Source organism: Calypte anna, chromosome 3 (assembly GCF_003957555.1).
Source record: "Calypte anna isolate BGI_N300 chromosome 3, bCalAnn1_v1.p, whole genome shotgun sequence".
Lineage (NCBI taxonomy): Eukaryota > Metazoa > Chordata > Aves > Apodiformes > Trochilidae > Calypte > Calypte anna.
Window position 1 is genome coordinate 98,768,171 of NC_044246.1, and position 144,179 is coordinate 98,912,349.

General features: G+C 38.8%; 1 protein-coding gene across 6 annotated transcripts; it reads left to right on the plus strand.

The window, feature by feature from the left end:
• Positions 1–3,538: 3,538 nt before the first annotated feature.
• Positions 3,539–66,998, plus strand: RNF144A (ring finger protein 144A). 6 transcript variants are annotated; one of them, XM_030447035.1, is made up of 9 exons: positions 3,687–3,884; positions 22,947–23,038; positions 39,956–40,101; positions 54,269–54,373; positions 54,594–54,654; positions 55,698–55,905; positions 57,697–57,844; positions 59,110–59,199; positions 62,414–66,998. In XM_030447035.1, the coding sequence occupies exons 3-9, from the start codon at positions 39,967–39,969 to the stop codon at positions 62,543–62,545; spliced, it is 879 nt and encodes a 292-aa protein (XP_030302895.1). In that variant the 5' UTR covers positions 3,687–3,884; positions 22,947–23,038; positions 39,956–39,966; the 3' UTR covers positions 62,546–66,998. The 6 variants fall into 6 exon arrangements, with proteins under 6 accessions (XP_030302894.1, XP_030302895.1, XP_030302896.1 ...); XM_030447036.1 differs by lacking the exon at positions 3,687–3,884 and adding an exon at positions 3,956–4,219; XM_030447034.1 differs by lacking the exon at positions 22,947–23,038 and having other exon boundaries at positions 3,539–3,884.
• Positions 66,999–144,179: the final 77,181 nt, after the last annotated feature.

Here is a 144,179-nt window from a genome sequence, read left to right on the forward strand (position 1 = left end):
ACTGTAAAAGTGTCTGTTTTTCTTCTCCCGCTAACCCATATACACACAAAATATTTGGAAAATATTTGAGGGGACGTAATTTTCTGTGAAAATGCTTTTTAAAAGAATATTTTATTTGTCCTAAAATGTAATAAGTGCATTTTATCCAATGACAAGTAACTTCATATTTCACCTTTGCAATGGCTTTGTAAAAAATATTTATAGTGAAAGCATATTTGCATTTTATTAATAATTTCCTTCACTTTCCTTTTGTCTGCAAATATTATTTTAACATTTGTTCTCTCCTCAAACATATATTTCTGATGAAGATAATTTCTGAAATTAATTAATACTATGAAGCATGCCTAACACATCTTCTGTTGCGTACTGGTTGTGTTATTCAACAACAGAGACTCATATATCATATAACCTTGTTTTAACGGTTGCTTCACTCAGTAATCATTGACAAAAGTCAAAAAACATTTCAAAAATAATGATTGAATATGCTGCTTTTGTTCTTGGTTTCTGGTAATTGTTATGGCTTTGTAATTGCTATTTTCCAAATTTAACCAGTCCCATGCCTCCCTCTGTCCCTCCTGCCCCCCAAAAAGCAAAGCTCTGAATAAAAGTCAGAGGCTCAGCATTGCACAAAGCAGAAGTGAGCTGACACTACTCATTTGTCTTGTCCATTCAACTCAGTGCCTGACTGCACCACATGTTTAAATATTTGCAGCAACTAGTAATCAACATGCAATAAATGTAGAGAAAGTTACACCTTTTTTTCATTTTTCTCTTAATGCTGGTTGATTTTTTTGAAGAGGTTTTGGAAGCAAAGGTTTTGCATTAACCTAATGGATCTTCAAAGTTGGAGGGGAAGCACTTAAGCAGGAACTGCTACACCTGGATAAAGAAAGATGCACCTCTGAATACACTCTGAAAGTGTTTCCATTTCTAATTAATCTAGACTATTTTTATTATGGTAATCGTAACTATTCTGTCTCAGAGGTGCTCTTTTGTCTCCCTGTGTTTTGCATTTTGCAATCACAACATTTCCTGGGCACTTGGATTTAAGTATTTTTTTCTTGTATTAATACTAAGTGACATTTAAAATGTGGCCCACACACATTAACCCCACAGTCTTCTGGCAGCTGCTTCCCTGACCTCAGTTGGAGTTCTGCCTGAGTAGCAGCTACGGGCAGCACAAATTTATGTAACTGTGGGGTTTGACTTCCTGTGCATTCCCATTGCTCAAATGTTAAATCAAGCCCCTCCTTCAGCATCTACGCTTCATGATAGAAACAAAGCATTTTCCTTTGCTTTTGGCTGAGTCCCAGCATGGGGAAAGATTTAGTGCATCAATGTGCCAGTAAATCTACCAGCTTGCTGCTTCTGTTGAATATGCCAGCTGTATCACAGCACGCAGATGTGAGGTGCAGAAACTCCCATTCAGATCCAGAAATCCTGCCATTCTTTGCTTTGCATTTTTCTCTGTAAATGGCTATTGTTTTGGTGCAAGAGATCTTAAGTGCCTGTGGAGGAAGTTGCTAGATAAACAAGCTGCAGCTGAAAAATGTGAAAATCCAGTAAATATTGTAGAGACATTGAAGATAGCTTGTATCAGAAAGTTTTAATATCTTCTTAAAATCTTAGGGATTTTACATTGCCTCTTGCTACCATGCACAGTTAAGAAAAAGTGTCTGGTCTGTGTGATAGACTTTTCCAAAGGAAATGCCAGTCAGATACATTGGAAATGAAGAATTTGACATAACACAGTCTGGCAGACAATAATTGAAGTTAATGAATAACTATTGGTATTCTAATAGGCAAAATTAATTTTTTTGTAAAATCTCTTTTAATTTTTTTTCCTATAGATTTATTAATCTACTGTATTTTTATTTTTTAATCTATAAACACTGCTCATGCTGGGCCAAAAAAGGACTTTGAACTTTCATTCTGTAGTTGGACCTATCTTTACACATGGAACTGCTGAAAAATAATACTGAAATCAATAAGGCTATTCCCAAGCTTAGATTACACACACATTACATCCCTGAAGAGTCAGAATTACATTCAAGTCCTGTGATCACAGATATACTTAATTGTATTTTCATGTATCATCTTGTACCACAGCTAAGCACTTGCTAAAGACACTGAATTGTGTCTTTACTGTTCATATTTGTAAACTATGTAGACAATGAGCATTTGGGAGAATTACTTCCTTCAGTTACAATTACCATGAATATACCTTGGGTAATGAATAGAACTGTCATTTAGGATGCATTTTAAGTTGCCCTCTTTTTCAGTATGAAGGATGTTTGATGTATTTTTGACTGTATGATACATTTTTCAGTTGTGCTGTTGCACTAGTGCTGAATATTTCACGAGTATGTTGTACATTGCAATAAATTTTTTTTCTTAACTTTGCCTCTTTTTTAAAAAGTCTCTTTTTTAAAAAGAAAAATACAATGCAGAACTGTAATAGCAGAAAACGTGACTGCATTCTGAAGAGAGCTGTAGTTCTGTATGCAGTCTGTATTAGCACAGGGGGCTGTTTGCACGGTACCAAGGGCAGAACGTAGCCTGAAATGGAGAATGAGGGGTGATTCTCCTTGTGGTGAAAAGCATTTGTTATATGCTTGAGTGGACTGGACTCTGTTGGGAGAAGACAGTTAAAATACGTTGTGCTGTACAGATGACAGCTATTAAGAAAGACACAACTGCACATAAATATCTGAGGAGAAAAAAAAAAAGTAGTATCTTCTGTGATGGGAAATAAGAGAGAGAAACTAGCCAATTCAGGGAAGTAAAGACAGGCGGCCTCTCAAGCTCATCTCCTGCCTTCAGGCTGCAGTATAAACTCTCGTATTCTAGGCAACGTGAAATGGAGCTTTTCACAGTAATTGGTTGTATGGGATGGAGGCTTTGCCAGGGTTTTTCCTGCTTATGCTAGCGGAGCCAAGGTGCGCAGGAGCAGAGCTGCAGCAAGATGCTTTTCGCCTCCCTCCTGCCTTCCCTGACCCCATGACCTCAGCAAGGTGCCCCCAGGGGACTGATGTTTCTTGTCACCCCTGCTATGGCTCGGGCAAGGGATTAAGCCTCCTTTTGGTAAATCAAACAGACAACTCTTATTCATCCCTCTGGCTCAGTGTTTTTCCTTTTGTGTTAAGGAAGAAAGCCAGTCGTTGCTCCACACATAGACCCGCAACAAGAAAGCAGCTGCTCTTGCTTAACAGTGCTTGCTAACCAGATACGACCCTCATGCTTTCCTTACGTTTCTTCCCATCTCTCCTTCCCTGCCAGCAAGTCTAAACCATCTGCCCTCCTTTGGAAAACCCCCCGGTCTTTGTCTCCCGCCGCTCAGTAGCCTACTGGGGCAGAAGCGTCACACGAGGGCACCCCGAGATGCCATCCCTTAAGAAAATTTTAAAATTAAGCTCGCAGCGCGACACCCCGAGGCAGGCTACCGCCGCCCCCCCTCCCCTGTGAGGAGCAGCGCAGGGGGCAGTCCAGGCCCGGCGGGGAACCCCGGGATCCTCACGACATTCCCACCGCCGCCGCCAGGGAGCGACGCTGTGCCCGGCGCTGCGGAGCAGAGCGGACGCTTCAAAGCGGTCGGCAGCGGCGGCGGCGCGGCGGTTAATGGCGCCCGCCCAGCTGCGGCCCGCCCGCCCCCGCCCGCCCCTCCGCCCCCGCCCGCCCCTCCGCCCCCGCCCCCGCTGAAGAAAAGCGCCCGGGAGCGGCTCCAGTCGCGCACATTTCGGTTCCGCGGCTGACGGTGCCGCGGAGTGGGAGGGGTAAAAAGCTTGAGACCATGCCTGGGGTGGCGGCACGGCCGCCCTGCCGCGGCTCTGTGGGATAGCGCGGGGCGCCGCGCACCTTCCGCGGGCAGAGGCGGTATCGGCAGGGTAAGGAGTCCTGGGCAGCTGGCAGCGGGTGGGGGACAGCCGAGCGCAGCAGTAGGGGTGTGGCCCGGGGCTGGGGTTTCTCCGCCGAGCCCCGGGACGAGGGTTGTCCCCGCTCCCTGCTGCACCGGGGCACCCACATCCCTTTACGGCCAGGGCTGTGCCTGGCGCGTCCTCCGCTGGCGGGCTGCGGGCCTCCTCTGAGCGGCGGGCCTCCTGCTGGGGGGGCTGGAAGGGCAGAAGCAAGGCTGCTTCTGATGCTGGTGGCTCTCTGATCCCGGGTGGCTGCCCCCGGCACCCAGCGCCAGCCGCTCCGGTGCATGCCCCTCGCTGCCGAGGTGGGGTGTCTGTGAGGGGCGAGGGACACTGGGTTTGGGGAGCGGTACCCGCCGGTAAGGGGGAGCATGGCAGATCACGGGCTGCCGGAGTGGAAAAGGTGCTGCCGGCTGTGCGGCTTCCAGCGCGTATGGTCGGGCACGTAATGAAAACAATTACAATATTGTGTGTTTTCTGTTCTGTGACTTCCATAAATGAGCTAAAGCTTTTTGAAACCATTCCCCACCTTGGAGTGCAACAGTCGCTCTGGGAGGGCGTAGCAAAAATAAAGGGGTGTGTGGACTGACATCCATCGCCAATCTTGTCAGATGCAAGCAAAGTGTGCAGTTTGGGGAGAAATTGGTTTGTTTGGGTTGCAGGGGTGGAAGAAGTAATAGTAGAACTCTTTTTTTTCATTCTTGTAATTTATTTTTCTTCCCTCACTGCGATTAAGAGGTGCTACCTACTGAGGTTTTTTTGAGATGTTGAACTAAAAAATACGTATAATACTGGCGTTGTCTTCCACCTCCTGGATGTCAATGCAGTTTTAAATCAAGGGTATCTTATTCCTGAGAAATCAGGCCCTGTATCACTCTGTGTTACTGCTTCTACAGGGCAGGAATAGGGAGTGTTTAGTGGGGCACGCTGGTGGAAGAAGATACAAGCTGTTTGAATTTCCACTGTATTCTTGGAAATACTCTCATTTCTGTCCAGGAACATGTTATTCTCTGTTCTACAGAAAGCATGAATGTCAGTTTATAAATAGATCCATTTGTTTATATTGTTCCCGTGTAGCCAAACAACCGTTTACATTGTGAAATAGATTGCTTCATTCTCTATTAGCTTATCAGGGCTGCCCCAGGAGTGGCAACAGCTGAAGTTACAATGTTCCTGGGCAGAGTGCTACTGGAGAGATTGTATCAGGAGTTCCGAGGCAAATTCCGGGGTTGCTGCCCTTTCTGTTCGCTGGTGTGCGCTTCCGTCCTAGGCAGGAGGTGTAATGAAGGAGGGAAGGGTGTCTGAGGATGTGGTTTGCTGAGGGGCCTATTTGTGCCTTTAATGAAAATACCTGTTTATACTTCGATGAGATTTCATAGAGGAGTGAATTTACATGTCCATCTTTGGGTAGAGTTAGGCCAGCAGTCAAAGTGACTTTTCATGAAGTTTGTTAAATACCCAGGAGAAGCAAGACCAAATGTGAAAAGTGGTGGTGATGAAAATTTTTACTTTTGCTTAGGAGCTATGTGAATAAGGGGGTTTTTTTTGCTTGTTTGTTTCCAGGATAAAGTTTTATTCCTTTATTCCTCCTTTCCCTAGCCATCGTGTCTCATTATCCTCTTGTGCAATCTGTACATTGTTCATGAGGGGGAGAAACCATCTGTGATTGAAATATGAGTACAGTGATGGATATTTCAATATGATGTAGCTATTTTGAATGAGAAATCCTGCAGGATCTCACCCTCCCAAATTTTGTCTGATTCCTATTTTAGCAGCTGCTAGATCAAATCTTGTGTTTGTCATTTGCAGTTATTATAGATTTTTGCCCTTGAAGTACACTCAAGTATTGTGATTTATCTTCACTTGCAATCTGAATTTTGCATATTCCAGTATGTTAAGGCTATAAAAGTGTTCTAAAGGGCTATGTGTTTATCTGCTGTTTATTCTACAGGTTTTTTCCAGTACTGCATTCTAAGTCTGTCACATTTTCTGTGTTTCTTTTTTTGTAACTTATGACAACTTTCCCTCCATTTAAGCCAAGGGACAAGGCTGCTGTCTTAACCATGAATTTTGGCTGTGGTGCTGTACTGAGGATATGAATGGCTTCAGTGTATCTGCTGTCTTTACAGGAATGCTCTCATAGGCTGGCAGAAACCAGTTGTTTGCCTTCTCTGTGCTGATTCAAGGAAAAATAGCAGTTCTGATCTTCCTGCAGCTTCATATGTGTAAGAAGACCCTTCTTCCAGAGACCTGATGTAGCGGGGGACTTGGGACCTGCTACATTTCTCACCATGCTTCCTGTGGATTAGTATTAACAGTTAGGCAGTTGAGTGAGTAGTCTATGGTTTGATTAGGGGCTGTGCTTCTAACTATTACTTTTGGTGTCTGGAGTAACAAAAAGGAAATGGAAAACAATTGCAAACTAACCCACCACTCAGTTTGAATGGTTTAGCAATTCTGTTGTGTTTAACAGACTGTGGTCAGCTGCTCTTTTAATAAGACAGCATTCTTTTCTATTCTGCTTTGCAAAAAGGAGGTCAATCTTCATCTTTCTCTGACATTTTGAAGATGTGCAGACAAAAAAATCGTAATGATAATTTCTGGTTTTCAGTTTTTCAGTTCTGATGGCTGGGATGGAGGAGTGTTGAAAATTACTCCTCTGGCTGCATGCTGCAAATTAATGAGTGATTTTTTCTTTCATAATCGGATGGAAGATGAGATCAGAGTTGCTTACAGTTTTTCTGCATATGCAGTTAGTGAATACTGGAGCTGGCAGTGCTAGCACAAAATGGTTTTCAAATATCTTGAATGTTTGCTGATGATGTCATTTATGGTAGTGACACCATAAGCTTCCTGTCTCAAAAAGGCTGGAGAAAATGAGGAACAAAGAAAGTGAACCAATGTGCCTGGTAGTTTGGTTTACTGTTAGGAAAAAATTCTCATCAGATTTATCTAGTTTTGGCAAGGTTATTTTTTCCTTTTTATAGTCTCATTGTCTTATTTTCATTGAAGAATAGGAAGTGAGTGCTAGCTTGTTGCATTAAAATACTTTGCTCTTATTCTTCAGGTACCACTATGGCAGTTTAATACAACTACTTCCAGTTTATGTTGAATAGAAATGGCTTATGACTGAAGAAATGGATTAGAGCTTATCTAATACAACCTTTTTATCCCATACAATATCCAAATGATATCTGAAATACTTGGCAATGAAGATGGGTCTTGCAGGTTGTCTGGAAGATAACTGCTGACTTAGCTGATTCAGGCATAATTATTTTTGCTATAGAAAAGTGTTCAGCTTCATGTGCACTGATCACAGCTTTGCTTGTGAGCAGCTAAGTTCCAAATTTTTGGAGTCTTTATGTTTATTCTTGACTTTCACTTGGAAGTTTTACTGGCTTTTGTTCCTCCATAACAAACTATGGTCTGTGAAAGTTGTCACTGTGGTTTTTGGAGAAATTTTTAGCTGAATTGCTGTCATCCCAGCTCCAGCCTCTAATAAATAGGTCATCTGCAGCATAGGAACTGAGAAATACTCAACTGTTGCACACATCTAGCTTCTAAAAAGGACTTTGATATTTGTCTAGTGAGGAATATGAAGACAAGTTTAGGAAAATATATAAAGGTAACATTTCAGTATTGGCCCACCATAATGTGTTATATGACCAGCTTCTTTCTGTGCTTATTATTTCTGCTATTGCTGTTTACCAAACAGTCTGCTTCATGTTTTCTTGTTGGTGAGGATCCTTAGAGAGGAGAAAATGTGTGAATTTCTTCACATCACAGATGATGTCCTTTTATCTATTGTTATATATATATACATATATGTATATATGTGTGTGGATATATATATAAATATATAGATAATGTTAAAATATTATATAACTTATGTTATATATAAGTACTTTTTTAACTCTTCAATTTTACAAAGTGATGTCTAGTAGGGGGTGGATCTGGCAAAATTGTCAGAGTGATTGCATACAGTTCCACCCACACTGGCTTTCCTGAAGTGCTGGTTATTATCACTTCTGAAATCTGTCATTTTCTCAGCACATTGCCCTTCAGGTATATCTTTTCCAGATTTGGACATGCTGACAATGACATTTTAATTTTCCCAAGCAGTGCAGCCTTGGTGTAGACTCTTCCTCTTGCAAGTTATTGCTATGCACAAACTGTGGCAGACCCCATGTTCCTAGTGGGGTAGGTGACAGATTATTGAATCATAGAATCACAGAGTGGTTTGGGTTGGCCCTTCAAAGATTATCTATTGCAACTCCCCTTCCATCGGCAGGGAGGTCTTTCACTAGATCAGACTGCTCAAAGCCCCATACAACCTGATCCTGAGCACTTCCAGTGATGAGGAATCTGGGGCTAATTTTTTTGGAGGGGGTATTTAAAAGGATCTTTCTGGCACATCGGTCTTTATGTTCTTACCATAGATGATCCTGCTAGATGACTGCTGAAGATACACATGCAGTGCAAGCCCCAGAGTGGGAATGGTGGATCTGCTGTGGCACTGAGCCTGCAGTCTGGCCAGATGTTCTAGCTTGAAGCACTTCTGGGTGCTTCAGAAGCACCCAGCTGTTGCCACTTACTCAGGGTGTTCCATGGCATCATTCCCCACCCTGAGAAGCAATTGGCACTTGGTTGCCAGGCAGGGCTGCCTACCCATAGTGACTGTGCCTACCTATAGTGTGGTGGTACAGATGCACAGAGCTGGCTCCATGCCTAAATGCCTCCTCCCAGGGACTACAGGAGGGATCATGCCATATTGCTTAGGGCAACTATTTTTCTGGGCTTGATGCTTTACATGATGGTTATGTCCTCTTAGGAGGAAAAACTATTATTTACTGCTGATTTTCCTCCTGTTCCTACTTATGGAAACAGCTTTGTCTTCATCTCTCTGTATTGGTATTAAGGAATGCATCCATCCAGAGGGAATGAGAGCAATGCTCTTTGACTTGCGTGGTCAGGCTTATTTCTACAATGCAATCCTGTAACAGTGACTGCAAATTCAAGACCAATCTATTTGCAGACAGTGTATATGTATTTTTAGCCTGTTCTTCTGAGAAAATAGAGATCACATGCAATTCTTCCTGTGAATGTCTTTCACTCTTGCTCTAATAACTTGTAAACCTTTAGACCAATTCCAGTTGAATTTGAGAGGGGTAGAAGCTTATTTCCAATAAACCTAAAAATTTTCTGGCCGTATGCAGCCTAAACAGATGGAGAGGTACCTGCTGAAGGAGAGCTTGCATTCTGAACTCTTTATGCAACTTTGACACACATTCCTAGGACACTGGATTTTAGCAGCTCAGTTGCTTACGAATCAATTTACATTGTGCTCCTATTTTTTGATCTGTCATTTGCTTAATTGCTGGCCTAACATTACACCCTGACATGACCTTATCTCAAATTAGACTGTTAATTCCTCTTTGGATATTTTTGTAACAATTTTGATTATGGAGGAAGAGCAAGTGTTTAATCTTTAACCCCAAGTAGCCTTATAATATTGCAGAAACAGCATGATGAGAGAGGAAAGGCTCATGGTTTCTTTTAAGCATTATTATGACATATAAAGAATGATACAATTTTTCTGGTTTTGTGATTTCTTGAAATAATTATTTTAATTCTTTTCCTCTAATAAATTTGTCTTGTAATTCTTTAGACACTCAGTAATTATTAAGATTCCTGTAGTTGTCTTTTGTATTGCTCCCTAAATGGAGCATGTTGCTTGGTAGGACAAACTGGAACAGTTCAGTCTTATTTCAATATTTCTGACCTTCATTGTAGCTTTATAAAAAATACCCTGTTGTGACCCTTTCGGTTAGCAGATCACTTTTGAACACCAATGTCTGTTAAACACATCCTATAGTCTTCTGTTTGTTTCTTCATGCTGCTTTGATGTTCTACCATTACCTTCCTTCATGTGTAATGCTTCTTGTCATGCATTTGGAGCCTAGAGGAGAAAACACTCACACTTATTTTCTGTAGATTACTTATGCATTACTTTTACCTTTGGTGTATACTGCTATTACTTTTGAGGAAAAAGTGCTGACCAAATGTATGCATTGATGATGTATAAGGTATTTTGGTTTTGTGGAGAGACAGTTCCTATTTAAATTTTAAAAAAAATCCAACCCACAACTTGTGTTCTGATTATTTTTAAAAATTGTTTTTTCCTGATTCTATTTGTGCTTCTGATATTCGTCAACATCTTAAATTTTGGGAGACTTGTGGATTATATTTCTCTCTATTTTAAATAATTAGGTTAGGCTTGAGTCAGTGTCTTTGGTTCATGCAGTGGTGTTTTGGAAGCAGGAAGAGGCGTGAGGGAGAAGGAGCACAGGAGTGTCTCCTGTGAGAAGCTGCTGGAAGCTCCCCAAGTTCCAGTCCCTGCCTTGCCTTTGGCCAAGGCCAAGTAGATATGGGAAGCTGGATGTGCCTTTGCAAGTAACATAGTCAAGAAAGAGAAAATTAAACTGCAAAATAATATGAAAAAAAGAAACCTGGAGAGGAGAGGAGGAGAAGGTGAGACTAGTGCCAGAGAAGACACAAACGTCAATGGGGAAAAGGTGCCCAAGCAGAGATTTCCCCACAGCCTGTGGTGAGATGGAAGCTGTTCTCCTGCAACCCATGGAGGAGCACGGTGCAGCAGTCCCCAAGAGGAATGGTGGAGCGGTCCTTGAAGGACCACAGTGGGATAAATGTAGATTTATAATCCTTGAAGTGTCACAGGTGGGCAGTTGAGAAGAAGCACCCTGTGCAGCATTGCAGAGAGGGGCAGATGTGGATCTGCAGCCATGTAGGACCCCCTGCCAGAGGAGGTGACTGTTCCCAAAGCAGACCGTGACTCTGGGCAGCCCGGGCTGTAGCAGTCTGTTCCTGAGGGGCTGCATCTGGTGAAAAGGACTCGTGTTGGTAGGGGTTCTTGTAGAGCTCTCTCCTGGGAGAGGGACCCAGTTTTGGTAGTGGGGGAAGAATGTGAGGAGTCTCCTCCCTGAAGAGGAAAGAGTGGCAGGTACAACATGTGGTCGACTTACCCTAACCTCCTCCCCTCCCTCCCCCTTTCTCTGTCCCCCTGTGATGCTGAGGGGGAGGCAGGAGTAATCTGGGCCCAGGAAGAAGAGAGGGGTGGGGGGAGAAGGTATTAGATCTGGCTATTTTTTCCTCTTTCTTCTTTTAGATTAAATTTGCGGGTTTTTTTTCTTAAGTTGAATTTGTCTTTTTTTCCTGTTACTGTAACTGGGGAATTAAATCCTCCCTATCCTTGTCTTAACAAGCTTTAAGGGGGATTTTCTCCTCCTTGTCCCATGGTGGGGGTGGGGGTGAGTAAATAGAGGCCTGGCTGATACTGGCTCAGCCTAAACCATGACCGTCAGTATTTCCTAACGCTGTGTGTGTGTGTCACTTTCCAGCAAAGCAGTAGTGAAGACATCCATTAGGTTTCTCTAGCTGCATCTGGAAAGTTGGGAAAGGTAGGATAACCACAGTTACTGCTTTGGGCTGCCTGTGCCAGCTTGGATGAGCTGTTGGTGCTCATTGCATCTCAATGTTTGGTCTCAGTGGACCATGGAGACCAGACTTGGTGGCTATGCAGGCAGGAACAGTGCAAGTGTGCTGCTGGAGATGCCTGGGAGGATGCAGGAGGGCTCCTGGTGGCTCAGGGACAACTTTGCAATGTTTGTATGGGTCACACAGGTTTGGAATCTGATGGACTCCAGCTTGCTTCTAAGCTGCTAAGCTTCCAAGCTGCAGTCATAGCCTTTGTGCCTCAAAAAGCTGCAAGTAAAACAGACCAGGCAACTCTTCCTGTTAATCACTAAGAGGTGAAACCTGCTAAGGCTCTTAAGCAAAATGTGGTGGTGAACTTTGTTGTTGCTACATATGTTGACACTGACCACTTCCTGAGGGTGCAGTGTGCACTATCTCATCTGCAGCTCTGAAGGTAAATAGCTAAAAGCCTTGTAAGTTCATGTGTTTTCATCTGTTCATACTCAGCTGCAAGATGTAAGTTTATCTTGTCTCCAATCTAGTTTGTTTTTCCTTATCTTGTGACATACAGTGCCCAGACTTATGAAAGGTTCTGCTAGGAGCATTTGTTCTTTATGAGGCTTGCACTACACAGTGATGCTGACCCTAGGACCTGTCCATGCTGTTGCTGCCTCCAGTAAATCTTTCTGGTTGTGCCCTGGGCTTTGGATCCAAGGGAGCCATTCCATGCAGGGTGAGTTCATCCTTATCTCCACTGCAGTTTCTTGCCTCAACTGCTGTCCGAGCAAATACTGTCAGAGCTTGACTTGCATTGAATTGCTGCAGTCACTGGGCATCAGCTCTTGTGGTGCTCAGGTAACCTCCCATATTTATCTTCTTTCTTCCATGATGTCACATCCCACTGTGGCAGAAGAATCAGCCACACACTCCGCATGCATTTGTCTGGAAATCTATTCTCAAATATCTTGTCAGAGACTGGTTTTTTCAGGTAAAATGCATAGTTTCTGCTTATATTCTTGTCTCATTTGCATCTCTGAAGAGAACCCATTTCTCTTCCATCTTTTGTCCCAGGTTGACATTGCCTTTGAAAAATTAGTTCAGAGGGAGCTGCAATGTAGTTCTAGCTTCACATTAGATATGAAGCTTAAAATCAACTTATGACAAATCCTTAGACGACTCATAAATCCAAAGAATGTGATAGTCTTTTTAGCAAACTGTCAGTTAGTACTAAATATTTTCACCAGTCACTTCACATTTCCATTAGCTCTTTTAACAGCTGAAGTTCACAGATTAACATGAAATCTAATATTTACAGCTATGTTCTGTCTTTCAGTTCAGATTACTGCTATGGAAACTTACTGTAATTGCAGGTAAATGTGGGTTTTTTTGTTTTGGGCTTTTTTGGTTCTGTTATCTTGTCCTCTACTATTCTACTGTACTGATCTCCAGACCACTGCAGGTCAGTTCTTGTTGCCTTTCATTAATAGGACTCATTGCTTTTGGGTGGGATGATTCAACATAGCTGCCAAATGTAAGGAAGAGTCAGTCATGTCCCTTCATTGTGCTAATAATAGTATAGTAACATTTTTCTGGCAGGCAACACCGCTGCTTTTGGAACCTACAGAAGGGATTTCTAGAAGGACAGCAGGGTCATTAAGGATATCTGGATTTTATTCTCTCTTTAGGATCTTCCCCTGTGCAGCTTACAGCTTCTCACCCCTTGAGACTGACTCAGTTTCATTGAAATAACTTCTAACTGTGGTATTATCTAATTCTGATCTTGAACTGTGGATGACAAAAATAATGGAGGTTTTTTGAGGGGAAAAAAAGCCTGAACCACTACAAAACAACCAACACCTAACACACCTCCCTTCCTTCTCTATTTTAATGCAATCCTAGGTATAGTATTAGTATAATTACAACTCAGTGCCACAGTAAAACAATATGTGGATGTGCACTTCAGGATGTTCTGTCAAAGTCACCTCAACTAATGTGAAAATCCACTTGTCTTCTAAACACTAAGGGAGCTTTCATTAGATTCCCTTAATATGGGTGACATGGGAATTGTCAAGTCCTACTGGTTATGGATATTTTGAAGAATTCATAATATCTGGTATCTGATGTGAAGGAGAAAAGCTTTGTTCACCTCAAAGAAAAAAAAAAAAGTCTTTACCATCAAAATAACTTGAAGTATACTAAAAGGAAAGACACTTAATGTTAGTCACATTAGGGTTTAGATCTTTTGTAGCTTAAAGATTTCTGATAAATCTTTATGGACTTTGTTGTTTTTTTTTTTCTTTAAAGTTTGCAAATTAAGAAGTTGGTAACGCTGGGGGAGGAGGTCTGAATCAAACCAAGAAAATAACCTTTAAGTATAGCATAACTTAATTGCTTCGGAAACAGCAGCCCTATCTTCAGTGTAACTGCCTGCATTATGGAAGGCCTATCCAAACCTGCTAGGAAGTAAAAATGTCCTATTCCTTCATATAGGAGGCTGCCCTGGGAGGGCAAGAGGAAAAGCAGCACATGGGATATAAGGCTGTGGGGTCAGTGTTTGTCTGGTGGAAGAGAGCAGCTTACATGACATATGGGGAACTGAGCCTAATGTGATGAACCCAACTCTAAACAGGTATTTGGAGTCATGATTGAGAAAATGGTAGATATCTGTGCACTTGCAAGTTTGTGGAAGGCTTCTGGAAGTTAGTATTGATCGGCAAGTAGGTTTTCCAAGAAACACATGGGTAATATTAGTTACAGGAGCTGTAGACCAGAGCTTAGGTGTTTCATGTCAGACAAAGTCTTTGTCTGCTATCCAAATGTTCCAGTGTTTGGGTGGGAGAAAATCAGAAGTTTCTCAGCAAGATCCCTCCCATATGTTCCTGAGAACATTAATTATTTCTGTGACAATATGCAGAACTCTAGTACTAGAAAATCTTAACTGCTGTAACATGACAGTAAGAAATAATTTAAAATACTTATGTTCCTATTTGTTATGGACATCTTATTTCTGAATATATACGTCATAAATAATCACATCATGTTTTGATGCCTTGTAAATGCTCAAGTGGCCTTCATGGTAACACTATCTCCTGTGACTGCATCATTATATGCCTAGGGAATCAAATCGACTTCTAAACTGGGGTGGCTCCTGCTGTTTAAACTAATACATGCCAACAGTGATAGGAAGCCTGCAGGGATCAGAAAAGATTCTTTGATTTGCCTGAACTTTTTCATAAATATACTGTTCTTGTGTTCTCTAAAAAAGGAGTTACTTTTCATAGTAATAAAAAAACATCTCCCAGTTTAGTTTTTATTATTTCCTACTCAGCAGCCATTTAGTACACTGGAACAAGGAAATGAGGATATTTTGAAGTAGGGACACTTTGTATAAATTACTTAAATTCTTGCTGGTATTTCTTATGGATATTAAATCTTAATGCATATAATGGAGCTGTCAAGGAAAACATGATATGAGTTCCTCAGAAAACAATAATGTAAATATATTGGTTATCCTCTCAATGTAGCATGCTTTGGCACATGTCATCTATTCCAGGGAAGTACAACATACAAAGCACACACATGCAGACTGAATTCGGGGTAATCTGTCTCTAAATGAACAAGAACATTGGGCATCTGATGGTATATCTTAAAAGGGGGTGAACTCTTACCATGTAAAGAGTGGGTGTGCCTGAAAATAAGCAATACTGTATCAGAGGGAAGATGAATTATTTCAGAGCCTTCTCAGAGGATTGTCTGCTGTTAGCCATGGAGGCAGCCAGGCTGAATGGGGACCTTTGACTACTGTGGTGTTATAAATTACAGCATCGCATGCCATGTTAGAAATGAATAGCAGCACACACAGAGAAAGGGTTGTGTACCCTGTGTACAGAGCTGTTTTCCTTCCTGACAATTTTTGTTCAGCTCATTCTCAGCTTTTATGTTCTCTCCCTTTGTGTGTCAGGGAGGTGTTTGGTTGGTTGGCTTGGTTTTGAAGCTACGTGGAAAACTTAAGGTCAAACTGAAGGTAAATCACATATAAAATTCCCTTTTGAGACTATCCTCTCAACTGATAAAACATCATTGGCAAATGTGCTAATACAACACAAGATGCAGGAGAAGAGCAATGACTGTTTTGGTACAGTTCTAACCCAACAGCAGCAAGGAGAGTATCCCCACAAAGTTTTAAGGTTACAAGGAATATGATTTGGGATAATACCAAATTCTTGCCTTCTCTTATACTTTTATTTTGATGGTGTAGCTCACTGCCAATCAGCAGAGATCAAAGCATTTAAAGTCTGTTCCTCTGCCTGCAGACTATACAAAATGTGGTTGTACCTCTGTCCCATGTTGTGTGGACATCTTGTGGCCTGTGTGTTTGTCTTCACATGGTCAATCTCTTGTGTGTTCATGTTTCAAGTGGGAATGCATGTGCTTCATGACTGCAGGAATGTGAATCTAGAGCATTGAAAATGAAAATTTCCATCATTAAAAAATGTCTTTTTCCCAGTAAAATGCCTTATGTTTCAGAGTATCTGAGATGACCTTCTCTGCTCCCCTGTGATATACTGTCAAAATGAGGTCACGTTAAAACTGTGGAATTCTTGGTCAGGCTCAACCTTTCCTTAGACTGCTGTTTAATTTTTCTCTAGTACTTCAAGTGAACAATAGCATTAGAATCTTTCCAAATGAAGGAATTAAAAAATAGATTTATGTTGTCATACATATCTGAGGAATGAAAATTTTCTAAAATTTAACTTTTTTACTTCACTCAGCACTTCCATCCAAGTCAAATTATGTTAATATTTCTCTAAGAAACTAAAGTGGCAAGATATGTAGAGAAAATATGTTGAAAAAAATGATGAGACTGTTCAAAGTGTCATGTTACTGGGTGTCAAGGATCTCTATGCATAAATACACTCCAGACTGCTTAAGTCTGATATAAAAACAAACATTATAAAGTTTATTGTTAAAGTGGAAAAGCAAACACGTAACCAAAACAGTGCTTAATTCTGCTACTAGTAGCTTCCTGGCAAGGCAAGGAAGCAAGCCAGCACAATTAGGCAGCACCCTTATGCAGACAGTCCATTTAGGAGAGCCTTACCAACCCACGCATGCCTGAAATACTCGAGATGGAGAGGGAGGTAGGCATAGCACCTTCAGGGCATCCCCTAGAAATTCATCAGTGTGGAGATGTGCTCTCTCTCCTCCCCACCCAAGTACCCCCTGTAATCCCCTCATCAGATCCCATGCAGTAAGTGCTGGCCAATTGTTGTCACAAGCCACTGACTGGCACTTGCAGCAAGGACCTCAGCAGGCTTGTGATCCCGGTGGCGAACAGCAGTTCTTTCTTTGTGCAAGTTTGCTACCTTTCTGATACTAATGGGCAAGTTCCTACCCCTTTTTAACAATTTTTTAGCAACATCTCCTCTTCTTGTTGGCACGTAGACCTTTGTGCAACTATTCTGTATTTTCCCATCATCAGCACCACCATGGATCATCCCTCATCCCTTATACATGGTGGGATATGCCTATCCCCTTTACAGGAATCCATTAAATAAACTTTACTCACCAACTCCACTGCATTTGAAGACCATTTGGAAGGATTACAAAACCTTTTTCAGCAAAAATGCTTGTTTCATTATGTTAAGTGGGTTTTGATTGTTCTTCACTGGAGGGAAAAATAAGTACAAGGAAGATGGTTTCCATTCCCATTTTTTAATGAGCTGGTGAGTGTGGAGAGTTGTCTTTTCATGAAGGCTTAATTTCCTATTGTACATATTGTAGTAAACCTGATAGTTAAATCCAAATTAAGACCCCCTCTTAAATTTCTAAGGGCTTCTTTTTGAAGTGCATCCAGGAATTAGTAGAGTAGTCATAAGAGGTTCAAGGAAAAGCCAGTAATTAAATCGTCTGGCCTATAATGATAGAAATTTAATATTCCTCTTTTTTCAGCACACAATGTCATGTATTAGTATGAACAGATCTATTAAAAATACCTTTTATCACTATGCTTTCAGCTTTTCTGTCTTCATGAAATCATGTGTCATGTAGCTGCTTTCTGTATTAAGATTTTAAAGAGCTTCCCATACCTGATGCAATCTCATAAAAAGCATCTTCTTGTCATGAACCAGACACATGAATAACTGTACAGGTGTGGTAACCTGAATAACACTTTCCAAGAGAAAATTATGTGGGATATTTAAACCCAAATGAAGGAGGGGAAGGATTGTGGTGGGTGGAGTAGCTTCAGACTCTCCTCTGGAGAATCCATAGGAATTTCACCTCCTGGATTGAATGACAGTGGAGTTAGCCTGAAACTGAGCATCAAGGAGTTTTACCTAAAGGTCATATGCACTTTTCTCTTCATTAAACAGTATACTTAAGTTCTGCTTAAGCATCTCAAGTTGTTACTCTGTGTAACGTCTCTGGCCCAGGGATCACATGGCTTTGGTTACCTCATGTAAATACCTTGTGCAGCACAAACTCCCTTTCATGAGTGTGTTGTGTCCCTGGCCCCATGCAGAGCCATTGCAGGGATTTCATCTTTCACCCCACAGTTCTTCCCCCTTCCCATAAGGGTGACAGTGTAGGACTGTGTGAAGTGCAGTCTCCTGATAAGGCTAAGGAGGCTGATGAGGACACAGTGTTTTGCATAATTGCACATTGTCACCGCCATAAATAAAGGTGAGAATCCAAATCTAGAATTCCCTCTTGTGCAGATAACCTTTAATCTTTTTTTTTTTTTTTTACCATGTGTCCTTAATTTTTTTGTCCTTGGATCCTGTGGCTGCTGGGCCGAGTAGCATCATCAGCCCTGACAGGATGAAATGGAGAGTTTCATGGCCATTTGTGCCTCCTAGCTACTCCTGGCTGACACAAAAAATAGATGAACCACGGGCTGTCACACATGTAGGGCAGATTCCACAGCCTGCCTTTCTGCATCTGTCATTGGTCCTGTGCTGAGCCTGACACAGGCTTCCTAATTCTGCCTGTCAGCTTGTGGCTCTGTACAATCAAGCTTTCTTGTTGGAAAAACCATTACAGCATGTCAGCAAAAGCATGCTGGGTGAATGGAGCAGCAGCTGACAGTGAAATATAAACAAGTACATGTCTGTGGGAAATAAACTGGGAATAAAGATGCTCCAGAAGGACTGGGCCTAGACCAGACACCATTTAACAATTTCATTTATAACATAGAAGCTTGGAAGTGAAAAGGCAAGCCAATTATGCTGTTTACCAGTCTGTCATTCCCAGTTTTTGATAAGTAAGCAGTCACAATTTATTTTTTTTTTAAACGTAACATGGCTATGGGCAGTGTGGCTGAATGCAGTAAGATTTCTCAGTGACAAGTTTTCTGGACATCCATAGCATAGGAGACTGCATCCTGGAAAGCAGCAACTCTGCAAAGGTATTAAGGATCAGTTTGGGTTAAGAACTTTAGTTTCCCAATGCACCATTGCAATGAGAAGAGCGAGGGCTAATTTAATCCTTGGCAGATGGGATTTATAAAAGAAACATTTTTCTTTTTGCATGACATTAATGACAGTAATACTCAAATTATGTATCTGGTCCTAGTTTTCACATCTTTAAAAGGTCTTTAAAAACTTACAGGAGGTATAAAAAAGGGCCTCAATAATTATTAGTGATGAAAAAAAAAATCCTGGTAGTGATTTAATGTGGAAGGGGTGGGGTGAGAGAGCTTTTAATTCTTTTTTCCTTGCATTTGTTTTTTTGTTGGATCCCTATTCAGTTAATTTTAGGACAGACTTCATCTTATCCAAAGACAAATGCCTAAAATGGATTGAATTGATTGACCTGTCAGGTCCATGCCTGTGAAGTAGGTTGCTGTACTGGTGATGGAGGACAATGTCATGCTGATCAAAAAGAGGCAGCTGTCTCTTAAACACTGCTAAAAAACCCACAAACAAACAAACAAAAAATCAGAAAACAGAAGGTTAAAATTATGTAAAAAAGGTGATGTTTTTTGCATTAGTTAAATTGCAAAAAGATTTTAAATTGCGAGGATACATGCAGGAGGGATGACCGTTACTTATATCCCATCAGGAAGACAAATTTTGTTGGTTGAAGCCCAAGAAAGAGGAAGATCTTGAGCACCTGCATGAGCATTTTAGTTGCCTGGGACATCAGAAGGAAAACACTCAATTTTACTTTAATTATGTGTGTTTTTTCCAGAGGATTTAGACACACAGATTCTTGCTGAATATCATGATAAGCCTGCAGGCTGGGTAGCTGGCAGGATGCTGGCTAATCAAGAAAGAACCTCTGGGGAAAGCCTTGCGTGGGAGGAGAGATAAGAGGTTTGTCTGACTCTGTGTAGAGCTTAACCTCGTAGCTGGTTATCTCTGAGGAAATATCAGAGAGGAGAACTGAGATTTCCAGTTTGTATAAGGAGAGAGAGAGAGCTGGAATAGGAGATAAATCTGAGATCTGTCTATAGAGAGGATAACTAAATTTTTGCAGCTGAAAGAGAGGAGGAGAGGTAAATGCTGCTGCTAAGTGAGTTCTTTCCTCAAGATCCTTCCTGCCTTTGAGAGACAGAAGTGGCAGAGAGTACCAGGAGGCTTCCTGGTGGAGTGTTTAGTGAAGTGCTGAGTGTGGTTCTGTCAAGGGCAAGATTTGAGAGGATCGAAGAGGTCAGGAGATGCCCAAGCCAGATGAAGCTGATGCAATGACCGAAAGTACTGTTCAGAACAAACTTTGTGCTAAGAAAGAAGGGCTGGAAGAACTGGAAATCATCTGTGGTAGAGCTGTAGGAGAGAAGTTTGCAGATAGCTTAAAGACTAACCATACCCCAACAGTATGAGAAGAGACTGAGCACCTCAGCTGCCTTAACTTGTACTTGTACTACCTTGTACTAATGTTCTTTTACTTTTTTTTTATTGTTATTTTATTTATTTATTCTCCTCTTCCTCCCTTTTAGGGAGTGACACTGTGTAAATTGACCTTGGTGGAGGCCCACCAAAGCTGCTCTGCTACTCCTCAATGAGGAGGTGATAAAATAAGATGGAAAAAAAACTTATGGTTTTGAGTGAAGCAAAGAGCAGGGAGAGATCACTCACCAATTACCATCATGGGCAAAACTAGACCTGACTTGCTGAAAAATTAATTTACAAATCAAACCAGAGTAGGTTATTGAGAAACAAAAACAATCTTAAAACCTTTCCCTCACCCTTCTTTTCCGGCTTAATTTCACTCCTAATCATTACATCCTCCCCCTGAGCAGGGCAGGGGGACAGGGAATGGGGGTTGTGGTCAGTTCATGATACCTGTTCTCTGCTGCTCCTTCCTCCTCAGAGGAGACTCCTCACACTCTGGAGTGTAGGGTCCCCTCCCTAGGATACAGTACAGCATGAATTTCTCAGTCATTGTCAGTCCTTCCTACAGGCTGCCAGTTTTCACCAGCTCTTCAAGTATTGGTCCTTTCCACAGGGTTACAGGTTCTGCCAGCAAACCTGCTTCAGTGTGAGCTCCTCTCTCCAGAGCTCCCTCCAGGATCCTGCTGCAGTGTGGGCTTCCTACAGTGTCATATTGTCCTTTGGGCATCCAGCTGCTCTGGTATGAGGTCCTCCATGGGCTGTAGGTGGATATCTGCTCCACCATGGATCTATATGGGCTGCAGGGGGAGAGACTGCCTCACCATAGACTGCAGGGGAATCTCTGCTCCTGTCCTGGTACCACCTTCACTGACCTTGGTGTCTGCAGGGCTATTGCCCTCACATATTCTCACTCCTCTCTCCAGCTGCCATTGTTCAGGTTTCCCCTCAACCCTCTTCTTAAATAAAGTATCCCAGCAGCTCTACTATCATTACTGATGGGCTTGACCTTTACTATCAATAGGTCCATTCTGGAACCATCTGATGTATGCACTTGGACATAAAGGAAGCTTCAAGGAGCTTCTCACAGAATTTTCCCCTAGGGTCCTCTGGTACCAAAATCTTGGCATGCAAATCCAATTCAGAGTCATAACTAGAACTGAAGTTCTAAATGGAAATAAGATAAACAACTGTAACTCTTTGAACTATATATTTTCCTTTCTAACCGTTAAAGAAAGTGATGGATCTCTCAAGGTCCAAGGCAGTTCACGTGCACAGGCACTATTTGCTAGTCACATGCAAGTACCTTGTCTTTCTTGCAGGTTGCTTGGGAAATGGGTACTAATTTGTGGTGTTCAGGTAAACAAGCTGATACATCCAATGGCTTGAGCTCCAAGAAGCCATTTTCTTATTTTACTTGCAGATATACCATAATGAAAATAGATTTTATCTCTTTTTCTCCTAAAAGACAAGAGACTGTGGGAAGAAGGCAATCAAGAAATTTTCTCGAATTTCCTAATTTTCAAGCAAGTTTTGTGGCAAAGAAGCAAGTAGGAGGGGAAGGTTAAAGTGAGGAGGATGTGCAAGAAGGGAAGAGGGAGCCTCTTTAACTGTTGGTTGAATAACTGGTTGGTAGCCTAAAATATTATGATCGATATATATCTAAGCTTGTTCAGGAGCAGGCTGCCTGAGCTGTGGGGCTATTCCTTTTAATGACTCATTCTGGGTATTGGTTTTGTTGTGTTGGCTTTTCTTTTTTGTTTGTTTGTTTTTTTGTTTTAGCTTGAGGTTGTTTGGTAAAAGTAGAGTAGATATTTTTCTATATCGTGTATCCCTTGAAATGGAAATCAGAGACTGGAGGATAATAATGTTGCAAGAATTAAATCTCATTTTCAGAGTTCCAAAGTTAATGCATCCTTCAGTGATCACAAGTATTTTTCAATAGTATGTTGTTTGAAACTTAAATATTAATAAGAGTGATGACAATCTTTATTGTTTGCCTATAAAATAATCTCAAGCTCAATTTTTTAGATTTGGAAGTAAGGTTCATAGATTTTCTGGTAAAAATCTGCATTCTCATTTTGGGGATATAGATTTTCTGAGTATTCGCTGAAAGGTAACAGAGCAAATTATTTCTCTCACAGAAATAACACTGAACAAATCTGAAAATGGGAAATAGCTTGAAGTGAAACTCAGACTCCTGCCAATTGCTGTGTTCTGTATTCCTCCTCTTCCCTGGCATCTTGTTGCATTTATTAAAATGCTCTGCCTACAGACTGATTTTGCTCTAAGTAGTGGGCTTTGCATGTGGTTTTGTATGTATGTGTTTTTTTGTGTTGGTTTTCTACACAAGTCTCTGACTCTAGGGCTAGATATAATTTGTGATTTCAGAGTATGTTTTCCCGAAGTTCTGGATCATGGGGGCTGCAGCTATATAAGATGATAAAGCTTTTCCCCTGCAGACTTGGAAAACTATTGCGTTAAAACATAAAAAAATCTTGTGTGATGCCATAAATCTTACCAAGCTAGTAAGTATAAACTGAGATAGTCAGTGTGAGAGCAGAAAGAGTTAAGAGATGAATTTTGCCCGAGACAACTTGTGCTACCACACAATTTTAAAAGCTCATTGACAGACCAGAGCTGTTAGTTCCGGTTTTATACAGTCAATCTAAATAAAGCCTGACCCTTATTTTTTGTTTTTCAGGCTTGTCTAATGCTACCTTGAGCCAAATTCCTAGACTGGTTGGTGCTTTCTCATGGGATCCCTGTGACTGACAAAGGAGAGATTGTTGTGTGGTAGGCGTTTGCGTTGACTGTCCTGACAGCGCTTGGCTGGGAAGCAGACAGATGCAGTTTCCAATGCAGCTGCTCTTTCATTGGACTCTTGTGCCATCAGGAGTTGGAGAGAGAGAAAAAAATGCCTGGGAGATGAGTTTTTCAGTCTTTGGAACTGCTGTTTTGTTCCCTTGTAAAATCAAAACTGCATAGCAAAAATACTGTAGGGGAGGGAATTGATCAAAATTTGCTTTTAATTATGCAGTCCTAGAATGAAAAAGGTTGGCTCATTTATTTACTAAGTGGAGAAAAGCAAAAAAAACCTGCATTCTAGCTAGCTTCCTAGCAAAGTCCAAGGCACAAATAGAAGACTTTTTTTGGTGCAGCTTAACTATTGTATTTGAAGGACACTTCAAGTGTGTCCTTGAAGTACAGTTCAGAACATTTTTACAGTATCACCTGATTTGGGTCCAAAATGGTTTTATTTTTGTACCTCTATAAAACATATATGAAATATGTGTATTTGTCTTTACAACAGAGCCTGTTTTGCTTTCATAGATGATTCTTCATTTAATAGCTTAATAACCAGCAGTACTACCTTTTCAATTTTAAACAGCAGTGAATCCATACTCGAAGGGCCATAATAAAAAACTTATTTTCTTCTTGGTATGGCTACAGATCTGTATGTACCCCTTAGGCAATTGTTGGTATATTCGATAAGTGCATTTGCAGTTAATCAAAACAGGAAGCATTTATTATCTTCTAGAAGGCAGTAAAAATCCTTTTTAAAAGGTTAAAGTCTGTCTGCTTCTCTGTTTGTGGTTTGGAAAAGATCATCCTGTAAATACCTCTAAAGCTGGAAGCGCTGTGTTATAATTCTACTTGAACACATGGCTATATGCAGAAATAACACACTTGTAGATTCTTCATTTGCCTGGTCTTGTGATCTGCTGTTGGTAGCTTTTCATTTTCACAAGCAACGCCATTTTCACATATATGTGTCTTCTGGAAATATTATTGAAAAATCTTACTTTCAGACCAACAAATTAAAAATTTATTTCTCAATTACTTTGAAACTCATGTTCTTGCTTAACTATGAAAGCATAGTGATGTTCCTGGTTGATTTCTGATAGCAGGAAAAATCTCTTGTGAAGATAACAATCATCCCTCATTGGCTTGACTTGAAATATTGAAGTTAAGCTCTATGGCTCATCTTGATTAACATGCTAGTGTAAAGAAGTACTGTTGAAAACCTGTTGAAATATTTTTCATCTGGGATTTCTGTTCACCTTTTTAGGACGAAGAGAAAATTTTTGGTTTTGTTTTTGGGTTTTTTGGCAGGTTTTTTTTTTTTTATTTCAGAAAAAAAGGAAGGGACATTAGATTAAATTTTAAACCAAAGCATCTGATAATGTTTTCTGTATCCCTTGCTTAAAAAGCAAGTTCAGTTTAAAAGAAAAAATCTGAAGCTCCATTACTTTTTATTTATCTAGTTGTCTTTAAAATTTAAAAACAGTGGAGTGGAAAGGATTTCTTGGGCTCCAGTTTGGGCTGTAGATCATATAATTTTCTTCATAAACTTTCAGTTTACAAGTAATCAGTATTTCTGCTCTACTGACTTTTGGAAAGCTGTAATAGAAATCTGATACCTAGAAACTTGAAGGGAGTTTCTATAATAAATGTACAATAGCAAGTTTATACATGTCTGTCCCTCTGGTCAGTGATGTCTTTTTAGCTTAAATATCTCTCCCATTCTGGCATGTACATTGCCCTGTATCATATATATGCAGAGAGTGACAATATCTCTCAAGCTCCCCATGTGAATAGGCCAACCCCCATTCGCCTCCTTTCCTTCAGGAGCTGCAAAGCTGTGGATTTCTACCATCTTTTGTGAGCTCTTGGGATCAGTGTGATTGGAGCTCTGACATACTGTGCACATAGCTGAAATATACATTAAATTTTTGAATCTTAATGCTTCCTGCCATCCCTATTTTGCTGAAATGGCTCTGAAGGATTACTGAAATGGAGCATATCCTGGCAAGGGTCTCTCCTGGAAAATATTTGTGGCATATGAGTGATCATGAGGTATTTGTTTAATGAACAAGAATATATACGTAGTTCAGATGCTCACCCAAAGCAGAGAAGCATTGTCCTCTGATTTTCCTTGTCTATCAGGCAAGAGCCCACCACTCCTGTCAGCGTGATAGTGAACATCATGGCAGAACTTACTCATCTTTCCTAAGCATCTACTGAGAACCTTCTGCCTTCCAGGATCTAAAGGGGGCCTACAGGAAAGCTGCAAAGGGACTTCTTTCAAGAGCATGTAGTGATAAGATAAAGTCTAATGGCTTTAAACTGGAAGAAGGGTAGATTTAAGTGAGATATTAGGAAGAAATTCTTCACTATGAGGGTAGTGAGACATTTGAACCGGTTGCCCAGAGAAGCTGTGGATACCCAGTCCATTCAAGTGTTCAAGGCCAGGTTGGATGGGGCTTTGAGCATCCTGGTCTGGTAGGGGGTGTCCCTGCTCATGCAGAGAGATTGAAACTAGGTGATCTTTAAGTTCCCTTCCAACCCTAACCTATTTTATAATTCTTCCTTAGAGATGCTGTCATAAATGTAGCTTGCTCCTGTTCATTGGAAGAAAAAGAAGGGGAGCAGATGGGTAAAGTCATAATTTGCTAGTAAAAAGCAAAATTTTCCTAATTGAGCTAGCGTTGGATTAAAATTGTGGGGCTTTCTTACAGAATTGTTTATTTTTGTCTCTTAGTTTATAATATACATAGTTAAAATGCTTCATTTTGCTGTGGAAGGAAGCAATCAAAATATTTGGCTTTGCTTCAGATAAAGATAACATTTTCTAAGTAGCTGTGTGTAACCCTAACAGCAGCTGTGACCTCTATAACTGAGTCAGGGTTCCATAGTGTGGATTAATAATTTGCATTATTATTAGGCCTTGTAGCAGTAGCCAAAGTCACAGCTTGACTCAGTCCAACACAGAACTCTTTGATAGCTAAAATCAAATGAAAGATGTAAATGTAATCTGCCTACGAAACTTGATTATGTTTGCAGCTTGTGACAAGGGAGAACTGCACTCCAGAGCTAGCAAACTCATTCAGTGGTGACAGCGATAAAGTAAAGTTTGTTTTTAATTGTAGTGCATGAAACAGGATGTAAAATTAAGCCTATTTATTGGCTTTAGTCCACAAAAAAATCTCAACTTTCTTTGCAATTGGGGGAAGGTTGGAAATTACTTTTTTAGCAAGCAACATTTTTAAAGTAACTTATATCAGATCAGTCATTCCTTTGGTTGGTTGTTTATTTATGTGAGTCTGTGGCTTGTGCAGAGCCATGGAGTGGTTTTAACCAGGCAAGGACTTCTTAGCATTCAAGATTTTTAATTCTTAGTTTTGAATGTCTCACAATTACATCCTATTGAAATAAATGTGACATAGGTTGCATTTCTGAGGTTCCATCTCAAATGCTGGAGGAGTTTTTTCTTTTTGTTGTTGTTGCTTGGTTGTGTGTTGCTTTGTTTGGGGTGTGTTTTTTTAATTTGTTTTGTTGTGGTGTGGAGTTGTTTTGTTTAGTTTTTCCCCAAACCTAGTATTAGTTTCTAGTATGTTCAGATCAAATAAGTTTTGGAGTTGTACCATATGCCAAAACCTAAATGGGAATTATTTCTCCTCTTCTTTTGCATGTTGTAGAACTGAAATCTGGCTACAAATGTTTACTTGTTGCATTGATTCTGTGTGTATTTGAAATTGGCTCTCTGAATACTTTGTTCCAGGTTCTGTACAACTGGCCACTTTTCTCTTTAGAAGGGATTGGAAGAGTCAGTGAGTTGAGATTTTTTTTTCCTCCTGTTCAGCAACTGAGAAGAGAGTTGGGGACACCATCTACTACAAATGCACAAAGCAACAGGGAAAAGCTGTAGGATTTCAGTAATTAAATGTGCTGGTATGTACTGGCAATGAATTAAGTAGGGAGAGAGGCAGTCCTTGTCTGCTGTTGTGTATTCTGACCTTCACAGAAAAGAGTTAAGCAATTGCTGCATGTGAGTCCTTGTAGCAATAGTTTGTCTTGTGCAAAAGGGTCTCATTGCTGCATAACAAGGTCAGTTCCTAGGCCTTCAGAAGCACAACTTCCACTTTTTCTACTTCTTTTAAATGCAACTTACACAAATTCATTACAACAATACTTGAGAAATTTTCATGCTACTACCTAGATTAAGATGTTACACTGGGGCCTCTAATTTTATCTCTGATCACTGTTTTATTCTTCTGATTCCATCTCCTGCCAAGTGAAACTGGTTCAAAAGCTCCTTCTGTGTTTGCTTTCATCTCACTGTTACTGAATCCTCTTCCCTTGCCAAGAGTTAGAAATTGATCTCTTCCTTCTTTTCTCTTGAATTCTGTCTTGCTTTCTGCATATCTCAATGCAGTTGCACTTGCCTATGAAATCTGCAGGTTGGCTTGAAAACTGCACAACAAGAACTGTGAGCAATGAAGCCACCAAAGAACCAAGCACTTCAGAGGGGACCAGCCTGCTTCATCCCTTTGCCACCACAGTAAAAAGGCAGATTTGCAGCTTGCTGTATTCATTGGTAGTCCATTTAATGCAGCTGTCATAATGCTGAGGTGCTAGCTCCCATTTCTTTAAAGAGTAGAGCCTAGGGCTGAGGAGGTAAAAGCAAGCAAAGAAGTTTTCTCAGGGTCTGTGGAAGGAGCTTCTCTAAAAACTTGGATCCCTCTCAAACCTCACAGCTTACTGCTCTGAGCAAACACCCACTTTTCAACCATGCTTTCTTGAAGCAAAGCCTGAAGCAAATCTCCTCAGAAGAAAACATTTAATTTTGAGTATTAATAGAGAAAATAGGAGAGAGTACAAACTGTCTGAGGCAAGATAATTATATTACCTTATGCACTATGCACAACTTTGCCTGCTTTTTCCATCAGCTAAGGAAGTTTTCAGCCACTGCTGCCATGGCAGGGACTCAGGCCTCCTGGTTATTTCAGGTCACTAGCAGGTATTTGCCCACCCTCCTCAAACCATCTCAGTTGATTTCAATCTACAGTTAGAAATGAAGTCCAGATTGTCACTCATTATTGAAGTGTTGTGCCCAAATGCAAGAGCCTTTGCTGTTGACCAGGGAGTGGGGGAATTCTCTACTCAACAACCTATGCAGCTAATGTTATTTTTCTATGACTTAAATTGGTTCCTTCTATATTGTTTTGTGGTTTCTTTGTTTCCAACTTATTTTTTTTGGTCATCCTTATCAAGCATTTTTGCAAATGGTTAGTCACTTTTGTTCGTTTGCTAACAACCACATAGTTAGAAGCTCCATGTGGTCAGTTTATACTTTATATGGTTTGAACTCCTATTTGGATGTTCCTTGTCTGCATTTCCTTCATATTCAGTTTTTCTTAGACCTTGATCAATGGGATTGGGCTTTTGGTTTTTTTTGTTTTTTTTTTAAATATGGATAGAATATAAATGTGCCTGCAGTTAATCAGTTACTGACCTAGTTGTTGGTCAAATTCTCAAGCTCCCCACTAAGTCAACTGTGTGACTTTACCTATTAGACTTCAGAGGCTTAATGCTCATTTGGATTAACAGCTGGTTCAGGAAGTCTGGCTCAAGAACCTCCCCATTCTCCATTTAGGCCAGAGTTTGTTATAGATGAAAGAAACTCTGGTTTCCCACTCTCTTCTGCATAGTGGGATCTTCCTATACTGCTCTGCTCTGGCCTTCCTCACCTAAATGAGACTGGAAGCCCACCAAGCACCTTTGTTCAAGTTGTGATGCTCTTGCTCCCATTTGTGTTGACTGGCAAAAAGGAGATGCACTGCTCTTGTTTCTCCAATTTTTAAATAAATGCTTGTTTCATCTCTTTTAGAGAAGCTGCAGCCAGCTTATTTGCTCCTTCCTCTTGTTTGTTTTTGAAGTGGCACTGCTTTGCTCTTGAATCTATTTAATTGGTTTCCTGCTGCAAAGAAACTAAAGGGCTGCTCTTGCCAATTAACTGGGGCAAAATACTTATTAGTAGACAATGTAGGCTAAACAAGGATTTCAGGAAAGAAATGTAGGATACCTTTGGTTAAACAGTTGTTCTTTGGTGGGGTATTCTTTTCATTAAATACTGGCCTAGGAATTCAAAGACATTCCAGGGTTCAGTTCCTTCCCTCTGAAAGATTTTTCCTGTTTAGTTTTAATATTGGCAAACTATTCAGTCCTAAAAGCCTGTAGAGCTCTTAACTCCTAGCCAAGCACTTATTATGTTCTGACAGGAAAAAAAAAATAAAGCTAGAGAATGATTGCAGCCCTGTGAAACAGCTTGCTCATGTAATAAGCTATCTTTAGGAACATTAATAGACATATTTTAAATGAAATTTCTATTATTGGCCTCCTAGATTGCTAGTTGCAATAAAGTCAACCAAGAGAGAACAATCAGTTTGAGTTTGTTACTAGGAATATCCAAAAAACAAACCGCAAAAGCTAATTTTAAGCAGTGGGTTGCAATCCATGTTGTTTAGTTTAGAACCTCTTGGTAATTCCTTTCCAAATGTCTCTATTTTAAACTATTTCAGACCGTTGTGGCCACTCTTTCACAGTCTCCTTAACATAAAACACTATGGTGGTCATTAAAGTAAATAGGAAAAAGCAACAATTACAGAACTAACAAAAAAAGATTCATGTCTTATTACAGTAGATTCCCTTAAATAGGGTGGCATGTCTTAAGAGCTGGGTGGGTGGCATGTGTGTTTGTATTGTGTTACTTGACTGGGACAGTAAGGAATAGCTTCATCTCTGATCTTCCCAGAAGTTGAAAAGAGGGCAGGCTTCTGTGGTTTATGTCTTGTTTGGTTTGCAAAAACACGAGTTGCACTTGGAAAGATTCCTGCTATCAAAAATGTTCAACACGTGGCCTTTGAAAAATGAAGAAAATATTTTACCATTTTTAATTCAGCCTTTAAATAATTTGTACAGGGCATTTTTGTTTTAGTAAGGCTATTTTTTTTTTAATTTTTAAACACTGAAATAATGTTGAATGCTTGATGGGACTACTACTGCTTTTTTTAGGCTGCATACAAAAGGGAGGAAGCTACAGAAGTCAGAACTGCTCAGACAAATACTGTTTTTTCTTAAGACTTCCTGACAACCAAGCCGGTCTAGAGAAAAAGGTTGTCCACTAAATTGAGCTACTCATTCATTTTTTGAGGCAGAGGATTTCGTACCAAGGATATTAAAATTGAATTGTTTTTTAACTGCACTGATGTTAATGTCTTAAATTTGTCTTCCACTATGTCATGTACTATGCAAACATAAAAGAAAAAGTAAAAGGTTTCCCACAGAGGTATCTGCAGTCTGAGGGTGATGCAGACACTATTTGGAGTGACAATATGGAACAATACCTGACCTAATGTTTAAGGGAGTTTGGTTACTATTAGCTAAACTGGCTGTGACAGTGCACAGACGCACATGTTAAATTCAGAAAAGGGTTTTGCAGAAGTAACAGAAGACCAAGGTGAGAGTAGATGTTTTACATAAGGAAGGGCATGTCTGTGGAAAGCTGCTAGCTGTTTCCTGGGTATTGCTTTAGTGGTACAAATGTCACCTTGTAGATAAAGGACTGATCACTTGAACTTGTAGAAGCAGCTCATTTTGTGTAGTGTTTAAGGGATATATGGTATGTATCAGTTTTCAAACTAAGTTTTGATGCTTTATTTCCTTTAGGAAGTAAAATGACTTAATTCTGGTACTGTTAACTATCTTTAAAAGCATCCATCAGCACTCACAGAAGAAAGCTCTTCATTTGACTGTTGGTTCTAAAGCTCTTCATAACCCCCTACGATGATGAGCACAAACTTGAGCTGCACTAGAAATGTTTTTTCTCCTTTCCAGAATAAATCAATGCAAATTTCTCTCACTTTATGCTGCATGCCAGATCTCTCTTTGCTGGGAAACAGTGAAGAAATAAGTACATGTTTTCCATCCCTGTGCTCTGCATGCTCTCTGCAGGCCAGCACTGCCACCCACAAGAAGCATGAGTTGAGTTTTGGGATCCTTCCTGCTGCTCTCATGAGCAGGTGGGAGTTGAGGGGTCAAGGAAAGTGCAGGAGGCTGGAACAGAGCCCCAGGCCAGAAACTGTTCCTATCTATGTGCAGAGTGGGATATATCCAGAATGCCAAAACCAAATACCTGTTGCAATGTGTCTGTTAATTTGGGGAAGGGCTTAAGAAGGGTTTATTATGGTCTGAGTGCTAAAAGAACACAGAACATATTAGCAGTCAATTTCTATCCTGTGAGTAGACTGTCACTTTCACCACATATCAATTCTATAGCAAGCTCATGTAGTCTCATCACGCTCAGTGTTTTCACATTGCTTTGTTGTTACCTAAGGTGATCCCTCTTTGGTAGGATGGAGTATATGGGTGTGTAGAAGGTGCAAGGGACTTTATTACAAGTACTTTCTATTTTTCTAGTAATGTAGTGGCATGTAAGGCAACATGCCTTTTGATTTTATTTGTATTTTTATTGCAATTCAAATCAACTATGCTTGACAGCACGTTAGAAATTTTTTATTTAAATTTTTTGGCTTATTCTATACTGAGTCGATATTTTCCTTTAGTAATTTTAGACTTCTGTTCCATTTGGGTAACTCAAAGCCAAGCTTGGCTCAAAGTTTGGATAACAAAGTCAGCATCTTCCACAATATTAAAAGCTAAAAAAAAAAAAATAATAAAAAAAAAATCCTAATCAGCTTCTTACTACATGAATTAATTGGCAGTGAAAACCATTCGCAAATGTAGACCTTCCAGTATTTTGTTCTTAAGGTTTGGGGTATTTTTTTGGTAAATGAGGAAAGAAAAAGTTCAAGCTCCAAAACCATCTTAATTTATTGCAATTAATCAATGACTAAGAGGAGAAAACTAAATGGAAACTAGAAGTAATAAACCAAGGCCCAACACCTGTAGATTTTTAAGAGCTGTGCTCAAGTGTACAAAGTGGGATGGAGAAAACCGCAGTAGCAGTTCTCTGCAGTGTGCTCCTGAATTTCAAGGCCTCTGACTTCTCTGTCCGTGCTATCGAGACAACTGTAACACGAGGAGGGAGCCCTGAAGGAGGGCGGCTCCACTGCGGTGAATGAACCTCTGCTCTTTCTCTTCTCCCCCTTACACTTCCTGCTGTCTGTACATCCCTGAGAGGTTCAACCTTCGGGTTTGTGCTTTCTGCCTTTGCTGCAGAGGCTTCTGCAGTCTCTGCCACGTGCAGATGGGTGCTGCTGCTTTCTGCAGTAAACAGGTTACACGTGTTATCCCACAAACCTTGGGAAATGTGGTGAGGGGAAAAACATCAAGAAAGCAGGAAGCATTAGTCTGCAAAAGTACTATTCCTGTGAAGGATTAGAACTGGGGCAGATGCTGAGGCTAATACGTTATACCTCTGAAAATACTGCAAATGCTGATTCTATCTGTGGAGGGAGAAGGAAAAATATTCAGGCAGCTAAAGCACAGCTCATCCACCCACCAGCCTGTGTGATGTTGCAGATAGCAGCTGACGTGTCTGGGCATGACTGAACTGTGTGAGCTGCTCAGTTCTGCAGTATGTTTGAAGCAAAAGAGGTTATCTTTTAATAAGAGCTTTTTCTTATAACTCAGGTAAAGTTCTAATCACTAGATCATGGCTTTTTGGTGTGTGCAATCCCAGTGTTTCACACTGACATAAGAACTTTCACTGTTGTTTGCTGAGTGCTTTCTAAAGCCTGTGCTAAATGACTGGGCCATTAATAAGGTAAGAAGAAACCAGACCAAATTAAACATCTGCCCCTAATCAAGGCATTATTATAATATAAGAATCTGTTTGCAAGTCCCCTAGCCCATGCAACTGACAAGTCTGTGCCAAGGCATGTGCTGGTTGAATGTCTCATCAGACCATGGAGGACTGTAGTTAGAGCATGTGATGCTGTAGTTTGTGGAAGGAAACTTGAGAACAAACAACACTTTATTCACCAAGGTAACATGGCTGGGATATTAACAGAAGCCATAATATAATAAAATTTTGTAACACTGATTAAAAAAAGACAAATTGCTTCTCTCCCAGAGAGAAGAGGAAAATCTGTCCCAAGCCAGTTTCCTAGTAGGACACCTTGACCTCTCCTGTTTAGTTGCCCTGAGCTATTTTGCCTTGAACCCTGTGCAGGGGACGTGAGACTGAAGAACTGGATTGTGATGAGGATGTGATGTGAAGAAGACTGGCTGCTTCAGGCAGGAGGGAATGAAAGCAACAGCAATGAAAGCAATGAATAAGAAAGGAGGTAAAAAGAAAAAGGGGGAAAACCAAACACAAAACTAAAACACCTTTAAGGAAGATGCAGGGAAACAACTAATTGGATTTAACAGTGCCCAGATTTGAATCCAGAGTTAAGTTTTTTGTACAATATCCTAGCTGATAGTTGTAATTTTTATCATGCGAAACATCAGATGATATGGACAGTTTACTATTTCATGAGAGATGCAGGAATTTTTAAACCTTTTCCTCCATTTACTATTTTTAAATTTGGTGCTACTATTAAGAGAAAATGAGTAGCTAGTACTATTGATCAGGCTAGATACTGTTTGCAGGATGTGCTGAAGCAGGCTGTATCAGTTCTTTTCTCTCATACACTAATCTTACTGACCTGTAATTAGCACATTGCAAAGCCCAGGCCATTGAATTTATTATCAGGAGATTGAATTATTCCATAATTTTGTGTTGTGGCTTTTCTCTTTGTGTGTGTTGTGGGTTTTTTGTTTTGTTTTGTGGAATTTGTTTGTTTGTTTGTTTTCAGCCAGGAAGATAAACAGTGTCTATTCACTATTCACAGGGCAGACCAAAGTCCCTGGAATAACTGTTCCACCTCAAGAAAAGTTTTGTTTCCCATGTACTGTCCTGGCCAGAAGATTGAACTTGCTGACAGTGCTCTAATCCTTGACATGGTCTTTTATCTCTTCTTGACTCAGGCTCTGGATAGTTTAAAGATAAGATCAGAGATGATGAACTTGAAGTTGGTGGTGTATTAACTGTAAGGAATCTGAAGAGTTCATGATAGGCTATGTGTTGCCATGACTTTTCCCAGTATTCTGTACAAGCTGAAGTTTCTTCTGTGTTGAAGAATTACGCCTGAAAACAGGAGCCTGTTATACTGCTGGAAGGCAGAACATGGCTTTACTAGTTGGGGTTGTCTGGAATTGAAAGGATGACTGAGACCTGCTGGAATTATGCAGTTGATTGTAGGGCAAAATTATGAGTTAGCCTTAAGAATTAGGGAGGCATTTGGCAGGATTTGAGAACCGAAGTAAAGCACCAAACTGCTGTAAATTAGTCATCTCTTAAGAGCTCTGTAATTGCAGTCTTCTCTGTGTTAGTTTGTCTAACATCTAGCAGAGAGAATTATTCTAATTTACTTCCCAAGCAGTTTTTTGAGAAGGAAGATTCAGAAACAGCAAATGCAGTGATAGACGTTAGTAACTAACTGGGATTTGTAAGTGAGATACACTAGCTCTGCCTGACAGCTTTTATAACCATAAAATCTACCTAGTAGGTGAATTTATTTATTATTTGTTTCATAGAGGAACTCTTAAAGGACATTATCAGTCTATGGAACACTTATGTAGTAAAAATTGGCAACACCAACCAAAATAATTGCTAACTGGTCAGTTCTGATATTGCTAGTGAAATATGAATCCTCCTGAGGATCCCTGGAAATCCTAGGAACAAGGAAAATTATGTCTATCTCTGACAAAAATGTAACAAATAATCCAGGTTTCAGGATTGCCACTGAGCACTCAGTCACCAGTCTTGATCATGTAAGCTAAAGCCAGTCCCTGGTGACCTAGGGGTGCTGGAGATAGCTATAAAATCACGTGCAGTGAGCCACAGCTGTGGCTACACATGAAGACTCAGAATTGTTTAGGTCACAGAGCCAAAAACATTCACTTAACAGAAGTGGCAGGCAGTGCCAGTTACAGACTGTGGTATAATGGCCTTTCTGAAGATGACTCCACTTCAGAAATATGCATTTTGTTCCATATAAGTGAAATATCTTGAGAAATTTTTGAAGGTCTATATTTTTATATATTTATAAATACTAAATATATAAACCTCACATGCAAATATACTTTTTATTTAAAATACAGAAATAAAACTGCACTGACAAATGTATTTTACTTAATTTAGGAAGAAGTGTGGCCTGGATTATAAATTGTATATATTTTTTATATGCAAATATATTAAAAATCTGTACTATAGCAGATGTTTGTCAGAACTCCAGTTAAAATAATCCAGACTACTAAATGGAATCAAAAAGGGGCAGAAGAAATGAGGACTGGTTTTAAATACCATTTAAATCCCTCCTTTGGAGTAAATTCAGATTCAGATAAATATTCAGATAACTCCTTAAAGCATATGACTAACTGTGCATGATTAACTAGCTGTCTGGTAGGAGAAGGGACTGAATCCCTTTATTTAGACATTAAACTCATCCTTGGTCTAAAGCTGAAATTTAGATTCTGTTGAAAGCTCTATTTTGGGTTTTGATTGGTAAAAAGGCAACTGTTTAAAGAAGTCTGTGTATGACTGTTTTATTCAACCCTATTTTCTAGTCACTTTTTTCACAGGTCATATATCCATGAAGTGTTAACTTGATGCAGTTGCAGCTTAACTGCACAGGGCCAAGAAACACCTGATCATAATGAAATGAGAAAAAAAAATTGTTTTAACTTCTTGAATAACTTCATGGAAGAAAGTTTCATTATTTCCAGACTGCAGAGTTTGTCAGAGATTTTCACATTTTCCATTTCATTGCTTCCTCCAACTTCTTGAATCCTGAAAAAAAAAATAAAAAAAATAATTGCTGTATTCTTGACTTACTAGAAATCGAGTCAGCCATTTGTTCTCATTTGAAAATGTAACCTGTGTAGGCAGACCAAAGACTAAGCATTGCTGTTAGGAAATCCAATTTGTGTTCCCTTAATGAATTAATGGCTGGACAGAAATAATAAAAGATTCCTTTCCCCGCTATGTCCATCTCCCAGAACACATAGGAGTCACATTCTAAATTTTCAGTCATTTCTGTGTCCTTCTGCAGTGGTTCATGGACATGGTTGCAGAAGTAGTCAGGTTGTTTATTTATGAAAAGACTGTTCCGAACAAACCTTTGCTAAAGCTGTTTCCTTGTGCTTCCTACTCTCAGCTTGTTTTGGGATGTTGTCCTACAAAATGATGGGCTGCATTACTCTATTTCTTACAAATTCATTATTGCCACATTTGGACCACAATCTGCAAAAATCTGTAAATGAGGCTGACCTTGAATGCAGTAGAATTTGGAGTGTGCACTGAAGACCATTTATCTTCTTTTCTGTGTCTTTAAATTGGATTTGGAACATCTGTTATCAGAGCCTGTGAAGTGCTGATGCTTGTGCTAAGTAACCAAAACACTAAATATCTACTGAACTACATATTTACTGGGCTAAGATCTGTTCAGTAGGGTGAATTGCACTGTAGTTCTTTACCTTTACTAGCTGTATTTCTTGGGGCCTCCCAGCAGACAGCTGACCAGTAAGACAAAATTTTCTATTGACTGTAGAAAGCCTTCAGCATGAGGGAACACCAGTAAATATTTTTCCATATATTTTTTTTCTAGAGACCTTTGAAGTTGCCCTCTCTTTCTTGATGTTATTTTGCATTGCTCCTGAAGCATTGCACATCACTAGAAAGCAGGGGTATGTAATCTGAAGCCATGTGAGACCACAGCTAGGAAATAGTAGGAATTTTAAGCTGATTTTGACAGAAGGCAGCTTTTTCTCTGCTGTTTACTTGGGTGGGTTTTTTGTTTGTTTATTTTAAATTTTTTTTAAGCATCATTAAGGAACATAGAATCTTACTATATGGTTGCCACAGTGTGCCAGTTGATTATGAAGCAAAATCTAGTCTGTTCTTTGGAAGCCTTCATTTGTTGCATTTTTCTCCATGGATACCCAGCAGAGATGTTCCACTGGGATGTGGTGGCTTTCTGTATAGGATTCCCAAAACTAGGTGGAGGATTACTTGATCTCTGCTTTAATGCCACCAAAGACAACAGATATTTATTCCAATACAAATAAATGTAAGATTTCATTATCAAAGCTAAAGACTGTTTTAAAGTTGATTTTAGTGTGCAGTTGAGGTTGTAATGATTGTGTGTGCATATAACGCTGCAGCAAGCTAAAGAGAAAGGTAAAGTGATACAATACTGTCTTGTACTATTTGTACTCTATGTGAAATAGTGACATATAAAAAATAAATATAAGACTAATGTGGAACTTGTTTTCTTTGGCGAGCTGTGGGATAGAAGTCAACTAAGCATTTTTTTAATGTACCCTATGAATGGAGTCAATCAGCTTGTGCTGCACATATTCCTGTCTCAGCAGAAGGTGTTTGGCAAGGAAGGGTGTTCAGAAATGACTCTGCTGCCATTTGAAGCTGCAGTTTTTGCTTTCTGTTCTCACCCTGACTTAGCCTGTCATGCATTACATGCCAACTGTACTGGGCAGCTAGTTTCCACTGGCCTGGTAGAAGCCAGCTTGAAATAACCTTTATTTGATTCACTTTTTCTTTGCAGAGAAGGCAAAAAGGGTAAATGTTTCCCAGTGAGATGTTACTGCAGTATAGGGCTGCAAAAGAGGAATTACCACAGGGATACCAGTAAGACTCTGAAAGTGTTGGGAATTAGGGGACAAGTGTAAGCCTTGCTGTCTCCTTTATCATCACATATTGACCAACCAGTGGTTTAATACAGTCAAAAAAAAAAGCAAATCACATTGTATCAATATATTTGAACTTAAAATTGTGGCAGATTTTACATATTTGTCAGAGAACTTGCTATGATTTTGGTCTTTCCAGGGTGTGCAAGCATGTCCTTAACTTAAATTTATCCCTCTTCATTGTTCATCTCCTAGTTTTATCTGCTGCCATGAGCAATAAATATGCAATGAACTGGGCAGTACAAGCAAAGGCCATACAAACTACTGGTGAGCAGAGTTAGTTCAGATGTGTTTGATCACTGCTTCTCTAATACTACGTTAGTCTACCTAACTTTTCAACCAAAGTTTGGAAGAAAATTGGTTTTGCTGGTATTTTGTGCTAAATGAAAAAGCAGTGGCAAATGCCAATAAAGACAACCCAGTAGCCCTTAAAATCTTGGACTTATATTCGTATCACCATGTCAGACTTTCACTTTGCAGTCTCAAAGAAGACTGCACAGCACAAGTTTTGTGACATGGATCTGTTATTCATGTGCTGTTCTGCAGGACTATTTTATGCTTCCTTTGAAACATTGTGCAGCCTGTGTGTGGGCTTTTGGAGGAAGTCATCCAGAGCATCCCTGGGAGTGGGGTTGTTTAATCTTTTTTCTCTCCTCCCTTATGGTTGCACTAGTAATAAGTATTATTAGGCTCTTCTTTTTTTGGTGTCCTTTATGTACTTTTTAAAGGGCATCTTCTAATGAGTTAGACTGAATGGAAGGCTAAGTTAAATGCTCTGAAACAAAGTGAAGATTTCAGGGACCTTGATGTAGTCATGTCCACAATGAATTGAATATCAAAGACTCAGACTTCACAAACACTTCTTTGAACTCTCCATGTGATTTGTTTGGGGTGAAAAAAGTACATTTTGCCTGATCATCTGCCTGAACCTAGTCTAATAAGCATAAAAGTATTTGTTGCAGTTCTGAAGGTCTTAGTAAGTTCGCAGACAATGACTTAGATATAAGCAGTTGCTGCCAATAAAAGAAGCTGTAACCATAGTTGAAGCAGCCTGACTGCCTGAGTGGGGAAGGTAAGGAACCAGTTAATAATGAGAGGGTGGGGATGAAGTAATTTGGACCTCTCAGCAGCCCCAGGATATTGATTTCCCACACTTGGGAGTTCAATATCACAGTGACAAAACAATGCTAGTAAATATGTTGTTAAGACTGGATGTACTACACAAATTACCCCAAATGTCTGGGGATGTGTGTGATAGTTTTGTTTTGTTTCTTTGGGGTTTTTTTCTTTCCCCCATGTATGTAACTAGTAAATTATCTTTCCTCTTTGTTGGAATGCATTTGTTATTTGTGAAATCTTGTTTCTGGTTAGTCATTTGACAACTGGGCCCTGAAGCCTAGGATAAAGATACTCAGCATGGTCCTATTCTATTGCTGTCTTGAGGGTGATATATAGGTATTATAGCCTCTTTTTAGAGGCTCTTATTTGCCCCAGATGGTTGTTTCTACAACAAAGTTGTGCTGTTTGCATGTAGCCAGGATTGGGAGGAAAATGCAGGCTAGAACTCGGAGTGTACTCAGAATATTTATTATTATCTCTAGAATCAACGTAGCAAACTGATCTGTCATGCTTTTAGGAACAAAAATATCTGGCTCTGAGCTGCAATATCATTAGGCTGGAAAAAGGGGCATGAGAGATGCTTGGTTCATGAATGACCTTGTGATTCTCATCTGGGTAGCTGAAGTTGGGGGGGGGGGAGGAGGGGCTAAGTAATGTATTTTCAGTGATGAGGAATGCATTAAGTGATAGGTAATCAATGCTGGTGAAAGAAAGCTTGTAACTAGTGGCAAGAACTGGGAATGAGATTTTTGCATGCAGAATGTCAGACAAAGAAAAGTCTGTGACCTAAGGCTGCTTCCTGATTGCTCTTGTATTTTGTCAGGGTTATTTCCTTTTGCTTGCTAAGTGCATGTTTTATCAGGCAGAGGATGTATAGGCTGCTCCAAATGCTTACACTGTCACATTAACCATTGTAGTTAATAGTTTTTTCCCAAATAGCTATTGGGCAGCAGCTGACAATGAGATTTCCAGTGGCAGAAATGTACTGAATATCAATAAAACCAAGTGATAGAGTATTTTTATGCTGTTTTTCAGACGGTACTGCAATGACTACAGCAAGATATAGGCCTACCTGGGACTTGGTACTTGACCCATTAGTGTCCTGCAAGCTCTGCCTTGGTGAATATCCCGTGGAGCAGATGACAACAATAGCACAATGCCAATGCATCTTCTGTACCCTGGTGAGTGGTGGGGTTTTTTTGTTTGCTTGTTTGTTTCTTGGTGGGATCTTTTTATTTTGTGGGTTTTTTTGTGGTGTGGTGTTTTTTTTGCTGTTGTGTTTTGGGGTTCTTTTGGTTTTCTAATAGCCATAAAAATAAAGCATTATTTTTAACTGAAAAATCCTGTGGTTTTGCTCAGTAGGTTTCACCTGAAGTATTGATGCTACAGTGAAAATAAATATTGTTCTTGTGTACTTGACACAAATGCTAGGGAGTAAACTTCTTCAGTTTTCCTATTTAAAAAAATATATATTTACTCAGCACATCCATGTACTATTGTATGCAGTTACCTCCTTACCAAAGTTCTTCACATTTTCTCTTTCATGTATCAGTGGCTTGAATTTGGGGTGGTTTCAGTTTGCTGTCTTTGGTTGTTCTTGGCTTTTGTTTGTTTTTTTTTTAACTTTATCCCAAAGTCTTTTCGGAACAGAGCCATGCACACACTTGTAACTTGAAAAATATTTAATACAGATTTACTCTATCATAATTAAAATCACATAACATTTTCAGTACCCTATTGCACAAATGTGTGCCTAGAACATAAAGAATCTTGTCAGTTAAGTATAAAACACTGTTTGCTGAATGCAAGCGTAGTAAGTAGCAATGACCATTATCACAGTAAATTGGAATTGCTAATTTACAGAGAAACAAAAGTAGTAGTTTTCCACCCCTAATGATCCAGGATGAAAATGTTAAATCATTTAATATTGCAATGGGTGTGGGTACACAAAAAAAGATATACTGTAGGTTTAGCAGTGGAAAAATTACAATAATATCAGTAAGAATAAAATTTTTGCGTTACAAAGTCAAAGACTTTACCACTGGGTCATAAACCTTGAGAAATAACATTCAGATCAGGTGATTTTTGTTTTGAAAATCCTTTCAACAGGTCAGTTTCTCTTACATGTAGTATTCTAAAAGCTCTAAGTTGTCATAACCAACTTTAATTGGTGTTCCATGGGAAAATAGTAAGCTAGTACACAGGCAAACAGGTACAGACTGTTGCCACAATGTGCCTGTCCAATTAAAAAATAAACATTACTTTGTTAAGCACTTTGAAACAAGTGTTTGTTCGGGCATGCAAAAATATATCAAATAACAGGCTGTGTGAAAAACACAGTAATAGGATTTTTGAAAACTGTCCTCTATTGCACAATGGATATTTCTGGTATTTACAGTTTCGTTTTCGGTGTTTCTCCCAATTGCCTGGACATGGAGAATATTTTAATTTCATATTTCAGTAACAGCTACTTCAGTGACACTAGAAAAGTTGGGTTACTAGGTACATCTTTTCACATTCAACTTCTTCCCTCTGACTACTGCTGCTTTCACTGATCTTCTATTTCTTCTTGGTAGAATCCTTTTGAGTCAAGACTTTGGATTGAGTCTATGTACAGTAAGGCCACTACATTATTCTAGGATAGGCAGAAATACAATTGGAGAATTTTTTGACCATCTCATTTTTGTTCTTAATGGATCAATATTTAATTTTGTCATGGCTTCTTAGATTGCTTACATAAAAACAAGGTAATGGGCCTCTGCAATGATATGAACAAAAGAGGAAAAGTAGTGTCTGGTGGAAGTGTGAAAATTATTTTTGCTGCAGTTCTGACTGCTAGCTCTGGCCTCTCTGTCTAAATCACAGCAAACAGACAGCATGAGTATGAATTGGAAAAGGTTCTTTCAAATGCAGTGCTACTGGTATGAAGGTAGACCTTGAATCAGAAAATCATAGGCTTGTTTGGGTTGTAAAGGGACCTAAGGATCATCTATTTCCAACCCCCCTGCCATGGGCAAAGACACCTACCACTAGATCAGTTTGGTCAAAGCCCATCTGACCTGACCCTGAACTCTTTCAGGGATGGGGCATCCACAGCTTCCCTGGGGAGCCTGCATCAGTATCTTACCACACTCACACTAAAGAATTTTTTCCTAATGTCTAACATAAGTCTATGATCTTCCAGTTCAAAGCCATCATGTCTTCCTTCAAGCCAGGGCAGAACCAGTTTTCTCTCTAGTAGTGCTGCTTTTTAGTTAAACCTCTAAGTAACTTCACCTGCTAAAATTACAGAATGTTTTCAGTCAGTTTCTGCTTCTAGGACTGGAAATGCTTGATGTTTATAGATGCTGCTGGAGAATGCTATGCAGGATCCAGGCCACTGCTTGGTTTGGCTAAACTTCTTATGCTCTGGAAAAAAAAGGGAAGGAGGGGGTCAATCCTGTGACTCTCCTTTGAAGAGGAGCAGACCGGACATGTGACCAAAATTGACCAACTGAAATATTCCATCCTATATGCCTCATACTCTGTATAAATATAACAGAACACAAGAGTCAAGTTCTTTGTCCATGGCCAGCATCCTGGGAGGACTACATCTATTCTTCTACTTTTGATCCCAGTCCATGTATTCCTGCATCTATCTCCTGTCTGCTGCTTAGTCGGGAAAGTCTGGGACTTTCCCAGAGTGAGACCTGCACCTTTGTGGTGATGAGAATTTTACTGGGGTTTGAAACATGATAGTGGGTTAGTGTTTCATTATTATTTTTCATCATTATGGTTTCATGAAAGCTGTGCAGTTTAGTTTCCAGCCTGTAATTCTCTCTGCCTTCTTGTTTTTCCTTTCCCACTCGGGGAAGAGAAAAAGTTAACAGAGAGCATCAGTCAGTTGTTTAATTACCATCTCTGTGTGAAACCACGACAGATCAACATACAGATTTCTTAGTCCCGTAATATTCTGCAAATCTTTATTCTGTATAACCACAGAAGTGCTGTGGTAACAATCTCATGAAGGCTTGTCTCTTCCAGTAACACAACTTTGCTATTTGGAAAGATAGATTTGGGACAATGTTTCCTCTGGCAGAGATTTGTTTGCATTGAATAGAGCAGACTGCCACTCCTCTGATAAGGCTCAGACATTATGATTTCCCATCATATTCTTTTGCCAGCTGTGGCTGTTAGTAATAATCTCCATTATTGTTTTATTGTTGGGATCATTAATGTTCATACAATGCTGTGTGCTTTGAGTTTTGTAGATCTCATCAATTAGGAATGTATCCATTGTTGGATTGCTCAAGGCACCAGGGGAACAAAAGTCTGAAGAGTAGAAATGAAAACAAACTGTGTGCTGTTGGCTACTTGTTTGGCTCTTTTTCTGAGTATTCTCAAGGGGCAAACTAATCTCCTTTCAGGAATCATGTCAGCATCAGGACCAATCTTAAGTGTAGTTCTCAAATTTCAGACCAAAATGTCAACATGTCTTTCTGTTAAATCACTTTTTCCTTCTTAAATAGCACACAATAGATGGCCAGTAGCCTTAAATTTCAAGGTAGTCACTGAGCAGTTGCTTGCACCAAGAGAAGTAGTGGAGTTTGCACGTTTTCCTCAGAAAGCATTCCTTCTGACACATTTCTTTATGAAAGGAATGGGAGAGTAAAGACAGCAGAGCATCACTTCAATATTTTTTTTTTTTTTATTCGTTACTGAACCAAAAGTATTAAGTTTTAACTTAACCTTTTTTTTTGTTTTTGAGGGTGAGTAGGAAATGGGGAGGCAGAAAATTTAGTCTAATTCCTTCCTGAAATTCTGACCATTTCATAATTTATGATGAAATTCTCACGTGTCTTAAAAGACAATGTCCTCTTAATGTGTTACCAGCTGTATATGTACTAAATTTACAACAGGTTGTGTTCCAGCTGACATTCTTGCATGGAAGTCTGTTAGTTGCTGTAATGTATTGTGATTCAGAATTATATGTATATGTGTGTATAACTTCTATGTATATAAATATGCACACAGAAGTCCTAAAGGTGCTGCAAATACAGTAATGCTGCTACTCTTACTCAAGAAAGGCTTATGTGAAGCCAAGAGGAGCTTGGATGGTGCAGACCCCTTCAAGGTTTTACGCAATGTTGATCTTTCTGGTACTAAAGAAGTCTTTGCCTCCACTTTCCATGTTTAAAGATCAGTCAAGCAGACAGTCCAGACAAAGAAATATCTAAAAGAAGAATGAAGCCTGAGGAAGAACTTTGGAAAAAAATTTTGATTGCTTATCTGCAAATCTACCTTCTTACCAATAGAAGGAAAGAATTCAGTTCATTCTTTCATACACTTTTCATACATGAAAGACCTACAATCAAAAAGGAAAAAAAACCCAAACAAAACAACATTAATATTAAGACTTCCTTTCTGATTGTATGTGATTTCTTGTTAGCCAGCTGTGGGCAGGTAGATAGCTTTGTGGTGTTTGAAAGGTGTACTGCTATGCTAACTTTGTATTTCTTCAGTAGATACTTGTACTTTGGTATCTACCAATAGGCTCTGCCTTAAACCCTTGAGACAACTGGTTAGTATTCCCTGGACCTATAAATGTCTCTGAGTTTGGCAGCACTGTGACTGAAGTCTATATCTAAGTGTATTCTGTCTCAAGCAGCACAAAGGAAGTGGGTAGCAGTAGAGTCCTGCCATCACTATCCTCCTTTAGCCAGGTTTACTTCATTTGCCTAATTGCGACTGTTCATGTACTTAATCCTAGTCACACCCCTAATTAAGCTTGTTCCCAGACTGAAGATTTGAAAGGAAGGGAAGACTCTGATCAGCAAGGCAAATATCATTGGTTGTAACTGGCAACAAGATTTTTTCTTGATGCCATTACTGATAGGAAGCACATAGAGCTTTGCTGGTCTCTTGAGTTGAAAAACAAGAAAAAGCACAATTTACAGTGTTCTTCCTCTTGCTAAATGAAGCATCAGCTTCTGCTTCCCTTGGGTAAGGCAAACAAGGATGGGAGCTGGTGGGCTCCCTACCTTCCTTATTTACAACAGTCTCTGCTTGCCAAGGGAAAGCTGCCTTAGCAGCACAGGCTGAGGCCAGGCTGTCCCCCACCTCTACCCAGAGGAGAAGGCGAGGGGAAAACCTAATGGCTCATTCTATCAAGCTTTGGGTAGTTTTTAGCAACTGTAATGTTTTCCTGTTTCCTACCAGTTGCTGGCAAAGCTTAGAGCTTGCTGCTTGTGCTCACTACCCCCAAGCCATAGAGATATTAATCTTGACATGTGATGTGTCAGAGAAGCTTTCTGGTTAGTGGTCACTCTGTTTGCATAGCAATTCACATGGAGGTCTGGGTTCTGACTTGCCTTGTACATACTGTGATGACAAGACTCCTTGATTCAAATAATAAACTTGCCTGGTTACAGAGTAATTTAGATACAGTTATTACTTGAAAACTCTGAGTGAAAACTAAACCTGATCCAGAACCTTCATTTCTCCCCTCTCCTGTGTGATGTTGCTAAACGTGATTAATATCTGTCTTCATCTGGGTGATGAAAAAACTGGCTCATTTTTGTTTGCATAGTGCTTAGAATGTGAAAGTGAAAGGCATTTTATTTGCTGCGGGTGTATTGCCCTCCCACACACAAATACTCATTCTGTTCTGAAATAGAATAAAATTTTCTCAACCAACCATATAAGGGAAGACTGAATTTCTTATTTTTTCTGCCTCCTGAATGTTTGAGTTTCATCCTGCATATGCTGGCATGTGGAAATAAATTTTGTTTTGTAAAGTGTACTCTGTCTCTACCAATTGTACCAATCTGATTAAGTCAGATCAAGCATCTTGTGCAAGGTAATGGAGGGGTAAAAATCCAACATGAAAAAAATGTTTAAATGGACATCCACTTGAAATATTTTTTTCTAAGACAAAGATACTAATGAACCACAAGATACTATCCTTGTCTTGTTTGACCCTTCTTGTCAACTATCTATTAAAGTGGAATATTAAGAAAAATTGTTCCTTTTCTCCCTGATTTACAGTACACTGTTGTATAAAAATGTGTACATAAACCCATTGAAAAAAAAACAACAACCCACAATTTCAGAGGATAGATGACTTTAGGTTTTCATTATATTTCCTTTCTCTACTATGACATTCAACAAGAAGCAGGCACTTGTTTTTCAGGTTCATGTAGTTCCTGCTCTTTGGTCCTGCTTCTGATTTCCACAGCCATTGATTGCTGTGTATCAAAGGACATTTGCCATGGCCTAACATTTCTCAAGCTGGATAAGTCAATAGTTCTCATCTTCTAGGGATAGCTCCCACTGAAAATACTTCATCCTTGATTGTACATACATTTCTTCTTGCTTAACCTTCATCATCTGTTGACTGATGGCCTGATGCTGAGCTCCCTTTAGTCAACCAGGCACAGTGACACAAAGGCAGAGGAATGGGAGGCTGTGCTCAAGCTGAGGGTTGCTGTGCCTCATCTCTACCATGAATACCTGCTCTGTGCCTTGTTCGCCTCCGTTAAGGATGTACCAGGGACTGCTGTGCTATTTGGGTGTACTGTCAGAAACCATTTGGCAGAGGCAGAGCCAAAATGGCAAAAATCTGCCCTGCTGCTCCCAGGCTAAATCAACAGCTGTTTCCACTGGCTTCAGTGGCATTTGCAGGTTGCTGGCCCTTTCCTATCATGAGATTCTACCAGCTGATGGGAGCACAAAGTCTTTTGAATAAGACCCGTTTTTACAGCTTGGAAAAGGATGATCAGATGTTTTATCTTGACACATGGAAGCACATGGGTTGTGCTTCTCTTCCCCAGCGGCTCCAGACAAGATGATGTGACTGGATGTAATGTGACAACACAGGCTCTAGCAGGGCTGCAGAGTAGCTGGTACAGCCTTTAAAAACTGGTAACATTAGAAAAAGACACTTATCCTTGATGCTTTGGAACAAAAAAGCATCTTTAAAAAGAAGTCAAGTGTTGAGCAGGTAGAGATAAGAATCTTGTTGAACAGTTTTTTCAAATTATTTGGTACTTTAGGGGAAAATGTTAACCATCTGTGACATTATCAATCTCTAGTCCTGGCTGAGGTGTCTTTCTCAGTGTGTACCTTGTGTTCACAACACAGACGACCAAATTTGGGCACTAGATATTTCCCTGCTGCAGAGCCCTGGAAAGCCTTGCAGATGCTTGTCTTTGTATGCTTGTGTAGCATGATTTTTGTTGCCTTTGCTACAAAAAAAAGGACATGAAGAGCAGCCATGTGAGACTTCTGTTACTGCATTCAAATTTGTAGATTCGAAGTGCTGCCTGTCAAGACAAGTGACTATTTGCCCCTGTGTTTTATTCTTAAGCTTGATGGATCAACTCCAGGGTTAATAAAAAATGGGATTTTGGTAGTGAAGATTACTTTCAAAGAGGTTTATCTTTGAGAATATGTCTATACAAGTGGAAATTATCTATTAAAATTCCAAGTACTGTTGAAAACATTAACATCTGTCTGTGAAATCTAAGTGGTTTCTGAGGATGAATATAGCTTGTGTTCTTGAATTTGGTCAGTGTAGCTGACAGTATGTCTAATAAAAAAGAAAGAAAAGGGTCAGTCCCATAGTCATGTGTATCCTCAAACAGCTCTCTGTAGTAAGTGTGCATAGATATTTTCCAGTAAATTACTTAACAACCATGTAGGATTAGAGTGATACTAAAAAGCCAAAATGAGAATTATACACACTGGAGCAACAGTTCAAGAGTATTTCAGAGTTGAGCCTGTGATTAAATAAGAGTAGATTTCAGCAGAATTATAATTTCTACTTTACACAAATGTATTAAGTTTAAAAGAAACTTAGAAGGTCTCCAAGTAACTGACCTTTTAATTTTATTTCCTCTTGAATGTTTTCTTGTGTGTTTTAAATGTATCAAGGAAATCTGGCAGAAAGCAGTTTTCTTTTTCTATGAAACAGTAAGATTAAAAGTGCTTTTGTCTTCTTGCCAGGTGAGCATTCATGTTGCTTTCAGAGGTATCCACTGAAATATTAAAAAAAAGGTAGAATATCAACCAGCTACAGGAATCCCCGCTCTATGGGAATAAGAAAGACACAGGCCCAAAACTTACTCCCTCTACCCTGTTGAGAATTGCATATTGCATCTCTATTTACTATACTAATCTGAAGCTAAAAATGAGCTTTACATCACATTACCTAAAAGACTTACAGACAATGCATCTACTGGATTAAATACCTATGCACCAGACTGACTGAAGAATTAGCTTAGTGGAATTAGCACAGAGCAGTGGAATAACCTTGGTATTATGCTGTCCTCTGGCAAGAAAATATATCATCTCCTCAGTATTCATTTTTAAGTAATGGGAAGAAAAATGCCTGGTATTCAGGACATTATTACTGAGTGCTATAAAGTAATTAATACAGTAGTTTTGTTCCTCTGTGTAGCCTTATCACATGAATTTTGAGCTTTGGCTTAGTGTCCTTCTAGCAGAAAAGCTACCCATAGAATGAGCTGTAGGTTTGTACCTACAAATCGCTCCTAAGTAAGTGCATCTGACTCAATATCCTTTTTTATGTTGTTATTATTTTGTATCATGTAAGGCTGAAAGGGATCATTACATTCACCCAGCCTGATTTAAATTGTATTGTGGATCATAAATACCAGCCAGCATTATCTGACTCTTCATGTGCAAGTTGAGTGCAAGTTTCTATAAATATATATGTCTGTAGATATATACACATATATTTTTAGAAGTTTACCTAATCATTAGTAGATGATACAGAATTTGCAAGACTTCAGTTATTTAGTCAAATGTTAATAATCATCTTATTTGGAAGCATTTTCTTGTTAAATTTGAGCTTTCTTACTGGTATTATTTTCCATTTCCCTTCTTTTTATTGTAACTCAGGTCTACTAATTTTAGAATAGTTTGGGATTTTTTTTTGTTTTGTTTTTTTTCTTTTGTTAAAATAAAAATAAAAAATAAACATAGTTGTTGCACTGTAGCACTGTGCAAAACCCTTAATATTTTGTTTGCCCAAGGTGCAAGGTTATTTACCTGGTTAATATTTGTGCACAGTAACAACTGCCTTTTTCTACCTTTAGTAATCACCTTTACCAAAACGGCTGTAAAAAATTAATTACCTTTCTTTTTTAGAACTTGGTAAATGCTAGATTTCTTTCCTTTTATGTCTTCTTCTTTTCCCTTTCAATTTTATCAGTAGGTGTTTGGGTTATTTTTAAATGTTTATCAATACCAGCATGTGATATTCTTATGTGTAGTCCACTTTTTGGTTTGGAATGACTGTGGCAGAGAAGCAGCACTAAAATGCATTTAAAATTTTATGAAATAAATGATACAGTGAAGATACACTTGGCTCTGCAATCCTGTTATGCTTTTGTAGCCTTTTCCAAATCCGTTGACTTATTTATAAATTTTCCCGTATGGCTTGGCACCTGCATCTGCTACATTAGTGTAGTCAGAAGGCTGCATTTTGACAAAATCCAACTAGCAGCTGTTAATAAAATAATATAGGATGATCTTTTAGGCTGCCTAGCTCTCAGATGGAAGGTAACAGCATGAAAAAACATTCCCTGTTTCCTGCAATATTAGCAAATACTTGTTCTTAAAGGTAAATTTATTACATTTCAAAAACATATGCTGCTTTTTTGTTTGTTTTTTTGGCTTTTTTTTTCTTTACATAAAACAAAATGTTCACCAAAAATGTCTCCAAGTGTTTTTAATCATATGCACTTTGTTTTGTCAAATTACCTTAGACACCAAGAGAACAAATTTTTTTCTTCCAAGGTAGATGTTAGACAAATGCTGCCCATATGGAAACAACATAAGTCAGACTCTGTCTGATGAATTATGATGGTTTTTATTTGGTTTTGGATGTCAGTAATAAGTCAAAGCACCATCATTAGAAATAGACATAATTGCTCCTCAAATTTTCCAAAAAGAAAATCAAAAGCTAGGCATTTTAAATTCTTAAGATTTTGCTGAGGTCTGTGCAGGTTTATTAGATTTACATGAAGCAGAGCAAAATTATATGTTATGGTTTGGAAATTAGGCAAAAAATAGGCATTTTGATTCTTACATAGTGTCCTTATCTTAATAAATTTCCACAAAATAACATGCAGCTCTAAAGCAACGTCACACAGTGTCACTGAATATACCTTTCTGTGTGACCAGTCCTTGGTGTACAAATTTTGTTAGTGCAATTCATCTTATGGAACTTTAAATGTCAGGTTATGCTTAGCAGCTTCAGAAGGGAAGTTGCTTCATTTTTAACCATCCTCCTTGGAGAATGAGGGGAAAAAAAGTGTTCCTAATTCATATAGGCAGCTGATAGTAAAGCCACTGCTAAGTTGGGCTCTCAATTGATCCCTGTGAGAGAAAGGATCTATGTCAAAACCCCTCAGAGTGGATGCATTCCTGCCCTTTGTCATAAGGACGGAAAAAGACAGTAGGAGTCTTGGATTACCAAGTGAAAATAAAAGTCATCCAGACACCAGAAAGGACAACAGATGTGCAGAAAGTGGACAGAGCAGGGATGCACAAGGAGTGTGCATACACAGGGACAAAGACAAGTGTAGTGCTCTGGAGAGCCAATCCATTTAGCAGCAATTGGGGTACATGACATCTTGACCTGCCATTTTTATAACCTTGCATCAAGTTTCAAATATAGTTTATAAGGACTGTATAAACTCTATATAAAAACACTTATAGGTTATATATAAAACATGTTTTTCAGTACTTTGCTTTCCTTCATCTAGAGGAAATTACAAAAGTTATATGGCTGTTTTCATCAGTTTTGATGGGTTTCCCTAACTTTCATATATGTTAGTATATTACTATCTTCTTTTAACTTAAAAATATATGAGGTTGTAAAATAAATGTGCATAGTTAAGGAACCCAAACAACTTCAGTAGTGTTCTAGAGTGCCATCATAGTATAATTGCTCTTTTCCTTCTCTGAGTAATTTGGTATGCTGAAAATATGGGCAGAAATCTAAGCTAATACATTTAGCTGTTAGCTTGTTGCAATTGCAATGTAAATTAAAGTAACTTGCCTAAAATTTGCTATAAGGCAACCCAGTTTAGTTCTGGACTGAGAAAGGAGTAGGTGCACATTTCTGTGTTGTTACTGTTGAATGCAAGACTTCAAACTTCCACACTTGGTCCTCTCTTACTGCTGGCTAGGGAATGTCTTCATAATTTCTGGTGCAGATTGCCAAAGTAGAGGAATTAAGTACAAAACTGAATTCAAAGGAAGCATTTCTTCTCTGACCCACTTAATTCAGGGAAGCTATTTTTGTGAAATGCCACGACTCACCCTGACTCCGTCATGTCAGGATGTATCCATAAGCAAAAATGTACAGAACCACCATCAGGTTTTGACAGAGTATCCCCAAGTCTGACTGACTTAAATATTACTGTAGTTATTTAATTACTGAAATAAAATGACTTGGTTTTGTTGTTTTTGTTTGCTTGCTTGTTTGTTTTAAAAGAAAGAAACAAATGGAATTTAGCAGAAGTATTGCTTCATACAAAAGCAGTTGACACACATCCAATAAAGGAAGATTATACAACTCAGAATATTGGTTTTATAATGGTCAATATACAACAAGAAGGATGTTTTGTGACCTTATTTAAACCTCAGTCCTTACACACCTAACTTCAGCTCCTCTTTTCTCTGAGAAAAATTATTTATAACATAGTTCATTTGAAGGGTATTTGGAGTTACATATATTCCTACATTTTTAAATCCATGCTATACAGTACTTTATTGCTCTTATAGAAAGGCTATGAAAATGTTTTCTTCCAGCATGGTATCAACAGCAAGCTCCATAGAAAATAAGCAACAATTTGTCATCTGTTTGTAGTCATTTTGTCCTGAATTTTTCATAGAATGTAACTGAATACTTTGTCCTACTGTGCTGTTCTGCTTGCATCCTGGTGCATTTCTAGTACTGTAGTCTGTTTAAAATCTTCTAACACAAGAGTGAATTTTGTGCCCAATCTCAAGAGAAGCCACAGCTACCCAGCACCTCAGATTTTCTTGCACCTCAGCAATCTCTGGAGTGAGAAAGACTTGAGTGGATAGAGTGTTTTATTCTCTGCCTAATTTACAGTGATATTTCCTGGCCTCAAGACAGCATCTGAATTCCCAGAAGGTAGAGCATAAAAAGTGTACTTTGCCTGCGCTGGCTTTGAGGAGCTTGGTTCCACATTAGGGGAAGTGGAAGGCCTTAGGCATAGCTTGTGGCAGGAATGAACTGAGTCATTCCATGGAAGATGTAAGGAAAAGGAAACAAATCAAATAGGCTTTGGCTATGGTCCCAAACAGGTTGAGAAAGAGAATTAACCACATTAATGATTAATGATAGCAAAGCTCATTCAGCTTGAAAAGTACTTTATAAGTGCTAAGTGCTGGCATTAAAAATGTATGAATTTTCATTTCAGTCCACACTTGGCGTCTGCAAATGGAGGAGAAAGGGAAGAGCCAGAAGTGTCATTATGGCAGAACTATTACCTCACTACAGATGAAACTGCAGTCTGCCAAGGCATGCAGTCTAGGACCTGGTTCCTGCTGAGATGAGTCTGCTGTGATTGCTGATAGTGGTTCTCCACTCACCCAGCAGAGCTCTAAGAAAATGCTTGGAAATGTTCTGCAAGTCAAACATCTACTAAGTGAACAGTTGTTTTCATTGAATCCCTACTGATAAAGAGGAATACATAGACCCTAATCTGTCTCATGTGTATTTTTTTACACATGTGCAGGTTTGTATTATCAAGGTGATGCATTTTGTCAGCAGAAAAGTTGTATATCAGAGCAGCAGAAAAATTATGTGGACAGGAAGTGACATTTTCACTGCAGTCAAGCTGCTAGAAGTAAAATCTGAAAGAGAACACTAATAAGGGACTCTGAAAGGAGCAGAATAAGCATACTAAAAGTCAGAACACAAAGAGAAGAGGCTGAATGAGTAGGCTCAAAGTCTGGACCTTAGCAGCTACAAGCCACTTGGGCAGGAAATACACTCCTTGATGGCCTGTATGATGGTGTGGCTGGAAGGAAGAAGCAGCTTTGTGCTCTGACCTGCACTTAGGCATGCAGGATTTGGCAGGGTCAATGCAGCCCTTTGCCTTCCCAGGTTGATGGGGGGGTCAGTTTCTGCTGTGTACTTTTTGCAGATTCTGTCTGGAAATGGTACTTGAAGTCCCTGTTTTGCCAGCTTGCTGCAGAGTGTGGAATTCCTCTTGCCTCCCATCCAGATGTATGCTGGGCTTATTTTTTATCTTCATTTCACTCTGCTGCTGCTCCAGCCTCACTCTCTACTCACATATCTGGTAAGAGGGTTAGGGACCTGCTTTCTGTAATTATCTTCAGTTTACCACTGCTGTCTAAGCTCATGAGCAGGGTGAGAATCCCAAAGGTGACCTGCCTGTTGGAAGGCAGATCCTCATTTGGTCTTTTTGCACAGTCTCAGGCTGGTAGAAGTTGCAAGGTATCTGCAGGAAGAAGGACATCTCTCTATTGCTCCCCTCGTATGCTGTCACTCTCACCTTGATATGTGGAGGTAGACAGGGGGTGGTTGCACTTCAAGAATGAAAAGATTTCATCTTAATTTTTCCTTACTCTAAAATGGCCACATTTCTTCTCTGTTTTGTTGACAGATGTGCTGTGCACTACTGTGTGAGATGCTACATTTTTAGTTATGTCTTGGGCTAAATGCTGTGGTTGCTAAGGGAGAAAATTACTGGTATTATCAATATTTATTATTCAGTCCCCTTGGAAACTGTAGTTCTTCTGAGTATTAACTTTCCCACTTTTTTCTTCCTATGGAAAAGGAAGTAACCATGAAGCTAAGATATTTTCTTTTTTCCTAGAAACAGAAGGCAAAGTACACAACTCCCTTTTGCTCTCTGGTATGCTTGACAGATGTCTATGGCTAGTTACTTCTTACTATGCTGTGTTGTGGTTTCCAGTAGCATAAAGATTTTTGGAGTGTGGTTAATCTAATTTTATCTTTGTGCTGCTCTATCATGTTTCATCCTATCCTAGCTCCCTGTTTGATTTGTCCTTTTCCCCATGATTGTTATTTTTCAATTTGCTGCATATTTTAAATTAAGGAAGAGTTAACTGATTGGGACATTAACTTGAAATGTTCTATTTAAAACTATAACCGTGGCAAAAGCTGTAAGTGTGGCCATGATTGTAAATGAGACAGAGTAATACCTGTTTTTTCGAACAAGTTTGAGTTCTTTGGGTTTTCAAAGTAAAGCTGTTTAAATACTGTGTAGTTTATCTTTGGTGGGATAGTTAACTCAGTCTTTGGATTTTTTACAGTGCCTAAAACAGTATGTGGAACTTCTGATCAAAGAAGGTCTAGAAACAGCAATCAGCTGCCCTGATGCTGCCTGCCCAAAGCGAGGTCATCTGCAAGAAAATGAGGTACACTTTTACTGCAAATAGTTGTTTGTTGGTTTTTTCTTTTTTTTTTTTTTTCTTCTCAGCATGTTTAAATGTGTCTTACTCTTTATATTATAGATGCCATTGTTGCCAACATATGTTTTTAATAATTCTCTAAAGGTCAAATATTTTGTTTCTGTTGAAAATGCCTCCGATTATTGCTTTTCCTAATTGGAAACCTATCTTTTCCTTCTTTCAACAGATTGAGTGCATGGTTGCTTCAGAAATCATGCAAAGGTATAAGAAGCTACAGTTTGAAAGAGGTAATGCATGTAACACTACTCCTTGCAAGGCTGTGGGAATGGTTTCACTGCAGAGCCATCCCTTACATCAGAATCTGCCTCTACACATATCTGTGCAGTAGCACTCTTCATTAAATGTTTGGCTGTCTAAAACCAACCAACCAACCAAAAGAAACAAAATGAAAAATGGAAAACATTTGTTTTTCTGTTCTTGCTTGGATGATTCCCAGAATGTTGCAATTCAGGGAATAAAGTAAGGAAAGCAAATTGCTATGTATTATATTGCTCTATAACTAAGGGAGGCAATGATTTCTATTTTGAATTTTGCTGCTTGAGCTGACTGCCAGTACTCTAGGGTACAAGGGGTTGAAATGACCCCTTTTATGGAGCCACTATTATCTCCTGTGATGGTATCTGGTGCAGAATTACTGTGCAGTTCATGATAGCCTGAGCATTGTTAATTTTTATGAGGATATAAGCTGACTGAGTGCCTATGGTGATGTGGAACTGTGTAGCCCTAGAGAATTTACAGTAAGTTTTTGCTGAGGGTAGGATACAGACAAGTGACCACTGAAGTAATTGATAAGTTCTTCTTGACTTCAGTGGGCTTTGAAATGTGAAAGGTCTTTCCAGTAAGCAGCCTCAAAGAAAGGGATGAAGCTGTATAACAATAGTATGTTACTGTTAATCATGTAGTTACATTAGGGCAGAGACCAACTTGAAATAAGAGTCCTACTGTAAAAACTTTCTGATAGGTTATATCTGCACAGTATGTTCTTTATTTATCTTGAAGTATAACTGAAGAAAACATCTCATTCTCAGAACAAGTTTATTTCTGTGAATGAATATGGGCAATTAATTCACACTCGGAAAATTTACTTTAGTTTGGTGCCCATTTGCAAAGCTGGCCAGATTTCTGTCTAAGTGGGTAGCATAAATTAAAAGGCTTCCTTTGAAAATTTGTCTTCAAATGCCCTGCCAGTCAACCTTAGCTGAAATAGATTGTTATTGAAGGCTGGTCTTGTAACTGCCTTTGAATCTTGTTCTTTTATGTCCCTTTACAGAAGTGCTTTTGGATCCGTGTCGGACTTGGTGTCCATCCTCTACTTGCCAGGCAGTTTGCCAGCTCCAGGAACCAAGCCCACAGGACCCCCAGCTGGTCCAGTGCAAAGCCTGTGACATTGAGTTCTGCTCTGCTTGCAAAGCTAATTGGCATCCAGGTCAAGGCTGTCAAGAGAACATGCCAATCTCTTTTCTTCCAGGAGAAACAAGGTAAAGTATTGCAAAAGATCAAGTATTTATAAACAAAGCTATCTTTGAATAGGTGAGGGTATGAATAACAAAGGGGTATTTTCCTGTAGTTTTTTTTCAAGCTGTTTCCTTCACTTAGTCATTCCTGTTATTTTAATGCTTTATTCCAAAACTGGATAGCTCTTGGCAGCCTAACTTCTTGCCTCCATTCTCAGCAAAGCAAAATGAAACTGCATGAGCCTCTATCAGCCACTCTTTTGCCCCAGTGGGAAAAAAAATGATATCCACACAGCTCGTGAGATCACCTCATTGCTGCTGCTATGCTGGACAGTGTGAGGGTTGGTAGCATTGTGCCAGACAGAGATTTTTAGGATACTCTCTCAGCCATCATCGCTGCTGCACATTTGCCCAGTGATCTTAAGTTCTGCTTCAAGATGTTTCTGGTGGCATAAAGCAGCCAGTGAAGAGGAAAGGCCATTGTGCATATGTTCCACTTAATATCTGGGCTTTCTCAAAGATTGTTCAGGGTATCATCAAAGTCCTGTCCAGCCTTGGACATAGCTATTCATAACTTGTTTTCTTTCAAGCTCTGCTATAACAGGTGACTAGCCATAATGCTGTTATGTTGAGTTCCTGGTCAAATGTGGTAGCATTTGCACATGATTTTTGTGTGTGCTTGACCAGAACTGTGGCTTACTAAACTTCATGGCAAGGTAAAATGCTTTAGCTATTTTCCTTAGTGGTTTAGTTGCTTTTTGTTTTTATTTCATGCTTCACTTTTTACTCCACTGCGGGTTTTTTTCTCATTATTTTGGAGCATAATGTGCAGGTAGCAGTTTGTGCAACTGTGTGTTTGGAGTTTCATGTGCAGTTTATGCATTTAAAACATTTTTCTGTAATACCATTGCCCCTAGTGTGAATAATGAGCATGTGTCCTTTTATCCTTATGTTGGGCAAGATCAGTCAAGGGTCAGTCTTGTTTTCCAGTAAGCTTTTGATTTCTCATCAGTTGCTCTGCAGTGGCTTCAGGAAGTGTCATTTTTTTAGGGTACATTTTAGCTGTTGATGTGAGTAATGCCTGCATATGGTAGAAAGCCACTCAAGGGAAATAAATATTCTTCCAGTGTTTCCACATTCCTCTCTGTTGTTCTGGGACATCCAATGGTTTTGTATAGTCCTGCAAGACAAGAAAAGGTGGTGCTAATCCTAATTCAGAAACAGTGGCGTGCTAAGACTGTGTTAGACACAAAAAGATCAACTCTGAAAAGACATGACCTAAAAACCTTGTGAGTCCTGATTTGGAGGTAAATTCCTAGGGAGGATCCTTAAGGAGGGCAGAGACTGTTTTTGCTCTCTGGTGTCTCAGTCCAAAGGAATGTAGTCTGAGCTTGTGCCATCAAGGGATTTCTTCCTCCTCTTTTCTGGGAAAGAAGAAGGGAGGAAAAATGGAAATTATCTAAACATACAAAGAAAGCAGTTAGGTATATGTTCCATGAGAAAACTGTAATATCAATTAATAACTCTAAATAACAAAGCCAGTTATTAAAATATGTGGTGAAGAAAAATGTTCTGACTCTTACATAGGCACTGTAGTCATTAAACTTTTTTTTTTTTTCCCCTAGAGATATGTTTGGCAAATAAAGTATGACCAAAATATCTGTACAATAAAACTCAGCTGAATATCTTTATCTCTTCTAATTTCTAATTATTTTTTTTAAATTAAAAAGTAGGCTTGCATTCTTAGTACAGTTCTTAGATGTTCTTCTCTAAACTGACATGACCACACATCTTATTAATTCCTCTGTCCCACAGCTCAGTTTTTAAAATGGAAGATGATGATGCTCCAATCAAACGCTGTCCAAAATGTAAAGTTTACATTGAACGAGATGAAGGCTGTGCCCAAATGATGTGTAAGAACTGCAAGCATGCCTTTTGCTGGTACTGCCTGGAATCTCTTGATGTGAGTACATGTCATGCACTCTGGTTCTCAGAAACTTAGAATTTCATTGCTTTGCCAAGTAGCTGTCTATCAATTAAATAGTACCTTATTAGATTCTGACCAACTTGTTGGACTGCAACCCACCAGAGTTGATGCTGGTAATTTTATACCATTTTTATTCTCTGTTTTACTTGTCTGAGCTGTGTGGTCTTAACATTTTGCCTATGTGAGTCATGAAGTAATTATTAAAAAGTAAAATTTTCTGAAAATATCCTTTTTGCAGTCTTTACATGGCAAGTGACAGGGGGAGGGGAACAGGGACTTTTTTTTTTTTTTTAATTTTAAAATAATATTTAATTTTCAATTGACTTTTCAATGTTTTCCTTTTTGAAGGGGTTACAGGATGAGTATTGCAATGTTCTTAGTCTGTGGAAGTTTAACAAAGTAGATGTAGTGCGTCACCATGCTGGAGACAAGCAATCAGATTTGTTTACTGTTCATTGTATTCTGTGGGACAAGTAATAGATCTGACATATGAAAAAGAATACAATATTCTCCTAACATCAGTCATTTGTCAGTCTATAAGCTTCTGCTTTCATATGTTTACGGTTTTTTTAAATCAGCCTGTTATCATGCTCAAGGATCAGAGAATATACAATATACAACATCTGTTTCCATGTCATTTGTTTTATGGCATTGTTAACAATAGCAAAGGAAATGTTTTAGGTTCCTGAAAGCTTCTCAGATTATACAAATCCTGTGGTTGTCCCATTTGAATGCTTTACTAACGGTCCTTAAGTCACAAGCTTCTCATGTGCTCAAAGAGCAGTGTTTCCTTGTTACTGAGCCTGCTATCTTGGCTGGTTTGTGAAGGGTGACAGGACTCATAGAGACATAATTTCTCAAAAATCTGCATTGTTCTTTTAGTCTTCAACTACTAAAAGGAATCAATGATGGGAAGTCTGCAGTACAAGTATTCATTTTCCTTTGCTCTTTCTGTATGTGAGTAAAATATTTGCAATGGTCAGCTTATTTTTTTTGGATCTTGCTAAATGTGCTAGAATTTAAATATACAGCTTGAGAGCCTTTGGGAGAACAATTCATAATCGATATATGGCAAACCTGTTTCAAAAGTTGTTTAGTTATAAACAAAGCACTTTGGAAAGATTTGACCTGTCTGTATCCACATTACTAAGCTTTATCTTATAATACCTGTTTATAAGTTCTCAGGAACTACTTACAGTTTGTACTCTTTATTGCCTATCTTTTCATTTGATATTTTGTAGGATGATTTTCTCCTTATACATTATGACAAGGGACCTTGTCGAAATAAGTTGGGACACTCCAGAGCATCTGTTATCTGGCACAGAACACAGGTAAAGCTCAGATCTTTCAAAGCTCTGTACAAGACTCTACTATTGTCATGGTGCCTTTTTTTTGCTTCACTCGTTTTAAGACCTAAGGGTAAAATTCCTTGCCAAATCGTAACTGATTTTCATAGCAGATTTGAAGGGGTCAGTAGGTTGGAGAGGAACAGTTAACTCTCCCAGAGAAGAAACTTCTTGGGAGATAGCTATGGAGAGCTAGGGAGGGTAAGTTTGCAAAGCAGGTAAGTGCCAGGCTAGAGAGATGTTCTCAGTAAACCTGTAGTACAAACTAGGTTACCATAATCCATCTTATTAAAAGGGAAGCTCATCCTGCAAGGGATCTTTAGGTCCAGATCCAGAACTGGAAAGGAATTAGCCTGAGTATGACCAGTTGACCCATTCATGTAGGTTGGACAGAAAGTAACCCTGTGAGCTTATCAGTAGTTTCAAACAGATTCAAACTGGAAATAACAAAGGCTGTGGGGATACATCTTGTAGTCTAGAGCATGCTGGTTCCAACCTAAATGCTCATAATGAACAATTTGTCTGCACTACTTTTGTATATGCACTATAAATGCCAATGCATGACTTGGTACAATGTAGTGCCTTTACAATCACTTGAGAGATAGAGGGACATCTGGGTATCTGAGTCATCTCTTCTTAAATTATCTGTATGCCCATAAAAAGCTACCTTAGCTTCAGATTAAGTGCTTTTCTTGAAGTAAATATTTCTTTCCATTTAAGCATAAACCCCAACTCTAGAGAATAAATCCCAAATCTGGAAAAAGAACTACACTGGAATAAAAGGAGAAAGAACACACCCCTCTCCCTCTATTTACACCCCTGGGTGCCTGAGCTATGAGGCTGGGTTTTGCTTGGTTTAGCTAATGGTGTCTTAGGAAGTGTGTGAGTACATGAGCTTTTTGATATACCTGTAATAGGAAGTGATCAGCCTGATATTTGGAATCTGTTCTTAGCCACAGCATTTAGGGCAAATATGTTTGGTACGCAGTATGCTTCCTATTCTGGACATTGTTGAAATAGAAAGTGATGATTCCCTAGCAAACAGGATATATTTCTGCTAAACTAAAGCCAAATCAACACTGAAATTGTTTCCTCATGTTAAGTTTATTTGAGTATTTATCCCAGGCGAATTGAGGTGAGCCTTTGGTTTGCTGTTTGTGGATTTAAAAAAATAATGTTTATTTTGGCCAGGGGGAATGACTTGTTGTTGAGTCAGCAGCAACTTGAGGGCAGCAACTTCTTCAGAAGCAATGGAACAAAGAAGAAAATGAGTAATAGTCAGTAGGCAGCTTTGTTTAAAAAAATAACAGAAAAACAAACAAAAAGCACAACAGAAGAAAAACCACAACACAACCAATCAAAAAAAAAAAAACCACCAACAAGACAAACAGGAATCACACACACACACACACACACCAAAAAAAAAAAAAAAAAAAAAAAAAGAGAGAGAGAGAGAAACTTGATGAATTGTTTGATGGTATATTGAGGCAGAAAGGAAGACTTAAATATCTCATAAAAATTACCATTAATCAATCCTGTCCACGGAATTGCTGACTGGCAGCTTGGCAGTCTGACCACTGCACTCAGCCTGGGCTGCACAGAGCTCATCAAGGGCACAGGCTGTGTCCAAAGAGCAGCATGGCAATAGCTGGAGCTCACGATTTTTGAAGGAGATTGGAATTTATTTTCAGTTGTCTGTGGTAAATAAATGCAGAGATTAGCAAATGGAAGTTTCAGCATGTCAGAACCTCCAGAAAATAACATGTCATGAAACGTGCACACTTCTGATGCTGGAAAGGAAATGGTTCCCGGCAAACATTCGAAGTGTCAAGGCTGGGAAGTTTGAGCTCCTCATCCCGGGACAGCCGAGAGCCGGGGCTGCAGGCGGAGCGGGAGGCGGAGGCGGTTACGGTCCCACAGCGCCATCTCCTGCGGCCAGCCCGCCCCTCAGCCCTCTGGCAGCCCTGAGAGGGGAAATCCCCCAAGAAATACATAGCAACCAGAACGAGAAATCGTCCGTGGACAAAAGTATTAGTAAATCATCCTGTCTATACCATGGCTAAATAGATATTTGCCAGTAAATGGAAACAGCATCTCTAGCCCTGCCAAAAAAAATTCTTTAATGAGCACTGCACTTGAACTTCATTTTGCCTTCTGTTATCAGGTTTTGCTCACAGATTAGCATTCCACTCCTGCCTTCATTATTCAAAATTTTTCACAGACGCTCTCATGTGAATAAATCCAAATTACTTTCTTAAAGAAAAACAAAAACTACTTAAATAATTTTTTAAATTATTTCTTAAATAATGAAAACCAACCAACCAACCAAACCCAAAACAATAAAACATTGATGCAATTTTATTTTTACAATTGACTATGGCAAATAGAAAATTTCCTTGGGCAATCAACCTCAACTTTAATCCTTTAAAAATAATTTTCCAAGTTTAAATTCTTTAAAGACTAACAGAGCGTTGCATGCTAATAGGATGGGTAGGTCTCTGGTCCTCTGCACATGCTGGGAAGAGGGTGATCAATAAGTGTAAATGAAAAATAATGTTTCTAGGTAGGGATAGGTCATGTCTCCCAAAGCAGCAGGATGAGCTCAGCCTGACTGGAAAAATCCATTTGGCACATAGTGCTATTACAGTCCATAGTGGGTTTAATCTGTAGTTGGGATTCCCAAACTTGCACTCCTGTTGGTGGGAAATCTGTGGGAATCTTCCCAGATGATACATAAACGATGCCAAAACCTTGACTGATTCTTTTTGGAGATTGCTCCAGCAAAAAGGGGAGAACATAAAGGTGGGGGTCTGTAGCTCTTTTGTAGTCTTGATCCAGAAATGTAATATTTAGGCTTGATGAAGAAAAAAGTATTTAGTCAGTTCTTTCATTAGTTGTTTGGGATACAACAAAACTCAGAAAGACAAATAACCATCTGCATCAGTTTGTGTGATGGAACTGTGTTGTGTGGCATGGTTCTGACTGGAGCACTGAAACCTGAGCATTCACTCTGTGATTTCCCACATGTTTACTGATCACAGGCACTGACTTCAGTGTACACCTCCAGGGAAATCCTGGTTTTAGTAAGAGAACAGCATTTGTAGAGATCCTTCTGAAGGACACATAATGCACTGGTGTCAGCTCAATCTAGACAACCATCATCCCTAATTCAGTGCTATTCTCTTCTCTTCTCTTGCAGGTGGTAGGAATTTTTGCAGGATTTGGTCTTCTACTTTTGGTGGCCTCCCCTTTTCTTCTACTTGCCACACCATTTGTTCTGTGCTGCAAATGCAAATGTAATAAAGGAGATGATGACCCCCTTCCTACCTAGCCTGGGATGATTGGACTCATCACATCATGTGTTTTGGTTTTATTGTTGCTGTTGGTGTTTCCCTTTTTCACTTACATTGCTGTAGCCTTATTAGCCCCTCTCTGCTTTTCATTGACACACAGTCTTGGTTCCAGGAACTGTTGCTACTGCTGTTGAATATATCAATTAATAACAGACAAGAAGGGTAATGGAAGGCAAGTTTGGTGCTAAAGGGAGACCATGGACCTAGCTAGCTATCTAAGAGGTGATACTGCTAAAAATAATGCAAAAAAAAGTTCCTGTTGCCCTGCTAGTGGACTGGGAACTGGGCTGAATGACATCAGCAAGACAAACTGAAAATGCATATAGATCTAAACTGTCTACATATCCATTTACTTCAAAATTTGGTGTCTTATTCCTGTATATATATTCAAATTGCCTTTCATTTAAATCAGATAGTCAACCTAGTGTGATTTTTGCCATGTTGTATATCTGTTTTTGTTAAAGCCATCACAATGTCCTTTTTAGTACCTATTTTTCCAAGTACTACGAAATCAATAAGGTGCATATAGGCCATCCTATGCCTTTCTTGAAATTTGAGGAGGGTTAAAAGGACAAAGTTGGTGCTGTTGCCTTCCAGCATTTTTTTGAAGTCTTACAAGAAATTTGTTTGATTGAAAGCTACATTTAAAAATGAATTGATGAAGCTGTAAGATTGAGTGGTGACACAAACCTGCTATCTAATCAAGGTTCTTTAAACAATGCATCAATGGTGTTGGTTAACTTCTGGACCACTAGTGTTTTTCTGAATTGTCTTTTGTTTGGGTTTTTTTGCTGTTTAGGGTTCTGCTACAGTTACAGGGCTACGTAACTTCTAATCCAGGTATCTTAGTCTTTTTTATATAGAGAGAGATATATAATCCTATTTAAACCAAATGTGTAAATAGCTGTGCTATTGAAATATTTTGGAAGTTCAAGATAGCTTGCTTCTGTCTTTAGGGCAATTACTAAAAAATGCAAGACTAACTTTACTATTTAGGAGACTTCGGTTATCAATGAATCTTCCCTTTTAAGTAGAAATATATATTAGGGTCATCCCTGTAGTTAACTAAAATGCCTGGGATATTTGTGAAAATTGTACTTTAAATTTAAACTATTTATCCCATTTTCAGCGTCAATATCATATGATGTGTGGTGTGTGCTGTTAATAACTATGCTGTGACAAAGTATTTCTATTTGAAAAATAATCACTTGATTTAATAGTTTTGTGGAATGCACAGTGCTGTGTTTCCAGGGTAGAGAAGTGTGCTAGTGAACATACTGTTAATCATTCTAGTTTCTCTTTAGAAATATTTTGTTGAAAACCATTTTGCTCTGATTGCAAAGCCTACAAGAAGTTGACTAATAACTTCCCACCATGAAACATCTGAACAAAATGGGTATGTTTGTGTGTAGTACTGAAGGAAAACATTCTTTTGAATGTCTTGTGGACTGAGGTTTGACTGTTTAACTGTTTTTTTCATCCATATTTCTTTCTGTGTATTATTGGTTTACTGACATGGATTAAAATGTTGAGGCCAGGATAATTTTGCACTGAAAATGTATCAAGACCCTTAAATGCAACTTCTTCTGGCTGTTGTCACAGACTGGAAAAATGTTTTCATAGCTCAAGCATAAGGAAATTTCTTGTTTCTTTATTATCTTTCATTTTATACTGTCTATCTGCTAAATAAAAAGACCGTGGGGTACAATTTTGAAAAGGGCCACTGTCTTTTTATTAAACTATTAATGAATTCCTTCTCCTTCACTTCTTCCAAGTTTAATAGTATCCAAACTGAAACTGTAGCTATAGCTTTTAGCTCCAGGAGCTGGGGGTTATTTACAATTTGCTTATTTGTCTTGATTTTAATGAGTTCAGATGTTACAACATGAAGGGTAGCTGGTTTTCAGCAAGTCTGAACTCCCTGTGATATCTTCAGATAGTTTCTGGCAGTGCAGAACTGAGTCCAGCAAGCAGTGGTTCTCTCCCTCCAGCCCCGACAAGAGTCCCAGTGGTACCCTGAGCCCAGCACCTGCCCACTTCCATGGGCAGAAGTAGTGAAAACCAATCTTAGAAGGACAGTTCCCTGCAGGTAAGCTTGAACTGTGGCCTTTTCATCCTTGGCCCCGTAATTTAACTGGAGGGGAAAAAAAAAAAAAAAAAACAAAACCAAGGCACTGGACAACAGGATGTAAAGATTTAATGGGTTGTTAATTTTCTAATTGGGAGCATTAAGGGATTTTGCTATATGCAGCAGTGGTTCTGATGACAGATCTCTACTGCTGGGGTGAGAAATAGCAGAGGTGCAGTTGTCTGTTTGCAGTACCAGAGTGTCCTGATATGAGGTTTATTTTCTCTGTGCCTTTCTTAGAGACAACATTTCTGTGGCAATATAGTTGAGTTTTGCACCATACTGTGTGGCCAGTTAATAATCAATGACAAAATTAATGCATTTCCAGATTTGAAAGAAGTCCTTCACAAATACAGATGGTTTTAAATGACATTTCATAATCGATGCTCACAGGTAGCACTATTTATAATCGGAAAACTGTGTACTTCCACCAGTATATGTCTCTCTCTATGGTCTCAACATACTTGAATTGCTACTAGAGAGTTTTATGACATACCTAGTTTCACATCCTGGCTGTTAGGATAGACCATATTCCTGCATATATTTACCAAATACCTAATCCTTTCAGGTTTCTTAAATGTCATTCCATCTTATTCTTTATTTGGTGCTTTGTTTCTTTGTTGTTGTTTTTTTTAAAAAATTTTAAAATACTGTTTTGTTTCATATGTAGTAACAGCTTAACTATTGGAACTCGATACATGGTGATGTATTGAGTCTGGGGCATTTTCATGTTACAGGTCATGTTGATAGTGTGACATTTAATACCCTGAAACTGAATTGTAAATACATTATTTTAAACTCTGAAATTGAAACTCCCTGCGATGGAAAAGTGAACGTTTGCGGCTTTTCAGATGAATTTCTGTAACAAAAGCTTTGGCTTTTTAGACTTTTATCAGCAAAATAAGATTCACTGCATGAGTTCTGTTGCAGTTTTATGGCTACTCTGGCTTTTTGCCTTGTCTTAATGCTGGTTTGAATGGAGTTTGTAACAGTACTTCATTTGCATGTTCTGGTGGGGTCAAGTGATGTCCTGTCTAGCGAGCATGAGACTGAGTGTAGAGTCCAGACTCCAGACGTTTGCATCTCCCTGGATTTGCCATTCATGTGTTGAGCTGAATACAGTTCTGAGAGAGATCAGCAGCACAGCCTGCACCCACCTTCACTGGCAATAGTTTTGGGTTTGGACAAGTTGCTTATCTCCTCTCATCTCAATTTAACCATCCTTTAAATGGATGGCCCAATGTTTACCTACCTCACAGGAGGGCTGTGAGAGCTAATTCATTGGTTTTGAGGCTCTTTTAAGATTCTGTCTTGAAAGACATATATAAATGCTTACTTCAGTTTTATGTTAATATTTCAATTTATTCATGTTGGCCTTCGTCCTGAAACCTCCTACTACTGACTTTAGCTGGCCGAGAGTTTGGGATGCTTTCCCCCACACACCAAGCAGCATAATCTTTCCTCAAATACTCTGTCTTATGAATTAGACAAAATCCCAAATAAGTGCTGACTAGATCAACTCTCGGCTTACAGTTGATTTCCTGACATGCAGGAAACACAAGCAAAATTGTGAAAAGCTCTCTTGTTCCTGGAGCTGACAGGATAAAATATTCATAGATCAGAGAAAGATGAAGTGCTTTTGATTTTAAATTGTTATAGGCAGGAAAACAAAAATGAAGTTTATTGCATTTCATCTGTAGATCTTTTACTATATAGGAATATATATATTTAAGACACACCATTCTCATCTCAGTGAAGTGCAGCATGCATAAAACTTTGTGCAGGTTTGCTTTTTTCAAAACCAGAGTTTGTGCATTTCACATACATAATCTAAAATCCTGAGCAAAAATGGTAGAATCTGGTTGTTGATGACACTGATAATAAAGACATCAAAAAAGCCTGCATCAGCTCTTAATTTCTAATGCACTTATACTAAGGCATGCTCTTTGTGTTTAGAGCCCTGTGGTATCCATTATTGCTTTGATTTGTATCTCTCTTATAAGAATTCCAGGAACATTAGGTACAGGTTCATGGTACATGACTGAACCTTTCTTTATCATTTTATCATGGATGTATTTTAAACTTGTATAGGGATAAGCATGAAGGAGTCATGCATATGTATAAATAATGTATTTGACCAGTGTAAAAATAGTTCTGTTGATGTATTTGAAATGTAAGTACATTCTGTGCCACTAACACTGTGATGTATAAAAGAGCTGTTGAATGCCTTTTAATGTTGTGTTTTGTACTTTGAATCATATTGAAGAGTTTAATTTGTAATTTCAATAGATATTTTAAATGAATGTGTCTCCTGTGATTCTTCATAGTGACTTTTCAGTGCTAGGCATTCACTAAAGAAAAGTGCTTTTGTTATAAGACTCCCCGTGCGTGTCTGCCTCCCCATCCTTAAGTGCAAGCACAGCCTGTGTCCTGGAGACCTCCTACCTTATGTCTCGGTGTAACTGCAGTTTCTGACTCACTGTCTCCTTGCTTTTCCAAATAGAGCAATTCTAGTAGGTACCTCTAGAATTAATTTGACCCATGGTTGTGTCTTTGGTCCATCTCCTGCTGTAGCTGTCGGTGTACGCTCCAGCTGGGTGGATGTGCTGCTCCCAGGGAAACTCTGAAATACATCTATATTCTTGCACCACAGATTTAGTGCTGGTTTAGGTGGCTGCAACAGGTCCCTCCAGAGTGGCTATCATAGAAGCAGGATGTATTGCAGAGTAGCTTCCATTCCCCTTGGTTTGGCATTGGGGAGGTGAAAATTTTTAAGACCTGTTGTGCAGAAACTCAGTCTCAGTCCTTTCTCCTATACAACTCTCTCTGACAGTGGGAACTGATTCTCACTTTCGTGACTCCATCAACAGGTTCTTTGCATTTTGTCTGAACTGCAGTTGAGGATGTAGTCTTTTCTTAAATTCCCATAGTCTGTTTATCACTTGTTTAGGATATAATTTGTCTATATCCATAAAAAAAAAAAAAAACCCGGCACAATTTCTTTAAAAAAATGGTGTGCATAATTAATATGCACATAAGGTCACAAATTATTTGCTACCCAGTCATTCTTTTCTTTTAATTTAATGGGCCATAATGATTTTTTCCATAAGGTAAAGATTAGTTTAGATATTTTGTTCAATTAATTCAGCATAAAATAATCTATAAATGCCACAAGGGGTTTTGACCTATTATAGATACAAGTATTAACAAAGCAAGGTTTCTGCTTTCTTCCTCTCCTCAATGTGTTACAATTAGGATATGTTTTGCTTCACAGTTTTCTTTGAGAGGAGGGTTATTTCTCAGTCATGTGAAATTATCTTGTACTTGTTACTAAGGATTTAGCTCCTAGACATTTCCCCAGTCTCCCTGTCAGGGGCAGCTCACCTTGCCATACCCAGTGTCTTCAGCTGTGTGACTAAGATTCTGCACAACAGGTCTATATTCAGAGAATCAAGTACTGCAGAAACTCATAAGTGGATTAATGGACTTCAGCAGCTCAGCCACCTAAAATTAGAGCATTTAAGTTGAATACTTGAATGGCAGTTTTCTAGGCCACATATATTCTAGTAAAAAGAGAGTCTTCAGCATCATTCAGTCACCAGAAGTGAGCCACATCCACAGTAATAAATTCTGTTAGGAGTGGCCACAGCCTCAGAATAATTCCTGACCTGTATTTGGACCCTGGGTTGGAGAGTTCAGGTTATAGAAACTGATGAAATTTGTTGGTTTTGCAAGTAAGGTGGGAGAAAAGGGTATTTTTCACGAGAAAGCCTTTGCTACACAGAATCCCTACTCCAGGAACAGTGATACAGCCTTGAATCTTACATCAGTTAAGTGTGATGTTTGTCATAATGTTCAGGTGACAGCCTTAACTGTTGTTAGTCTATGCAAAGCCACAACTCCTGGGGTTTTGGTATATTTGCCTTCCCATCCTAAGCTGCTCACTAGGATAGTGGTATAGCCAATTCAGCTTTTTTAGCTTCTCAGGTGTTGTTTTCTTTTTTTTCCTCTGCCCACTTTGATGACAGAAGAATTATAGACAACTGACTTTGTCCAGTTACATAACTTTTACAAATCTAATACTGAGTGAAATAATTGTAGAGTCTCTTATCACAAATACTGCTTTCAGATACCAGGGCAGAACTTGATGGCACAAATTAGAACCAGGTTACTGCACCTCCATACTATGCTTTCAGATGACTCTGTGTGTGTGTGATAGCTATAATTTAATACATATGTAGCAAATATACAAAATGTTTAGATGCTCTAAGTCACGCAAACCAACTCACATGTGCAAGCAATGGAAATGCTCTTGAAAGACTGAATAGTCCGGTTCTCTTGTGGTGCATGCACAGGTGAGAACAATGTCAGGCTATATGTTCTAACTGGTAATTTATTTCTGTTGGTATGCATCTGTCATTTTATTTAACCCAAAAATGAAATTAAGACTATAATCTAAATTTAAACTAAATTTAAACCTAGATCCCAAAGAAGAGACCCTCGGAGTAAGTTGCAGATGTCCCAACTCAATGCCATCTGAAATCTTGCTGCAAATACATGTCTGGCTGATGTGTGGTACTTTCTGAGCAGCATCTTCTCAAAAGTCAGGTGTGGCTTCAAGTCAGTGTAGCTTACATACATTACAGGAAGAAGAAATTCTATTGTATAGTTTTGTATAACAGGAAATCTGATCCTGGAGCAGCCAACATTAAATAGACCAATAAATGTTCTGTAATATTTTTTGAGTTTAACATGGAAGAAGGTGCATTAGGAATATCATTAAATTACTTCCTCCTTCAAAACACAGCCTTTCTTTCCTCAAGGACCTGGAAAAATAAAACCAGATGCCTATAAGTTTGAGTGAGTGGTACTCCATGAATGCTATGAATTGGATGCTCAGAGCACATTGCAATGGATTAGTCTTTCCATTTACTTTTTAGTGGGTTTAGATTTTTATTTTAGGTGATCAACAAGCTCACCTTGCTGCAGAAGAACACCTGTGACAGAGAACTCTGTTTTTCTGACAGGGCTTTCTCTGACAGTTATTTTCTTCAGTTATCATGATCTGTTTTATGTGATAGAAGATGAGAGATTGATTTCACTGTAGACTAAGAAAAAAATTATATATCATTATAGGAGAGTGACCATAACAAACTTATTTTTCAGGTTCTGTAGGCTTGACCTGCTCAGACCAGTATAAATTAAAGTCTAATGGCTCGGCCACTCCCAAGATCTATACTGCAGTAATTTATTTATGAGAATGATTACAGACAAGCATATGTTTTCTTTTTGTCTTTGCTTCGTTGAGATGATGTTTTGGGCTTTGGTGGGTGACAGAAATGATTGAGCTGTCTCAAAATCCTGAGGTCTCATTATATTTTGAGAATGACACTGTAATTTTGTGGGATTGCCCACAGAAGAAATACATGAGATTGTGCAAAATTTCATTTTAAAATTGCCTTGGCAGACGAGCATAATGCGGCATTTTTTTCTTTTTTTTCTTACCTCAGTAGGTATTAGTGTCATTATTTTGTTGAATTCTGATGTAACTTCTAGGATGGGTATAGGAATAGCTGAGCTGAAATATTGATAAACTTTTCTTGATGTGTTAGAGAAGCAGATGGAAAGGGTGTTGTGAGTCCTTGCAGTGAGCGGTGCTTGTGAGCCCATGAGCCAGCAGGGTGCAGCCTCCGAACGCCTTCACAGGCAGGAGGGACTGGCTTGCTCTGAGAAATCCATATTAACAAGATTTCTATCTCAAGCTTTTAAAGTCTGTGTTTCAAAACCTCCACAGAGGTAATTGTAATGATATAACAGCTAAAAATAACAATGTTATGATGGGCCTGCACACTCTGCTGGGGCTGTTCTACTCTCTGGATATTAACATATGTTATTGCTCCTGTTCTCTTCTGAGACTGTATAAACCTTTTCTGAAAACGAAAACGCCCAAGTATTTAAATTTTGAGAAAACTGATACAAGGATAGAGATGCTGCTTCAATCTGCAAATGTTAAATGAATGGTGCAAACTCGAGGTCTTTCAAAATACCATGTTTAAAGAGGACTGATTAGTTACACGGAAAGCAGGAGAAACACTGAAAGTCCCTCGTTTAAAACACTTTAAAGACTGATTAATAATATTACAGCTTCTCTATATTTTTTAACTGATAGATGTTGTAACTGAGCCAAATTATTCTCTTCTCTCTTCCTACCCACTCCTGCTGTCGTATCTGTGTTCCTCAATATAGATGCTCAGCAGAAACAATGAAACTGTCCAAACAATAACTCTAACCACCCATTTAACAGTCAATATGTTTGGCAAAGCAGGCAAGCTGCAATGGGGGCTGCTGGGAGTCCTTGTGCTTTTACTTCACCCTATATATGTTCCAATGTTCATGTGTCTTCCTTCCCCACCACCCTCCAAGTGTATCTGAATAAAGCAAAGTTAAAAGTTAGTTTCTTGTATTTTTTGTGGCCTGGAGGTATGTTGCAGGATCCTGCCAACACTAAGGCAAACTCTAAGTTTTAAATAAAATATAATGTGTTGTCCTGCGTTCCACCTTGTCCCTGCCAAGACTTCCAGAGACTCCTGGGAAACTTCTGGTTCATGCCAATTATAGTCTGTTAGGGATGTGTTTGGAGCATGTTTTTCAGCTGGATCCATTTTTCCTTTTCAGGACCTCACAATTATCTCATGCAAAACGCTTCAATTAGAGGATTGGCGTAGCAAAGTCTTTCTTACCCAACTGCTAACTCTTTCCTCCCACCAAAACACAGTTTACTGTATTCAGAAGATTTCCCCAGCCTTCAGCATTGATCAGGTGGTTACAGATTGAGGACCTTCCCAGTGCAGGATGCCTCCAGCCTTTCAGTGCTGCTTACAACTCATCCTGGTTTCCCAGCAGTGGGATATGATTTCTAGGTGCAGAGCAGCATTGCATGTTGAAGAATGCCTCTTGGAACAGCCCTTGCATGTCTCCAGTGGCTGTTTCAGGCTACAGAGACCATCTCGCTGCTTCCCACAAGAAGGAAACAGAAATCAGAGAGATCCAGAGCAGCAGAAGGGAGAGGCACCGCAGCAGAGCACCTTTCTATTTGTCACCTCTACTTAGGTGGTGACAGATAGGAATGTAAGTTTGATGCTTGGTGCCATCACCTTTACCACCATTTCATTTGTAATCTTAGGATGCATTGCACTGCAGGCTCCTGAGGCAATTCCTGGCATACAATTACAACTAAGACTTGGTGGTAAGGGAGGCAGAGGGGCGGTTGTGACTGGACTAAAATGTGAGACCCTTATGTAAGAGCTAACCCTCTGAGTCAGCTTCTCCTTTTCATCAAAGCTGAGGCAATTAACCCAGATATTCTTGCAGACACATGCCTGTGGAACAATCTGAATGTGAAAAGCTACAATACCTGCAGATAGTATCCTTGCTCTTTCTAGAAACATTCCAGAGCTCTCTTCAAATCCAAAGAGTTATGTAGAGTGCAATGATCTCCTTTTGATATCTTTTACCATTGGGCTCAAGAAAACTCCTTTTGAGCCACAGAGTCTGGCCAGAAGCTGTGGCTGTGAGGCAAAGGAAACTGAGAAATGCCTGAGGTTCCAGCAACATCTGCTTTAAATCACAGGATACCTTAATGACCCTTCAGGACACTCAGTGCTTGAAGTCTTTAAAGTTTTTGATGGCAACCTCAAATGTGCAGCCTGTCAGCACAGCTCAATATGATTATAACACGTCTTTTGGCTAGATAGACTAGGAGTTTCCTTATTTCAACTTGAATATTGAAGCTCACAGAGGAGCTTTAGCTTCTATCCAGTGCCAGCACAGCAGCTGGGAGCTGCCTGCCTGCCCCTTTGCTGCAGCTCACAGCACCATGGAGCACTCAGTAGAAATGGTCATGATTGTCTCTGCTAATGAATGTTCATCTGCAAATACAGGTGAGCAATAGCCCCATGGAGGAGACTGGTGTTCTGGTGTTTTTCTTCGAGCAAAAGTTACTGGTCTGGGAGCTGAGAGGCTTCACTGGGTGGGATATGCCAATAAAACAACTAATGATGCCTCAGTGGAAGGCTTTATAGGGCTCTATGTTTCTGTTGTTTCAACAACCACGTGTGAAACATTATGAACTGTAAAAGCTCCTGGATACAAGAAGAACTCAGCATGTTGGTAGGGGAAGGAAAACATTTTCTTTTCACAGCAAAATACCATAAACTTTAAAGGCCATAAAAGCATTCAGAACAAGAGGTCCAACAATACATCCATTACTCTCTAGAGAGTCCTGTATGTCCTTAATTTAAAATATGTATTTTCACTCTGAAGAACTCCACCCCTCCTAGCACCTCTGAAGAGTTACCAAAGATTCAAGATAAGGTTGGGTGATGGGTGTGTGGGTTGTGTGCTGTGCTCTGACTAATTGTTGTCCCTGAAGCAGCTGGAAGGGGGTGGCTGCAGAGGAATATTTAATGAGGATAGTCCACAAAGCTTACAGAAAGAGGTAATAACTAGATTTGCCAGGAGTAAAATCAGGCATTTTAAACAAAAACCTCTGAAGTGTTGATATAATTTCTGTCAAAGAGCAAGATTTTAAAAGATACCTGGCATCCACCCCTCTTCCACTCCACAGAGAGGAACGTCCGTCTGATGTTATAGCTGACTTTTGTTTTACTAAAATGGAATTTTCTTGCTATTTTAAATGTAAGAAACAAACCCCAAAATTCCAGCAAGCTCTTGAGTGCTACACAATGCCTGGCTTATTTCTTTTCATGCATGGTGTCATGGCAACAAGAAGAATTCAATATTAATTATATTCCACTTACATATTTGGTTTAGCTTGGCCTTGTGATTATATTTTTGCCAAAAAAGTATCAGAGATACTCTTTTCTATTAAGGACTTTTCTTTATTTGGTAAATAAGTCTTGTGATTGCTAATTTGAATGTATAGCAAGCTGCCAATGAACATTATGACTTCAAATTAATATAAAGAAATGAGACAAAGGAAGACTCAAAGGGAAAATTGGAAAAAAAAAAAGGTAGTAAGTGATTAGGAGAAGCAGATCTTGTTAAACATCAGTAAAGACCATGAGTAAAACAAAGCATGTTCTTTTAAATGGGAAAAGGTCAAAAAACACTGCTGTTAACAATTTCTCTAAAAAGATTTGATCTATGAGGTTAATAATCAGATGTGAGAATGTGTTTCTTCTGAGAAATGTTCGGTACTTGCCTTATTATGGTGGTGTTTTAACCTTAAAGACACTTTAATGACACACAAAGAGAACTCAAAGAAAATTCCATTAGGCTTTCCAGCCTCACAGGTGTTTCAATTGGTCATTGAAACAGAAAAGCTCCATTTTTTCATTTTTCTCTTTTGCTCTGCATTGTTAAAGATGTTGCATGTGTTTTCCAATGCAAAGGGTTAAATTCAGGTTTTTCACTATTAAATAACATTCTTACACCTGGGAAGATAGGCCTGCGAATCCCTACCAGCAAGGCTACTTTGCTGTTCCAGCTGCAGATGCACTGAGCATCCTATGAAGGGATCAAAGCTGGCAGGAGAGCTTCCAAAGACTGAGAAGTCTACTTTCCCTGAAGTAGATCCTGCAGTCTCTGTTCTGCATAGCACAGAAATGACCCCAGCGAGTGATCCATTTATGAGGCGGCTTTCTAAAAATCATGAGGATGTTCTGGTTTCTTTATGTCCATCCATTGCCTTTTGATCTATAAACATCCATATCTGCAAGCTCTCATTCATTATGAAACCAGAGTTGAGGTGCTTAAAAAATCCTAAACCAAACAAACCCAAACCAAAACTGAGACACAGCACAAGCTCCAGAAGTTGGATTTTTGAATAAATTAGATGTTCTTTTTTATTCTTTTGTTTGTGAAAAAAATTTTGCATGCAGTTTATTTCCTTTGTGTCAAGTCAGTCCTTTTTTGCTTGTTTCAGGTCTCAGCCACAACTGACCTCCTATTGAGTAAACATCTCCTCTTTCATTTTAAACTGAAGGAGAAATGCTCATTTTTTATTGAAACGGAAAGCTTTACCCAGTGGGGGGAAAAAAAAAAAAAGGCTTTTTTCAGGTGTTATTGTACATTTCATATACCCACAGAACTCTTGGGGTTAGAATAGACCTTTAAGATGATCAAGTTCACCAGGCAGTCCTGAAGGCTTTTGATCATCTCTGTTTTTCAAGCCTTTGCATGGAGTCACAGCTACTAGGAGAAACCTTCCACCCTGAGTGTCTCCATCTTTATCTGCCTCTGGTCTCAGTAAAGTTTCTAGGAGTTATTGCACTGGATGTGCTGATGCCAGTGGAAGTTCCAGAAGATAATGCCACCCCAGGCTTCAGCATCAGGGATAGCCACATTTTTGAAGGGGGAAAGTTGATCACTCAGTCCTTCAACAGAAATATTTGGGAGATCTAGAAACTTCCACAACATGGAGAGTGGAGTTATTCTGGTGCGTGATACCTCTTTAGGAACAGCTTTCTAAAGAAATCTGAGAGACTAAAAGAGGCTGAGAAAGAGGCAAGGAAGCAACCAGATTTACTAGTCCACAATTACTCTGAGGAGCAGTGTTTCAGCTGCGGCACTCTAATAGTGGCTCTGTTACCATGTTTTGTATCTGCACTGCCTGTGGCCAGCACTGGTTTTTGCCACAGATGATACTGGAGGATTGATGGCATCTGAATAGCACTAGCATGTTTTCAGATAGTTCCACAATGACTATTGCAATTTATTTCAGATATTGTTTTAAATATGTTGTTTTAAATGTTTCTTTTATGCCCAGAGATGATGAAACACAGGTTTTTTCCATATGTTCAGTGATCAAGAGCATTGATGTGTACCAGTAACCCCTCTCTCCCAGGAGCATGCTCCCAAATTGTCACTTCTGAAACATGTGTTTCCAGTTAGCAAAACAGTGAGACCTTGCAGGCAGCTGAAGGGAGTCTGTATGTTGAATCCATAGTGAAACAGGAGCAGGAAAGCAGTAAGAGCCCAGTAACTTCCTGGCTATGAGCAATGTTGGATCAGCTGAAAACTTGGTGACACAGATTGACAATGGGGGTAAGGACAAAAGCTCAAAGAGCTGGGGGAGAGGCATCCAGTGGAGTACTAGAGGAGAGTGTATTTAATGAAAAAGGGAAACATATAGCAGCATAATGAAAAAAACCAAACCCAAACAAACAAAAAAAAGTAACACCACACAAATAGAGTGAAAGAAGAAAAACCACCAAATGCAAATTGAGCAGGTGTAAAAAACTTTTGTGGAAAAAGTGCTTTCTTTATTTCATAGGATACCTGTTTTGTATAGAGAACTTTGGATATCAGGGTTACTTTGTACCTGCTCTGAAATATATACTCAAGCCAGGGCTGCTGGCAGCACTCCCACCTGGCTAGGCACACATAGATTTGCCCTCAGCACACAAGCCAGGGTCACTAAAGAAGGGAAATTTTTCACCTTAGTACAGGGCAAGTTCAAGAACCAGACTTTATGATCCTGTAATTCTAACATACCTTCATGTTTATTAGGTTATATTGATATAAATAATGATGAGTTACAAAGGTGTCCATGGGAAACTCTTCTCAACTACAGGGAATAAAACGGAATAAAAAGAGTTTGGAAATTGAGAAGAATTTGACCTTGGCAGAAGGTGGATGGAAATCAGGGGCTGGCACACTATCAAGTGTGTTTTGTCAGTATTTTTCCTGCCTAAATCAGGGGTTAGAAAGTTGACAGGAGCCAGAAGAACTGCTTCTCAGTCAGCCAATCTACCAAAGATGAGAGGCTCAAAGCTATCTATAGACAGGGCTGGGACTCTCATATGACACTGGACTTCTAGATTCCAGCTTATGCTGTCCCTTGGCGCTGGAGCCTGATATCTTTCCATTAAAACAGGACTGGATCTCACCTTTGCAAAGTTTCTGACCCTCATTTTCCTATCCTTGGTTTCTGAGAACATTTTGTTGTATTCAGTGTTAGAAGCAAATGCTAAGACTAGTTGGGAAATGGACCCAGAAGACAACCACAAAAGTCGCTTGTTTTACATTATTCTTCATCTTCTCTTTCTTTTACTTCCATTCTATAAAACAGGAAAATCCTTAAATATCTTGGAGCACATTTTGAATTAAAATAAATAAATAAATAATCAAAGGAAGCTCCATCAAAACAGCAGTGATGACTCTAGAAGTGGTCACATAACAAGTAACAAAATCTTGCAGTAACACAGCAAGTTAAGCCATTCTCTTCAATTTGGGGACTGGTATATAGGTAGCCAGGGTATCAATGTATCTCAAATAAACAGGGATTTGCAAGTCAGCATGATTTCTTCAAAATTTTTATCTCTGTCTTACATTTACATGCATACATATACATTTCCAGTATTTACATTTGGTGTGCTTCATTTCTGTTGCTCTGCAAAGTTATTCATTCATTTCTTTCACATTCCTTACGGGGCTGTAAGGAAAACTGAGCTTCTCGCCCTGATTCTTGCAGTCCTTTATCTAACTCAAAATGAATGTCTACAGATGGAAAAAAAACCAGCTCTCTAGAGGGGGTTTATCTCACAAGTTATGTGAGATTTAGACTTGTATTGTGCATTTGGTGTCTGAGGGGTGAGAAGAACTGCTCACTGTTCCCTTAATCCCTTAATGCTGCAGGTTAGTTTCACAGAGCTCAAGTCACCCTAACTGAAGGCTGGTATATACCTTTCCTCCAAAAGTAATACTTTTTCCCTTCACAAGAACCACCACTGGAATTTTCAGGCTCATTTTCCACATCCTCATTTAGCAGGCCATCAGAAGAATCCCTGAAGTCACTGTAAAATTGCAGTCAGAGATTAATAACAAATAACTGTTTAAACTTGCTGGTTTCAAGTGTTATATCTGCGAGGAAAAAAAACCAAACCAACAACAAAACCTACACCTTTTTGGAAAATAAAAATGAAGTGTTGAACAGGCTCTGTATTCCACCAGTTGAATTCCTGAGGGAAGCAACCAATACTGGAGAAAGTGGAAACTGAATTTGGTACAGCCCCACACAGAAATGCTAAGGGGTTTTGGTTAAGAGTGAAAAATGGTTAAATGGTTAAATGTTAGTGTCTTCTGTTCTGAACTCTGATCAGAAACAGTCAACAGAATTCTCTGTGCAGCAGAGCCTAAAACTCACTTAAAACACATGGGTCCATCTTTGCAGCTCTTCTATTTATCACTCTTTATAACCATCAGGCACACAGGTATGCTTCTGGCTAACAGTTCACAAATTCATCTGTCCAGATGTACACTGTATACAAAAGAGATCTGTACCAGGACATGCACAGTTTAAATCAGTATCTTTTTTTAGGTAACATTCCTTCTTTCCATTATCTTTTAGTTCCTGTGTCTCTTTTCCAGCATAACCGTGAAAACCAATGCCAGAAGCCTTATGTCTTCACTTTGAATATTTATGCAGAGCCTACAATCCCCTTTGGTTTATTGTTTCTGACTGATCTTTGTTTTCAGAGCAATTAATCAGTTTAAAAATAGATGGATATGTTGCATTCAAGTATCACAATGAAGGATGATTGCTTTGATCTTTCCCTACTCAAAATGTGCTAAATAATAACCCTTCATATGGTGTAACTCTCCAAGTCTTTCTTAACACAAGTATTTGTTAATTTCTGAGCAGTTTGATAGTCCAAAATAGTATTTTATTAATTGAAATGAGGTTTTAAAAATACAGACTAAACTAAATTATCTTACTGTTGTTATTGTATTTGTTGTTATTTTTCTAAATTCAAGGCTCACATTTAAATCTCAGATTGACTTTAGGTATTTAGGTAAAAATGCTGAAAAGGGAAAGCCTTATTTCAAAGGCCTACATCAAATCTGCATCAGGAGAAAAGTTTATCTGTCCAGAAAGCAGGATCTGATCTAGACACGTTCAATAAACTTATTCTGTTTTTGATAACCCAGCAGCGGGACAGTTTGGCACACCAGCTGTGCCAGGTTGACTGGATTTAAAACAGAATGAAATATTTCTCTGGTTGGAGACAAGATTTGCTGTCTTTGCAGATATCAGCTGCAGTGCTCAGGGAAAGCTTTTTATGAAGGAGAGAAAGAACAGGCAGTGCTGTTTGCCAAGTCAGCCTTACTTAGGAAATCAATAGGCTAAATCTCTGCTTTCTTTGTCTTCTCACTGTTTTTGTACAGTGAAATCATGTCTCAAAAGCCTGCCATACCATGGCATTTTTGCAGTCTTTGAGCCCCTTTCTAAACCTACACATCCACACCAAAAAAAAAAAAAAAAAAAAATATTGTTCCTGCTTCCACTTTCTGTAGATCAAAGTGAAGATAAATACTCCTAAGGACACCTTGGCAAGTTACTGTTCTCCTGTCCTATATTCCTGGTTAGTCCCCTTGATCTGGACAACCATACTGCAGAACAAGGCATGCATTGAGGACCAGTAGTCAGGCTCAGTAGTATTCGTGCAAACCTTACACAGACAGATCTCACCCAATATTTCATGTGTTTGGTAGACCCCAGCTGGACCTAAACTCTTCCCTACTCCCAAAGCAATGGTACAAAATCCTATTAATGTGTTTTCCAAGGAGACAGCTGCTCTGTCATTTTTGCTGCATATTTCTAATGTAAAATAGCAACGGAATTTACATATGGAGGAGTGGCAGGAAAAGATGTGACTCATAATTTAATCCCGCATGGGAAAGGAGGGAAGGTGTTATTCTTCAGTTTGTCACAGATGCAATTCTGTACTTCATTTCAACCTTTCATACCTTTACACTACAATATAAAACTGAATGTAGAGTTTGACTGGACATATTCTAAAACAATGTTTTACCTCTAACTGTATATTTTATTACTTTATTTTGTGGGGGAAACAAAAAAAAAAAAAAAAAAAAAAAGAAAAAAAGATAAATAAATCAAAGTAGGAAACAGAAAGAACCCATAGGAAACAGATGAATGATGACATTCAAAGAATGGTATGAAAAACTGAAGAAATGCTACACAAAGCCAGGAAATTGTCATTTAGCAGCAGTGGCATCTATCTGTGATTGTCTCCAGCACTGTTTCACCACCTCCGTCAATGAAGGACACACAGATGTCACCATGAGAAATTCACAATTTGAATCAAATTTCACAGTAGGCAACAGAAAGACTTTGATTGACTCCAGAGGATTTTAGATTGGGCTCTTTCCATACCCGGGCTTACTTTGGCTCAGGACCTGAAATCACTGTTATTCTTTTTAATAACAACACTTTTCACTTATGTGGTGACTTTCATCCTCAGAGCTCAGAAGATTTCCTCTTGTGAGTTCTATTAATATCAACAAAGATAAAAATCTTTTGACTTGAAGTATAGATCATCTTACCTTTTATTGCTCTCACAGTTCAGAGCCAGCTGAAAAATTTAATTAATTTTGAATATGAAATTGTAACATGTTGAATGTGTTGATTTAAAACAATTTTGTATTAAATGAATATAATAAAACATAATAACCTAAGAAGTTATTCAGATTTTGAAATATCAAGTCAGAAATTGTTTTTTATTTTACTTCTGAAATTGAATTTTCTTCTTTTTCATATATAAAAGATTTAACATTTATCATAAATTACTGAAGTGTAAACTATTGCTGCTTGTAATGCACCATACTGTGATGGAAATATGATTGAAAAATCCTGGGAGGGAGGTTTGTTGGTTGTTTTGGGGGTTTTTGTTATGTTTTTTTGTTTGGTTGGTTTTGTTTTTTTGTTTTGGTTTTGGTTTGTTTGGTTGGTTTAGTTTTGGTTTTTTTGTTTTGTTTGTTTAGTTTTTTAATTATAGCACCTGCTCTTTAGTAACATAATAACAAATTAATTATCTCACTTTTTTTCCCTCTTTTTATGTTTTTAAACAGTATCTTCAGCTTATACTACAATTGCTTGATCCTTTAAGACAGGAGAACACACTATGAAAACTAAAGGCAGTAAAGTTAAAAAGTCTTTCTTCATCACAAAAAGCAGCAGGAAAGTTGCTCTGCTACACATTTAAGGAACAGGAACAGTGCTTGTGCAGAATAAGATGATAGTGGATTCTTCTGGGAAATCTGTCCTGGATTATAAATTAGTAATTTTTTTGTTTGTTTTAATAGGCAACCAGCAACTTGATAAGGAAGATAACAATCTCTGCAGAAACCCACGCAGCAACAAACAGATGAGACAGGTGTATCTGTGTACATGCAAGTTGGGCTTCTCTTCCCTAGAAGTGATTTCCAAATCCCAAAAGTTGAGATCAATTGAAGAAAATAATAGTACTGCTATTTTAGCAATAAGGAACAAGAAAAAGTCAGCTCCAGCAGGAGCAGCTTGATGCAAGAAAAGGGCTTTTATCTCTCCTTCCATCCTGATATCGCAGCCAAGCATTATGATGAGAAATTCAGTTCCAGTGCAACAGTACACTCCATTTTTAAAGGCCAAAATGGATTCTCATGAGGCTGTCTTGATTTATTAAAAATAGCCTTGTGATGAAGTGGAAGAAGGCTTGTTCCAAAGCCCACTGAAGTCAATAGGAGTTGACTTCAATTGCCTCTGGATCAAAGCCATATAATGACAGAGGCACCATGAGGTCATGGTTTAACAACTTTGCTCTAAAGCACAAAGCCTAAAATGTTCCAGCCCTCGTGAGTTCCTTACTGAGCTGCAGGAGGCTTAGCTGGACAGTCTGCATCCTGAATTGAATCCACTATCCCTTTAGTTGAGAGGATGCTACCGAGTGCTCAAGTTAGAAAAGCTTGTGGTTGCAGTGGTTAGAGCTGCCTCTAGAACAGTGAGGGCTCTCAGGGAGCTCTGGAGTTTTCTCCATAAATTACAACAGTGCTTCTTAACTCCCTTCTTCAGCTGCCACTACAGATGGCCTGGATGGGTTTGTTAACTGCATTATCACCATAGCTGTGATCACAGAGATCATCCTGGGAGCTCATAGCATTAGTTCAGTATTCAGCCCTCAGCAGCAACTTCTTCATGGATTTTTTTATTACTTTCTTTTTTGTTGTTGTTTTTTAATTTTGTATATTTGCAATCAACAAACGTACAAATAAATAAGTAAATCTATTGGGCAGTATTTTTATTTTTTCCCCTTTCTCTCATTTGTAGAACTTTTCCTCTTTTTATTTCTGCTGGCTCCCAGCACCATGACAGTCTTTGTTCCAGCCAGGCAGGTTATTGCAGGTCACATATTGCCACTGTCCTGCCTCTGCACATTGGTCTTTAGCCATGCAGAGGCAGCTCATACCAGTTTGCTGGGTACTCTTGGGCTGTTAACATCTTACTTTTGATTTAGTCCAACTGCTGTATTGTACACTGTATGAATTTCAGAATTGCCCTGAACTGAATGTTTTTACAGCTGGAGGATGAGTTTTGCCACTGTTTTGCACAGCAATGCCACCAGGCAAGTGTGGGGCAGAGCAGGGTGCAAGGCATTCTGTGCTGACTTGCCCAGGTTCAGGATGAAGCACATGGGTGGAGCTTTGCTTGAAATTAACTTTGATTTTGGCCCACTCTGGACCAACACACAGTCTCATATACAAACCATATAAAACCTGTAATTTGTCCCTGAGCTTTTGCATGAAGGTTTGGAGAATTCAAATTTCCCAAAATATAGGTTCAAACATAAAAAGAATTGATGAACCATTTCAAATGAAACCGCAACAAGAAAATGGGTCCCAGCTGCCCCTTAGAAAGGAAATACTGCACTGGGTTTCTTTTTCTTCTGCAACAGGTGCAAAATCTAAGGAAATAAAATAGAAAGGAAGAAAATGTTGTGACACTGGGCTAGATTTGCCTGTGCAAAAGAGTCCCATATATTAACAGCCTAGTCCTGTGGGGCTGTGGCTTAGCTGATTTGGGCCAAAACCATCATAATCAGAAAATTTGTGATTAAATGTTTCTAATAACATCAGTTTTTGTGAAACATTTAGCATCTTTCAAACAGAGATGTAAAATCAAGACAGGCTTATTCCCAGGGAAGTTTAACATGAGCCTTTAGTATGACCCGAAATCTATGAATTCAATATCCCAAAAAGAAACACCTATCTATCTTTGGCTTATATATTTCACAGAATAATTATTTGCTAAGACACGACAGATATTGTCCTCTCTCTGGTTTCAATAGTCTGCACTCTGATATTGCTGGTGAGTTCTGCTATTAAGGATGCTTGCTGGTTCTTATCCTTGATCAAAGCTTGTGTCAGGAAGTATTTTACACCAGTACTATTAAAAAGGTAGCTTGAATTAATTAATACTAACTAAATAAATAACACAATTTTTATTTTCTGTACATGAAGTGATTCTTTCATGGACAGTAAAGTTTTTGTCCATTCTCACTGAATAAACAGTATTTTTAGTCTATTATCTCCCATCATTATTGTAATGTTACTCAATAAAACTAAATGCTTTATTTGTTCAGCAGGGTGACAGTGTATTTCCTTAACAACACAACATCATTGTGTGCTTTAGGAAACAGCTGCACAAGCCAGTAAAGTGATGACACATACTTGGAATTTTCTCCATCTCTCAACCACATTTTGATGAATATCCCATGAAATGAATAAAAGCTATCTGCTGTAAATGTCAGGCAGGTGCTATGCAGCTGCACACCAAACACGGAAAGACTATTTCATGAGAATCTATCTGCTCTATCTATCTCTTCATCTCTCCATCTCTGCACTGTATCTTCCCATCTACATCTTTTCTGTCCATTCTGCCTAAATTTCATCTCTAAGTTTATTTCAGTCTAATCATCTGCTTGCTTCTATATAAAACCAGGTTTTACTTCCTGCTGTGGTTATGTCATTCAACCCCTTTTTGCTAAGGATGTTAAATACAGTTTGCATTCTAGATTTGGTGTTGGCTGGAACGTCCTATTAAAGGACATTCAAGAATGTCACATCATCTTTAGTATTTAAGTAAATGTTCATTAAAGTGTGACTGGCTTCTGAATTCCGAATGTCTGACCCTAAGAGCTTGCATAATTCTTGCTGTGCAGAGAATTTTTAAAAGGAGTTTTGCCTTCACATTGCACTGGGGAGAGGCATTTTAGTGCCACCTTCCTAACAATTTACTGTTGGCTCAGGTGGCTGACAGGCAGTATCTGTTTGTTTCAATGGACCTTGACACTGTATACAGCAAGGTCCAAACTTTCTGAAGAACTGACGGGACTAGGAAAGCGTTGATGTGTCCTGCCTCTGTGGCTGTGCTTGGCACATGCTGATCTGGGGTGGAGGGAGGCAGGCAGGCAGCTAGCTGCCCAGAAACATCCTTCTCTCCTTTGTCTGTGAAATATGGATGGGTGAGACTGACACTTTCTGCAGTGTGCTTAAAATGAGATTCATCTAACTAAAATCTATTCACACTCTTTTAACATGTATACTATACCTAATGTATGTCTATGTGGATAGCAGTGTGTGCATTTGTGCATATAAATACCTACATTAATGTGTATTTGCAGAATAGAATAGAATAGAATAGAATAGGAGTAGAATATTACAGTTGTAAGGGATCTACAGTATTGACCTAGTCCTTCTACCTATGTGTCTGTTCTAGATACTCTAGTGCATAATGTGTCTGTTTGTGTGCACGTAGATCTCTATGAAAAAGAGAACAACCAATGATGCAGATAAATTCATGGTTACAGCTTATATCCATGTGGCTGCAAAACTGGGAGGAATAGCTAGTATGCCATCTGCTTATGCTGCAATTCAGAACGACCTTAACTGCATAGAGAAATAATCCAATAAGAATCTAATAAAGTTCAATAAAATGAAATGCCAAGTCCTACATCTGGGGAGGAATGACCCCCATGCACCTGGGTACACTGGGTGCTAGCCAGCTGGAAAACAGCTTTGTAGGGAAAACCCTACGGGTTTAGTTAGACACCAAGTTGACCATAAACCAGTAATATGTCCTCATGGCAAAGCTCATTCCCCTCAGTGTCAAATCTGGAGTACTCATTTCAGTCCTGAGCTCTCCATTACAAGAGAGACATGAACATACTGGAACAGACCCAGTGAGGGAACACAAAGATGATAGGGAGAGTGGACCATTAGACATGTGAAGAAAGGTTAATTCAGCCACAAAAAGACAAGGCTTAGAGGGAATCTCATTAATATACATAAATACCTGACCAGAAGACATAACCAAACTCTCCTCAGTGGTATCTAGTAAGAGGACAAGAAGAAAAGATCAACAATTGTAAAATTGAAATTCTGATTAAAGATCAGAAAAAAAAAAAAAAATCAAGGGTGCATCTGGTTAAACATCAGAGCAGGCTACTCAGACAGGTTGTGGGGTCTCCGTCCTTGGGGATGTTTAAAACCTGGCAGGCTGCAGTCCTGAGAAACCTGCTCTAACTGACCCTACTTTGAGCAGGTGTTTGCACTAAGAGATCTCTAGAGTGCTTTACAGCTTCAGCAGTCCTGTGATTCTGTAAATGTCTAATTCCATGGGTCCAGGTGCCCAAAATTTTTCTTATTTGCTCTACATTTTGTCATACTTTTGAGTTAATCACAGTAGAAACCTAGATGTAGAAATCTACCTAAGAGATACTCAGCAGACTTCCAGAACCACTGCTGATAGATTCTCTAGACACATAAAAATGTCTCCTTGAGTTTTTTCTGTTAATCTTTTTTTGAGTGTGTAAGCAAAATCAATTCCTGCCCTTCCCCAAATACTAATTCTTCCCATACATACATGAGAAAAATTAGAACTTCCCTTAGTAAGGACAAAACTGTAAGATTAAGATAAGTTTTTAAAAAAGAGAGAGGTAAGATGGTTCCAGAGTAAACAGAACTGAAAATTAATTTTCTGTATTCATTATCATAAAGAAGAATACCTATGTTTATTTGCCACCCACATAAAACAAGAAATGATCTTTTATTAAATCAAATAAGCATAAAAATTTCTTTTTGTCTATAGGACATAATCTGTAGGTAAACTGCCATGGTTGAACACTGGGCCAGAAATTAACTGAATGACAGATGCTCTCAATAATCCCCCTCCCCTCCCTGATAAAGAAAGGAGAGAGAATAAAAGAGAGAGACTTATGGGTTGGAAACTAAACTACACAACTATAATGAAACAGTCATGTTTCATGAAATGAAAAAGCCAGGATAGAGCTAATTTTCTGTCTTGTAATTTTGCTTGCAGCTACTTATAAGACTTACCTGAAAGCAAAATTACAAGACAGAAAATTAGCTCAATTTTGGTCTAAGCCAGGTCATAAACATAACATTTTTAGGGACTTCTCTTATATGTTTTACATTAGAGTTTATTGGACAATATTTACTAAACAAAGAGATGAAAGGAAATGTTTCCCCGTTGTGTCTGCTTCTCCTTTTCTTTTAATTTAATTTTATTTTTTATTTTGTATGCATTTCAAACTCAGTGTAGGCCTATAATTTTGTTCTCCCAGGTGAGATGGATTTTTGACTTGGAGTGTTTGTGAATAAAACTTTCAGACATATCCTGCTAACATATTACTGCTCTGCCTGACACACAAGGTAAAGGAGCAGTTATTCATGCCTTCTTCACCCCTAATTGGACTAATTTCATACCATACTCAAGAATATGAATCTGTCATCAACACAACTTGTCTTTCAAGCTCTATGTTGGTTTCAAAGCCTTTGAGATACACTATTGTCTAAACCATGGATATCTAAAAATAGCTCTCTAACTTTAGGTTTTGTTCCTTTGAATAACCACATGCTTTACAGGGAGTCTCATCTGCAAGTGAGATGAAAGTTTTCGGCCCATTGCAGATCTTGCACACTTCCAGAGCAGATTGTCATCTCAGTGTCATGATTATTATATTCTTTTCTTCACATTTATCTTTTTTCAAATGGAATGCAATTTCCAACAACTAACAACAGGACTGAAGAAACAAAATGATTAAAATTAATCCTTATAATTGTTATTCCCTAAGACTGAAAAATTATGAAGTCAAACAAACTATTTAGCCTAGAAGAAATAATCAAAACTGCCTAAACCAAAGGCAAAAATCTCTTCCTATCTACCTAACCACTTACTGTGTATAAAAGCTGTCTGCCTAGCCTGACCTACAACTTTTAGGATTCTATAATCATCATTGGCAAACTAATTTGGTATTTCCCTTTCCATTACACAGAAGACTAGGTATTGCTGCTTAGAAAAAATTACAGAATTATTTCTTCTTACTCTTTTTCTTGTTACTGTTTTGTAACAACTGTATTGAAATTATCTTGTCTTTCTGGCATTGCCTCTTCCTGTTTGCTATTTTTCCTGCTTGTCATTCTCAATTTGCCCACTTTGTATTTTATATTAACTTCTTTCTTAAGACTGAATGAGGTAACCTAAGTTTAGCCTCTTGCTGTTAAGTTTATATGTTTGCTATAAAGGCAAACTTGAGGCAGAACTTATAACTTGTGAGGGAGTGAAAGGAGATTCCTCTGCTCTGGTTTGCAAGGCTACTGAACACATTATTGTATCCCTTGAACAAGCATGTTACAGTAGCTCTCATGGTCACAACTCTTCCTTATGCTTTCCTTGCTGTTCATCTTTCTTGTGCCTTTATTTAAGAAACTACGAGCTCCCTCTTTCCTATAATTGTGTTTCTTAATCGGTCTTCCTGATCAACTCTCTGAGTTTTGAAAATCTGTTTTTCTGAAGCTTATTGTCCTTTTTTTGACTGTTGTCCCTTCTTCCATTTTAAAGGATTATCAATTCCACAACTTCACTGAACATTTTTAAGTTGTCTACGTCTCCTCATTTTCAGTCTTTTTCTCCTTTTTGATCAGAATCAAGGTAAGAAGATTCCCACTCAGAATTTTCTTTTATAACATTTACAGTGTAAGTGATAATAATTTAATCTGATTTTAACTACTTCAGACACTTTGTTATCTAGGTTCCCTCCATAGCCAATGTAGGGAGAGAGTCCTCCTGGTACAGTTCTTGCCATCCTGAAATAGCAGTTTAAGAGAGGTGGGTCTGATTGCAGTATCACCTTATATTACTAGTTTAAATACCTAAGTATTAAATACCTAAGTATGAAAAGGCTAAATTAAATTAAACATACTCAGCTTTGCCTTTTCTGTGTCCTGCTATATTTCTTTCCAAAAGATGCCCTTTCCTCCTTCTGTTACTACCCTGGAGAATTTCAACAGGTCTGTCTCCCACGAGATTCCAGATCTGAGAGTGAACATGTGCATCCTGCATCATATAAGGAAAAATACACATATCTACAGCTGATTCAGTCATTTCCTTCTCTTCCCTCTTATGACCCTATTATGAATACCTCCTCCCCCCTTCAGGAAACTCAAGTCCTCTAAGCTGCACCATCTGTATAGCTGTGTATTTATCTCCAGGATGTGTCTGTCCTTGCTCAGGCTTTTACCCTCTCTGATGGGACTGATAAGAACACCAGCTGAGGCTCCGATCCTCTCATCATCACTTCAGGAGCCTTGCTGTTCCTCTAGCTTGTTCCTTGGGCAGAAGCATTAGCTCTCAAATGAATGAACTACATGGAGGTATCAGATGGCTGAATGAGCCTTTGGCAAACTTGTGCAATAGCTCTAATTCAGGCAGAACCTCTCCTAAAGAGTTAGGTCATACCAACAAATGGATGTTTCTGTTACTGAGAGAAATGAGTCACCAAGCACTACCACTTTTCATTTTCTTTTGCAAGTAGGGGTCATGAACCACTTAACCATCAGAACATGTGGTTTTTCTTCCCTCAGCACTGTAGTTGGTTTTCCACTCATTGCCAAGGCAGTTTACTTTCTTTTTTTTTTTTTTTTTTTTAAAGCTTAATAGATTGCCAGCTGAGGCTGAAGCTCCATCTGCCAGCAGCAGTAGATCACAGCCAGCTTTCCCCCTGTGGAGAAATGTCTTCCTTTTCCCTTTGCTGGGGCTTCTGCAGGCCTCAGCTTCTTTGTTCTTGGAGTCTCCACATCTAGTACATCTATGAAGTCTTTGTGTATCTTCATGTTTCTCAGTCCACTTTCCCTTCCTGTAAGTCTTGCATTTGATTTCTAGGAAATCACACTTTCTGGATTCTGGATTCTGCTACAAACCACATTCACTGGAAATCCAGGCTGTGACCCAGAAAAAAAACATCTATGTTTGGGATCCTAGTCTAGACATAGCTCCCTTGAGGACAGGTAGAAGAGGACTTATCTGCTGAATCAACTCTAGCAAGAAGTTTTTCAGCCTTGTTACCCTCTCCTCAATAGCCATGTAAACTCTCAGAATCCTAGTTTATTCTAATTTCCTTATGGAGTTCTCTCTTGTTGCCATCTGTTGCTGGTTAAGTTATCCCACCCTTCAATGGGAAAGGGGTTTTCTAAGTCCCTGATTTAATACTTCAAAGCTGAAACTGAATTTTAAATCAAAACATGATACTCTGTCAGCTAACAACTTGCAAGGTTTCTAGTCACATTTTATTAATCAGCCTTTCTCGAGTGGTAGCCAGCTTTCACAAAGTCTGTCTCTGTGCAACCACAGTTAAGATCAGATGAACAGTTTGGACTAAACCTTTGTGCTACAATGGGCTCTCCAGGGCCCCACTCATTTCTTGGTCTGACTTCTCCATTGACTCAGCAGAAACATCTCTGATAATATCCAGGGCTGCAACTAAATTCCCTCCCTGTTCTGCAGCTCCTACATTGGCACCTTTAAGAAGACAAATGAAGAGAAACAATGTTAATTTTTGGCAGGGGACATGGAGAGGAATCTAAACGAAAGCTGCAATTTAGCCTGACTTAAGCCTAGTGGGTGATGGGCTTTTTTATAATGATTTCAGTAGTCTTCAGATCAGGCTTATTGTTAATCAACTGCTGCCATGATCATATTTTAAAAGAAACATCCTTTCAAAGAAGAGCTACGTGTGGGTCAAGTGCTACTTATTTGCTGGTGGAAAAAAAAAATTAATCTAGAAAATCTTCTAAAAATTACTGCTAAACATCATGGCAGATGATGAGGACTGTTATTATTGCTGTCTGGAACCTCTGCAAAGTACTTTGACAGCTCCCTGAAATCTCTAATTCTGAAAAATGTACCCAGATCTTCCACTCAGCATCTAAATGCTAGAGATGTGATGACAGAAGAAGATGTGGAGAGATTGCAAGAAGTAAGAAAGTGGCAAAGCTTATTTTTTCATCTTACTATGTCATATTATATGTTATATTTTTCTACATCGAATCAGAGTTAGGTCTATGGTATGGTGGATTTTCCAGAACAAGATGTATTACTTTGCTACTTTGTTCCAGGGTCATATTTTCCTTCAAGGTGAGCATTAGCATATTTCTTGCCTGCTTAAGTCTGACAGAGGTTTTTTAATGCTTTGGTAGACACATGTAACTGTGATCTCAGTATACATTTGGACAAAGGACCAGAATGCATGTTGGTAAACATTATTCATAGGCAGAAAGAAGATTAAAAAAGCCAATATCCTATTTTAATTGCTGAAAAATAATTACTTTTTTTGTTTTTTTTTTTTTAACTTCAGAGTGTTGCTGCATCCTCAGTCTCATCTTTCCAATTCTAATCTTGTATATTTGTACTCTAAATACAGTTTCTAATAGCATCTCACTTTTCTTGTGCCTGTCCTATCAGATACCCAGTTTCCCAGTCAGAAGTAGAAAGGTCACAGTAGTTGCCCAAATCTGGTAAAACTGCAGCATTATTTCATCTATTAAAAAACCTGCTTCCAGACCTGCTATCTGTCTTGTTTCAGCAATTTTTTTTTTCAAATTATTGTTTTTGTCCTAAGCTTATCCCAAATCTTTAATATATTTTTATTAAACTGTCCTCTTTGTGTCATTGACACTCTTCAGATTCTCTGAAATTCTAATTAGTTGTCACAAAACACTTTCTTAGTACTGTCTTTTTGCTCTGTCTTCTTTTGGAATTTTCCAATTTTTTCCACTCTTGGTTTCCCTTCTGTCACTTTGACCTTAAATTTGTAATTTCCTTTAGTAAGCCCTCTTTTTTCCCCACTTTTCCTGTCATCTGGTTATATACAGATTTCACCTCCACCTTTTCTTGTTTTACTTTCTCTGCCTGAGTGGTCAAGTCTGTTTCCCCACATTTCCAGTGCTAGTGACACAAAACTGACCTTCCCACTCATTCAGCCTGGATTTAGAGCTTATATTAATGGAAACTCCTCCATTGCCTTCAGCACAATGGGAGTAAAAGGCTCTTTGTCTCTCCTCTGCCTCAATCAAACTTGTCTGCTTCATTTCCCTAGGGACTGATCTAATAACTTTCCCAGTCCCAGAGAGCTGTGGATCTGTGGGTTACCCGGCCAGGAGGGGAGCCAGGGGGGATGAGCCAGACTAGGGCACGAGCTCCAGAAGAGTGTGTTTTGTAAATTTTCCCAGCATCTCCGCTCTCTTTGGTGTCTGGTAGAGGGTGAGATACTTAGGTTCTTTCTGAGCTTCACCACTTCACCCTCTATAGCATTTCCTTTCAGTTCTCACAAGTGTTTTCACCACTTTTCCTTCCATGAGCTGCAGTGTTCTTTTCTCAGCACCCTTTTTCCTTTCAGCCCATCTCCTGATCCCTTAGCTCTGTAAGACAGGCTGCTCACAGAGGAGGAAGATTTTCCCTGCTGTTTGGCAAAGTGATCTGCAGCATCACCTCTGTACACAGAAGTAAACCTCACACCATGCCACTCAGATGCCTCTCAGTGGTCTCCATGTGGCACCAGGGGTATTGGACCTGTCAGGTCTGCCCTTGGTCAGCATGGTTCTTTGCTGTGGAAAGAGCAAAAATATTGGGCTGCCTGGCTCTGAGGATAAGTGCAGGAAGTTCATGGACTAATAATTTCAAGACAAAAAAGAAAGGGGAAATAGGTTATGCATCTAATAACATGTCATTCTTTTTTTAATATTTGCTTATTCTAGGTCCAACTGATTATATTCTTTCTGACACATTTTGAGCTAGCCCAAAGCCCTGTGCTTTATCAGTCTGTTTTAGATTGCAAGCTCTTTACTACATTTACAAAGCAATACCCCTTCTGCTGTTCTTAAATCACACAAATAATGGGCTGTAAAGGTCAAAAAACTGTGTAACTAGGGAAAAACTTAAATTTTCACTTCTCTCTATCTTGATTATCCGGATGTAAAATTAAGAGCTATATATTTCCAGCTTACTTATGTGCTTCTGTCAGAAGGCAATTTCAAACTATATCTGAAAGTGAGTCCATTTTGTAACTATCAGAAAGTAGAGAAAGAAAAATATTGCAGGTAAGGTTACTTAAAAATAAAATGTTAAAACTTAGATGTAACTGAGTGTTAAATCAAGGCCATCATCATAATACTATGTACTTCGTCATTACTGAGAGTTTATTAAAAATGATGGGGCTAAATACCATGCACCCCTAAATCTGAAAGAGCAATGCTACCTCCTCTACCTGACACTTCAGTGTTAGGCACACTTAAAAATGATTGATGACCCTTATGAAGGGTATTAGAGAGATTTATGCTATGCCATTTCAATTGTCATGATGTAATGTCAATAGCTAGGGCAACATCTGTCCAGGTGGTTTTGATATGTAAAATGTGCAGTGTTTCAACATTCTTTCTCCTGGAATTTCAAAAAAATCATAAAAATATGCACTCTACACCTGATGCCAGCATGACTCTTTAGCTTACAAATCCTTTGAGCCAGGTATGATGGATAGAAACCCAAGACAACTGCATTTTGCCATTGTTCTAAATGGAATCAAATTAGCAGCTCATTTGGTATTTAGCTTCTTGTTAGACTGTAACATTCATTGCCAAGTCAATCTTAAGTGTATTTGACATGCACAGAGTCTCAGCTTCAAGGATAAGAGTATTTGGACTTTGAAGAGCTCACATGCAAAGCTGAAGACTGTGGATTACAAGCTGATGGGTATTCTTTATTCATCTTGGAATTTTGAATAATAACTATAATAAAATATACTGCAATTTTGATGACAATACATGTAAGGAAGCAGACATCTACATACCTGGGGGAAAAAAAAAGTGAGAATTGCTAAAAAACCCTTTCTGCTTTGCTGATAAGGGGTCAACTGGACCAATAAAGTTAGTTTTGGGTACTTTACCTCCAAGTACTATACTATAAGAAAAATATGCACCAGCTGGAGAGTCTGGAGGCTGAATTAGGTGTCTAAAAATCATGAAGCATGAGGAAACATGAATGCAAATAGTGAAAGGGAAGGGGCCAATCTCAAAGGCAGAAAGAGATGAGAAAGTCAAGGACAAAATAACAGGCTCAAACTACACAGAAAGCTGCTATAGAGAAGAAAGAGAAAATCTGTTTTTCACATCCAGTAGTGCTATACTGAAAAAAAAGAAAGGGGGAAGTAATAAAAACAGGAGCCATTTATGTAAGACACTGGGAAACTTATTAAATTAAAGTTAGGGAGCCAGTGGAAGAGGTTGCTTAGAGGCTAGGAGATATATAGTACATAGTTCTAGTAGCAAGATGTAGCTCGGTATAATTAGCAGGTATAACTGATCTCATCATACAGCAATAGGTTTTGAGGTTCCCCCTAATCTTATTTTTCTACGGTTCTATTTTTTTAAAAATTAAATAAAACTTAAGCGTTTGTCCACAATTCACTCACTGTTGGAACAATTCTGGAAAAGCTCTGTGCTAAACGCTATCTGTAAATGTGACTTTTTTTCATTATTTCTTTACAAAGAAGTCTACTTTCCATTCTGAATGCACTGTTGTATTAGCTCTCTGTGTGCTCAGTCTGTGTTCCTCTCTTGGCAGAAATAGGTGGGATCAGAAACTCTCAGAGGAGTAAAATTTGAACACCCTGCTTTCTCTGAGGTGTTCTCATGCCATTTGAGGCCTCTTTGCTGGCCATTAGGGGATTCACCCAGGTAATATTCCAGGTTGGCTCACTGAAGTCATACAGAACAGCAAAGCAAGAGCTACAAGAGGCACTCTGCAGAGGCAGCATGACTAACCAGGGGGGCAGGGGCACTGAAGAACAAGAGGCATTTTTCAGAGGTTTTGCAGAGGGTGTGGATTCTTGCAGCAGCTGCCATCTCTTCTGCCTGAGTGCTGGGGTCTGGCTGGCAGGATCCCATCCCGGGGGGAGCCTGGAAGTGCTGCTGCAAGTAGCAGTGCTGCCACAGGATGGAGTGAGCAGCCTGAAATCTGCCTAACTTAGCTGATAGATTTCACACTGAAAGTTTCAAACAGAAATCTGAATCTGGCAGAACCATAAGCTGTTTCTGGATGTGTCTCAACAAGACATGACTTTTTGCAGGAAAGAGGGAAGAATTCAGCATAAAAAACCCCTAAAATCAACAAAATATGCTGCTGAAGTGGTGCATGAGGGCAAATTGTCATAAAGGCTGTAGAGAGCAGTCGAGTGCCTGTTCTGCTCATCAGTATTGCTGAACCAAGTTGTAGCAAAAGAAACGTCTTTCCAGGGCTCTCTGAATTTTTATTTCATGCAGAACATCACCTAAATTCTGTTTCTTAAGCTCAGTATATTCTGCTCTTTTCTCGAAGTGGGACCCACTCAGCTGCAGATAAAACGAATATGGAAGAAAATCAAGTAAGGGAACATCTTGTCCCAGCACAAAATATTTGAACTGGAAAACAGAGCTGAACTACCAAATCCCATCGCTTATTCAGATGTCTTGAGAATGTGGCTTGTGCTCTGCACCATCCTATGTGCAATGAGAGTCAACACTATTCAGGTAGATATCCCAAGAGGAGCTGGGAGAAGATATGGACAGTTCACACTGAGGAAAGGTCCAAGCCAGAATGGCAGATAAACAGAACATTTAGTCTAGGACTCATATCCTCAGCAGGAGTGGAAAATTACCCTCTTAACAAAGAGGAAATCCTTTGATTTTAGCAAAAGAAAAAATGCCTAGAGTGATACTACGGTCAGATAAAAAAATTCATTAGGTAATATGAAGGAAATCAAGAACCCTTATAGAAGAAAAATATTGTATAGATTGTATTTTGGTTTTAGAAGACATTTACACATTAACTATCACATTTTTAAAGGATAATTTATATTTTCAGGTTAGAGTGATGATTCTAGAACAGCAGAACTTGATAATTTTAAACACTGAGAAACATCAAAGTTTCTGCTTTTTGCAGAATTATTTAGATGCTTTTCTTGTTTTTCTCACCATAGTCAATGAAAAACTAACTACCGCTTCTTTTCTTGAAGGACAATTTCTAACCAACGTTACTGTCAAATATTATTAGTATCCATTTTCTCATGATTTAGTATCAAATGCTTGAATTTGAGGAGTTAAGTAGAGTCCAATGGTGGCAATCTCCTCTATTGAAAAATAAAATCTTCAAAGATTGTAAGCCAAAGGTATCTTTTAATTAGCTCCATATTTTGTTAAAGAGTTTTTTTAAAGAGAAACATATCAAGTTCTTTCCAAGTTTTGACCAGTGAATTTCATCTGTTTGTGTGAATATGTTCTAAGTTGGTTTTAGAAATTCAGAAGCTTCCTTCTTCCAGGAGATGGTGCTGTAGCCCTTCAGCTGCTTTCTCCCTTCCTACTGAGATGTATGTTCTGGTTTCCCAGCCCGATGAAAATTTTTTTTTCACCATAATTCCTTAAAATGTAGGAGCCCCCCTCACTGACACACACATTTTTTTTCTCCTCTCCCCTGAAAGACTTCAATTTTTCTTAAGCCAGAAAAATTTAAAATCACAAGGGAGCACAAAATTGCCTTTCCATTAATGCAGGGATCAACAAAAACGAGTATCAAGTAATGAGATATAAGATCAAGATGCTTATTTTGGACCTGGCTCAAACCAGACTGGAATTCAGTTCTGATATTTTGGCTGAGCTGCTTCTGAAGGTACTCGTCTTTATCTGAAGTTTTTGCCTGAGCTGGTCTCAGTTCAACAATATTTAAATCCAGATTTCCATTCTAGCACAACTTTGCCCCTAGAGTATCCTCAGTTGTTAATTAAAAGGGTCAGCACTGAAGGCACACCTAGTGCCTGTCCTCAGCCAACCAACCAAAACATCAGAAAGCTTAAAAATTTGATTGCAGTAACACTTTTTAAAAGCTGTATCCTTGCTGTCTCTCCCATCTTTCCCAGTCTGAGCTCAATTAAACCGGGTGCAGAGGAGGCCCCTGAGTGAGACACTGGGGAGGATGGGGCTGAGCCAGGAGGTCCAGGCAGGATTTTCCCCACCCCATCTCCAGGAAATATCCTTGATTTATGGCTTTTCAAACCTAGGCACTACAGCCTGCAGTAAAGATATTTTGGGTCTGACAGATAATTCTGTAGCCGTGGCATTGCAGATGTGGAAAGTCTATCCAGGCTGGAAAGGCTCCCTATCTTTTTGCAGAATGCTGCCCTAACTTTTTTGTCTTGTAAGTGTTGCAGGAAACCAGGAGTTCAGGACACAATCTAGTATCTACTTTTCTGTTGCCTTATGTAGATAATTTGGAGCAGTGATTTCAGACTTTTCTTTTTGTTTTTCTCAAACATCATGTTTCTGAAATATGGTAGCATAAAATTAAATACTTAAGTGCAAGGGTCTGGAAATCAGTACTTCCAGATTCCACTGCTGGCACTGACTACAGCTAAGCAGGAACCAGTATTGTCCACAAAAAAACCTGGAAAGACATAAAAAATATGGGCCTTAAAAAAAAAATCACAATTACAAATCAAACGCTAGTTTATGCCCTTTGTGGAAAATCTGGGAAAAAAAATTGAAACTGTTCTCTGATATAATTTGCATTTTGAAAAGAAATAAAGCCTTTCTTTGTTTTGTTTTGCTTTGTTTTGTGGGAGGCTTTCAATTTAATTTGTTTTCACTGGGTTTAACAGTGACTTTGACAGCCTCTGCTTGACCTTTAGCAAACCCTTCATCTGCTGGTTACCTAAGTGACTCCCACCTGTGTTAGAAAAGTGTGTATTGAAAAATAATGAAGCTTATCTCAAAGGAGTTTTTTTTCAGACATGGTTAGTGGAATGAGGGCAGCTTTATTCAGTACAGCTAGGTTTGCAATGTTTATTCCTTCTTCTCCCTTTCGTATCTTTTCTAATGTAGAAGTCCTTTGAATGTTTATATTTCCTTCTTTTTGCAAAGGCAGCAATTGGTAGCATGTGCAATCAGGAGGGATTACAGTGTTTTTCTGCAGCATAGCAAAAAATGTTTCACAAGTCATGTTTCTTTTCCTGTAGGCCATCCAGAACCTTGATAGAGGCTGGTGGGTACCCAATGAGATGTGTTTATTAACCTCATGAATACTCACAGAAGGACACATTGTCTCAAAAGAAATACTCCTTGGTACTCTCATGCTTTCTTGAGTGTTTGAAAAAACTGTAAAATATCAATGAAAAAACTGGGTGTGTGCATTTAAATGAATGTATGCAGATAGTTATGCAAGTACTTTAGGTAGATTATATGTACTAGCTTGCTCACTTTTTTTTGAGAGAATATCTGATTTTTTAGACCAAGAAAATCTAGAAGATCTTGTCTACTTAGCCCTCTGTAAAGCCTCTGATTCAAAGGAAGAATCTGACTCTAAAATACAGATGAATTTTTTCATTAGTCTGAGGAAACTGAATTAAGACAGGAATTACAAGTCACTTCCATATTTAGGAATGAAAATACTTTGTATTTTCTTCCTGGAAAGATCTTAAATCTATTGTTCTTGAATAACTGGGCATTTTATATCACTAAAATATTTTTAGTTATATAAAAATATTTTACAAAGTGGATTTTTTTTTTGTTCTATGTATCATTTCATATTTATATCTGATAATTTTTCAGTGTACACTTGTGACTGAAAGTAACATCCATCATTCTGGGATTTTCATCACCTGACCTTTCATTTTTGTAAACTTGTTTCAAAATGGGGAACCATGGATATTAACACGTGGTATAAATAAAATAAGGGCACAAACTGTATTCCTCACTCTAGCCAATGGTACAGAACAGAACAGGAGACCTTTTGCTAACTGTCACTGATAAAGTAATGTTTTTGTCACTAGCTGTACAGTAGCCAGTTGTAATAAAAGCCATACATAAATGCTTCCTTATTCAAAAAGAAAAACTTCTTCTTAGCCACACATTTTCAAAAATTTGGCTTACATAGCTATGCTTTGGCTTGGGTTTTGATGTGCTAGATAATTCAAAAACAATAAAGCTGTAAGTGCTGAAGCTGTTAAGTAGTTTAACCAGGAGATTAATCTTGTGGATTACAAAAAAATGAAGAACAAAGCAGAAACGGACATTGAATATGATTTGGTGAAATTTGTCATTTTTAGTTCAGCAGAGACAACATGCTTTAGCTGAGCTACTATCCATATTGCAATGCACAAGAGAGCAATTTTCATAAGGATAATAAGCTTTCTTCCCAGCATCAACTCTGAACGGTAGAGAAAAAATGACAATTTAGCTCCTTTCTCATATAGCTGTATCAATACAAGCAAGTCTGTCTCTTCCACCTGACAGCAGAGGTAAACGTGTTCCAGGATGAATTCATACATGATGCTTAAATAGTAAAGAATGCTTATTAGCCACTGATTTTTCCAGTCTGGTTCAGCTTGTCTGAAAGCCTACTTGCCTCCCTAGCAGTAGGATGCAGAGAGAAGACTGCTCCAATCTACAAGAACATTGTATGGAATAAAAAATGACTGGCTTTTTCAAAGCATATTTCTTTTTATTTATCCCTTTCATTTGGTGGGTTAAATAAATTACCCACATCATGTCCAGGGCAGGAAGTGGTGTAGAAGTCTGCATTCATGCTTGGAACAGCAGTTCTGCTACTATCTGCTAGGAACTGCTGTACTGCTAATGTTGTACAACTCTAGGTAGTGTCTTTGCATTACTCTGATGTACACCATATACACACACTTGCTATTCAGAGCAGCTTTTCCTGTGGAAATTGGCTGGATATAAGGGAATTTGAAACCTTGGAAGGATCAACAATGGTTGCTTCTTTTGAAATAATATCAGTATTAAACTTAGCAAAACAAAAAAATCCTGAAACTTTTTAAAGTCAAGTAAAACATCTGCTCAGGATTGAGTTCCACGTACAAATACTTCATTCCACACTTCTCGCAGTCAGCAGCATCTTCCCTGAAATGTTTAATTGAGCCAAGAAATGCAATGTTAAGTATGACATTCTCAATACTTGCTAGCAGTACAGCTGATTTTATACAAAATAAGCAGCAATTTGCTGAGTATCTGAGAAATGTGCCATAAAACCCAAAAACTTCCTTTCACCAGAGATGACTCTTAGATATCTCAATATTTAGCTTCTTAGATGATAAACAATGAATGTGTTCTCACTCTTGTTTCTACTAAAAGTAAATGTTTAAGGCAAATTCTCCAAAGACAAGGTCTGGTGTCCTGATGTTGTTCAGGCCACTGTTCAGTGATAAAGGCAGATTTCACAGTTCTGATGAATGGTCTTACCTTCTGATATAACTTCAGAGCAATTTCTTTGATTCTCAGACAGCAACACACACAGCTAGAGTAGAAGGAGAGGAAAATGGGTAATAATTTATTCTTACTTTACAATTTGGAGTCTCTTTATATTGCTGGTCTTGGGAAAAGTCCTCTGGGGTGTAGGAGAATGGAGGCCATTGTTCAAGGGAGAGTAGAGCAATCCCACAATGAAAATGTGTTGGTTCAGCTTACGGTACTGGTTCAGTCTTTGACCTGGATAAACTGCAAACTACTTGCTTGGTCAAAATTTCTTTAACTAGGTATAAACACTTCAGTGCTGAAGATAGGTTGTTCATAAATATGTTTCCGTTTTCACCCATCCCAACAAGCTAAGGAATGTGTGATTATTCCCTTGTTCCTCCATTTTACTTTGTCCAGAAATGCTACCCCTTCTTGAGAAACCTCTTGCTAAAGACACATGACCTACCCTTATTCTTTCCTGAGCATCCATCGCTGCTCACTATAAGAGTCAAGTTACTAAACTGGATGAATCTTTGATCTGACTCAATACAAGAAGGGTCAAAATCATGTTGTCAGACATTCCTTGAGAGGAAAGGTGTTGGTTTCCTATAGGACAATGAGGGAGAGGGTGGAGATGTGTTTTTTCAAGATAGTTTTGATAGCAATGACACTAATTTTGGCATATCTGTTATGAGTTAGCTACATAATACTAGAAGTTATAGCAGTGCATTGAATCCCTCATGAGATACTGCACTTCTGAATTAGTTTAACACAGTCTTCAGTGCTGAAGTAAGATTATGGCAGCTGCTTGCTATTCTTACTGCTATTCTTACTTCTTGGACATGATACCCTTCCTCTTCAGTCCTGATTGGGTCACAGGCAGAGAATGATGACCCTGCTGAAGCCTTGATTACCATAAAAAAGTAATTTCATTCAGGCTATAAAATCTCTTGTTTTAAGAGAAAAATCACCTGGGTTGATCATCTGAGTTACACCAATAAAATGGGCACAAATACCTTTAAATATAATGTTACAGCTTGCTTTAATATGTCAATGCTATCTTTAAGGTGACCTGTCCTCTCTGAAAACAGAAGTTTTAGCCTATGCTCCCTGTTTATACAGTAATCATCTCATCATTTCACATTTACTGTTAACCCTACAGGGTAAGTACTTGTTGCATTCATCCATGAGGAATTGCCATTCACTCTGGATGTGTCAGAAACAGTTTCTATCTGAAAAACTGTTGTAATAGTCATTAAAACTATTTTGGTTTCTACTCGTAATGGGGTGATATTTATTCCTCTTCACCTTACAGTGAGATTTTGAAGCAAATTAAATGTTTAGCTTCTTGTTAAGTGTAAAACTTTTCAAATGTCTCCAGGGGACAACTGAACATATAAGCAGTTGCATTCTGGGATCCCCAGCTCTCAGGTGTCCTGCTTTCATTTGCTCACAGGTTATGCTCACTGGCACTTTTGCCAAGGGCTGTTGTTTTCCTTTTCCAAATGTATCCTGGGTAATTCTGTAAAATGCATTCAAATACATGTATTATGTGGTAAATACCTTTGTCTGGTACATAAGGTCCAAACCTGAGAAAGGTCAGGCAATAAGGTATGCGGATGCATAAGCCTTTTCCATTAAACACAGAAAACAACATCTGTTTTTCCTTAGTTCAGTTTTACTTTAACAGATATTGGTTGGTTAATGATTATATGGTAATTTACCATTATTAAGCAGGTGAACCATTACAGCACACAAAGGCATTCTTTGGAGCCAGTGGAAAATGATGCTGTTCCACAAAAAGCAGAGTGCACACACTGCTTAGGAGCTGTGGGCATGCAAGTTCAGAAATGCCACAATTCTAATAAGATTTTCTCTGGAGACATTTGCTGCTCACGTCTCTGAAATAAACTCAGGTCTTAAAGTGTTTCATACGAAGTGCTAGGATGCTAATAGCACACAGGGCATCCCATCTTGCAGCAGACAAAAATCCAGGGAAAAAGTCACAGAGTCTGAGCTAACACTTTGGAAAACAAATATAAAATACATGTTGTGTCTGTGGTGAGTATCACTCTGTTTGACAAAAGGGAGGCCACAGAGGAACAGACTGAATTTTTTATTATATTTTAGATGACATTCATATCTTGAGAGTGAAAGTGGATGTTAGAAATATATGTTTTTCCCAGAAACTGTTCTAGGGAATAAAATTAAACTTTTCAGATATCAAGGAAAAGCTTTCTGTATGTTTTACATAGTCTAGTTTTTACACGTCTGTATGACATTATCAGTGGTGCTTCACTGGTATCAAAAGGAACACACTTTAAGTGAATGTTTAAAAAAAGACTCTTCCAACACTTTTACATCCTCTAAAACCAACTTGCTTGTTCTCGAACAGGTTGTGGAGAGGACAGGCTGGAAAATGTAATTACCTTAGGAAAGTATCAGTCTTCTGCCTAGACAGGGGCAGCCAAGTCTGGAATAGATTAAAACTCCTTTTGTTTCCCATGCTACTGCACTGAGTAACCCACAGTGTGATAAAATGCTAGTGGAATGAGCAAGGTCAATGAATTCTATGGGGGTAGGTAAAGACCAAAGAAGGACTTCACTCCAGGCTTCCTCTAAGGTAGTGCATATTCTCACTTCCTACAGGCTGACATGTTAGTACCCAGGAAGGTCACGAGTTTGGAATTTTGTTCCAAATTCCCTTCAGTCTATGTGCATACTGTCAAGCATTGCTTTACTAACCAGTTTATATATGACCATGCTTAATTTCTTGTGGGAATACATTCATATAAGAGTTCTCTAAAAAAGAGGACAAAGTCAAGGAGGAGAGTTGTTGAGTACAGAAGAGAAAATGTTTGGGAAAAAAAAACCCCAACAGATAATCTTAATAAAATCTGAGAGCTCCTCAGTCTAGATTTCATTATTTCCATTATCTTGGCTATCTGTAAATACATTAGCCTTTTTACATAATTGAAACTCCTATTGGCATTGATAGGATCTTACAAGTTAGAGAAGAAAGAAGCCTGTTAGATAATGCAGCCATCTCCCTGCAGAAGCAGAACAAGTCATTGAATTACTTATGCTGATTAAGAAGAGGCACCTAAAGTGTTGAACTTGCTCTTTCAAGGCTAATTCACATAAAATAAAATCAAATCAGGCACTGTTACAGTAATATTTTTAGGCTTTAAGATCAGTGACTGATTTTCCAAGAGAAATTGGTAGTAAGGAACATAAATCATACAGTTTAGCATTGCATCTCTAGTAACAAATAGTTTATGTGAGATTGGGTTCTTTAGACCTGTGAGTATAGTTCTTACCAGCACCAAGCAATAAAAAACAAAACCAAATAATATTAAGTTTCTGGAAGACACAGAAGGGTAGATAAATGTTATATAAATATTTTTACAATTACATGTTTCATGACTTAAGCTAGGCTCCTATATCACATCTGTGTCCAATGTGTGATGTGCTGTTATTTTCAGACAGATTCACTGCATTTAGCCAGCAGATTGCCAGACAAACAATTGTGGTTCTTGCTTTTTGGAGACATTGCTCAATGATGAAAATAAACTGCATCTCTCCACTTGCTGGGATGCACCATAGTGCACCTCCAGGACCTGAAGTGTCCAGATCAAGCTGCTGCTTAAATTATGTGCTGAGTTTCTTCTGCCTTGTTCTTGAGTTGTTTTTACATGAAAAACCTATCATTAGATGTCAGGAAAGAATAGCATCTTCCATGAGCATAAGGTTTTAATGCAGTATAAATTTACAGCTAGAAGATACACTACCTAGGAACTTGAAAAAAACCCAGTTCTGGTAGCTGCAATAACCAATTTTCCTTTATGAACAGTTAAAAACTGGAAACAAAACACCAAGAGGAAAATAATCTTAGAACAAAATAATCTTAGAACATTTGCTTTTCTTAGCAAAAATCTCATCCTCTGGTGTGGTTTGGACAGGTCTATTTTGTATATATACAACAAAAAGAGACTTGTACTAACACCTCATAAGAAATTCTTGTCTCTCCTCTGAATACATTATTTCTATTTGGATATTAAATCTTGGTTGTCCCCCTATAACCAAGCTAGTAAAAAATTATGTTAATTGCCCTGGAGTCAGTGGTTTGCATCCTCACAACTTATAGGTTGTTTGTTGTCCCTTCACAGCATATTGGCATTTACTACAGACTCCATGCCTTATCTCTCTCCATTCTTCATTCTTCCTGCTTGTTTCTCTTATAGTTGGAGTCAGGATAAGCCGTAACGTTCACTGAATAACCAGGTCGCATGAAATATTCATAAATTATTGCAAAACCACCCAATCAGCCACCATAGTGATGTTAAAAAAAAGACAGATCCTGAAAAAGAATCAACAATGTTTATGTTGCTAGCTCCCTACATAGGCACATTTCCTTCTTTGCTTGCTCTACTGTATTTGCTTCTCCTTTAACAAGTTATGTAAAAAAGTTTTAGCAGTTCATCTGATGGCTGAGCTGCAGTTATATATAATTATGGAATATTCTTGGGTGTTTGTTTAAAGTGTGGTGGAGAGCTGCTGGTTTTGTTTTTTTCTGGTAGGCGGCTCATTACTTCATAAATCTGTGACTGAATGGGAATTGTGGCTGGGGAGCAACTGTGCTGCTTCATGCATCATGACCAAGTGTGTGTGGGAGTCAGGAACAGCACCTCTCTGGACCAGCTGCTCCATCCATCTGCAGCTGGGTCTAGGTACAGTGATCTATGGTCAAGATCTGCATTGGGAGTATTTTTATAGCTGCTTTATAGCAGCTGGTGTGAATGGCAGTAGGAAAATGAACGATCAACTTCCTAACCATCAGGAACAAACTAAGAAAGAAAAATAAGCATAAAAATTAGCACATTTTTGTTAGTATTATAAAGACACTCTTTGAAGTTCAGTTTCTCAGAACAGCTACTGTAAGCCTACATATTTATTGGTTTGTCACCCAGCTGAAAATTTGCTTTATACTAAAACTTGGCACAAAAATATGTTTGAGTGGCAAATGATGTTCATAACTTCAGAGGCTTTTATGTCCTCTTAAAACTGAAAAATAACTATTTAAAAAGGAAATGTTGCTTGAAGTCCGACTCTTTTTGCCACAGTAATGGAGAAAAATAAGTGCACATGGTCAAACTGAGTTACTTTTAAAATCCACGTAGGGAGGGATTGATTGCTGAATATTAAATTTATACTTTCAGTCCATGTGGAATCCAATCTATGTTAGCAATAACTAAGGATGCATTAATAAAAGCACCAAATTCAGCTTGCTGTACATTTAATAGCTTGATTTTTAAAATTATTATTATCACCCTTGTTTCAGAAAAATATAAAGAGAAATATATTTGTACAGTTCTGGCTTTTAATTTTTGATTTAAAGAAACATGAGGCATCTCAGCACATTTTAGATTATATCTGCAGCTTTCCTGGAGGAAGCACTATTTGATGAGGCTTTGCAGCATCTGCCAGGGGAAGTATTACCATCATATATGTCTACCTTTTAATACATCCACCACAGCATAATGCAACAAGACTCAGACAGCAAGATGTGTGGGCTTTTGTCAGAATTCTTTTAAAAATTAGCTCAGTGATTATTTGAACTTCCTTTACAGAAAACAGAGACACTGGAAAAAGGAGAGATAGGCTGCTGCTTCAGAGAATCACAGAATGACAGAATTATCAGAGTTGGAAGGGACCTCTAGAGATCATCTAGTCCAGCTCTCCCACTAAAGTAGGATCACTGAGAGCACATTGCACAAGTCTTCATCCAAGTGGGTTTTGAATATCTCCAGAGAATGAGACTCTACAGCCTCTTGGGTAGCCTATTCCAGTGCCTTGTAACCCTCACAGTGAAGTTTTTCCTATATTTAAATGGAACTTTTTGTGTTCCAGCTTGTGCCTGTTGGCCCCCATCCTGTCACTGGGAACTACTGAGAAGAGCCTGGCTCCATCTTCCTTGGAGCTACCCTTTAGATACCTGTAGACATTAACAAGGTCTCCCCTCAGCCTTCTCCAGGTTTCTTAGGTCCCAGGTTTCTCAGGTCCCAGGTTTCTCAGACTGTTTCTATGAGTGATGTTTGGGAAGAGGATACTTGGCACCTCCTAGGTGGAGTTCCCTTCCATGGAGGAAGGGGAGAAACATTTTTATGCATTTTGGAGTCTACCCTCTCTTGGAGGGTATGAACATTCTCTAGAAATGTTCATAAAAATGCAGCAACTTGCCCCCTCAAGACAGATTTGTCAAGAAGGTTGTACCTGGAGAACAAAAAATCTTCAGTCTGTGGTGTTTTCCTTGAAATGATACAAGCTGAACAGAGTGTCTCAGAGTACTATTGCTGTGCTCAGCCTGTACTTCAGGAAAGAAGAAGTCCCTGCCCATGAACTACAGTCACATAATTGCTAAGTCCTGATGTGTCCTTTCTCAGCTGTGCATTGGTTGAAAGCAGAATAAACATTCTCTCAGCCCTGATGATCCTAACATTGTCACAGTGTGCTTCTTACGGCAGTGGATTAAGTACCAGCCATTTAATTAAATTACCTTCCTAAAATATTTGTATCTTACTGGTTTTGAACCTTCTGTATAGGCATGCTTACTCCCTTACTCATTACTCTGTTCTGGTTATAGAACTATTTTTTTTTCCCACATTAGAAATAAATTCAAAACTTCTGCTTATTTCTTGGAGAGAATTTTTTTGCAGAACATGACTGCAGAAAGGTAATGGACATGGTTTTGTCAAAAAACAGGGGTAAGATGGAGAAGGAAAAGTAGGAAATGTCTTGGGTAAGTCTCATGGACTCCATCAGAAACCCAAGCTGTTTGCATGATGCCAGTGTGTCTTTTAGTTTCTAATCTTAGTTGAAGCTTTCATGTCCCTTAAGAGGATATATATTTTGTGAACATTCATGCCACTTACATCTGCCCTATTTTTTCAGGAAAAGGTTTATCCAAGGTAGAACTTTTATCTCCTTTTCAGAAAAAAAACAACTCACATTGTCCTAACATAATTTAGAAATAAATTATATTTCCTAGTATTTCACACTGGTCTAAATAAACAATTCTGTAACCAAAATGGAACAGCATAAAACATTCAGAAAAGCTCACTTCAGGCTCATTTGTGTTAATATCAAATATAGACAGCCAACATAGTACACATTACCTGGGGAAAGATGGCTATTCTGGGAACATTCATAGGTTGGCTTTGATAAATCAGGCCAGATTGTGAACTGCTGTGGGCAGAGCTGAATTTTTTTGCATCAGATGAACTTCAAGTCCTTTCTGTTCAGAGTGTTTTAATCCCTGGATGATGGTTATGTGGCTGCTAAAATTACCAAGAAGGAGTGGGGAAGGGTGTGAGGGGCAAGAAGCAGGACAAAGTCACCTGTTAATCACAGACCCTCTCAGGAATTGATAAGAATACAGCAGAATCAAAATTATATCTCCAAATACAGAAAGAACATTTTAACATAAAAGTAAGAGAAGAGAATCCATGAGATATGAAAGAGTTTAATCTGAAAAAATCAGCTGCTCGTTCATGGCCATGCACAGCTTAGAGCAAAAGAATTAGAAAATGCTACTGTATATTCGATGGGAAAAGAGGTCTCTTTAGTGTTTTTCAGTCAGTGGTGACAGTCTGTCTTCCCTGAGCTTGGTGCAGAGGGTCAATTTGAATCCTCTGAAGTGCCAAGAGCTCCATCTGCTCTTCCATCTGAAATGGGAATATTTTTGCTCTTTTTTTTTTCATCTTGATTTGGTCTTTCGGTGTTTGTGTTAGAACACACAGCCCAGATGCCAATAATGAGGAAAATATATTAAGTGATAAGGGAGAAAACAGAGAAATTAAAATGAACGAGGTAGGAAAATTGTAAATGGAAAATGGGAGCTGATTGCAATATCCAGCCCAGGTGTGGCTGTGAATTAAAGTTCTTTCCTGAGAGATTCCAACAGATATATCCCATAATCCTACACATCTGGGAAAGTGCTGGTCAAGACAGTCCTGGAAGTTGTGCCAAAAACACCTTAAAGATATTCCACACAAAGATTCAGCTTGCTATATAGTCCAGCTGCTGTTTATTAGTGATGCTCATATTTTATGTATGCTAGCACACAGGAATTCTGTTACAGACCAAACTGTACATATAGATTTAAATCCATTGATAGGATATTCTGCGTAGATTTTATTGAAGCATTTTTCTGTATGCAGCCACAGAGCTACAGTTTCTTCCACTGAAGCGGAAACATATGTATATACTTACTCTCACACATAAATACAAAGGAATGCTTTAATTTTCCATAAAACAAATTAAAAAATGGTAGTGCTTCTCCTCTGGAAAAAAAAATACACAGAGAACTTTCACTTCTCTGTTTTCTTTTTTTTCACAGACATCCTGAGCTTTTTTAAATTCAGTGAATTTGAAAAGTCACTATTCTGAGGTTCAGAAATTAACCTTAGAAATTGTGCTAATGCATAAACCAGTCTTCAGTGCAGAAATCCTGAACTGTTTTTGTTCTATGTAGGAAGACCATGTCCAAGAGACTTCAGACAAAAATGCTCATATTAACCCAAGTTCTTCCTGGGTTAGCAGGGGGGCCAGTGAGTCTTAGCCATGCAGCAATAGGTATCAGTTAATACTTGTGACATAGTTCCTTCATCCTTATGCCATTACCTTGATAATATTTCAGCTTAAGGTTGTAGCAAAATTTTTCTTACTAGATAATATGTTGCTTGGTTTCTTGTCTGTAATTCCTCAAAAATCTCGCTTTTCTTGTTAGTACAGAAGGGCTTTTTCCTTCCTTCCTTCCTTCCTTCCTTCCTTCCTTCCTTCCTTCCTTCCTTCCTTCCTTCCTTCCTTCCTTCCTTCCTTCCTTCCTTCCTTCCTTCCTTCCTTCCTTCCTTCCTTCCTTCCTTCCTTCCTTCCTTCCTTCCTTCCTTCCTTCCTTCCTTCCTTCCTTCCTTCCTTCCTTCCTTCCTTCCTTCCTTCCTTCCTTCCTTCCTTCCTTCCTTCCTTCCTTCCTTCCTTCCTTCCTTCCTTCCTTCCTTCCTTCCTTCCTTCCTTCCTTCCTTCCTTCCTTCCTTCCTTCCTTCCTTCCTTCCTCCCTTCCTTCCTTCCTTCCTTCCTCCCTTCCTCCCTTCCTCCCTTCCTCCCTTCCTCCCTTCCTCCCTTCCTCCCTTCCTCCCTTCCTCCCTTCCTCCCTTCCTCCCTTCCTCCCTTCCTCCCTTCCTCTCTCTTTATATTGTTCTGTTAGCAGGTGGTGAAAAGTCCCAGGTATTAGTGCTTTTAGGACAATGCATACTATAAAACATAATCTTTTCTACCTTTGAAACAACTTTCTGCTTTCAACACCAGGTGTCACTGCAGTGACAGGAAATCTTAAATATTTTGTAGAATGGATGAACAAAGCAAGATTCGTTATTGAACATAAGAAAATCATTCCAGACATAGAGCGGGGCTGGAAGTAAAATAAATTTGTGGAACTCCATCGAATAGGCATAAACATGTAACTTTGAAAGCAAAGATGGAGAAGAAATCTTTAACTATAATATACTATTGCTACAATACTCTGAAACTAAATTAACCATTTTTTATACTTAGTAATTGCCCACAGTGTTACAAAGCTACTTTTAAACAGCATAAAGAGCAGGTAGGAAAGTTCATCAAACTCAAAAAAGTCAGCACTTCATGGAACTGAGCTTGCTGCGAAATAACAATTATTCCACTGAATTTATCAATGGATCTGGGCCACAGAGTAAATTAATCAGCAGATATTGAATACATTATGCATAACTTGGGAAGAAATATTGCACAACAGTGTTTCACAGAGATTACTTCAGCATCTCAGAGAGTTTTCAGTGATTTTTAACACTAATCTTTTACATTTAACCTTGAATTTATTTGCTACTTTACCTCTGTCATGGTGTTTTGAAAAAAGGTTTGGTGTCTTCAAAATGAAGAATGGTATTCAGAAATACTTTCCACGTAAAATTATTTCTATTTTTAGACCAGCTCTAGAAATATATAAAAACCCAAAAAACAAAAAAAGACAAAACAAAAACAACATAGAACAAGCATTTGTCTATTTTTTCTGTTCTGGTTATTTTAATGCATTAGAGGAAATAAAGTTGTTATAAAATAATTTCCCTAATATGCTTGCTGAAGTAAGGTTGTATTGCCATTATTTTAAAATAAAGAGTTTCAAGGTAACAAGTATGAACACACACACATAGACACCCCCAACTTTTAGTGATAATACAGAAAGAGAAGACAAAATATAGAGAAAAAGAGATAAGAGGGAATGAAAACATGAACAAAGGAATAAAATTGAGTCTGGAAAAGGGGTGGGGGAGGGCAGGACGTTGTTTTGAAGTCTATCCTTTTTGTCACTACTTGAATCTATTTTAATTGTCAATAAATTACATTAATTTTCTCCTAGAAGAGTTTGTTTTGTCCACTACAGGAATGGATAAATGATCTTTCTGACTTTATCTCAGCCCACAAGCTTCCTCATCCTATTTTTGCGTTTGTCCTGAGAAGGGAGAGGAGTGAGGGAGCAGCTGGGTGTTTGGCCCTAAGCCAAGGCTAATCAACCCCATATCTAAAGGAGCATAAATATCAGTGGTCTAATGCTTTTGTTAAAGTGCTAAAGCACTTTATTCTTTCCTTCCTCAATACACCTTTTACTGTACTTACAGACAGAAAGCTGTCTTCAGTAAAAGAATCTACTTTTATCCAATTGCCTTGGCATAACATGGTCATGGTACAGAACAGCTGTTCTTTGGTTTTCTGTGAGAGAAAAACTCCAGGGTGTTTCCATCATAATAAATGCAATACATTAAAATGTTAGCATTAGTTGAATGACATGTCCATTAAAACAATCAGAAAATTTTGAAGTCACTCTGCTAATTGTCCTGAAGATCATCCAGTTCAGGAAATATAACCTGACAGTTTATACCAGGGTCTCAAATAAATCTTTTCTCTTCAATCACCATCTTCACATTTCCATTTTCACATAAGGTCTGGAAAGTTGAATCCAGCTTTGATTTTCTGGGAATGAAACCTGATGACCTTTTCCTCTATTTCTCATCAGAAAAGAGGGACACTTAGTGCAACTAAATGGCAACAACTTAAAAGCAAGTTCATGGAAATACCCTTCTGTGCCTTTTACAGTGTGTAGCCCTAGGCCATAACTACAATGGTTGTCTGAAGCTGAGCATGAATGACCAGGTACCTGCCCTACAGCATTCAAGGTGTTCCTCAGTTAGTTGGTGTGGTATTTTATGATGGCAAAATATATTCAGTGGTTTCATATTAAAACTTAAGTAAGACAAGACTCAAAAAGATACTTAAACAGTCACCTACACTTACTCTCTGGGGTTTGCTCTGTATGCCTGATACCACAGTTGTACAGTCCAGGTATGACAGGACCATAATAATGTTGGTATCTGGGCTGTCACCTAAAACACAGGACCTGCCAAGGGACTGGCAAGTAAGGATCTCAAAATCTTTAGTGTTTTACAGAGGTGAAACCAAGTCTTGATTTACTGCTTATATGGCCTTATTTCAGGGTTCAAATATGCTCTCCTTCAATGTGATATGTCTCTCATGTGTTCCTAATTTTGACATGTCTTTCTGATAAATTTTTTCTGGTTCTTCTATGTGTACTTTCTTCTGTTAATATTTAGTCAGGCTGCAGTAAGAAAAGAACAGAATTTTAGATGGTAGCTAAATCAAGGTAACATTGTGTTCTCATTTAGTACTTTGATTTTTCATGCAGATTTGGGATAGATTTTTCCTTTCTACATTGTATATAATATTAAAAGAAAAGCTGTATATCATCTCAACATGTCAGATACCTTAACCCACCTTCCTCCCCCTGTCTGAAAATGCGTGGAAATTTGGAAACCTCTGAGTTAAAAAAAAAAAGTTGTTGAAAAGCGTATTTTTCCCATTGAACTTGAACAAAAAAAAAAAAAAAAAAAAAAAAAGTGTTTCTGTTTCCAGGAAAAGCTATGTGAGCTTAAGGTACCTGAGAAGCTTAAAGTTTTCAATAAACATATATATAAACACTCCTGTCAAGTAGGAAAATACTGTAATCCACATTTCACAGATAATATATGAAGGTGAAAGGAGGTGGAAAGTCAACTTTTCAAAGAAATATTGACATAATGAATTTTCCTGTCTTTGGAAAAACTACACAAACCAAATCTTGGAGACATGCTCGTTTTCTAATGAAAATGTTTACAAATTAAGGAAATGTCTGCCTTTGGAAAGCTTCCTAGTATCTCACCTGATATATATTCTCAGAATGGATGTGAAGTCATATATTTTAGACTGGTGAAACTATGATTTTACTGGCTGAGTTTGTGCCCTCTTCTCTAAATTAAAGACATTATCTGGGCACATGCAAAGTTTTCCTAGAAAATCGTGTCTATGCTAGCAGTTTGTGTTGCCATAGTCCTGACAATCACACTTTGTCACAACACCTAACTCACTATGGCATGCCAGAATTTATTGTTCAGACCTGGCCTCTACGTCAATGTCTAGACCTGATACACCACAACATGGCCAGGGAAATGTCTGACTGAATTCCTGATCCGGAGTAATTTCTGCAGTGGACTAAGAGCATATCAGATTGTGAACACTACTGTGTACACTGGTTGGAATATTGGCTTTGTGGATGAATTAATTTAAACACATGGAGGATCCATTAGGCTGTAATACAGGGAAATATTTTTTTTTTCTGGAAAAGAGCTTGGCAAGTCTTTAATAGACCAAGAGCTATCTAGGCTTTTGGTATGGGTCAACAAATGTTTGATTCTAAACCATTCACTCATTCCCACAGAAGATGAGCTCTTCCACATGGGAACCCATAATGGATAGATAAGTTTTAACAATGGATATATTGTTATATGTTGATATATTAATATATATTAATATATATTGTTATGTAATATATATATATTAATGGATATATTTGTGACACTCAGTGCCATGGTCTAGTAACTGCAGCAGTAGTGGATCAAGAGTTGGACTTGATGATCTCTGAGGTCCCTTCCAACCCAGCCAATTCTATGATTCTATGATTCTATATATTTTCATCATCTAGCTATCCTTCATAAAGGTCCCATTTAAAGCTGTCTAGGGTTTTATTTTCTACCTGGATATCTACCTGGCATAGCTGTCTAGAGGATGAACTTCATCTTTTTCAACGAGCTGGACTGCATCTCATAACTGTAGGAAATAGATCAAAAATAAAAAGCAAACCCACAGACATTTCATGAAATTCTTAGGAGGTCTGGTTCAGCACTATCAGAATCCATTGGTTTGAAATGACGAGAGATTGGTATAATTTGTAACAACTTTTACTTTTATTATTATAAGGTTTTATTTCTTCGGACTTGCTGAACAATATCACTTCTGGAGAGGCAGTGAACAATGTCACAATTTTGAAGTATGTTATCCGTAAGATATTTTTTGCATATCCACTTCATTTACCTTCAAAAACTCTTCATTTGTCTACTACCTCAACAATCTGCATAAAGCAGTGACATCAGATACATACTCATGCCACAAAACCCATTCCTCCCTAAAATAAATATATTTTTTAAAAAACATTCCTCTTAAGTCTTTGCCTTTTGATAACAGCCATGCAAAGGTGCAAAAGCACCCCTAGCAAACTGCTCTGGTCACAGAAATTCAAATTCTGCTGCTGCTTTTCTCCATAGAGTTTTTGTGAAGAAAAAGAAAGTTTTTGCCCGAGTCACCAAGATAAATAATTTGGATTAATTCTCAGACACAGCTGTACTCACAGGTTAAGCCTACACAGCTACAAAGCTTGGGTCAAGGATAGACTCCTAGCCTGACAACAGCACTTGTCCTGCAACTAATATGTTACTTGCTGAAAAAAAAAAACAAACCCTCCATACAGTCTCCCTGTTGCCTTTTGAAGGGATGATTTAGTTTAGAAAAGAAAACAAATGTTATGATCCATTCCATCACTCCTCCTATACATTTAAGGCTCACCAACCTAAAAAGCTAAAATGGACAAGGATTGTGTCTGGAAATTGCAGTGCATGGCACAAAGAAATGTGAAGTGCTTGTTTTTTTATAGATTTGTTTCCTGCAACATAACAGTATTTCTTACTCCACTAAGGAAATAAACGGAGATATTTTGTATTGTTATTGTTTGCTGTCATTTGGTGTGTTTTGTTTGACATAATTAATTCAAATATTGCTGATTTGTTTCCTATCTTAGCTGACTTTAGCACAGGAAAACAGGGCAGTTGTATAGGACAACAGGATGCAAACCATGGGAGTCCTGCTGTTTGTTTAGCAACACCTCCATCAATTGCACCACTTTTCAGAATTAATTCTCCTTCCTGGCTCTTTGAAAGAATCTTATCTTTCTTCCCCATAACAGCGTGGGGGTGGCTACATTCCCTTCACCCTTCAGGTAGTGAATTTCATTTTAACTACATTTCTAGTCTTTTACCCTACACCTAAATACAAATTAAATCTTAGTTCAAATGCGGTGAACCAATGCTCTTAGTTTCCATATCTATTTTGCTTTGCTTTGCTTTGTTCTGAAGATTGTTACAAAAACCCACCGACAAGCAGTTCTGAAAAAAAAAAATATGCTCATGTACTGCATAGACATATTGAGACCACTGCAGAGAGAAGTATCTCATATACAGAAGGAAGTGATATGTGGTCAGCAGTATTTCACATTCTTCACTCATCTAAACTGCCCAGAGAATCACATTTTATAGGAGCAATAAAACAAATGGAATGGTGAAAGATGAGTCAAATGATCTGGTTAATGTACATTGTTTAGGCTTTCATAAATGCTGTAAATATCAAGAGACACCACATCATCCATAAAAGAAGTATCCTATTTAAAATATGTACTTAGTACACAACACTGCTTGATTGTAGTGCAGGCAGAACATAATCTGTAGCATGCTACTATGTTTTCAAATTCTTCAAATACCCATCAAGATAGCAAGAATCATATATGTAATATACACACTCAGGCCATCTTTTCTCATAAGTTGCACTGCAAATCACTCCTAATACTGTCAAAACTGAGACTGAAAGAGTATCAAAATGGGGATCATGTATTCTTTACAGCTTCTTTCTTCCTGTATTTCTATTATCTGCATATTGGCTGTTTGTTTCAATCATCGGAGACTTTCACATATTGATAGCATGGTTTTAGCCATTTTTCCAGAAGTGTGGAATACTGCTCCTGGGTGGTCCTGAAAGCTCAGGCAGATAAGCTTTCAAGCTCCCTACAAGAACAGTGCCTAGAGACAGCAGCTGAGGGAGTTATTATCCTTCCTATCACTTTTCTGATTCACATTTGAACACCCATCCTCATACTTTGTACCATGCACACTTCTAAGTCATCAAATAGTTGGATTCCTCTGAGGTTCCTTGACTCCAAATGCAGCTGCCATCCACCATGACAGGAGAATTTAATTTTGCAAAAACTGGAGAAGCAACATCCCATTAGATCTGAATATTAATAACCTTTGAAGGCTAGAACAGCATATACAATGATCATTAAATAATCCATAATGGGTGCTCATGTTTCTACAATAGATGTTTCACAGGAATTAATGGTTTCATAACTTAGATGCTACTATTTAGCATTCCCTTAAGGACCTGATGTTTCATTAATAGATAGAATTGGTCAGAAATTTTCTGCTGAAGCAAATTTGCTGGAAAATGCCAGTTGGTTGAGAGTGAAATATTTCATTCAAAACAGCTTGGATTTGATAAAGTTTTGCTGAATCCAAGGCAGGATTCCAAAAGAAACTACATTTCTGGCAGGCTTACCCCAGTCCTGGGAACTCTGTAAGCTACAGTATGGCCAGCCTGAAGGCAGGAGTCCCGAATGGATCTGTCATGGCTAGGGATGCTGGAAAACTTCAGGGCCCCACTGTAGAAATGAGCCTGGATACGCTCCAGAAAGAGATGAGCCTGGATTTGTCCCAGCAGGGGAACTCCCTAAAGCTACCAGAATTGCAGGATGTGGAGAGTCTCTCTTTCAAGCTTGAAATATAGAAAATCCCTGCTATGGATTACAAAAAAACTAAGATAAGATTTCTCCTTTCTGACCTCTGCCATTGATAAGCATGTTATAACTAGTAACTAGAAGGAGCACAGTTTAAACTTACTGGCCAAATCTTCATTAGTCTTTACTAAGTTGAGGACAGGGCAGAGAACATTCTAAAACTAAATCATCATAGTTCAAAACATAGCCCATGGTTCAAATCTGGCAGAGAAATTGCTTCCATCTGTCCCAGTCATTGGTCTCTGAAGTGAAGGGGTGGTAGGGGGACCTGATATCACTCAATCAGCCAAAAAACTTCTGACCCTGCACATAGCCCTGTGCAGCTGTTGGTCCTGTGCATCCTCACAGGGAGTGGGAGTGAGGCTGGAAGAAGTGGGATCCCTGATGAACAGTGCAATCTCAATGGTTACCTCTCTTGGACCATTCTGCTCTTAGCCTGTGGTAGGCCCTTCATGGATGCTTTCAGCTCAGAGTGATGTGCTATGGCTCACCTTCCTATCTGATATGTCCAACACTGAAAGCTGAAAGCAAGGTTCACTGGAAAACAGTGGAGTTTACCATATTTTGAACTAAATTTATGAGTGGCACATTGTTTCCGTGAGACATTGTAGATTACTGACTTTATCTATGAATGATCCTAGTGTCACTCTAAAATGTTCAAATATAACTATAAGGCGAGATAACTTTAGTTTGTAACTAAAACTGGACAAGTACATGTGGTTTTTGGATCATAAATGCTATTATTGTCAAAGTTTGTCCCAGTTATAACAATTGAATTAACAATCCCATGCAGTAACAGGTTTGTTGGATACTACACTGGTAGTACTGTACCATTACGCTCACACCTTGGAGGACCAATTTGTTATTTCATCCCTGTATTGCCAATGTGTGTAGGGGATGGAGGAGGACAGCATTAAGTTATCATTTAAAGAAATCAGCATTGTTTGGAACAGTTCAGTCATGTTGGAGGGGATGGAAGTTGTAGGTATGAATAATTTCTTGTGTAGATTTCTGTCCTCTTCAGGTTTTTGGTAGTGCAGTCTTAAACCTGGACAGGTCTGAAGAAATCCCACCATCCTGTAGGCTAGAAGTAGCCCTTAATGGTTTTATTTCCTACATAAGAGGTTGAAGATGGTGTCAGAATTTGCTGGAGAAGGTAGGAAGTGGCAGATGATCTAAGCAGAAGCAAATCCAATGGTCCTCTAAGATAAAGCAGGCTCAAAAGGCATCTATCAATAAGACAAGAGGGCATGGTTTTAAGCTCTGTCAGGGGAGGTTCGGCTTAGATATTAGGAAGAAATTCTTTACAGAGAGGGTGATCAGACATTGGAATGGGCAGTCCAGGGAGGTGGTGAATTCTCCATCCTTCTAGGTTTTTCAGAAGAGACTGATGTGGCACTCAGTGCCATGGTCTGGTAACCATGGCAGTACTGGGTCAAAGGTTGGACTTGATGATCTGGGAGGTCCTTTCCAACCCAGCTGATTCTATGATTCTATAAAAGGCAATGCTAGACAAGGGAGAGATGAGTGCATGCTGTAACTGAGGCAAATGGCCTAGGGTTCAAAAAGTAATCACAAATAAAAGTTCCTTATACACCTATTAGCAAAAGTTGATGACACCAACCCAGCTATAAACATACAGATACAAGTAATTTACAGACATTAACTTAACAGCATGACTCACAAAGAAAACCTCCCCTAACGTTGCTTTCCATGGAAACAATAAAAACCCTCCCTGGTGATCATTCTCCCCTTTTAAGCCTGGGACCCACTGCCACCTGAGACTGGCACGCCCAGGGGGTGGGGCAGGAAATGAGCAAATCCCCCCCTATTTATTAACCCCTGGTGTGTGCCCATCTGACTATGGGGTGGAATAGGGATGTTTCAAACCTGATGTTAATGTCTCAGCTTCACATAAAACATCTGTCTTCTACAGATCAAAATCCACTCCATCAGAGATGTGGCAATGCACAAAGCTTGAGGAAAGAAACACTGAGTATATTGCTGAGATATACAGTGAAAGAGCAGAGGAGATGTCCATGGAGGTTTTTTTGATTCTTTACCATGGAGTGTAAGAATACTGCTCCTGAAATCAGAGCTGCAAGTAGTCATTAGGACCATGAATCTTTGCTATCTTTTTTTTTTCCCATTGATCATAATGACATCAAGAGTGGTGTTATGGTCTGGAGTGGAAACATCCATGGAGAATTATTTGAGCAGTAGTGAGACCATATTTCTCTTTTCTTTTTACAGGAGCAGGAAACAACAAAGGATACCACTTCTGCCACATCACTTGATAAGGGCAAGGACAGAGCAGCTAAGTTTCAACAGACCTTTGAAGAAATTGTTCATGTATTAAGATTACAGAATAGGAAATGTCAGCCTTTTCCTTTCTGTCATGTTCATACTTGCCTCTCTACCCACAATACATAATCTGGCTCTTACACATTCAGTTTTATTTCTATGATTCCTTCATGTCTTCTTTCTGCATCATTATTATTATGTTTTTTCCAGAACTGGTCAATGACAAGCCCAGTGTTTCTTGGAAGGGTTAATTTAGTGAGACGTGTCTCAAAGCAGCTATTGTCTATCTTTTGTGATTCCTTCAGGAGTACTCTCCTGTGCTTATTAACTACCTCCCAGAAATGATTGCTCAATCTTTTTCTCTCTCCAGTTCTCAGACATTGTAAGGCAAAATTACCAAGATACACAAAAAAGGATTTCCTTTTATAACAGTTTATACAATTAAATGGAAAGGATTTGGAAGTCAATACCAAGAATCATTTGCACCAATAAAAGCCAGCTAATCCATATGAATTTTTCAGTGTGCTAATGGAGAGGATGTTGACCATCTATTTGGCTGTTTAAATAGGGAACATTTTAGGTAAAGGACGTTCCCATTCCAGCATGAGATGATTTCTGGCAGATCATGATCTCATGAATCCTACTGGCTTGAAACAATACACATCTATGAATGGCTGCACTGGAATGTGTAGAGCCCAGGATTGCTGGATAATTCAGTCTGGAAGAAATCTCTGGAAATTTTTAAGTAAAATAGTTGCTTTCTGTTCAAAACATTGCAGATTTCGATTCCTCTTGGGGAAGTACCTGAGCAGATTTGTCAGTGTACCAAGTGTGAAGTGCAGCCGAAGAACAAGAACCAACAGACATGAGTTGCAACAAAATACATGAAAAAAACCCCTCTGAAGATGGTCAAATCCTGAAACAGAAGCTCAGATAAGCTGATGAATCTTTATCTTTGGAGATACTCAAAACTTGACTGGGTAAGGCCCTGAGCTGTTGGATCTGCTTTAACTAGGTGTTTAAACCAGGGACATCCAAAGGTTCTTTGCATCCTGCTTAGTTCTGCAATGCTGAGAATACTTGGAGACAGCTCATCTACATCAACATATTTACTTTTTTAGTTAAAAGATGCTTAAACAAAAATAACATCACATGAAGAACAATGTTGCCAAATTGCAACACATGAGTGAGCAACACCTCATCGGGATTAGAAAATATGATTAAGAAGTGCTTTACACTGACAAGGTGACAAAGGAAAAGTAATCAACATCTTTAGACTGTCATACTCTGTCATTCAAGAACATGACTTATAATCCCTGTTAGCACATGTGTGAGGAAGTGAGTATTCTTCACTGTTCCCATAACAATTAAGCAAACAAAATAATAGAGTACCATAAATAATTTTTTGTAAAGTCAGTGGAACTGCTAAATTACTTTGCAGACAAAAAAGACAGAGAGAAAGCCATAATAGAGCAGTTAAAGTACTTTGGTTTATCAATTCGCTGCAAAGGGTGATGGTGAAATATTTACCACTGGCACACTTCTTCCTGATAACAAACATTGGATGTCTTCAGAAAACAAACTATTAAAAGGCAGAAATTAGAACAAGCTGAAAGCTTAAATCTCCATAGGTCATCAAGAGATCATGAATCTAAGGGTAGAGTTGCAACTGAACCACGAGCACACACGTAACCTCTCTTTACATGAGATGCTATAATGGAGCGATTTCCCTCCCATACTAAGAAGGAGAAAGTGCTTCTGCTAAAGAGGTGTTAAGGGTCAGCTGCTGATTTATTTACCCTTCAGGTTTTTTTCACAGCCAGTAAAATAATAGAGAATGGAAAAAAACACTATCAAAGCACAAGATGTGCTTATGTGATATGACCAGGTTTTAGCCTGTATTTTTTTTAATGATTCTGCTGGAAAAAAATACGATTCTAATGACAGTTCTATTAACAGAGATATACACAGACACAGTGGATATTTTCATGTTAGGACAATGTAAGTTCTACATCAAATCTCTTGAAATAAAGAATCTAATATTTGGGTTTGGAATGGCCAAGAGCTGAAAATTAACAGAACATAACATATTGTACTTTTTAGCAGCAAAGTTGCCATTTTAACATGGAAAATTTTGAAATTTATGTGGTATCAAAACCAAATCTAGTATGCTAAACACGTTCCTTTTTCTTCTACTCTTTGTTCATCAGATTTTGAGAACAGCCCTTTAAGTACTAGTGGATTTCAAATATTGGGTATGTTTAATACATTTAGACAAAGAACTGCATGATGGAGAGAAGAGGGAGAAGCTCTAATGGCTACATAAATCTTAGATGAAGCAGCATTCTGGAATGCAGGGTCTTTGCACTCAGGCCAACTTAATGCAAAACCCTAATGCAAAGAAAAATCTTCAGGGTGCTCACTTGTAGAGCTAGGCTGGGAGTGGTAAAGAGCAGTACAGCCATGCAGCTCTGTATAGCATGCTGATCAGAGACTTCAGGGATACTCTGTCTGGTTTTGGTGTCCGTAGTTCTGAGACAGTGAGGTAAGACAGAAGATGCTGCAGACCTGGAATATGGCTTATGTTGAGAAATTAAAGGGAGGTTCAGCGATTATTTGATTTCAAGGTGTTGGTGTCCTCCATCAAGAAATAGGTAGTACATGGCTCTTTACCATCAAAACAAACATTATGTAACAATGTGCTGGATGTCATCTGAAATTTTGATTAAAATTTCACATTTTGAAAAACTTGGTAGATGTGGCACTCTGGGAGATGATTTGGTGGTTACAGTGGTGTAGGACTGACAGTTGGACCTGATGATCTCGAAGGTCCTTTCTAACCATGATGATTCTGTGATTCTGTTATTTATTGGAATTACTTGCCTCAAAATAGTGATTTTTCCATTACTAGAAGGTTTTAAATCAAAACTGGTTACCTTTCTAATATGCACAGAATAGAACAAAGAGAGGATAAGTGTCCAGGGAAGAAATTATTTCATTAAACTTGGTTAGTTTCTCTGTCCAGCCAGTGCACTTCATTGCCCCAGCTTTACCTCATCTGCTTGTCAGTCCTGCCTTCATCTCACCCAGCATTTATCAACCCTCAGACCAATTCCCCTTCCAAAAATATTGGCTATACAGTTCACAACTTCCATTCCCTGTTTCACTCTAGCCAGCTTTCACAGTTGCAGGTTTTCTCCCCAAATATTCCCTTTTAACATTCACATCAATAAAAACCTCTGCCCAGGCCTAGAACAGAAGACTCCTGCAACCACAAAAGACCATAGCCTGACCATGGGCTTGGGCCCTGGCATCCAGTTCTACATATTGTTTAACAGTTTGCACACTCATAGGTAAAATTTTAACTCACAGAAAATATTTTGTCGGTGAGCCACCGTACATGGTTTAGGGCACATCATGTTCCCAGGGTGACAGTCATAGACAAAGCCACCATCTTTTGAGAGGGAAGTCTTATAACTCATACGGCTGCAAGATTCATGAGGCCATTTCTTCCCATACCAAAAGCAGACCCTGGATTATTTTATTGCAGCAGTAGTAAAGAGCATGGAAGAGAGGAAACTCCCACTCCCTGTTTACTTCTACGGCTCTGGACCTGAACTGTCCCATCCTGTGGCAGTTCAGAAATGACTCATTGGGGAAAACCTGAGATGGTGCCTACTCTGGTCTGGAAGATGCTTAATCAGAATTCCATGAAGAGAATGAGAGAACTGTAGCTTTGCTAAGGTGATGCATTTCTCAGCCCTGTCATGAACCTTTGTTCCTGCCCAAACACTAGACTGGGGGTTTTCTGAGCCTATGTGTTTTAGAAAAGGTCACAAAAACTCACCTATTTTTAACTTAATCCTCTCCAAAATTCTTCCTGAAAGAGTACTGAAGAAATCCAGTTTAGAAAACTTAATGTCCAAAGGTTTAACAACTTGTCATGGGCCCTTGATATGACAAAGTTGAAAAAGCTTGGTGAAATCAACCAAACAAGTAATAAAAGAGTCCACTGGGAAAGCTAAAAGAGAAGAGGATATGGGTCTTCTGTGACTCTATTCCTTATAATATGAACTGAATGATATGTAGTGAATTTGTTTAAAACTATTTGTATTCTAATCTGTTTACCAAAGCAATTTGAAACTGGCTCCAAAGAGAGGCGGATATTGCAGATGTGAGTAAGTTGCATTGCAGGTTTTTTGGATGGTCTCAGCTAGTTTTTCTGGGCCCTCTCACTTCTCCTTTGAGAAAGACAAGTTTGTTCCTTCAGAAGGTGATCTTAGCTTGCTAGCTGTAAACTAACTTCAGCTACTCTGATTTACTCCAAGAGGAATGCACTACTCTAGTATCTAAAGACACCTGCTTAGGTTTAGGAAGACCTTTATGAATATCCTGCCTCCAGATCCCTGTTCCACATTCTTTTCCATCAGTTTCTTATTTCTACACCTTCGTCAGCATGTATTTTGCATTATACTCCACCACAGAAGGACATAGGTGTCCAGTCTTTACTTTGAATGCTTTTCAAAGCTTTCAGACTGGACCTTTCACAGTGGTTAGACTTTTCTTTTTTTTTTTTTTTTAAGATAGAGATGTTTTTCTGATCCTGATGGTGTGTGAAATGACATACAACATCCGCATATAAATAATTCGTATCTCTGCAGTACATACCAGAGTAAATGTGCTTACAAGAGTTAGTTTTTTCACCTTCCTGCTCTCTGGGTTTTTTTTTGTTTGTTTTTTTGTGTTTTTTTAGGCTTTTTTTTTAGTTTTTTTATTAGTTTCTTTTTAGTAAATTAATTTTTTTCTTTTATTTATAGAGATATAAGATGCTTGGATATTACTGTAATGGCTGAAGCATCAACATAAGAGAAATAAATAAATAAAAAAGGACTAATTATGGAGCACTACTACTGCTCTACAGCATTCTTAGGATATGGGTTTCATTTCATTAAACACTTAAGTTCCTGCCACATCCTGTGTCCTGCAAGTAATAACAGTGAGACAAATATCATCACTTACAGTCTCACAAAGGCTGGTATTTACTTTGTAACTGAACCATGAGCATTAAGATGCAACTCCAACAATATTTTTTTGTGAAAAACACACTGTATTGTCCTATTCATATCAGGTGAGAAAATTTATTTTATAAATAAAATAACAAACTAAGAAAATTAAAATATAATTATTAATTTTGTTTTCTATTAATTGCCCTTCTAAAAATTCCTTTGTTCCCTTTATACCTGGAATGCATCAACATGTCTAGCATACTCTCAAGTATGGCTCTGAAAAAGTCTATGGCAAGCATGTTCAAGCAGGGTCTAGGAGAGATTACTTACTGTAGCCTGTGATAAGTCTGCACAATTATTTATCTGCACTGTAAGACTGAATCTATAGACTTCAGCTACTTTCACTGTAGAATTATCACAGTGATCTTATTCCAAGATTTTGTTGGGTTTTTTTGTTTTTAAATACACTAACACCTGGGAAAACCACTTAAAACAGATCATTAATCAGTTATCCCACACAATCTCATTCATCTTTAAAGGGGCAAATTTGGTCCCTTGGAGAAGAAAAGTGGCTGAGTTGGTGGTTAGAAGGGAAAATAGCTAGTGTTAGACACCTACTACAGTTCTGCCAGCTATTTTCCTCTTTTTGAACACCACAAGGTATTGACAGCAGCTCATATTTTCTTTCTTTTGAACAGTGCATTCAGTTTTGGCCAGTCCCTTCATTCATTATTCATGGCTACTAAAGTGTTTGCTAGAGCTGTGTCCTCATCCCCCATTTTAAGCACAAATCCTCATTGTGGCACTCAGGCTTATCCCTACATGCAGTGAGCCTTCCTATGGACAACTTTTCCATAGAATGATTTCTGTCTCTGCTTACCAAAGAGTTTTTATGTCCCATTTCCATTTTGCTAATTAGAGAGTCACTCATACAAAAGGAAATAAATAAGCAATTTCAAATATAGGCAGCGTAACAGATTAATGTGATAATTTATCTTAATAGGAGCTAGATGGACGCACTTTTGATCCTATTTGCCAGGGATAGCAAAGATTGTATCATGAAAAATAAAATATTGTAGCTTAATAATTTGGCATGCAAGGAACTGAAATTTGATGCTGGATATAACTGTGCCGGAACAACTTGATGCTAAGTCTTGGGTCTCTGTGGGATGCTGCACTGTGGCTCCTTGTCCCTTGAGTAAATAGCCTTTCTTAGCTGAAACAACTGTAATGACATTGTTTTGCTGACTTGAAGGTATAAGAAGCTTTTCTTTGGTTTGGGCTTAATCAGTCATAAAGTTTGTTAAAACCTGTTTTTGTTGACATAAGGAAAAGCTAAATTTTTATGAAAAAGAGAACAAGTAGCAGCTTCAGGTGTTCACTGGCCAAATTTTGCTATGACATGATTCTATAACATGACAAGTAGGTATTTGATATTCATTATGAAGTTGGAATTGAGATGTCAGGCAGCTCATAAAAAGGGGCAAGTGCATAAGCTGTTCTCCTTTCCTGCAATTTCAGTAAATCAAAGATGTTTCATGATGTGTAAGTTAGGGTGAGAACTAGAATATGATTTCCAATGACTCATAGGTCTTTGATAATGAATAAGATTTATCTGTGGAGTACATTTGGATAAACTAAAGGCAAGCAACAGAAACAAACATCATCAGTTCTGAATTCCTACAAACAATGACATGTGAAATGGGGCTTCGAATACATTTGATCTATGTAGACAAATTCCAGTTGTTCAGAACACACAAAAAAGCAATATAATACATCTATTCTGTCTTGAAGTTTTTATTGCACTTCCCTTACTAAAGCTTCACTACTCTTTCTTTTTTGGCTCAGCCTATTTAGGCTGTAAGTTCATAGAATAATTGAACAGTTTGGGTTGGAAGGGACCTTTAAAGATGATCTAGTTCCAAATGCATGGGCAGGGACACCTCCCACTAGACCAGGTTGCTCAAAGCCCCCTCCAACCTGGCCTTAAACACTTCCAGGGAGGGGCAGCTGCAGTTTCCCTGAGCAACCTATTCTGGTGTCTCACAGTAAAGAATTTCTTCTCAATATAAAGTCTAAATCTACCCTCATTTAAAGACTCCATTTTACAAGGTGCTGAAAACCTTCTTTCAGCTCTATTTGTTTCAAAGGAAATGAAGACTGTTCAGCACCAGTCTGCTCCCTTCTGTGTGAACTGAACTCAGCTCAGATTTGCCAGGTAGCAAATAGAGGCAGCAGTAGCCATCACACAGGCACTTATAGAAGCAGCAAAAATTTAACAGCAACTATAGATCTTCTTAAGGAAGTTCCAGTAAAAGACAGTGCATAGAATTGTAAGAAAGAAACCAATAGTAAACTGTGTGATGTCTGAAACATAAAATGCAATTAACTTGTTAGTGTGGTGTTGATGCTACATGTGATGAGATAACCTTCTAAACTTGAACAATTTAATTTCTTAAATTTCTTGAGCTAGAGAGATACTTGTACAAATGAACTGTTTTCATTTCATCAGAAGAGGTGTTATTGCTCTGTGTTCATGCCTTTTATGCATTTGTAGAGCAATTTTAACTACTTATACATAGAGTGCTTTCCTTTGTAAATTAAGCTACTGCTTGCAAAAATTCAGTCCAGTACTGACTACAATAACACATTTCCCAATATTTTCAAAGAATCTATGAAACTTTAAATTCTGGTTTTGAACTGAGACATAGGTACAATAAATAAAACATTACAAAGGTGCTTAATTTCACATGAAAATCATATCAAGAGTACTTGTATCAGAATAATTCTGCATCTGCTGCAGTGAAGAGTTATATCTCACAGGGAAAACTTGAGTCTTTGCACTGGGCTGAGGTACCTAATCCATTCCTTACACTTGCAGGTGCATTTTGTTTAATTCATTAATTTCAAGTGGATCATCTTCAAGGTTACAGCAAAAGAATCTTGGTAACATCTAATTTTGGCAGAACAAAAAGTGTTCGACAAAATTAGTAATAATAATTTGTTGCTGTTATATGCCAAGGATAGATCCTTAGACATCTCCCCTAAATATCCATTATTCAAAATACCCTCTGCTTTTTGTGAGTCTATACACTAGAAAGAAATCAGAGGTTACTGTTTCACTCTACAGTGCCAATTCCAGACCCAGTGTTAAATACTCTAGAGCTTCAGCTGTTGTTTTTTCAAAATCATGTTTTAGAAAAATCCTTATCATTTTTAAGTGCATGTATACAAATGTACATTTGTATATATGTTTAAGGCCATTATTTGTCAATTTTTTTGTGTTTTCACATTAGGAGGTAGAAAATATATGTTCCCTTTCTAATTCTTTCTTAAATAAGAAGCATTATACATAGGAGGGATTCTATCTGAAGGGAAAAACTGCACTGGCAGGAATGAAGCACATTCCAAGGAAAAGCCAGCCTTTGTAAACTGGCTTTCCAGCAGGTATGTCAGTCTAGAAAAAAATGTCATTATACTGCAGAAATGGTCACCTCAGACCACTATATGTAACCTCTTCTGAGATCTCTAAAAATTGCAGCCTTTACTATTATATTAACTCACAGGATCACATAATGTTAGGGGCTGGAAGGGACCTCAAAAAATCAGAGTAAAACCTCCCTGCTGGAGCAAGACCACCTAAAGTAGGTCATGCAGGAACATGTCCAGCTAGGGTTCTTAATGTCTCCAGAGAAGGAGACTCCACAGCCTCACTGGGCAGCCTGTTCCAGTGCTCTGTTACCCTCACAGTGAAAAAGATTTTCCTTATGTTTACATGGAACCTTCTATACTCCAGCTTGCACCCATTACCACTTGTCCTGTCATTGGACATCATTGAGAAGAGCCTGGCTCCATCCTCTTGACACGCATGCTTTACATATTTATAAACATTAATAAGGTTGCCCCTCAGTCTCCTCTTCCCTAAACTAAAGAGGTCCAAACCTGATGACAGTGAACTCTGATCCCTCATCCAGGTCACTGATGAATATGTTAAATAGTACTGGCACTGAACCCTGAGGAACTCCACTAGACACAGGCTTTCAGCTAGAATCTGTCCCATTGAGCACAACTCTGAATTCTTCCTTTAGACAGTTCAGAATCCACCTCACTACCCAACCATTCAGACCACATTTCCTCAGTTTAGCTGTGAGGATGGTATGGGAGACCATTTCAAATGCTTTACTGAAATCAAGATAAACTACATCCACTGCACCACTATCATCTATCCACTTGGTTATATCCTCATAAAAGGGTATCAGGTTGATTAAATGTGACTTCCCCTTGGTAAAACCATGTTGAATGCTCCTAATCACCCTCTTGTCCTTGATACGCCTGAAGACAGCACCAAGGATAAGTTGTTCCATGACCCTTCCAAGGATGGAAGTGAGAGAATGACTGGTCCATGGTTACCAGGGTCCCCTTCTTACCCTTTCTGAAGAGTGGAGTGATATGTACTCTCCCCCAGTCCTCAGGCACCTCTTCTGTTCCCATGGAACGACGATTGAGAGTGGCCTAGCAATGACTTCTGCCAGGTCCCTCAGCACCTGTGGGTGCGTCCCATCAGGACTTATGGATGTCCAGATTGCTTAACAGATCCCTAACCCAGTCCTCATCAGTCATGGCACACTCTTCCTTTATCCTGACTTCCTCTGAGGCTTCAGAGGTCTGGGGCCCCTGAGGACAGTCTCCAGCAGCATAGACAGAGACATAGAAGGCATTCAGTAACTCTGCTTTCTTTGTATCCTCTGTCACCAGGGCACTCACCTCATTCAGCCAAGGGCCTATGTTGCCTCTAGAGTTAGTTTTCTTTGCGATGTATTTGAAAAAGCCCTTTCTGTTGTCCTTGGCCTCTCTTGCAACACTTAATTCCAAGGAGGCCTTAGCTTTCCTGGTTGTCTCACCACTTCAACCAGAAACTATTTAACTCGTAATGCAGTTAAAACTTCCACAACAGAAATTGAGCCAGTAAAGGAAGGAACTTGGAGCTGTGGCAGACTAACTTACCAGCTTCTTGTCCAAGTAACAACCTGTAGCAACCAAGGTGTGCACTATGTGCATGCTGTTGTAAATTTCTCATTACTTGTTGCTTTATAATTCTGTCAGTTTGAATATCCTGAATAAGCAACAAAGCCAGTATCATTCCAATAAGCAAATATCAGTAAACAGAGTTGGAACCAAAGGAAAAAGTAAAGGATGGGAAGACAAAAAAGAAATAAAAAACTACCTCAGACTAATATATTTGTATATACATACATGAATACTATGTATTTGATTAAAACATGCATACTGAAGTGAGAATTCAGTCATGGAGGTGCAGTCAACTGGCACCATTCAGCACTTAGGCTGCTCTTCCCACTGGATCAACCTGGAGCAAATATTCCCTTTCAAGGGTGAGAATTCAGTCCCACTCAAACTATCTGCCAGAGACTGTAAATTTTACCCGAACACCTATACAGGCAGTAACACAGATGTCTGCACATGGACCAGGCTATTACTTGAGGGAGCAAGGGTGTTGGCAATCCAGTCCTTAAATTCTCTATATAGAAGGGAGCACCACCTCAAGCAAGAAATGATCCAGGGACAAGCAACCAAAAAGAAAAGGGTGGGTGGAAAAGAAGCAGGAGATCTGTTGAAAGAAGAAATGTCTGTCCTGTTCTTGCCAGCTGCTTTTTCTTTCTATTGAAATGCAGGTTCTTTCTCTGTTCCTGCTCGTGCTTGGGGGTGTGAGTATGTGTGTGTGTAGAATCTTCAATCTGCTGCATTTGCCCCACAGAAGGTGGGAGTCAGCCCATGAAGCTCAGCAGCTCCCAAAACCATATGGGAGGCTCGGGAGAAGATGTGAGGAAAGTATGTGGGAGCTCAACCTGAACAGGAGGTTGAGCAGTGGTATGTCTATTGTAACACAGCAGCATGCATATCATGAGTCTTTATCCAATGTGCCAGAACGATTTTTCAGTCAGGATTACACCATCAAAGAATCTCAGTATCATTCAGTAGTGTTGATTTTGAAAAAAAATTGTGAAAATAAAACATCTGCCAGCACAGCACATGTATTATTACAAAGAGAAAGAAAAAAACAACTTGCATTGCATTAAAATCTGTCCATGAAGTCAAAGTCTAATCCAAATCACTCAGGAGACCATTTTTGGAATAAGGCCATCTCAGCTTTACCAGACAAAATGGATGCCGTTAGTTTCTGCTGCAGCAATAATAAGGTTTGTGGCTGCAACAGCCTTGTTGCCTTGCAGGGTATTTTCCTTCACCCAACCCTTCATTTAATTGGAAAGCCTAAATATCCATTGTTCCCAGTGACCAAAAGCCATCTATTGTTTCCTGTCTCTTATACAACTTAATGAGAATTTCTGTGGTGGTTATAGCCATATGTTTAGAGTTTATATGGCCATAAAAGGTTTTGATTTCCATCATAAAGCCACATGTAAATGAAGGCTATGGAGGACTTCACAAAAGCGAGAGAAATAGCCTCAAGTCCAGGTCACTCTGTTCCCCATTGCAGGAGGATGAGCCTCTGAGTCCACAGAGAAACCCCTGCCAGCTGCAAGGAACCCATGCAGGGCACTCCATGCCTGAGCCCTGCGCTGAAGTTTTGGGCTGGTCTGAGAGCACGACCCAGCCCACAGCTAGAACAAAAGAGCTACAAACTAACTCTGAGGCCATTCATTTCCCACACCGGTTTTGCAGAGCTCATGTGGTGTGTAATGTGCCCAGTGGCTGGGGTAGTGCTAACGCTGAGGTTGTACCGGGTAGTAAGAGCAAGTTGCATTTGGAAAGATAGATACAAGACCCTGCTGTAGTGCATTCAGAAGATGAGTGATGATCATTCTAGAGATATACATATTTTTAATTTATATCCCTGTACGTTTTCTGCTATTTTAACCTTGTCAGTCAATAGCTCTCTCATGCTTCTGCTGTAGTTTTTATCTGTCTCGCACATTTAATTCTCAGAAGTCAATCCTTGCAGCATCTATGTCACTTTCTTTGTTTTAGAAGTGAATAGGAAAACCAACTAGAATTAAGTTGAATTATTTCTTAAATCTCACAAACTAATGAAACGTATCTTACCAAGACACAATGTGTAAAGTAACTATAAACATAATTTCTACTGTCCTGAGCCAGGGCTCGGTCACTGATGTTCATGTTTCCCCAGACATGACTACTTTTTCTCCCCAGATTGAGGTCGAGATGTTCTGAGATTCTGAATATTTAGAGTTTCATGAGCCTGGCAGCCCAAGGGAAGCAACAGCTGCAACAGCACATCCCTGTTGCTTATGTCCTGTATGTAGGCAGAGCCACTCTATAGGATGTAAGGAGTTAGCCAGACACATCTGGGAATGACTGGTGTTACCCAGTTCTTTTTCAAAAGTTAAAGCATCTTGTTCTGAAATTTGCCGGAGTTCTGCACACATGAACATGACCTAAAGCTCATCACACTAAGTCTGAATTACCTGTCTGAGCTCATTTCAGATCAAGCTGACAAATAGATGGCAAGATATCACTGGGTTTGTTAACTCATGCACAAGTTGAAATGTTGAACTTTGCCTACATGCACACTCAAAAGATCATCACCAAAAGTAATTTGTTGTCAGTGAAAAGACATCCCATTGACTCACAAGTAGGAATCTGAGGACTTGTTCTCTGTGATGAACCAATACCAGGTATGCAGTCAGGTGTTTCTAGGAACTGTGTTGCCTTTTAGGGGTGTTTTAGCACCAGAACAGCTTGAGTGCCCTGCACTCCACTGAGCTGCCCAAGCCATCACTTGTGTGGTCTGGTGATAGTCTGTGCTAGGAAATAAAATATGCAGGAATATTGTCTGCTTCAAGACCTGCCAGAAGTTTGTTGCTATACCATCTGGGCTGCTTTTATTTATCCAGCTGTGATTTTTTGGGGTTTTGCATTTTTAATTAACACAGTTTTGAAAGAGGGGCAACTTTCTTTAACCTCTTCAATTCTGCCTCACGTAGGTGAGCAAAATACAGTGAAACTACAAAGGCTCTCAGATTCAAGGTACAATCTCTTTAACTGTTTGTATTTCCAGGATGTTATCACAGATTTTTATCCCATGGGCTATGATGAATTCCAAAACGAAGAAAAGGTCTTTAATTCCAGTGGGAAGAAGCATTTATAGACTGTGAGAGAAAGGCTGTAAAATCAGGACTCAGCCATCCTATTGCCAAGTTCCCACCTCCAAATTTTCCTGTCTATACCTATTATTTTTCTCCACTATTCTTCTCAGCTTTAGGACAACGTGTTAAAGAGTTTGGCCTCACAGGCAAGCACACAATTGTGCATATTGCCCCCAGATTTTTCTAAATGTTCACTGTTCCTTAAAAAACACTAGGAACAGAGATATGGCAATTATACCAATTTAGACAGGCAGCTGTGGGCCAGTACATGACACCATGCTGTCATCAGTTACATCAGATAAAGACAGTGATATTGGCAGTCATTGGCTGTGCATGGGCTTAAATTGATGAGATTACTTCAAGAGGGCTTAAATGTCTCTATGAATGAAACCTAGTACCTTCTGCAAGTGTTCTAGATATCTTGTGTGGTATCTGCTTGTCCCTCAGACAGATGGTGCATGCTAGGAACTAAGATGGCAATCCATGTCCCAGATTTTACATACACATCTATTAAAATCTAAAAATTAAAATGGCAAAGTATCAACCCCTTACTTACACAAACAGTAAAATTCAACAAAAGTGTCATACTGCATCAAGATTACTTTCTCTTTCAATCCAGAAATAAATAAAAAAAATTATAAAGCTAGTAATACTAAGATCTGTGGCAAGCTAGAAACATAAACACCTTAAGAACAAAAGATATATTGGTCACCAACTACTCAATAAATTAAAAAACCTTCCTTTTTTTTTTGAACCTACTTCTGCAGCCTCTTTCTGGATATGTGAGGAGTCTACAGAGTCTATCAGTTTCTAGAACCCAACCCTGGTAGTAATTTTTGGCCCTAACTAAGTATAAAACACAGAGATTTGCAGATCATAGTCATATACATGGCATTTGAAGTACTAGAACACAAATGATGCTCATAGCTGTGTCACTTGTCCTTCAGCTTTCCAGACAGGAACTCCACCATTCTGCAGCTCCTGGAAGCATGGATGGACGTTCTTTTCACAGCTCCATGCTCTTTGCTGTAAGTCATGCCAGGAGAAATGTAGATACTCACACTGATGATCATTTTACTTCCATCGTGCCCAGCAATGTTCTTCACAGCACCCTGCTGTCATCAGGAATAATGTTCATGAGCCAGCCCAAGGGAAAACTTTAGCCCAGCAGAAGAGAAAAGTTATATTCCTTACAGTTAACACATCTGCAAACACATGTTTGGAGAAAGGCCTGGGGAATAGGGATGCAATCTGCTCATTTTAGGTATCTAATCTAAGCTTAAATTTCAGGCACTTGCTGAAATAGCTCTAAACTAAAAGCTTGAGTTCCCTATGGAGAGAGATAAGGTCTTTTGAAGGTTTCCAAAAAGAAACCTTACCAGCCTAAGTTTTAGTTGGGATCTCACTCTAAATATTCCTTCAAAACTCAGATTAAGACTAACACCCAGAATTATCATGGCAAAGGTTTAAAAAAAGTAGATTTTTAGTCAGATACACAGCTAAGGACATCAAAATATCAAGGTGGCTACTAGAACTACAAAAAATATATAAAAAATCTGCCATAAGTTGTAGAGAAGAGAAGCCTCAAACATCTGACCCAGCTGCTGAAAACAATGACATTTTTTAGTATGCCTGAGGTTTTACAACCTTGAAAATGCACAGTAGACACTAGTATTGAAAGGAAAGTCCTGAAAATAATTTTAGTTATCATCTCTTGTTTCTTTTTTTCATGTCAACTCTGTCTGGAATGTAGGTTTAGTTCATTTTATTGTTAACTGTGAATAACACGGTTAGCCTGAGAAGCAATAGCAAGTTTGTTTGGATGCATAACTATACAATCCAAAATTCAGGAATTATTTTTCTTGGTGTTTCAAATTTTCTGAAATGTTTTGCAGTATATTTATTCTACTACGTCTAATAAGGCTTTTTTTCTGCATTATCATTACATTTCTTCAAAGCACTTCTAATAAGAACCCTCCCAATTATGTCCCCTCAGCTAGTTCATCTGTTCAGTCAATAAGCAACATTTTATTGCTTTTATGAATTAAGCCCACTTTACATCCAATCATTTTGGAAACATCTGTAGCCAAATCAGTCTGGGGAGCTTTTGAAAAATCAATCAGTAGGGAACAGCTTTCATGTTTTAGTTTTTTTCTTTAATTTTAATAAAGTATTTACACATGTTTGCTCCACATGAAATAGGAAAAGTATTAAGCTTGGTTTTCATACTTGAACATTTCAATAGAAGTTTTTCTTTTTAAAAAAGATATGGTGATGGCATTAGAATTATAAACTACTGACAATTTGTCTCTGAGAAACTAAACCAGAGGTATTATACCAGCTCAGCCTAGTAACAGATTGCAATGCAATCTGTAAGGTGTGGAACCAGGCCACAGTATTTCAATTGTCTTCCTTCTACAACCTTAGGAAAGAAAGAAGGAAAGAGAGAAAAGAAGAAAGGGAGGAAGGGAGGAAGGGAGGGAGGAAAGGAGGGAAGAAGGGAAGGAGGAAGGAAGGAAGGAAGGAAGGAAGCAAGCAAGCAAGCAAGCAAGCAAGGAAGGAAGTTAAATCCTAAAGTTTATATTTTTGCCAAGAGATATGAGATATAGTTTTAACAAGAATAACGTTCTTTAAAACAAGAAAGAGACTTATGGCAGATTAACCCAAAGATTAGCATATTTGTCTTGTATTTTTAAACAAACAAACCAACACTTTAATTCATTGAGGAAGGTCATCCTCCTTCTCTGTGCTGACCTGATGAGGACACATCTGGAATCCTGTTTGCTATTCTGGGCTCCCTGGTTCAAGAGAGTCAGGAAACTACTGGAGAGTCCAGCAGAGGGAAATGAAGATGGCTGTGGGACTGAGGCATCTCTCTTTGGAGGACAGGTTGAGAGAACTGGAACTGTCTAGCTTTGAGAGGAGAAGACTGAGAAGGGACCTTATCCATGTCTATGGGTGCAAGGAGGATGGAGCCAGACTCTTTTCAGTAGTGCCCATGGGCAGGACAAAGAGCAATGGACACAAGCTGGGACACAGGAAATTCCTTATAAATTCAAACAAAAACTTCTTTAGTGAGAGGGTGACAAGGTACTGGGACAGGCTGCCCAGACAGGTTGTGGAGTCTCCTTTTCTGGAGGCATTCAAAACACACCTGGATGCAAACCTATGTAACCTGCTCTGGGCATTCCTGCTTTAGCAGAGGGGTTGGATTAGATGATCTTTAGAATCACTTCCAAGTCTGGTGATTCTTTGATTCAGTTTAGCGCCTTTGGTGCCTTCTCTTGCTTCCTAGATGTCAACTTAAATGTTGGAATAGTCCCAGGTGAAATCAAGGCTTTTTCACTTTGAAAGGGCTCAGATTCACCAGATTATAGACTGTGGAAAATGTAGATTTTGGAAACTCTTTTGATATGGGAAAATACTTTTTCTTGCCCAGATATTCTTGAGATCAAGAGACTCAATTCTATCTTCTAGTTTGGTGAATCCTTAGACAAGCTGATTTCAGTGTGTCAGTCTGTGAAACAGAGATAATGTCATTCATTCTACATCTTATTTTATTTAAGTGAGCTGGAAATAGTTTGGATTGGTTTGTTGTATTTTTTTTTTACATTGCCGTACAAATTGATAACAGTAAGTTTCATCCATCTGGTGTTTCCATTGGTTGACATGGGACAGAAGAGGGACATATTTCTGTCTGAATAACCCTGGAAGAAAAGAATACCACTTTTCAAGAAGCAGAACAAACTAAAAAGCTGAAGCTCTGAAGTGACTTTTAAAAGTTTACCAGTTTTAGTAAAGTTAATTATATTAACCTAAGGTAATTATTTAAAAAGTTGGGATATTTCCTGATATAAGTTACTGATCAGTTATATTAATACAATGAGGATTATAGTGAGGTTGAAGGTATTGGGAACCAAGTTTATTTTTGTTTAAATCATCTGAAAAATTATTGTTTTTACTCTCCATGTACAACTTTAAAAATAAGTAGGTGAGTCCTTTGATGTAACTGGTTTATGAACTAAGAAAATTTGCATAGAAAATACTTAAGCTTACATTTTCAAGCTTATCAAAGGGCAGGTCAAATGTTCAATCTTCCTGTGAATGTTACTTCTGATATAATGTCAGGAGAATTCGGTTAGAAAGTCACATCCCCTTCATAGCTTGTGGAGATACTTTGTAGAGATACTTACACATATGTGAAATAAAACAGAATAGCAACTCTTGCTGGGTATTTTTGGCTGCCTTCACTCAGAAAGTGGGAAAGTTTTCACTGCAGGTAAGTGATGGTTTTCTGCTTCCTAGCACTGTTTTGTGAAGAACTGCTCTCTTCCAGTCCCAGCTGGGGAAAAAATGCTTGTGAGAGCAAGAAAGATCCTCTCCTGAAGTCCAGTGTCTGCTTGGCACCAGCCAGTTGTGCAAGGATGGTCTGGAATCACACTGCCCTACAGAAATTGGTAGGAATTGTGTTCTAGAGCTTTCAGCAGGCAGTGACCATGCAGCCTCAGGACAGAGCTGTAGCAGATCCACCTCTTATCTCTCTTCACCATCTCAGGATGCTGCACATGGGACCACCACCTGTGGGACTCAGCCAGAAATGTTTGCCTTCAGCCCTTCATATGCACTGCCTGCTTGGTTCCACATCTCAGAAAGGTCCAGTAAAATCAGACTCCACTCAGTCTTTTCATAATCCTTGTATCTTCCTTACTGTGCTTGGCTGCTTTTGCTGAGTGCTTTTGCTTTAATTGTCTTAACTTATTAATTTGCTCTGTGATCCATAGGAATAACCTTATTGTGTAATTACCACGGTATCCAATCTGATTGAAGGCATTTTGCATGTTAGCTATTTTTAAAAAGGTTCTTACAGTTGCTTAATATACATTGCTGGCAATTTATTTGGGAAGGTCATTTGAATATTTTCTCAGAACTGCTGAATTGTTTCTTGATGTAATAACTAATTATGTTATGTCTGATGTTTGCTTTCCTGGGCATTGTTTCATGTTATTTAAACGGAGACCAACCACAACCCAAAATAAAAAAAATCCTCCCCCCAAATTAATGTATGAAATGGCAAATGAGTGGATTTATTTCATGCTTTCTTTTTTTCTTTTTTTTTCTTTTTTCTTTAGATTCACACATAATTCATTAAAAAAAAAACCAACAAAAAAAGAAAAAACAAAAAAACCCCAAACCCAAAAATCCTTTCCTTGATTTCTTGTCCTGCTTCCTTCTCTTTGCTTTTCCTTTTCCAGCTCTTCCTCACCAGCTCCCAGCTGTGCTGAATCATGTGGAGACCTGTGTTTAACAGAAGCAGTAAAGAACTCCAGCAGAGACAAAATCAAATGTGGAAAGTGAGAAATATCCTCATATGTCTCCCTGAAGCAGTTCTTCAGTGTGAGATTCCTGCAAACAAAAGACAACAGTTCACAGGGCAACAGTCTTTGTAGCCTTGTGACCAAGACCTTTGTCATGTTACTTTTGTTCTTTAACTACCAACTATGTAACCCCAGTGCAAAATGCATTTACCTCCCTGGGAGTTGAATCTGCCCCAGGAGATATATGTGAAGCCAAGATCATGAACATTTCAAAGTGATGCTTCCCCATACAGCCTGATGCACATTTAAAGCCTGTCCCAAACTAAGGGGCAATATAGACACCTTGGATTGAGGTCACCTGAGTAACCACATACATAGGCTGCTGTCACTTGGCACTGCCTTCCAGAAGAGCCTTCAACAGGTATGGGACTGAGAGCTTTGCCACAGGGACTCTCAGCTGTCTACTTAGGTTTGATGTCTGTGTCTATTTGAAGTAAGCTGATGGGGTGACCCCTGGATTCAATTCCGTGTCAATACTTGGGACATTGCTACCACACCTTAACAGCTGCTATTATCTGGCAGGTGTGTACAGGGACAACACCACTCCAGAGAAGAGCTCCTGTAAACCTCTAAATTTATTTTATATTGCCTTGCAGATAAGTCTGTAAAAGTATGGACAGATTCTTGCTCATAATTTCCCTGAGCAGGCTTTGTTTGAAAGGTTTTGGTCTTTGCTGAACGAGGGTTAGGTAGAGCCTTTTTTTAAGCTGCATCTTTTTCTCTCACAGCAATTCATTCGCCTTCCTGGTTGTGTTTTAATAGGCTCTAAAACTTGTACATCTAGCACAGTCAGCAAAACCAGCTTTGGGATTCAGAACCACAAACTGTCAAGACCAAAACCAACTGTTTAACATTTTTAACAGCAAAGAAAAGACCTGGGGATCTATAGAGTTGCTTTTCCCATTAATCTGATAGCATAAGAAGCATAACTATCATCTGGGCATTTCTATGCTTAATTTTCTCCAGAAAGGTGAGAAAAGGCATTTTTTTATAACCAATAACCATTATGAGGTGCTAATTACCAGAACTGAAAACATTTCCAACCTACATAATTTAATTGTTTACAGTATTAACTATGAAAGAAAAGATAATAGTTTGTTATACTCCCTGGACAAAGACCTCACAGTAAATTTGCATGAATGCTCCAGTAAACAAATTATCATCAAGGAAAGATTAAAACACAGAGGTGGTTTCCATTCTTCCTCTTTATTCCTCTCTCCCCCCTCTCTAGCCCTAATCCCCCCCTCCATTACAGTTTTGTTTCTCCTGTCATTACAAGTATCTCAGCTACATTTTCAAATGTTTGATTATCATGTAAGCATATTCTAAAAAATGGTTCATAACAGCATCATAACCCATATGTTCCCTACCATGACAGAACAAAAGTATTTCTTGTGTTCAGCTGTAGAAAATAAATAGGAAACGTTAATTTGAATCTTCAACTTCCCCAAAATGAAACACAGAAAGTAGGTGTGAGCTACAATGGTCTATGCAATCCAATGCAAATATATGCAAATTTCTTCATATTAGAATCATTGTCTAGTTGTCATCCTCACATGGGGCACATCAAAGCCATATGACCTGATTTTGCACCTGCTGTTTAATTAAATTTACAAGGCAGATACTCTCTCTCCTCCTGGTGATATACAAATACATTTTTACTACCACAGCTTCTAATTTACAAGGTAGTCGACTGCTGTGTTTCACCGTCAATAGCTGCCCAACTGCTCTTTGTTAAAATCAAGATTAAAAACTGAAAACTGGCCACCATTTGAGTGTATGAATTAAAAGAAATGTTACAGGTGATTTCCCTCTTCACCTTTTTTCGAAATATAGGGCAAAAGGGAAACTGCAGTTGAAACACATCATAATAATTATAACAGTCTTGATTTTTTCATTCTCCTGCTGTGAGGAGGCTGAGACACAGCACTTTTGTCAAGTTATCAATAGTTTTTTTTCTGGTTTGCAGAAGCCGTATGCTGAAATGTAACAATGCACCAGTGCTAGTAGCAACGATATGAACAAAGCTCCCTCTTTTCCTGGATGATCATGCAAGGTTTTCAGTATTTATGCTATTTAATTTAGGTCTTTCTTGGAAATTATTTTGTTGATCTTAATTTGACTTTTTTCCCCCAAAAGTAAAACCTGTTACTTTTTAGTCCTAGAATACAGCTAGCAAGGCTGCAGTAAGTCAGTAAGTCAAAGTGCTCAGTACTATGAAATTGTTATCCCTTCTTTAAACCAACTTCTCAGCTAGTGCTCTACTATAGCTGCCTTCATTATTTCCCCAGTATTATTCATCATATTACAGAGGTACAGAGAGTGCACAAATTAAAAGTTAACAAAACCCACTAGTTTATTTCATATATAGAATCATAGCATGCTTTGGGTTGGAAGGGACCTTAAAGGTCATCTAGTTCCAATCCTCTATGGGGACACCTTCGACTAGACGAGGTTGTTTGTAACCCCATTCAGCCTGGTCTTGAACACTTCCAGGGAGGGGGCAGCCACAGTTTCTCCAGGCAAGTTATTACAGTTTCTCAACCCCGACATAGTAAAGAATTTCTCCTTTATGTTCAATCTAAACCAGCCCTCTTTTATTTCAGTGCTGTTGCTCCCTTTCAGTACTGAAAGGACACAGTAAGGTCTCCTGGGAGCCTTCTCTTCCTCTGGCTTAGCAAGAATACTTGAGTTAAATTATTAAAAATTATTAAAATTATATTTAACTGAGAATGATCACTAGTAACACATCAGAGAAAGGGGTGTGGGGTGTGGGTGTGGGTGGGAATCACCCTATATACATTTATTTTTATAGACAGAATGAGAAAAAGTAGTAATAAAAGTAATACTATCACATTCACAAGAAATGAGACATTTTCAGCGAGCTACCTTTAACTAATATAGTGAAATTAACTCATTCTCACCTTGCTTATACTTAATTTGAGGCCATATTCTGTAGTTAGGTCTGAGGGTAGATGGGGTTTGTGAGACAACAGAGGAACAGACTTTCACGGGAGAAGCCGGGGTGCTCCTGATAAACAGGAAAAGCAGAGGCATTTTTTTTGTCCTGCCTATGGGTGGCAGCACACGCTCACTCAACAGCAACGCTTGCTAGGAGAGTTAGAAAGAACTAGGAAAGACTTTTTTTTTTTTTTCTCCTTTGTTTTTTTTTTTTTGTTTGTTTGTTTGTTTTTTTTTTCTTGAGCTACATGGGGCAAATAACTGAGTTTCTCGTGGTGCAAAAGCTCAGCACTTCAGAGATGAAAGGGCAAGAAAAAGCTGCCTAACACCCTGTCCATCTCAAAGCCTCCTTCCACAGCTATGATATGGAGCAACTCGGTGCCAGCTCTTGGGTTGCCTCCCACAGGCTGGTTTGCTGTGGCTGCTGGCTTCCACGGTGAGTGAGTGACAACTGCTCCCAGGGTTACCTGAAGCAGTTGGGGTGACCTGAGGTCAGCACTGAGCTGGTGCTGTGCCCCTCTCTGTCAGGCAGGCATGTGGCCACAGGGAAGGGTGGCTTTGGCATAGTAGTGCAGGTGGCTGAAAGGGATTTGACTCTGGCACCTCTGGAGGCTTCCCAGGAAGAAGCAGTGCTCAGAAGGTAATTGTCACTGCCCTGTCTTTTATTTCTGAGGGCTGCCTCATGTCTTTGCATCACCTGAGCCCCCTATATAATTTTCTTCCTGGATTATTCTGTATGCTCTCTCCTGAAGTTCCTTGCCACAGTTTTCCTTAGCTTCCACTGCCTCTACATCAGTTCTTTAAGACCCTTTGAAAATTCAGTTTAGACCAAATGTCACTAATGCTTCTGAGTTTTTTTTTTCCGGCTTAGGGGTTGCAAGGTGTGTTTCCAGCATGGCTTTTCAGTCCTTAGCTTTTCCTCATTTGGGTGTCCTGTGACTGCAGGGGCTGCTCTTGGTGGGAAGGGAGACACCTCAGGCATAGCACAGAAAGAGCTGCCACAAACACAACTGTGACTGAAAGGGTTCAGCAAGGCAAGCTTTTCAAATAACCCAAAAAGGACAGGGAAAAAAACCCCAAACAAAACCAAAAAAGAAACTAAAAACCCACATTTGACTTATATTTAGGTAAGTTGGGACACAACTAAGAGATTCAGAGGGATCTAGTAGAATTTTGCTCAGTGTTCTCACACCACATAAATGGAAATGTGCAATGTTCTTTTGTGCACCTTGAATATTTTATAATATACATTTTATACAAAGATCAATAATTAAGATTCAACTCTTAAATAAAAAATGACCCAGTTTCAGCATAGCCCAGTCTAGGTTGCCATAATACTTTAATTTTCCTGTTGATTCATATTTTAATGAGGAAACTATTATTGCAGTCTCTTCATTGTTTAATTAAAATTATAATTAGATATTAAAATACTAAAGCACAAAAGTAAGTTCTGGCTGAAAGCTATTCTCAAGAAAACAAAGGTTTATAATGATTTTTATGGCTTTGAGAAATTAGATGCCGTCACCAAATTGCATCTGATTGTTTTTCAGTAATGATTACCTCACTAACAACATACTGGGCTCCATAAAGAATTATAGGCTTATATTTGGTAGCCTGTATAATGAAAAAGGTTATTCTTGAAGATCAGTGTCAAACTTTTAGCCTTCAACTCTATAAATCAAGCAGATCAATGGTAAAAGCTATTACACTTAGCATTTGCATAATGTTAAAAAATACAGACCACAGAACTAATAAACCTTCTGGGTCCCTGGTCTAATCCATTTCCTGCTCCACTACAGTATTAACAGCATTCAGTATTTCATCATTATATATTATCTAATGTCTTAGTGGCAAGTAGAGACTAAGGAAGATACAACAGCCTCCTCCAGGGAGAATATATAATAAATAAGAAAATACAGAGATAAAAATATATATATAAATTGAATTATTGATAAAGATGAGAAATATTTCTTACTTACCTTTGTGATCTAGCAAGCAGGGCAACAGGAAGAGAAACTAATGGAAGAGTTTGTCCAGAGGAGGTTGGACTAGATCCTGGCAAGAGACCTGTGAAGATGAAACATCAGGGAAGTGATCTGGAGAGGGATGATGCAAATTAGAGAGCCAGCTCTGTAGTGGCTTACAGGTAGCCAAGCTTGTGCTTGTGCTTGTGCTTGTGCTTGTAATGGTGTACTCATTGCTGGGAGTAAAGGCATGTACAACAGCCCTTATCTCACTCCCAGAGCTTTTGCTGTACCCTGTGATCAGCCAGAGCAGAAGACTGGAGGCGGGAGGTGAGGTAGAAGGAGCTGGAACATGGGAACTACAGTGGAGATGGAACACCATGGCGTGCACACACTTGGTGCCATGATTTGGTGGGACCAAATTACCAGTTCCATGTTGGTAATCACATCATTAACATCTGAGTTGGAAGGCCCAATAGTCAGAGAGCAGAGTCTGAGAAGGGAGTGAGAAGAGTGGAGGGGAGAATTGGTTTGCTGTGCTGGAGAGGAGACACTGAGGAATCCCAGGACAAGATGCAGCAGTCCAAAGGGAAACATTTATTTCACTTTAGGTTCTGAAGGATATCCAGTCCAGCCTCCAGACTGTTCCCCACAAATCCTATTTCATCTTCGTAGACATCTTTGAAACAACTGATAGGCTTCAAGTGACATTAAATGCCTATATTCATCTGACAGATGTACTCCTCTGGTGGTGTTGACTTAATACACAGCTCAGCTGCCTGATCCTCCTTCTCTCTGAATTGTACAAAGCTGTCTAAGGGGCTGGGGGTCTGTATCTTTCCAGGGTAGTGGTGGGAGAACAAGGATGGTACTCTGGAGCATTTCAAGCAGAACCTGAGATCCTTGCATGCACCTGCACTGAGTTTTAAATATCCATAGGCAATAATGCAGGATACCAATAAATGCAAGACACCAGCATGTGGACATCTACGTTTGGGTACATTAGTCTTGAACTCGATCTCAAGGTAAGAACCTACTGAAATGGATATGATCTACTTGCCTAAACATAGGCATATAGTGCAATCTGAGAGGACCTAGAATGGCACTAGGCTTCCAGGCCCATATGGTTCAGTCTCACTCAAATATGTGCTTAGGTTTTCAAGAAACCCAAGAAACAGAATGGGAAGAAATAAAACTTAGGAAGTAGGATGTGAAAACAGAGATAACCTGGACACAGAAAAAGCAATTGTGCCTGGAGATCTGCTACTGTTCAGAAAACACAAACCCCACAACTAGTAATGCACGCAAAAGCAGAGGGTTTGATTAAATCACTCAAAAAATTATTCAACCCCATCATGCTAGAGTAGGAAAGAAGGACGAGGTTTTTTTGGTGACTAACAAAAATGAGAAAGGCTGGAAATTTTTGGTCATATGTAGATTCTGGTGAGAGAAGTCACATGCCCTTTACTACACTGACACTGGTGAGGGAACATAGTTTAGAAGTCAGATTTCTTGCCCATATTCAAATCACTGCACAGTTCTGTATTGCAGTGCTTCTTAGCAAGTCTCAACTTTGCCCCAACTTTTAATGAAATTACATTTTTAAAGTTTATAATTTTATTCTAGGCAATTTCTGACTATTGTAATTGGATGTTTTCTGAAAATTAGGATAGGTATTATTCCATGTAAATTATGAAAATAAATAAAGGAAAGAACTTAGAAGCAGAATTGCAAAATTATGCCAATAATGCCATAGAAATACACCCCTACAGTTCATGCACAGGTGTACCAAATAGTGAAAATTTGTTACATTTGTGAGATTGTCGCAGAGGAAAAAAAAACAAACAAGAAGTTTAGCAATTTAGTACTGATTTTTTGAAAACAATTAGCTGATTTTTCTCTCCTTTTCCAGAGGTAGTTACATGAAATTTTAAAAAATAGTGTCTGATCCTTACAAGTATTTCCTCTTGTCCCTTTGAAATATGCAAAACACTTCACATAGAACAAACTGTTTCATTTGAAGGAAGAGAACATTGGAAAGAAGAAGCTTTTATTAGCATGGAGAACAAGTATTGATGTTATAACCTAGACCAACATACTTGCATAGTGTTTTGGTTTGATTACCCACATTGTCTTCTCATTAGCACTGGAAGCATCTGAATAGCTGAACCACAATCTCTTCATCCATTGGTCATGAAAATCCCTGTGACCAGGGTGAGCTGCAATCAGCACACAAGCACAGTGTGGCTGAGGATAGGGGGAGAATGGAAATATCCACATTGCTTCCTTGTAGTACTTTGGGTTAAAAGGCTGCAGGTAAATAGTTGAGGCCACTGCTGATGGTGACTTTGTCTTTACCACTATACACAGGGTCAAGTTAACCCTTGCAAGAATGATCAGTCCTGCCTCCAGAGTAGCTCAGTATTTGAGAGACGACAGGCGTCCAGTTACAGTAAGTGAGGGAGAAAACAGCAAGACACATCCAGGAGAAAGGCTGAAACAAGAACAGGGAGCAAACAGCTAAAATACAGCAAAGGATTTCCAAAGGGACCATTAAGACACCACCCAGGAAGAAGGTGGACTTAGGGCTTAAGAGGACTATAGAAGGAAGAGAGTTCTTTGCAGACTTCATTCTAACTCACACAGAACATTTTCAAAACCTCTCATTTATTGTTTAATAGCACCTTTACTTTTGAAAAGTAATCCAGTTTTGATTGCTTTGGTGTACTACCTGAGGAACACAATGTTTATTAAGGTGGGGTTCTTGAGGTACAAATCATTAGCAGATGGAAAAAGCCTGCTTTTCTACAAGAATAGCTCATGAGGCATCATCCCCTACACCATAATCTCTAGAAAGGAAAACAAATGATTTAAGGATGAGACTGTTGCCTAACGAGTTTTTTTACTGGTCACATAGCTTGACTCCAGCTAGGCTAGAATTTTTTTCATGACAATTAGAAACACTCTGCATAGGTCTACCTGGGAAAATATCAGTGAAAATAAGAAAAATAATTAAAAAAAAGAAACCAACGTTGTTTTAATATTTTATTAATGTTCACCTCATGCTGAGGGTTTTATACAGTGGTTTATAAACCACCTATCCCAAATGTAAAATGAAGTTTCCAATATACCTCAATCTAATATCTTAATTTTTCTCAGTTGAATACATGTGGTCTTTTATGCAAATAGATGTCTATCTTGATTATTTT

What these genes read in the sequence shown, in the direction of transcription:
- RNF144A (XM_030447033.1), top strand. Translation starts at nt 33,297, where the DNA reads ATGAAAGCAACAGCAATGAAAGCAATGAATAAGAAAGGAG. An exon ending in AGCAATGAATAAGAAAGGAG is followed by an intron (nt 33,337 to 39,955) that starts GTAAAAAGAAAA and finishes GCTGTTTTTCAG; the next exon opens with ACGGTACTGCAATGACTACA. An exon ending in GAAGCTACAGTTTGAAAGAG is followed by an intron (nt 54,655 to 55,697) that starts GTAATGCATGTA and finishes GTCCCTTTACAG; the next exon opens with AAGTGCTTTTGGATCCGTGT.